The 140,742-nt window shown below is 52.0% G+C and overlaps 2 protein-coding genes across 18 annotated transcripts; one reads left to right on the top strand and one right to left on the bottom strand.

Annotated features, from left to right (window-relative positions):
* Positions 1 to 32,972: 32,972 nt before the first annotated feature.
* Positions 32,973 to 42,449, bottom strand: DLL1 (delta like canonical Notch ligand 1). Of its 2 annotated transcripts, XM_074367932.1 has the most exons (12): positions 41,928 to 42,449; positions 40,889 to 41,293; positions 40,420 to 40,716; positions 39,640 to 39,700; positions 39,174 to 39,431; positions 37,261 to 37,321; positions 36,619 to 36,749; positions 36,346 to 36,515; positions 36,014 to 36,230; positions 34,224 to 35,019; positions 33,723 to 33,840; positions 32,973 to 33,638 (listed from the first exon to the last, which is right to left on the bottom strand). In XM_074367932.1, the coding sequence occupies exons 2-12, from the start codon at positions 40,940 to 40,942 to the stop codon at positions 33,633 to 33,635; spliced, it is 2,169 nt and encodes a 722-aa protein (XP_074224033.1). In that variant the 5' UTR covers positions 40,943 to 41,293; positions 41,928 to 42,449; the 3' UTR covers positions 32,973 to 33,632. The 2 variants fall into 2 exon arrangements, with proteins under 2 accessions (XP_074224033.1, XP_074224034.1); XM_074367933.1 differs by lacking the exon at positions 41,928 to 42,449 and having other exon boundaries at positions 39,192 to 39,431; positions 40,889 to 41,857.
* Positions 42,450 to 53,583: 11,134 nt separating this feature from the next.
* On the top strand, positions 53,584 to 126,829 carry FAM120B (family with sequence similarity 120 member B). Of its 16 annotated transcripts, none has more exons than XM_074367925.1 (11): positions 53,584 to 53,705; positions 61,888 to 63,137; positions 68,441 to 68,621; positions 78,162 to 78,263; positions 86,915 to 87,087; positions 88,458 to 88,550; positions 99,062 to 99,268; positions 100,602 to 100,710; positions 103,883 to 103,975; positions 107,068 to 107,119; positions 107,859 to 108,781. In XM_074367925.1, the coding sequence occupies exons 2-10, from the start codon at positions 61,908 to 61,910 to the stop codon at positions 107,106 to 107,108; spliced, it is 2,229 nt and encodes a 742-aa protein (XP_074224026.1). In that variant the 5' UTR covers positions 53,584 to 53,705; positions 61,888 to 61,907; the 3' UTR covers positions 107,109 to 107,119; positions 107,859 to 108,781. The 16 variants fall into 16 exon arrangements, 8 of the variants coding, with proteins under 8 accessions (XP_074224026.1, XP_074224024.1, XP_074224027.1 ...); XR_012508416.1 differs by adding an exon at positions 100,317 to 100,363 and having other exon boundaries at positions 53,609 to 53,705; positions 101,067 to 103,975; positions 107,068 to 108,781; XM_074367922.1 differs by lacking the exon at positions 53,584 to 53,705 and adding an exon at positions 57,492 to 57,827.
* The last annotated feature ends 13,913 nt before the right edge of the window (positions 126,830 to 140,742 follow it).

The raw sequence follows: 140,742 nt of genomic DNA, 5'->3' as shown, positions 1-140,742 counted from the left end.
TTGTCAGCAAGGATACAGGGTGTACACATTGTCATATACAGCTGGGAAACAAGTGTTCCAATTTTTGGAGGACAATGAAGAAATGTAATCAGAACCTTGAAAAGGTTTTTTCTGTCTTAACCACTAATTTTGCTTCCTGAAATTTATCTTAAAGAAATAATTACAAGTTTACTCAACAACTTTTATACCAGCACATTAGTTATAGATTTGTTTAGTAATAATAATAATAGGCTAGACATTGATCACCAAAAACAGGGCCTTAGTTAAATAGGTTTTAGAACACCTGTATAAAAGGTGCTCTGTAGACGTTGTAAAACCCTGCTTCAGGCAGAAGTGCCCGCAGCAAGGCAACAGTCTCGCCACGTTGCAGTGTGGTGACAATATGGAACCGTAACAGGGAAATTATTGGGAGAATGGATCTTACGTTATGTGGGGTTTTTTGCCACAATCAAAAAAAAAAAACTGGTTACCAAAGTGAACAAGCTCACTTTTGATAAAAACGTACGTAACCTGCTGCTTTCCTCCTCCTTCCGTTGACAGCCACCTCCCTCTCCCCAGTTTATCCGCAGGACGTGCGCTGTCTTTAAGCACCGGAGTAGTGGGGCACTAGCTTCCCCACGTTCCTGCATCTGCTCCCACTTTCCTGCTCCTGGAAAACCAGCCTAAGGAGACAAACAGCTCTGGAAAAGCTTGTTTGCAAAACAAGTTCACACAGGCATTACCCATAAGAGTAAAGAACTTTACATTTCAAATTTTCAAATAAGTATATTTGAAAAGGAAACATTAAAAAAATCTATCATGTCAATGGAATATGACGCAGACCAGACAGTGCTGAGGGCAGAGAAGTGCTTACATCACCGCACAGAGCAGAAGAGTCCAGAGGCAGAGTCATAGCTCGTAACTCTCTGAAAGTGGTGCGTGACCCGCAAACATAAACTCACACATGGGAAAGTGGGGCGGACACAGCGAGGGTGACAGGTGGGCCTGTGGACGGCCGAGCGGCAAGCTCATCCTCCTTGTCTCTGCTTCTAAACGAGCGGCTGTTACTTCTGAATTGGAACCAACAATACATTTTATTTTTAAGTATAAAAATCATATCCAGGTTTCCTTCCTCAAGGAGAGAAACTTTATTTACGAGCAAAGACCTCAGCTCCACCACCGAGGGAGAAGGCCGGGCGCTCGTGGGACCGGAGGACGTGGCCCAGCTCGCGGACACGCAGGCCCTGGCGAGAAAGCAGTGAAACGGCCCTGTGAGGGTCCTGCCGGCCGTGGGGACGCGGGGACGCAAGGTCCCGCCAGCTATTGGGAGGGGGTTGCGAGGTCCCGAGGGCCGTGGGGACTGGGGACTTGGGCTCAGCCTCGCAGGGTCTTCCCACTCATTGCTGAGAGCTCTTCAGACCTGGGTCTTACTTCCACGAGGCGTGAACTCACGTCACTCTCAGGCTGGCGCAGGCCTCGCACACCGTCCCGGGGAAGCCGTGTGTCCCTCCAGGTGTCTGTGGTGCTCCTACCGGGCCTCCTCTTCACGTGGGGAGAGTGGCACCCATCCTCAGAGGGCTGGGAAGGGGTCCAGCTGCACAAGACTCCCCACAATGTGGCCAAGCCGGATTATAAGGGACAGGACACGTCCAAGCTCGTGATGAAAAAGGAGCGAACGTTCGTCTTACAATGGAAACAACTGACTTCACACAGTAGGATGACAGGTAATGTATCAAGCCAGACATGTGAGGCTTTTAAAATTCCACATTCGGAATCAGCTGACATCAATTATTTAAACACAAATTGAATTAAGAAAATATTTGACATATGTTCTCTTTAAAGTCTGCTACATCCGATGGGACACCTAGAGGCCGATCTAGGGGTCAGCCTGTGGAAAGAGGGGTGAGGCAGGGCGGGGGCAGTGAAATCCAGCCCAAGGTGGCTGAAGGCCGAGCCAGGCCTGAGCTTCCCACTCCCAGAGGCGCGGTGATTAGCGCCGCCCTCAAACGTGCGCCCCGAGCTGACCCTGATCTCATCAAATCCTGCCGCCACCATCTGCTGTTTTCAATTCCTCTGCAATATTTGTGTTTGCTGCCTCCCTCCGACAAAGGCGGGGGCGGGGAGGGGCCTCCCCTGCCCAGGCTGCTGTTCGCTGGCTAGCTGGCTGCGCCTGGGCAGAAGGCATCTGTTGCTTGTGGTCCTGCAGCATCTGCTCCTCTTTCTCACTCCCCCGCACGCTGTGGGGTACGGTTTCTCCCAAAGGTGGCCTTTCCACGCGCACTGTCAATCCCACCATTGTCCGCCGCCCTGTTCCCACGGTGCCCGCCTCGCTGCCGGGCTGCTGGCCTCGCCTTGCTGGCTGTCTGTAACCCAAGATAGTGTGTGACTGTGTTATGCCATTAACCCTCTTCCTATGCGTCAGGACATTCAATTAAGCCCGGCAGGAGAAGCAGATTGAGAGGGAGGGCCGTCTGGTGGGAGGGACGGCCCACTCCTAGGGAGCCAGGACGTCTGTGAGGTGACGATGACAGCGACCAGTGAGCAGTGGGAACCACGCGAGCTCCCAGAGACACAGAGGCGCTGTGAGACCGGCAGCTCGCTTCTCACTCACTGCTCCACCCGAAAACGTTACCGAGGTGCTCAGTTTCCCCAATTCCTGTCTCAGCTCTTAAGCCCTGATGTGAAATGCATGTGTGGACTCTTGTTCGTGTGTCTGGTCTGAACGCCTTCTGCTGAGTGTCCCAAGCTGTCACCTTCCATGTCTGCCTGGCAGACCCGAGCGGGTCAAGGCTTCTGTGGGGAGCTTCCCTCTAGAACGTGCTGTACATTTGCGCACACAGATCGTCCTTCTTCCCTGAAGTTACTTCTTTCTCGCTGTGATGTGGTCCTGAATCGCGCGTGGACAGCAGAGCCAGCAGAGGGAAGAAGGGGGTGGCGTCCCCACTGCCCACAGCAGCCCCTTCCCGGGACTCCACCTGCCGGCCCCCTCCACCGCTCTCCACCCGGTTCCCTCCTATGGGCTGGGCGCTCCATCCAGCAGGAGGGAGGCTGTTCCAACCCAGGAGGCCCCTCGCTCTGTCCAGGGCTTTGTTTTAGGTCAGAGCACAGCCAGATCTGGGACATAAATCCTGGGCAGGACTAGATTTCCTTGAAACTAAGCCTCCAGGCCAGGGGAAGTCATTCTGGTTGGACATTCTTACACGAGTTCATTGTCTGAGTTTCACCATTTGAAAAAAAAGAAAAAAAAATTTTAACGTTTCTAAGTCCTACTTCACTGAGCGTCAGCTTAGTAGTTCTGGATATTCTAAATCCGTAAGCAGTAGATCGTTGGTAGCAAGAGGGGACGTCTGTGGACCATTTCCTGGGTACCTGCAGCATGTGAACCAGTGGTTCCTTTCCTTCAGGTGACAGGAGCCTCAGGACCAGCAGCGCCGCAGAGGGGTCGGCAGCCTCGTCGGGCCCAGGCTTGCTCCTCCAACCTCCGTTACCACAAACGTGGATGAAAGATACATCCACGGAGTCTGGAGAGATCCTACCAGGGCAGACGACACTCAGAGTCCTCGGACAACGTGCCTTGGACAGTTCTGGAGCTTCCTGGATGTAGAACAGGCTGCAGAAGTGCCCCTCGAGGGCCGGGAACCTACAGCTCAACGAAGCAGCCCAGCCCTTCGGCCTCGGCGTGTTGCCCTGCGTGGGCCCCTTTCCCGGAGCGGCTTCTCTCCGTGGAGGCGGTGGATGTGTGCGGTGGATGTGTCCCCTCCCTAGGGGAGAGCACGGGAAACCAGCTCTACACGTGTGGTTGTTGACCTCACAAACCAGCGCATGTGACCGACCATTACGGCGTGTCCGCCCGGTTAGCACGCCACGGCCACAGGGAAGCTGAGATGAGGAACGTTTGGGTCCCTGGGAAGGAAGCCCTTGCAGCCTGTGGGTCCTCAGAACCACCCCCCTCAACCCCTTGCTTTCCATTCTCAGTGAAACCGTGTGTCTGACACAAAAGGCAGGAGAGGAACAGCCTCCCGCACTGTGGTGAGGTGGCTGTCTCCGGTTGGCAGCGGGAGCCCCTGAGTCCTTGCCCGAACCCTGGAGCACGAGACAGGGAGACTGCATCCTGCCCCCACACCCTGCCTTCCCTGGGCTGTGATCTGTGCACATCAGTGCTGTCCCCTCCACAGGCTCTCCTCACACACCAGGTACAGATGCTGCCTCCATCAGTGAGGAGGAGGTGGGGGGGACAAGAGGCTGGCTGCCGGGGGTCCCCCAGGCCCCCTGGTCCTCTGCGAGATGGGCTGCAACATTCAGCCCTTTCCAACCTGAGCTCTGGGCCGCCCGCCCAGGGCAAAAGAATGGCACGGCGGGCTGAGCCTTCAGAGACACGGACATTTCAGCCGTAGGTCCAGGAGGCACTCCCGCAGTGACCTCCCCAGCTGTCGAGACCTGGGACTTGCTCCCATGGCCCTAAACCCCGAGGGGTGGCTGCACACTGTCCCCAAGTCTGTTTCTCCTTCTGTGAGAACCGTGTGCTCTGCCGCACTCACAGGTTGCTGGGAGTGATAGCATGATGGTCCTCTTTAAACCTGAAGTCACTCTGCGGTTTTAGGCAGAGGGTAACAGTCTCAGAGGTGCAGGTTCATGACCGGGTTCCTGGAGTCTCCCCTGGGGCCTGGGAGCCTCACTACATCTACAGACAGAGTGAAAGAGTGACCAGACAGGGCCACCAGTCCACACCTGCATTTACGGCGAGAAAACCCAGAGTAGGCACGTTCAGGGACTGACACGCATCCGGCCTCTGCGTGCCTCCCTGGTGTGGCTCCTGCGTGGCCCTCCGCAGGCAGTACAGGAGTTTCGATTTGTGCAGTAATGAGGGCAGGGCTTGATCCCCACGGACAGGAACAGCCGCTGTGCGGTAGGCAGCTCTGCACAGGCAACTGGATCTCCTGTGGCCTGAGCGGGAAGCAGTGGACACCCCTGCCCTGGATGGGAGACCCTCGGGCAGAGACGTGGCTCAGACACTTCTAACAGCAGCTGGGGGAGCACGATGTGGAGGTTGCAATCAGCCCTGTCAGCAAACCCCAGCTCCCCAGGCCCACAGCAGCCCGGGCGCTGCCGGGACACAGGAGCAGGTGCGGGCCTTGTCCGGGTGGCCTTCCAGGAGGTGGTGCTGGGGCTGCCACACCCCTGAGGGACAGGATGCAGAGATGTGGCGAGCCCAGCTGCTGGCCTGTCTGTAAGGCTCCGTTACCTTAACCCAGGTTGAAGGTGGCAGGGAGTCTTGAATGCTGGCTGCGTATTGGGGCTCACAGCAGCCCCAGGGAGGAGGAAGTACAAGGTTGCACCCCAAGTCCAGTGGAGTTGAGCTCACACAGGCAGCAGCCAATATGATGAAGGGCTGAGGGGGGGAGGTCTGGCGTCCGGCCCACTCCCCACCTTTCTTCCCCTCAGGGAGCAGGCCTTACCCTACCCTGGCCCTGCCAAGGAGTCTCACCTGGAGCCAGGGGGTCTCACCTGGAGCCTGGGGGTCTCACCTGGAGCCTGTGGTCTCACCTGGAGCCTGGGATCCCACCTGGAGCCAGGGGGTCTCACCTGGAGCCTGAGGTCTCACCTGGAGCCTGGGATCCCACCTGGAGCCAGGGGGTCTCACCTGGAGCCTGAGGTCTCACCTGGAGCCTGGGATCCCACCTGGAGCCAGGGGGTCTCCCCTGGAGCCTGGGATCCCACCTGGAGCCTGAGGTCTCACCTGGAGCCAGGAGGTCTCACCTGGAGCCTGGGGGTCTCCCCTGGAGCCTGGGATCCCACCTGGACCCTGAGGTCTCACCTGGAGCCAGGGGGTCTCACCTGGAGCCTGGGATCCCACCTGGAGCCCAGGGGTTTCAGCTCTATTGGCATTCCAGGTTTCTCAGCTCCCAAGAGCCCTCCCCTCAAGACAACCCCAGAGAGACACACACTCACACAAACAGGCTCTCTCCTCTTGTGTGATTTTGGGGGTGCAGCACACCCCTCCTGACCCCTGGACTCAGGTCCTCCTATTGTGGAGCCACCGGCTCCCAGGCCTCCCCCTCCCCCTTTGTCCCTCCTTCTCACCTTTAAATTGCACAGATGTCTCCTCCCCTCTCCAGCCCACAGAGAGGAAGGGGCCGGGGATGAGGCAAAGGTGGGGAGAGGTTCTGACTCCACCACTCTGCCTGCCCTGGCCACCGGCAGTCCCCAAAGTCAGGCCAGCACACGTGACCACGGTGCAGCGAGAGGGCCAGGCGCACAGCCCCTCTGGTGCGTGCACTCCCCCAGCTGTCCACCCGAGTGAGAGGGCTCCCAGTTGCTGGGGGCTCAGGCCTGGAGGTGACATGGTGGATATAGTTCCTTGTGATGCAAATGGGAGATCAGAACGAACCCTGCGCAGGCCTGTGTCTCGGTCTCCCAACTTCCACTGTCCTTAAACACCCTCGGCGGGACCCGGTGGGAGGTCGATGGTCCCCACACCACAACACAGACACCCCTTTCTTGCTCGGGCCTGGGGAGGTACAGACCCAACCCAGACCCAGACCCACATCTGGCCTCTAGATCAAGCTTTGTTTCTCTCCTGAGAGACAGAATCCTGCATTAACACTGGGGGTGACTGAAGAGTGGGGGTCCTCGGCAGCCAGGAGGAGAGCCTGGGTCAGGGTCTCACTGTGCGGTCTCCGGAAAACATCACTGCAGGCGTCCACGCTCCCGAGGACGGCTGGACTTGGACACCTGAGGAGACACACTGTGACCCTGAGACGTCTGTCTGTGGGGGAGGGGCTCTGTTTTGGAATTGGTGTGTTTCTCTCTTTGAGAGTTGCCCACACTGGGTTTTATTAAGCAGATTCTGTTCATCTTTGCCCCCCAAGATCTGCTCTGATGGGGCTGCCACTGCCACCCAGAAGCACACGGAACCCAGAACGCATCTGCCGTGGCCCCGGAGGCAGGAGCACGCCCCTACTTTAGCAGAAATGCTGGACGCGGCCCCGTGGAGGACTCCCCAACCGAAAACCACTCATGCCAAGGCCTGGTTTGCAGCACCACGAAGCACTCCCGTTTTCCTTAAGGGCTTTTAAGATTTATCTAAAGGAAACTAATTTCTATTTATTTAAGCACACTTTACTTTTAAGGAAACAGTTCAGAGAGTCATCATTCCAAAGGCTTGGAGACCAGCCGCTGGGAACTTGGGGGCCAACAGGTGGCATGCAGAGGGCAGGATACTGCATGTCCTGAACCATAGAAGGACCCGGACACCGGGCAGGGCCGGGGTGACCTCCAGCATCAGGTGTGTAAGTCTGCGTCCTGCCCTCAGCCAGATTTACACTGGGTGTAAAAATGACAATTTTATCCCAGGATGTCCCAAGGGTGTGAAAGAAGATTATTTCATAAAACCAGTGTTGAAGTGGAGAAACTGAGGCACAGAGGGAGGAGAGGGTTCACTTCCCAAGATCAAACGGAGACACTTCACTGGGTCGGGAAGAAATCCTGTGGTTTCCTTGAGACCCTGGGGTTTTCCTTTCTGCGTAAGATATTTTTTTTAAATTAAGAGCCTCACACTTTCCCCACAACACCGCGGCCTGTGCTCTGACACTCTTTCCAAGCAGAGAGCCACGCAGACGTTTAGGTTTGGATGTCCAGGGTAAATGGGAAAGAAGGGAGACTGGGAGCTCGTGGAAGATGCCAGAGCACCACCCCCTCCAGCAGGTGCCCCCCAGGAGGCAGAACCCCGGGGGTGGGACTGACAGTCCTCAGTCCTCAATGATGGCTCTTTGTTTCCAACAGAATTAAAATGAAGCGGGAGCCGGGTACCTCGCCCTGCAGTTTGTTCTTGCTGAGGGGCCATGGGATCTGAGGTCCGGACGCTATCTTTGTGTCTCTCCCTTGGCTTCCTGCACCTGGGCTGTGGAGTTTGCTACCCTAGAGCGGACTCTGTCATCTGGAAACAGTACGCTGAAGCCTAGACAGACGAACATCTGCCTGGGGTAGAACTGGAGGAATACTGCGAGTCTGAGAGGCGACCGTCTCCAGGCCAGTGAGCAGGGCCCTCATGAGCAGGGCCAGCTTCCAGGAGAAGAAGGCGGCTTCATGACGGGTGGGGGCCGCTGCCGTCCACGCCAGCTGGGACGCGCTCCCTGCACCCAGGAGCCAGCCACGGGACACACACACCCTCCATTTTGGCCACATCCATAAGAACCCAAGAAAGCCTGTGGCCCTGGTCCCTGCAGCGAAAGGAGAGCATGGGAGGGCCAGGAAACTCCCGAGGGACCCGTGCTTCCAGAAGCCAGGAGTGGTCAGCGGGCCCAAGGAACCAGGAGACACCGGACTGCTTGCTGCTCCTCCCCAGAGAGATGCCGAGGCGTCCCTGCTGGGCTGTCTGGGAGTCACCGGGTGTCACGCACAGACTTCCATCCATCACACATGTCAGGGCCACCATACCAGGGTGCCCTCTGCAAGCACACATGGTACTTGTCACCAGGTGAGCCTTCTGGGGGCTCTGTATGGGCCCCAAGCTCAGCACCCTTGACAGGTGTCAGGGGCTCTGGGGATGAGTGAGGAGGGCCTCTTCTGAAGGAACGGCTTACACATCTCCAGGATGGAAGTCTACCTTGTGTCACCAGGAGAGGACGCTCAGGAGGCCTCGGACTGGGCGGGAGGCCAGCCCCATCACAGCCGAACTGTTCCCACTGCCTCCCACATGGGTGCCCCCGGCAGCCTGTGCACATTGGCACCCGTGTTGCACAGCCAGCGGCTTCAGATCTGACCCTGAGGCCACAGAGAGCAAGTCTTCTTGAAACTGGAATCCACTTGGGGGGCGGGTTTATTGTGGGGAGGCCAGGAGCGCCTGCGTCTCCTGTAATTCTCACACTCTGTCTGAGGAGGTATTTCCATCCCCATTTCAGACCAGGAACGTGGACACACTGGCAAGCAGAGCCACGTGGGGGTCCGCTCTGCCCAGAGCTGCAGCCCAGCCCTCCAGGAGATAAAAGCAGTTGAACAAACAATCACATTTTTAAGATGGCCTTTCTCCAGCCTTTGTCGCCATGGTGACATTGGCATCTTAATCATTAATCAGCTGCATTAATCAGTTTAGCGTGTGCATCAGAGTAACTACCAAAATTACCACTTGACCCTAAACTGACTTTCTGGATGCCTGGATCTACGGGCCCAGGTCCACCTGCTCATCCAGGAGCAAGTTCAATCTCAGCAGAAGATGTTTCAGACAAAAGGAAAGAAGTGAGGAGGGAAGGATTGTCAACAGTCAAATCAGGGAAACAGCTCCCCAGGGTCCAGAGGCCTCTCCCTTGGACCATTTTCAAAGACTGCAATCAGATTGGACAGTGAGTACCCAAGGCCAGACCAGCCTGGGGTCGGTGAGGGTGACCCCGGTCTCCCCGACCCTGTTTTCCTGTGAGTCTTTGGTTACGAGGCACATTTAACAAATCCAGATTCTCTCTGCACCGAGGTCAATTTTGAAACCCGATTACAGTTAGGAGGAAACAGCATGTCCAGCGACACCCAAATCACGACCTGAACCCTGAGCAGGTGGAGCCGGAGCCAGCCTGGGTTCAGACCCCGGATGCTGGAGCTCGGGCTCCCGTCCCCACCCCCGCCCCAGGGCTGAGTGCTGGTGCATTTCAGACCCACCCTGCACAGAGCGCCTTGGCCTGGTTCCCTGGACATCAGGTCCACGGGCCCAGATGGAGGGACAGAGACGAATCAGCCCAACCCTAGGACCCCCGGGCCGCCAGCCTCTTCTCAGCAGCCCCGCCGTCCACCGCGATGGCCTGACGCCGTCCGACCTCCTGTTCTCATGGACGGATACGAAGGCACTGCAGACGGGAGAGGTCAAAGCTACATGGCTGGCGGTCTTTGGATGCAATTAAGAACCAGGAATCCAGGTTCTCTGTGTGACCCTAAGAAATGTCACTCTGCCCAACTCGAAGATGTACATTCTTTGCCCAGTGTGCCCTTTGTAACACACTTCCAGATTCCTGGAGAACCACAGTGTAATCTCACCTATGTTTGCTACATCCAAATTATTGTGCAGAGAAACCACATAATTGTGACGGCTTCCAGCTTCCCTTCCCTGGGTCTCAGCCGTGAGTTCCGGGGGTGGGAAAGGCAGCAGCGGAATTGTGACCACTGTGGGGACGTCACAGGACAGCCATCATCTGTGGTGAGGACAGATCCCTGCCAGCCAGGTGCAGCCCAGGTCCAGCAGAGGAGCCAGGACAATGCTTCTGGGAGAGATGAGTGTGGGGAACCAGCAGGACCACCCAGCCCATGGCAAGGATGGGGCATGCCTTATAAAGAGGTGGCAAATCTTGTAAACCTGGTAGAGAAACCTGATACAGAGGCAAATTCAGTTCTTTTCATCTTCTACACTGGTTGACCACCTTCACATTCAGTCATCACCTAATGTGTTCCAGGAACGGACAAGGAATGGAGGAAAGAGATGAAAAGATATGTCAGCCCCGCCGAAGTTTGCAGACTGGGGGGAAGACAGACACACAATCAAAGTCACCTTTGGGAGTGTCAGATGCTCTGATGTCCCACAGTGGTGGCCACACTGGAGGAGGAGTGCCTTCCTAGAGGGGGCATTGTGAGCTGGGACTTGAAGGATGAATAGGAGTTTTCCATGAGGAGCACACTGTGTTCAGTGTCACTACAGGTAGAGTGAGAGGAAGGGACAGGACAGGTGAACGTGGTTTCATCCTGTAGTTGATGAAGGCACTGAAGACTCTGACTGAAGATGACCCGCCCAGCATGGTGGGTTGACTTTTACTTGGATTTTTCCATGGAAAAACAAAGCAGTTCCATGCAAATCGGCTGTGGAAGCACTGATGCCTCTAAGAAATATTCTAAATATCACCTACTGTTTCTCAAAGTACAAACCTTTGAAACCACATTAATTTTCTGAAAATTTCATACTTGGTTCTAATATACCTAAAATAGTAAACTACATTTTAAAAAAATTTACATCAACCTTTTTAGCTTTTTACTAATTTACTATAGCCTTCCTCCAACTGAACAGAAATACTGAGATTAGGCTAAACTCACTCTTTAAAGTGGACACTTTGTGCACATAAGGGCAGATGAGCCCCTCACCTAGAGGCACAGACACTGGAGGGGAAGGTGTGTAGCAGAGAAGGGAGAACCCCAGGTGCTCAGAAGAGGCTCAGAGGAGGAGGCCCACAGTCTATGCACAGCTCCGTCCGGTGCGTCCCTCGCCCACCTCCACGACCGCCAGGCATCCATCTGAGGACCTGCCTTTCCCCGGCACCACAGGCATCTTTGGGAGATGTGCCTCTTCCCACAAGGGTGAGAGCACCCTCGCGACTCCATCGGAAGAATGTCTAAGTGCACCATGACAGCAACAGGGTTCCATCATAAAACTGTGGGCACAGCCCGGCCGTGGCCACCCTACTGTGTCTTTCCCGAGGAGGAAGTCAGTCCACCAGCGTTTACTAAACACCTACCATCTGCCAGCATTGCAGGGAACACAGGAGCAAACGTAAAACATAACGTAAGTTAAAACAGGCCCGTGTCTCACAGGGGGCAGCTCCACGGCCGGGTGCGCCCCTTGCACGATGTTGGAGGGACCTGGTGGAGCTCGTGGGAGGCAGGCGGGCGTGGATGTGAGTTGCTGTGAATCAGCCCGTCACCCAGGACAGACCCACGAGGGCCCCAAGCTCCCAGTGGCTTCCTGGAAGCTGGGCCTCAAAGCCCCTCGGGGAGTGTGTTGTAAAGACAAGGCAGGGGAAGGCTGCACCCCATGGAGCCTTTGAGGCAGTGGGCCCAGAGGCTCTAGCCGAGGGCCTGGGAGGGACCCCCATCCAGGGAAGCAGCCACAGATGTGGGGGCTGCCCAGCCCTTCCCCAGGGGGCTCTTCACCTGCTTAGAGTTTGGTGGGCAGGGCTCTCCAAAAGCTGGGTTCTCACAGCTGAAGGTGGGGCTGACCCGAGGCCCAGGATATCCAAGGGGCAATGGCTGTGGGCACCCGGAGTTCTGGGCGGGGCCATGTCTCTGGTTCTTCAGTGTCTCTCTGTCTGTCTGCCTCTCTGTCTTCCTCTATTTCTCTGTCACTGTCTCTCTGTCTCTGTCCCTCTGTCTCTGTCTCTCTGTGTCTCTCTCTGTCTGTCTGTCCCTGTATCTCTGTCACCGTCTCTCTGTCTCTGTCTCTGTCCCTCTGTCTCTGTCCCTCTGTCTCTGTCCCTCTGTCTCTGTCTCTCTGTGTCTCTCTCTCTGTCTGTCTGTCCCTGTATCTCTGTCACTGTCTCTCTGTCTCTGTCTCTGTCCCTCTGTCTCTGTCTCTCTGTGTCTCTCTCTGTCTGTCTGTCCCTGTACCTCTGTCACCGTCTCTCTGTCTCTGTCTCTGTCCCTCTGTCTCTGTCCCTCTGTCTCTGTCTCTCTGTGTCTCTCTCTCTGTCTGTCCCTGTATCTCTGTCACTGTCTCTCTGTCTCTGTCTCTGTCCCTCTGTCTCTGTCTCTCTGACTTCCCTTATTTTCTGTGATGGGGTCGACATCCTGGACCCCACATGGCACAGCTGCTGCCAGGGTCCAGCCGTGTGTCCTGGGAACACTTCTTGAGCTGCGTTTGCTCACCCTTGAACTGCCGCTTTCCCCGAGAGTCTGCTGTGTGGAGGGGACACTGACGTATTTAAATGTTTCGCGCAGTGCGCGTAGCGCCGCCGGCGCTCGTCGCTGTGATCACGTCTTGCTGTCGCTACCGTTGTGTCTCCGCCGTTATTGGGCCCTCCAGGAGCCTAGAGCAGGTCTTGTGGGAGCTGCGGAGCGGGGCTGCCGACCTGGGGAGGGGCATCTAACGACCGCACTCTCAGGTGAGCGAGCCATGCTGGAGCTCAGGGCTCCCGCACAGCTGACGCCTCTCTGAGCCTTTCAGTTATCTGCCAGAAGTGAGTTCTGACCACCGCTGGCCCTCGTGGTCCGCCGAGCGCCCCGTAAAAGTAACAGACAGGCTCACGAAGCAGGGAGGTCGCTCCCTAGAAATAGACCAGCTGCTTCAGGAGAAGTAACTTCTGAGGCTCCCGTTAAGCCCTGTCCGTGGCAGACGCCGAAAATATCTCACCTTGTGTTGCTATAAATCAGCCCCTCCGCCCTGCCAAGCTGCATCCGACGCTAACGTCATCTGCCGCCCGCGTCAGCGCCAGCTCCGTCTTCTGGGCCTCCTGCTACTGAACCGGGGCTTTAGAAAGTCCTCAGGCTTGTGGTCAGGTTTCCCAAATAAAAACACAGGACTTACCATTAAATCTGAATTTAAGATAAACAATGGTTTTTTTGACCATAAGTTTGTCCTGTGCAATATTTGGGTCACACTTTATGGGTAAAAACTTAGTTAAGGTTTATCTGATATTCGAGTTTAACTGAGCACCCTGTTTTTACCTGGCAGCTCTGCCCTGTAAGGCCTTTACAGATAGATTCTGTGGGGTCTGGTGGGGCCCTGCCTACAGGTGGGGTGAGTGTAATGGTCTCACCAGGGCCCCAGTCCCCTGAGATACTGCAGTTCATTCACCTTCAGCAAACATTAAACCACACAGTTTATGGAGAATGGCGCAGCTCATGCACAAAGATGGATTGTCTAATCTGGACTGAAGACCGGGAGTGAGGGCCCCGGGGACCCAGTGAGAGTGGGGAGCCCACTGAAAGGCCCCCTTACCGCGACATCTCACTGCACTTTCCAACGAGGAGGAGTTGCTGCCGGACTTGAGGAAGCACTTCAGGAGGGGTCGGGCCAGCCCTGCTCCTCATTGTCCTGAGATCACAGGGCGCACGGGGCACACGCAACCACACGCGGGACCCAAAGGTGCACACATCAGCAGGAATGAACAGGATGCTGGGTCACGACGCGTGGGTCTGGCGAGGACGCCGGTGCCGCCCAGCGCACTCACGGGGCCTTGCTGGGCAGGGCTGGTCCTGATTTCCCTAGCAAAAAGCTCCACCAGGACCGGGGCTCCCCCGAAGCACCCAAGGACCAGAAATCGGCCAGGCCCGCCCCGGTGTCCACAGGGGTGGCTGCGGGGCGATTGCAACCTCAGGAAGTTGCTCTGAGTTACCGTCCACCCTCCACTCTCACTGTCCTATTCTGGATGCCTTCTCTGGAACGACTAGAGGAAGGGTCATGGCTTCCTGAACCTGCACCGCTGCATCGGGAGGCCCTTCCCTCCCTTGACTCCCACACGACGACTAGCCGAATCTGGCTGGATCTGGGCGGCAGCCTCTCCCGCGCTGCCTCCGGCTGAGGCTGCGACTCTGTCCCCACCTCATCTTGCTTGTCTGCTCTCAGACCCTCTCGCTGGCCGCGTGTCTGGTGCTTGTCCCTGAGCAGGTGTGGGGGGGGGGCAGGCGGCACAGGTCTGGAAGGCAACGAAGATTTGCTGCTGCCCCAGGGGCGGAGGGTTTCTCACCAGCTGAGCCACCGGTGAAGAGAGACTAACCCAGAGTAGAAGGCACGAAATCAAAGAGGGTCCCTTCTGTGGGACCGAATTTAATCAGCTGAAAGTCTGCGGCCAGACAAGCCGTTCCCAGGCTGTCAGAGGGACAGAGAGCCGCGCTTCCAGCCGGTCAAGTGGAACAGTGCCTGGGGCCGCGATAGCTGGGCCCAGGGATGGAGGGCCCTCGCCGGCGGGAGCGCGCCCGAGACTCGGGCCCACACAGGGCAGGAGGGAGCGGGCGGACATTGGGCTCCCCGCAGCACGGCCTCTGCTGGCTCACACCACTGGTCTCAAAGACCACCTGTCACCTGCCATTGTCACCCAAGTACAGTGCAGGCCAACCTGAGGTCGCCTTCTGCCTGCTTTAGACACGTTGGGAGAAAGATACAACGGAGCTACGATGGTGAAATCTGACACATTCTAGACCTGCTAGTCCCGTTCACTGAAGTCCTGGCACCCAAGGGCTTGGCCAGCCCGGGGACACTGGCTTCGGGGAAGGGAAAGACTAGATGTAGTTTAAGAGTCACGGCTCCTCCCTTCATTTCTGACCCCTGTCCTCCCATTACTTCTCTTCGTGTAAAGATGTGTGCAGGGCAGCCCCCAGCCCAGCCCCTCACTGGTGCCATAGTCTTTTCCTTAACGCCACCTCTGAAGTCCAGCCGGGCTACTGCAAACAATAGAGGACGTCAGGCTTGTCTGCGGGGCTGTCGTCCAACTGGAAATGAGGTCGGGGACCCATGCAACCAGCTGCTCCCGTCCGTCTTGGGCCCGGGGCACGGGGGGGCCTCAGTGGCCCGGCAAGCACACACCAGGGGTCTGGTTCACCACAACATGGCAAAAATAAAACCTCGTGACAATAAGTGACCAAATTAAAATAGAATTTCTTTTTTTGGTTCATTGCCGCCACACAAAGGCCTGTCTTCAGACTCAGCACACAAGTGCTCGGAACACCTGGGTCTTCCCTTCTCCAGCCCCGGGACTCTAGGTGGGGTGGGGGATGGCTCCACCTCCTCAGCACCTGGCACCAACAGGCAGCACCACCACAGCCACCACCAGGGAAGGCCGGCTCTGTGCCAAACCCCACGGAATGCTCCAGGCGGCGGGGTGCAGCTTGCTGCCCTGGAGGGGTCACCCCCATCCAGTGTGACACAGACTCACACGCAGCAGCTCGAGGTCTGGCGCAGCAGCCGCCGACTCCCAGGAAGAACCAAGCAGCCGCTGAGTTTACCGTCTGGGATTTGGTCTGAGCCTTGAGACTTGAGTAAGATTTGACACGGCAGAGAGCTCTTTGTTCTGAACGGAAGGAATGAAACTGCTGAGAATTAATACTAAGAGCGTCTACGAAGCGCACTTATGTGTGTCTGCTTCTTTTCACCTCGCAGCAGCTCCCAAGGAAGTCCTCCTCCCGGTCTTCAAGTGGAGACCTGCCATTCAGAGAGTCGAGCCATCTGAACGAGGTGGAGCCTTGCCCAGAGCAGGCGTCCTGGCTCCAGGCTCCTGCTCCGGGCAGGCCGAGGACACACGCGCAGCCTGGCCCCTCTGCTGCTTCTGTCGTTGAAAGTGTGGTTCTTCTGGGCCTGGGCCCAGGACCGAAGGGAATGAGGCACTCGCACCGCCGAGGGCCAGGTCCTGCGTGAAAATCACAAACCAGGGGCTCGGGGCTCACCTCGTGCTCCAGTGCAGAGCTGGTCATGGAGGGAAGCGATTCGTGATCCCCTCCATCTCATCAGATGGGTGTGGTCGGCCATCCAATCCTGAAAAGGCAGGAAAATCCTAGGGGAAAAGTGCCCTCTTCCATCCTGGCCCTGAAGCCATCATCACCTTCGTAAGAAAATCGCTTCCTTTGTAAACATGTTTAAAGCATTTATGGTTCTTTCTGATACACAGCTACTGTTAGAAATCTTCTAATGGCAGAAAAAGCGCCAAGAGGAAAATAAACTCTCGCAACTTGTCTGAACCTCGCAAAGCCCATGCTTGGCCGAGGGCCTAGGACCAGTTGTCACCTGTGGAGTTTCAGGTACAGGTAATGATGTCCCAGATGGTGTTGGGCGGACAGGCTCCACCCCCACTCGGAGTTCCCCAAAGCTCCAAGTCCTAACATGACTTTGTGAAAGTGCATGAACTCTGGGCGCCAGAGGCTCACCCGCCTCTTGGCTCCGAGGCCCTGGGGGGCAGGATGGAAGCTCAGACATCGCCTTCTCCCTGCCCCCACCTCAGGAACAGACACGCTGGCAGGACTTCTGCCTGTGTCCGCAGGGAACTCTGGAGAGGACGGCTCACTTCGGGCAGCCTGAGTGGACATCTAAGAGGTGGGAAGTTGTCCTGGGAACCCCAAGCTATGGCCCAACCCCCACAGATTGGAGAAACAGGGTCTCTGCTGCTGGTGAAATTATATCAAATCAGATTGCTGCTCTCTTTGGCAGTTGAACACGCCTTTGATCAACAAAGTGGTAAAACATCGAAGTAAAAATGAACACGGGCTGTACAGGGAAAGGAGTCATAGGCCTGTTGATGAGAAGGTGGAGACGGCCTCTGTCCATGATAAGTTTTGGTGACCCCGCATCCGGGGAGCCAGAGCAACACTGAAATACGGGTCTCTCCTTACACGTCAAGACCAACCAAACTGATGGGAAATCCATTAATATTCTATTCAGCAAAGGTGAAAGGAAGTTAAAATTCAATGAGCAAACAGCCCAGCTTGCCCATGATCAAACAGCATAATTAGAATAACTGCTCGCCTATTATGCTGCAGAACGTGCGCGAGGAGTTGTGGGCACGGAGATCAGTTGGTTTGGGGGAAGAGATCCCACTGATTAGTGAGGCAGCGCAGGGGGCTCTCGGCTGGTGTCCTCACAGGAGCGAAGTTTCTGATCCAAGTAAACGTTTGATGCAGCAGCCTTTAAAGTGATGATGTTAAAGACTATGCAGTAACATAGGAATTGCTTATAATGCAATGTCGATCAGAACAGCAGGCTGCAAAATTGTCGGCAGAGTGTGGTCTCAACTTCACATAAAGTGCACCAGGAAAGACAAGCAAGAAAACACAGCAAGCGGCCAGGACGAGAGCGAGAACTGAGCTTTGTTTTCCAGACTTTCTGTAATGTGCATTTATCGCTTTGCAATTTCCAACTGGAACGACTTTTCACAACCAAAGAGAGTTTGGGCTTTCTCTCTCGGCAGAGTTCAAAGATGGCTCCAAGCCAAAACCGTGCAGGCTCGCAGGGGAACCACACCAGCACCTGGTGCAAACTCCGTGATCGCCCGACGGAGTGCAACGGGCAGGCGTGCTGCGTGTGCAGCCCCCAGGTGCAGCTCCAGGGCCTCCAGGAGCTCCCTCTGTATAACGCCTAGTGAAAGCCATTATAAAATTGGTCCGTCTGACCTGTTTTAAACGTAAAGGTCTGAGTGCGAAATACCTTGTTGGAAAACTGCCCAGGTGGTCCACCAGGCTGAGTCATATTAGATGTATAATTCATAGCTGTGTTTATCTTAACCATAACCATTTTTTCAAATCTGTATCACTCTGTGAGGCAGCAGTTCTTTTCACAGTGACTGTTGCGAGCATAAAATATGCAAAAACTTCTTCTGTACCTTCGTCTGAAAATTCACTAACTCAAATGTCCTCAGAAGTGTATCTTCATGCTTACATTCCTCCACCTCCTCCACGGAGCTCTTTCTGAATTTGAAGGCCCTGGTTTTACTGAGACTAATGAGATAAAATATGCATTAGTGATTCATAAAATGTGAAGTAAGACGAAGCTGTGACTGTGGCCATCGCAACAGGCATCATCGCACAGCCGCTGGACAGTCAGGTCCCAGGGATACGACCTCCCTCAGTCCCACAGAAAGACCCCCGTGGAACCAACAGGTGGGTGCCCAGCCGGCAGCCTGTCCCGGAAGCTCTAGGGCTGCGATGAGTGAGATTCCACAAGCAGGAATAAGTCCATTGTCTCTGCTGGAGACTGGGCAGGACTAGGGAAGAGGACAGACCGCCCAGAGGGCCGTGTGAAGACAGTGCCACACGTTTCTCTCCTAAGCAAAAGATTTTGAGAACTTGCAGTCCCCTCGCTGAGATGAGAGCTGTGGCTTAGAAACTCCAGCCTGAGCAAATCTCCCCATGAACCCTACAACCACACTTGAAGAATTCAAGATGCAAGTCGTCTTCTCAAGGAAGAGGATGTGGGCAGAGTCCAGACCTGCACGTGGGAGTGCTCAAAGGACCAGGAGGTGGAGGGGTGAGAGTCTGACCCACGCATTTTCGTAAAAAGAAGAAATTCTTCAGTCTCACCACTGAGACCTGCCCCCCCACCATCTCTCAAGGGCCTTCCCGTCTGCCGCTTCAGTCCTGTCAGCAGAAAACCCCACCTTCAGAGAAGCTCCAAGCCAACAGTGCAGCATGACCCTGAAAGCTGCAGCAGCAAAGCTCCCCAGCGATCCCTGCAATGGGGGTGTCGGCCACGCCGCGGCCCCAGCACGGCTCAGTGCAGCCCCGTCAGCTCAGGTGGGCACTGGCCCACCCTCCACAGTGGGGGCTTTTACTCCAGCTTCTTATCGTCCACTGGACGCAAGGAGAGCACTTCCTGGGTGCACAGCTATGAAGCCTGGGCTGGAGCCCAGCACAGCCCTCGTCTGCCTCGCACCCTGAGGCAGTCACTGCCCACGTGGGCCCCGGGTGCGTCTGCGCTGACACCCACGGCTGTTCTCCCCTCTGCACTGAACTACGAGAGGTTGGGATTTTCCCAGGGGTCTCAGCCAAGTTGTGGAACATCCATCCTCACACACATGAAGGCCCTTCTTCACCCCGAGCTCAGTCGGGACGTTTCTGGGGGCCCAGCACTGTCAGGAGAGGAAGGGAGCCTTCATTCAGGACAAAGCTGGAGGTCGGGTGCGGAGGACGGGGAGCCCAGCCCCGGCGTGGCTTGTAGCCAGGCCCCCAACATCAGAACCAGCGAAACGACGGACTAGCTGTTTCCGTTTCCAAGCGACCTCAGGCTAGTGGCCACACTGGTGCTGGGCCATCTGAGCTCCAAGGGGCACAGTGTTGGCGTTTTGGTGACTATTCACCCCCACCCCCTGCCCTTAGAACAGGACCTTGAAACTTGCTCTGTGCAGAGATTTTGTTTCTCTGAACTCGGCTGTTGACGTAACTGCCAGCTCTCTTCCTGTCCTGTGCCGACCCCAGGAAACAATGCTTTTTCACACGTTTCCATTCCAAGGTTCACACTGTCTACCAAGATGGCTGTGTGTACGTCTGTGGGGAGACCCGCTGGGGGGAGGTGCGGGCGTCCCTGACTCTGCCAACATGGGGTTCGCCCTGTGGGGATGCTCTGGGGACCAGACGGTTAACAGAAGGAACTCAGACCGTCAGGAACAGCAGGGGTTGGCCTCAGTTTCCCCATCCGTGAAATGAGAGGTTTAGTGGGTGGTCCCCCTTCCAGGGCACCTCGTCCTTGTGTGGGGAGGCTATTCTCTGGTCACAGCTGGAGGCGGGCCGGGCCCCTGCCCAAAGCTGCCCACAACCCACGGCTGCATCCCAGGCAGTTCTGAGAGGCCCGGGCACAGTCCGTGGTGGGACTTCTTCTGGACAAAACCCACAACGAGCAGAACCCACACCGGGCCTGCGGGGGGAGAGCCCAGCGGCCCTCGGAAGGACCGCCCAGCGGCCCCAGCCTGTCAGGGAAGGGGTCTCACTAGTCTAGAATCACTACATTCTCCTAAACTTCCTTTTCACGACTGGCCCGTTTTGTTAGTTTCCTTGGGAAAATGAGGCAAAGAAGACTTGACAGTTTCAGAAGAGGAAGAAAACATTTTTAACAGTACAGCTCCTGGGCACTACTTACTTCTTAAAAAATGGAACCCTAAGTCCTTCGGCCAGTGAGTGGTTAGGAGGGAGGAGGAGGAGGGGGCGGCCTTCTGGACGGGGCTGAGGCGTGGGGGCACAGAGGGGGCCTTGCCTGCCCGCCTGCGCCCGTGGGCCCAGCAGAGCCCCGTCAAGGGCTCCGGGCAGGGCTGGGCCTGGTTCACACTGACGGGCTGCCCAGCTGCGTGCTCAGATTGCGCCCAGGGGCTTTGGTCAATATGATGACTTTCTTCTTTGTTTTTCAAAGAGGTCAAAGGTTGAGGGCTGGGGCAGAGGAGACTGGGGACTGAGACGTGGCTTCTTAGAAAACACCCCCAGGAAAACCTGCTTCTGTCACGATATCGATGCCGACCAGACGCCGCTGGCTTTTTTTGCACGTGTCCCTCAACAGCTGGCAGGAACGTCAGCTCGAGTTATTTGCCACCAGCACACTTTCTGTTTGTCTCCAGATCAAGGGATTTAAACCCTATTTGTCAGGAGGGTGGTGAAAACTGTGGAATGGACTTTCCTAGACCAGGAGAAAGGCGGTTTCTTCCCTGCCGCCTGGATGTGGCCCAAGGGGCTGGAGGCTGCCCCGGCCTCCCGCACACCCCCTGCAGGTCCCTGGGCAGACCCAGCATGAGGACCCTTGATACTGCCCGCTCAGTCTTGGTTTATTATTGGCATAATATCCACCTCCTTACAACTGGGGAGCGTCCGTCATCCCTGCAGTGTCTGTGAGCTCTTGGTGTCCAGTCTAGAACGTTCTGCCATGTGTGTGCTCACATGGACTGCCGTGGGGTGCTTTCCCGGGGTCGCGCACAGCTCTATGTCTTGTCTTTTTAGGAATGCTTTTTCCTAGGTCCTTCGTACTCCCTGTGTGCTCTGAACAAGTAGGTTGTCAGGAAATACTGACAGGGGAAAATTCGTAACAGACTTTTTAAAATCCCATTTGATTGATCGTAATGACAGAATCCATGGTAGATTGAATGGTGTCCTTCCAAACCCAGAACCTAAGAATGGGAACTTATGTGTAAATAGGCTCTTTGCAGGTAATTCAGAACTGGAGATGTGCTCACACCAGCATTGGGTTGCCCTGCATCCTTGACAAGTGTCCTTATAGTAAGAGGAGGAGACATAGGGAAGGGCTGAGAAGACAGAAGCAGAGACTGGGGTGATGCCGCCAAGCCCAGGAACATCAAGGACTGTCACCCGCACCAGAACCAGGTGGGAGGCCAGCCCGGCAGGAATCAGCCCCACCTATAGCCTCAGGACTGCGGGGAAAAAACAGCTCTGTGGTTTAAACCCACCCAGCACCCAGGAAGCATAGAAAGTTCCAATCAGCTCTAGGGAGGAGCTGCACCCAAGGTGAGAGACTGCAAAACCTCCAGTGTCCTAGGGCTGCATTCGGAGGCGGGTCACCTCTGCCCCCTCTACATGCAGACCCCCAGGACCACACACCCCTGGGGCTGCCCTGGGGGGTTGCAGGCAGCGAGCGAGGAGGCCACAGAAGAGTGACATGTCCTAGGAGCAGCCTAGGAGCTTGTGCTTGAATTAACTGCAGTCTCCCATTTCACTCTGAGTTGATTAACAGCAAAAAAGGGCAAAAGACTAGACTCCCATTCTCCCACACCAAGAACCCCAGAGGTTTTAATCCACAGGCACAGATTTGTCTGGCGGCTGTTACTCACACGTACAGAGCCCAGTTCCTGCTCTGGATGTGATGCCGGAGTCCTGGTGCTCAGAGGCTGTCAGGCTCTCGTCTCAATCATGTAACCCCCAGCACTGAACGGAGAGCTTTCTACCCCCAGGTTAGAGCACGTGGCAGATGGGCAGCCTGTTACTGTGCAGCGCTGGAGGGCAGCCCTGGAAGAGGGACACGGGGCCAGGAGGAGAGTTTACAGCCACCAAACCAAAGAAGTAGTTTCAGTGACGGAAGTCACACTTTTCAGGAGGTGCAGAAAACGTAAATGAAAATCGAGTAGAAATTCTTGATATTTGGCAACTCAGAGTCTTAGAGCGCAGAGCCTAGCCAGTGACAGAGACCCCGACTCAGCAAACACTGCGACTTGCTTCGCCTCTTGTCCAGGGAACACAGGACATCCCTCATCTGTCCTGTGACCACAAACGCTCCCCCGGGAGCACCAGGATCCTGTCTGCTCTACTCCTGAGCACAGGGCCCAGCCCGAGGTGACTCCTCCAGTGTGAGGGACAGAGCCCGCCCCGCTCCAGGACAGGCCCCACCAGAAGTGCTGGGGGTGTGGGGGCAGGCTGTCCACGAGGGCCTCTGAGTCAGGATCAGGGGAGGAGCCTCACCCACCCACGCCTGTGTGGGACCCTGCACATCTCTGCGGGTCGTTTCAGCCCAGGTTCGCAAAGGAGGCAATGATCATCTCAGGAAGGTGCCGTCTCACGGCAGCTGCAGGGGCTGCAACTCAGTTTCTCCCACTAACTTGTCAGCCCTCTGGTTCTGCTGCAGGGCTCATGATTCAGCTTATAGATGCTAGAACTGTTGCTGTAATAAGAAAAAGCAAGAAACATTCTTTGAATACTTCAGAGCAAAATGCTTGTGAAAGCCTTTGGTTCCCCCCTGAGAAATATATTTAAAGAAGAAGCGTCATGAATCAGGAGCAGCTGCTCCTGGCAACTGTTCTTCATTCCCATCCGTGAAGTTCTCGTGGCATTTGGGAAAGAACTGAGCATTTTTTCTGCAGAAATCTCTGGGTTCTGGAGCACACACTTGACAGCACCCAACTGCCACTGAGACAAAGGGCCTTCAAGCAGAGCCAGCTGCCCTCACCACCCATCCCCACCTGCTCCCAGCTTCCCAGAACACCCACTTTCGTGGGCTGTCCAGAGCAACGGTCTCCAAGGCACGGGAGACATGCTCTCAGGATCCAGCCTCGGACACTGGCTGCTGGCAAGGCCCGGAGAGGTGCAGCCCTGCCCACCCTTCTCCGTCCGTCTCCAGTTCCTCCCGAGGAGCCAGCCCCGGTGCCAGCTTCCTTTTGCTGCTGTAACAAAAGGTCACAAACCTGGTGACTCAAAACAGGACAGACTGGTCACCTTGCAGCTTTGACGGGTGGAATCTGAGACGGGTCTCCCTGGGCTCAGGCCCAGTGTCAGTGAGGCTGGTCTTCCGGGCTCCAGGATCCAGTTCCCTTCCTGCCTTTCCAGCTTCCAGAGGCCACCACATCCCTCGGCTCCTGGTCCCTCTTCCATCCGCACAGCACCTTCCCACCTCGCTCTCCCTCACCTCTGCCTCCACCCTCACCCGCTCCTCCCCCTCACCTTCTCCTCCCCCTCCCCTCCACCTCTACCTCACCTCCGTCCTCACCTTTCCTTCTTGTCTGGCTTTCCTGCCACCGTCTTCCCCTTTCCAGGACACTCTGGTTATGTTAGGCCTCCCAGGAATCCAGCATAATCTCCCATCCTAAGACCCTTGGCTTGATCACAGAGTCAGAATCCTGTGTCCACACAAAGCAGCATACTCATAGGTTTGGGGGACTGGGAGGTGGACAGCTTCGGTGCCTTCCTCTGTCAGCTGCGTCACTGATCCATGTGCTTTTAAAATTATTTCTTTGAACTGGATGAGTTTCTGTCACCCTTGCCGCCCACCCAATACCTGGACCCCGTCTCTTCAGGGCCCTGGGGCGTGGGGGGTGTCCAAGAAGGCACCTCTTTCAGCTACATCTTCCTGCCGATAATTTGGCCACGTACTGAAGACCCTGGGCCGGGTGGTAGGGACACGAGGAGCTGCAGGCCAGAGATGGGGAGGCGTGAGCACCCTGTGCACAGACATTGCAGCTGCAGGAACAGAGCTTCCTCCGAGCAAGTCCTTCCTCCAGACGCGGCCCTGCAGTGCTGAGTTCCCACAGGTGAGCTTTCTTGCCAGTGTCGTGGGAAAAAGCACAAATGACACGAACCCCGCTGATCTGATGAGGGTCACATGGCAGTCTGGAATTTTCACTTCCTCAGTAGACCAAGGCAAGAAAGTGAAAGTGTAGCGAGAGGTCAAAACCCACTTCGTCGAACTTCCCAAATTTCCAGAGGTCATTACATTTTCTGCAGAGACAGCAGGCTGTCAGCACAGAGCAGAGGAGCTGGTGGCTGGGAAGTCCTGGGATGATCACCGTGTCTCAGCGTCCACTCTGTCACCGTGGCTCTCCGTCGAGCCTGGATGGCCTGGTCTCACTGGCCATTTGACCCCTTATGCACTGTGGGCCTGGGAGGAGTGATGAATCTACCTGCCGCATCTCTCCCACCTTTGAGGTTCCTAGCCCAGGCCGGAGTGTCGGCAGCTCTGCATGAGGGCTGTTCATGTCCCAGGCAAAGTCTAAATCACTTCCAGGAGACCTAGTCCCAGGACCGAAGAGGCTTTAATACTAGAGGGAAGATCTGGCTGAGAGATTTGCCCGAAGTTGCTCGGAGCTGGCAGCGTTGGGCTCAGCACACCGAACGGATGGGTGGACAGAGGACCCCTCACTATTGACAAAGCAGCAAAAAGAGCCAGGGTCTCAGTGAGAGCAGAGGCCTCTCTCCACACATCTTGGTATTGTTTCCCAGGCTGCTCCTTCCTGTCTCCCACGACTGATGAGGCCTTTAGGTGACAGGCTCCAGATACAGAAGGAACCAGATACCTCATATCTGCAGAGAGGCCAGGCCTGGGGAGGGAATGCCAGCTTCATGACAGCTATAAAGTCATGGCCTGCTGGGGTCGTGGGAGCAGAGAACCTGCACCTGACTGGGAGGTTCTGGGAGTCTCCAGAAGGGTGGGGGTCAGTGGGTGCGTGGAAACAGGGACACCAGGGAGAGTTGTCGTGGACGGGAGACAGGCAGATCCGCTACCAGTCCCGCCCCCATGTCCCAGTTGGTAGGATGGAAATTGTGTCTCCTGCTCAGAATCCGAGGTCCCCACACGTGCAGAGACTCTGTGGAGGGGACCTGCAGCAACATGCTGCAAATCCTTTCGAAAAAATGTTTAAATGCTGTAGGGAGCCATTCAGTGGGGGAAGGTCAGAACCCTCCAGGATTCCATCTCTGCTGGTGGTGGGGCCCTGGCCTTCAGCCTCCACGTCTGAGAACCAGACGGGAGCTCCTGCAGAGCAGGGACCGCGCTTCTGGGCAGACGTTTGGAGAGCAGTTTGGTGGCTCGCACACAGGGGACAGGGAGGCCTTGGCCTCCCTGGCGTCTGGGGAGGCGGGGTCCCGGAGGCCCCATCTGCGCTCTCATCCCCAGCGGCTGGAGCGCTGGGCGAGGAAGCTGCTCCTGCAGCAGATGGCTCCTGCCTCGTGCTGATGCTGCAGCAGCTTCTGCCGTTTTCACTTCCAGTCCTCACGGACCTGACACTGACGGTCACTGCTTCCCTGAGCTCTCCAGGTGCTGACCCTCCAGCTAAGAAGAGCCGTGCTGTGTCCATGACATCAGCTGACAGAGGCACAGGCTGCTGCTTCAATGCAGCTGCGGTGCCCCACCGTTGGTCCACTGGGACTTTCCACAGCGTCAGCAAACCCAGAGCAGCCCCAGGCTTGAAGACCCACAGGGAGGGCCGAGGGTGTGGCCCCGAGCCTGTGCCTTGATCTGTGCTTCAGAACACATGGTCTGAGGCCCAGAGGCCACTGCCTGGCCGACCCGTGCTGCCCAGGACGAGGTGCCTGGGGCCCTGGGTGAGCAGGGGCAGCAGAGCATGAGTGCTCCAACTGAAATGGAATTAAGGTGAAAATGAATCAGGGAGGACTCTGTCCTTTCACCAGGTGGTCTTTCTAAACTGGAGTCTTTGTGTCTCAAAGACTTTTTAACTTACAGAGGGTGTGCAGAGCGCGGCAGGGCCAGGAGGCTGAGGCAGCGCTGAGGCGAGAAGCACGGCAGAGCCGCTGCCCAGAACCACTGCCGGCTTGTGCCCGCGGTGACAGCAACCAGGAAGGGGATGGGTGGGAGCAGGGACAGAGGAGCCCAGTCAGTCCTTTGCATTCCTACTGACTGACTTGGAGAATTTCGTTTATTTCACCCAAATGAAGCTGCCCTCCAGGCCAGCCCCGCCACAGCCCCTCAGCCGGAGCTCCTGCCTCCTCAGCCTGGCCCCAACCAGTGCCCCCAAGACCTATTCTAGGTGTCAGCTGGTGACGGTTTATCTCGACCCCTGAGGAGCAGCAAGAATGCACCCTAATCCCTCTGTGGAGCCACTCAAGAGCTCACCTCCTCTGTCACACCGTCCTGTCCTCTTAACTGCACCAGAAAGCACACACCCCACCAGAGGCCTGGTCCTCAACAGAGCGGAAGCCGCCTCCAGGAGCAGAGCAGGCCCAGAGTGCAAGGCGCTGATGCAGCCCTAGACGGGCTTCAAGAAGCAGGCAGGGATGGGAAAAGAAAAGCTAGAAAAGGCCGTCAGCTTCCGTGGTGGGGGTCAGCTTCCATGAAGAGGCAGCTTCTCTGAGTCTAGATGAATTGGCAGCAAGACTGGCAGAAAATGGAGTGTGCAGCAGCCAGTTTCCATGTGGGGAACTAAGACGGGGTCCCTTTACGTCTATCTCCCCAGTGGGCTTGCATGGAACAATTCTTACAAAATTTCCTAAGCAAAGAAAAGAAGTGTGTGATACGTGTGAACAGAAGCTAGCTCAACGGTGAGAAGGGTCCACGTGCCTGAGCTCCCAGCACCTCCATTACTGGAATCAGCTGATCCCCGGCAGGGACTGTGCAGAGGGTGCTTTTGGGACTATGGGTGCTGGGAGTCCTCTGTCCTGACTGTGGAACTGTGGAGCTGATCTCATTCTCAGCACTCATCCAAAGGTGGGTTTAACTCGTGTGCATATTGCCCCGTGTGAATTATACTGCAAATACAGTTGTTTGAAAAATTAAGACGAAAATATGCCCATCCAAGCACACGAGACACACAGTGTGCTGGCTCTGAACACAGGCAGCTGGTCTGGGGAGGGATGCTCTTCCAGGGAAGAGTGCCAACAGTCAGGGACTGGCCTGCCGGGCCCTTTGAGGAACGTGTGGCCTTTCTGTGCCTCAGGAAAGGACAGAATTATCCCCACCCAGCTGTGTTATAAACGCTGAATTTTAAAAAGTATATTAAACACCTGACACACAGTAGGTCCTCACTAAAGACAATGGGGTGCCAACTGCAGTGGAAAAAGTAGGACCTCCAAAAACAGATAAAAAAGAATGAAGCCACCATTAAACGGATAAAAATTGAACAACTTTGATCCCTATTTTCACTAATCAAACTGGCAAATGAATTTTTTATATCGTGATTCATATTGTTGGTGACAAACAACTGGGTTCTTGTAGGATTACAAGATCCTGTAAGGAAATATGACTACAAATTGGTACAAATTTTCTAGTGGGAATTTATAAATAGATAGTGTCTTTAAAGTGTTTATTTCCTTTGACTAATCCCATAGCAGAAATTTATCATAATGAAAAAATGAGACATAATCACAATGACTTATGCACAAAGATGTTCAGTGAAACATTGTTTAGACTGCCAAAATTGGGAGACTGTCCAAGTGTCTAAGAGCAGGGGCAGGTGAGGTGTATCAGGTGCAGGCGGAGAATGACCATGGCGTCCTCCTCCCACTGGGAGTTCTGCCCACTGTGTCACAGGCTCTGCCCCCAGGGCAGGCTCCCCACACTGAGGAAGGGGCTTAGGAGCCCAGGAGGCTGCAGGCCGCCTCACACCCGAGGGACACTCCTGGACTGTCAGAAGCGGCCACCCATAGATGACTCGAAATAAGCAAATAAGTAAAAATAGCGTCTTTGGCTTTGGAATGCACATGCAGCAGGAAGGGAGAAGAGGGGGCTGCAACATACCAGTCTTCCAGTTCCTGTCTGGGCCAGTTTGGTGATGCCAGTTTGTTTTCGGGGACACACAGATGCTTCTGGGGAAACACCCAGACTCAGAAGCAGCTCCCCGTGCACCATGGAGGAGTGAGTGCACTGTCCCTTGGTTACTTGGAAGAGTCCTACTTTCTGCAGGGTCCTTTTGGGAGTAGGAAGCAAGTTTACGCTGCTGGAATACGGTGGGAATCAGCAGAACCCGAAAACCAGGACCAAGGTCAGAGCCTCCTGGGAGGAGGAAGAATGGCCGAGGCGGACTGGCTCCTGCGTCAGAGCATCCACAAGCCCACCCTTCCCTTGTGCTTTGCTGGCCAGACCGCTGAACACTGTCTCTGTGTTCCTGTCTGGCCCTCGGCCCACACCACAGCCCTGCTGGGTCAGGACTGAACCAGGCCTCCCTTCCCGCCCCTTCGTCAGGGCCGTGTGGGCAGAAAGGGACCTCACCCGGCCTTGTCATCCTCACTGAAATGCCTCCTAGGTTTCGGATGTCTTCCCCTGATGAATATGCCCCTTCTAATACTGTATATAACTTGACTTTTTACTCCCAAGTTGTTTCCAGGCTTGTAAGAAAGGGCTGAAATCCTCAAAGTCCCAGGAATCCCCTCGAATTCTTGAAGGAGTTGTGCCCACAGTCCCTGCAGGTGAGGGGCAAACACAGAAAGCACTTCCTCCCCACTTGGGGGGGAGCATGGGGACACCACTGGTCCACAAAGCACATCAAGGGTCACTTCCTCGGACATGGATGTGACTCTAGACGTCTGGCCACGCTGTGCATGGCACAGGTGCCCGTAAGAGTGGCAGAAGTTCTCAGCTTTCACTTCTGTCTCCAAAGATGAGCGTTCACAAACCATGAGGCCCCTGCCAAGTTCCCAGTCCTCTTAAAGCTCAAGCTAACGTAAAGCCTTTCTAGCACGCGGCTGGTACTGATTGGACTGTGCTAGAGGTGAAAACCAGTGCACTCGTAGCACAGACGTGGCCGGCAACCTCTGCGGGAGAACCTGAGAGCTGAGCAAGCCTGAACAGTCCAAGTCCTCGCGCTCCACTCTGCAGCTGTGCATCACCACGGAATGCTCACCGTTTCCAGAAATCACAGCAAAGGGAGACTCGGTCTCCTCGACAACCCCCGACAGCCCATCCCGCCACCCGAGGCTGTGGCTGCCGCCTTCGCCCAAGGTGGGCCCCCCCCCCCACAACTTTGGACTCTTCCCTCCTCTCCAGAACCCAGCTCCCTTTCCAGGAATGCTGTCCCTCCGAAAGCTTCGGAAGAGAGTCTGTCTCCTGCCTGCAGCACATCATGCAACGCTCCTCCGCTCCTCCCGGGACACCCCCCGCGTTCTGTTAGGACCGTAATCTCCAGAATACGGGATCAGCAAACGCCAGAGTGAGGCGGCAGATTTTCCTTAAGGAACAAGCAAAGTGAGAAAGAGTGTTCTGTGTCTCAAGTCAAAGCAAGGGTGTCACCTTCCCCACCTCCCAGGGTGACATCAGTCAGATAGTTTTCTCCAAAATGGAAATATTTGTTTATTTGAGCAAATGAATGCAATTTAAGGTTCTTCTGGGGGAAATGCTGTGCAGACATGAATCGTCTTTAAGAAGACTATCTCTGAATTACCTTCCAAACAACAAATGCCTGAATTTGTCGAGTAAATTCTGGTGTCCACCCTGGTAACGTGAGGCCGCACCACCCACGTCTGAGGCCCCAGGCTTCGCGTGCTCACTCTCTCCTACCCGACTCTTCTGCAGACATCCAGCCACTCTTCAGGAACACCATTTCACGTTCGTATCGCTTTTCCGCAAAATTCATAGACTGAGAAATTACTAACCACATACAGCTTTGCTGGCTGGATACCACGCAAACACATCCTCACCGTATACTTTGTGTCTAGGTGACTGTTTATTTATCAGAATAAAAAAAAAAAACATGGTCTCCCACTCCAATATCTACGTTTGGCTTCACACTATGGTCCCCAACTACCAGTGACGACGAGAAGAACAAACTTGACCAGAAAGAAACTTCTTTCGTGGCCAACATCCTCACACACTCGCACACATTTCTCTCCAGTATGTGCAAGTGTGACTTTTAGTATCATTAACACGTCCAGTCAGTGTTTACATTTCTCTAGTGGCTCATGAGGGTTTTTTTAACTGTTTTTATCTAAGTCTTTTCCAACCCGGGTGTTCCCTCATCTCTCTTCCTCTGCCCAGACTTGGCTGAGTAGATCTTGGTGGTGTCCAGACCACGTCTTTCGGTCCTTGTGCTCCTGTAAGCTGGCAACTAGATCGAGAGGTCTGACCAGGCTCAAGTCCAGTTTTCGTGGCAGAAACACTCCCTCCACGTGCCGTTGGCCATCTAGTGAACCATGCAGAGCACGCACGAGGGTCCCCTGCTGTGCGAGCCACCCTCGCTCGCTGACCCTGCATCGGGGGCTTTAGCACAGGTCACCCTAGTCACGTCTTAGTGCTGCTGGCTGCCTCCGGGTCAGAGACACACAGAATCAGAACGTCCGTCCCACCTCCTCCACAAAGGTGCCCCTGAGGAAAGCTCTTTAGCCTAAAACGAAGTCAGCCAGAGAGCCTGGAGGGCGGGCCAAACAGCAGGCAGCGGAGATGGGGACCTCCCCACTTGGGGAGGACCATGGGCGTGAGCCGCTGAATGGAGACACTGCGGGCATCTACACCGATGTTGGGCAGCAGGGAACACGTGTCCTGACTTCAGAGAGCCCACTGGTCAACACGGAAGGGTGGATGGGACAGATGACTTGATAACGAGAACTATTTGTACTGTCCTAGCAACACTGCTGGAAGTCCAAAATTATGTCCAGAGGAAAAGTTGAAGGAAAATCCTTGTGCTTCGCCTCCTCTGCTGGTCTCACCAGAGTCTCAGGGAAGGTGGGGAGTGGAGCCTGGGGCTGAGGGGAGGAGGGCTGGGGTCTGGCCACCTTCGGGGGCTCCTGGGCCCTGGGAGCTGAGTCCAGCACCAGCTGCGCCCAAAAGGGCTCTGCCCCGACCTGGTCATATTAATCCCCACGGCTCCTTCCTGTCCTCCCTGGCAGCCTGCCTGTACAGCGCAACCCCAGGCTGGGCAGCGGGGCGTCCCTTGGCAGGGTGGACCATAGCCGGTCTGTAAACACCTGTGTCTTTACATGGACATTTCTGATCAATGTGCCTGGATTTCCTGCTGCAAACAGCGTAAGCCCTGAGCAGTGAGGGACTATCTGATTAAAATGTCAACTTAAAGCGTCAGCCTCAGAAGGGCCTCGGGGCCCTCGTGGAACAGGGGACTGAGGGTTCCAAAGCTGCACTCTTGAGCCTCCGGGGCCCTCTGCGCTCTTGGGCAGGCCGCGTGCCTGCCCAGGTGGAAGACAGCGCACTCCCTGGCTTCCAAGAGGGCTGGGGAGGGTGAAAGTGGAATCAGCTCTGGGGGCCGCGAGGCTTTTCCTTGGGAGGGGCTTCCTGAGAAACCCAGGCTGTTCTGTCTTCTTGAACGTTCATTACCCAAGTCAGCTCACTTCTGAAAGTGACGGGGAGCCTTGAATTACTCGGGGTTAAGGAGTGTAAAGCCGTGTGAGGCGGCCCCTCTTCCTCCAGGCCCGCTCCACCCTGAAGGAGCCTCGGCGACTCCCGCGGCTGTGCTCCGGTGCACCGCTGCCGCTGCTGTCGCCAATGAGCAGGGCCGGTCGAGGTCGCAGGGCTTAGGAGCCTGAGTCTCCCTCACTCACACCTGGCCCTGCCGCTGACTTCTTTCCGCGGATGACGTCACTCCGCTGGAGTCCTTGTCTGCAGCCGTTATCCCTGCCAGAGGGGTGGGAACAGTCTGGGTGCCTCAGGTGTGTCTCTCCAGCCCTGACGTGGCCCCTGCTGCACAGGCATCTCTGTCCGATGGGCATTTAATACACAGGTGCCCTTTCCTCTGCAGGGAGATTCCAGAGTCTCCAACTGCACCACAATGACCAGGAGAAGAAGCGTCTCTGGGACAAAGGCAACCTCTTCCCTCTAATGGGTTACGTCTGGGAAGCTCTGTCCCTCGCCTGCCTCCTGCCAACCCCAGAAACAGACCCCTGGATCCCAGGACAGACTTGTCCTAGGGTGCTGATGAGCGGCACGGGTCCTCTGGACCTGTGGTATTATATCCCTTTCTTGTACTCAGTGAGAAGCCGAGTTTATGAAAAATAATGACTAAACCGGGATCTGGAGTCCCGCTGCCACTTACAAGCCCTGAGCAAGCACGTTACCCACAAGCCTCAGTCTCAACCTTGAAGTGGGAGTAATGGTGCTACTCTGAGGGGGGCGCCCCACCGGGACCAACGAAGTAATTCTTGCAGAGGAGGGGCCTGGCACACGCACGAGAGGGCTCTCATCCCTACTGCCTGTCCCCTGCAGCAGTGCTTGAACGAGGAGACAACTGACTCCTTTAAATTAACCAGAAATAAGCCCACAAGTGGATGAGCAAGTAGTTTTCTAAGACAAAAACCATTTGCCATGGCAACAGTAAAGTGCCTCATGGGTATTTGACCAAAATGAGGCTTCGTCCCAGTCCTGATAAAGATCAGCCTCCAGAGGAAAGCAGCCAGCCCCGAGGTGTCTCTGCACCGACCGTGGGCAACGTGGCGTTCACAGCGACGAGGGGCTGCTCGGGGAACCAACAGCAGCACTCGGCCTGCCCTGACTGAGAGTCATCTCTGAGGGTTCTCCAGAGGGGCCGAGGGGCGAGGCAAGCTGCTTTTAATCAATCCGGTGAAACCGGGCAAAGACATCAGAAGCAGAAAAGCAGAGTCCATTCCTGTCCTCAGGGCCTCGGACCACGCGTGTGAGTGAGGGCAGGTCTGCTGTGAGGAGCACGAGGAATCACGCCTCTGGGTGTCGTTCATAACATTTATTTTGGAAAAATATTTTAAAAAGGAATTTTTTCATTAACAAAACAGTAAAAAACTCAAATAACATTTGCACAATATTCCATAAATACATTTATATACAAAAAATATAGTCACATAGACCCGAAGTGCCTTTGTACATATTTACCAAAAATTTAAATTATAAAAAATGAACATCACAAAATACTCAAGCTTTACAGATATCATGAAAAATATTTTTACAGGTCCAAAAAATAACACACATTTTTTTCCACCTAGAAAAAAAACACATTTTAGTATCAAAAAGGACGATGAAGGCAGTATTTGTGATTCTAATTCAAGAAAAGACTGGCTCATGAGAATCCAAAATATACACTTCAGGCAGTGCATGCTTCTTATGTAGTAATTAAGTCCATTCATTTAAATATATATTTTTTAAAAGCAACTGTCCATAGTGCAATGGAAACATCCTAAAAAGGCAGTGCAGCAGGCACCTGGAGCGCCCGTGGCCGCAGCCCGCCGGCCACGCCACAACGTCAGGAAGAGAGCCGGGCTTCTCAGCAGCGGTCCATGAAGCTCCTCCTCTCTCAGCAGCATTCGTCGGGGCATATATCCTTGGAATTTTACTTAGTCTAAGAGCAACGGGAATTTGCCGCGTGGCCTCCGCTTTACACCTAGAGGGGCCGCAGGACGGTGGGAAGTCAGCGCCAGCCGGTCTACGCTCCGGTCCCCACCCAGGCCGCCAGCTGCGCACTGACCTCTGTCGCGATGACACACTCATCCTTCTCCTCGGATATGACGTACACCGACTGGTACTTCGTGTCTTTTGAAGTGGAGTGCACAGAGTCCGGCCTTTTTCTTTCAGATGCTTCTCCACTAGGAGGAAAACAGAAGACAACCACAGTCAATCCGAGAAAACATTTCTGAGCAGGAAAACGACCAGAGCTTGGAGGAACACACCTAGCTGGCCCTCAGCACCCCAGTGTTGGGGCGCCCTCCCCAGCCGGCCCCCGCCCAGCCCAGCCCTCAGCACCCCAGTGTTGGGGCACCCTCCCCAGCCGGCCCCCACCCAGCCTGGCCCTCAGCACCCCAGTGTTGGGGTGCCCTCCCCAGCCGGCCCCCGCCCAGCCTGGCCCTCAGCACCCGTGTTGGGGCACCCTCCCCAGCCGTCCCCTGCCCAGCCTGGCCCTCAGCACCCATGTTGGGGTGCCCTCTGGGGCTGGTCTTCCCATGTGTCCCCTCTGGCCCATGGCACGCACCCTCTGAGTGTCGGGGTGCCCTTCTCCTCCCCCACAGAGCCCTGGGGCGGGCACTTGGCATCGCGCTTGCTGTGGGGGTCCCTCGTGGCGGTGGCACCCCTAGGGTCCTGCAGCAGGTTACAGCCCACAGCAGGGTCGAGGGCCTTGAGGCTGCTCTTCTCCACACCCGGTTCCGCGTGGAAATCCACCTTCTTATTGGTGTTCTTGATCTGCGTGGCCCCAATGACGCTGACGGAGATGTCCTTCTCCCGCTGGCAGTTGGCCAGGTTGTTCATGGTCTCTGTCTCCCCCCGGCAGGGGTCAGCAGGGGGCCGGCGCTTCTGCAGCCTCAGCCGCACGCAGACCACGGCAGCGGCACAGCCCAGCAGCAGCATGAGGACCAGCACCACGCCCGCACACACGGCCACCCAGGGGAACGGCCCGGCCTGGCCCTCCACATACTTCTCGGTCAGATCCACCACCACCGGCCCGAGGGGCGGCTCGGGGAGCAGGAACTGGCAGTTCGGGCCCCCGTAGCCCCGGGCACACTCGCACAGGTAGCGGAGGGCCCGCTCGTGGCAGGTGGCCCCGTTGTGGCAGGGCGCGTGCTCACACCTGCTGATGGGGGCACTGCAGTTCCTGCCCGTGTACCCGGGGGGGCAGGTGCAGGAGTATTCATTCACACCGTCGTGGCAGGTGCCCCCGTTGGCACACGGGGAGGAGGCACAGTCGTCCACGTTGTCATCACAGTGCCTCCCAGAGAAGCCAGCCTGGCAGCGGCAGAGGTAAGTGTCGCCGAGGTCCACACACTGTGCACCTGGAACGCGGGACACGGGCAGTGGCTTGTCACCCAGCAAATGTCCTGAAGCATTTGCTGCATCACACACCAGCCTAGACGAGGTTGTCACTTAAGAGAACACACGTCAGATATGAGCCCGTGGTGGGGAGTCTGGTCTAGCTCCATAAACACAGAACACAGGCTCCGGCCCCTACGTGTACTGGGCAAGATCTCTGCCTGCATCCCTGCCTCGTCATCAGAGCAAGCCAACAGAGGACTGGGCCACAGAAGAGGCTCAAGGCGATGGCGGGCTCACCCACAGTGACAGGCAGTGAAAGCAGGAATCGAAGACCCAAAGAGAGAAAAGAAGGAGGAAAGAAGCTAGGGAGGGGTCTTGGTCCTTCCAGAGTCAAGTCTGCTAAACCTTCCTCTCCAAAAATGAGACATCAGTGCCTCTGTTGGTTCAATGGATGGAAACAAGCAGGAAAAAAGGGCCAGAGCTCACAGGGCTGCCGCGCCTCTGCATGGCACACAGAGGGCAAAGCAAAATGACTCCTCTCCAAGCATCAGCGTGTCTAACGGAGAAGCTCCAGAAGTTTCCAGACCCGTTGGCCGGTCGGGGGCCCAGCTTCCCTCCCTGTGAGTTTGCTTAGGGCATCCCACCCCTCGTAGAGACCACAGCTCCTCGCACAGACACACCAGCTCTACGTGGTGGTGGCACGAGCTGCCCTCCGACACACAGTGGCAGAGCTGGCGCTGGGGCAGACCGCTGGTGCTCAGGATCTTGGGCGCCTGAGACACACTGCAGGCAAGTCCTTGCCTCTCCTGCCTGTGGCATTCCCTGCAGAGAATGAATATTCCTGCCTGTCTTTCTCACTCCCTGGGCATTTCCAGGCCGAGGATAAAATTTCTAAGAAGAGTTTCTCACTGTTCAGACAAAAGGGCTCCTGAAATTCGAAGTAACTTGCAAACTGATGAACTGGGCTGGAAACTAAGCGCACATGCTTCTGAGGCACTCTCCGGCGGCCCTTACCATTGGGACAGGGCGAGGAGCTGCAGGAGTCCATCTTCTTCTCACAGTTGAAGCCAGAGAAGCCCAAGGGGCAGCGGCAGGTGTACCCCCCTTCGGGGTTGTCCGAGCACCGTCCCCCATTGAAGCAGGGGCCATCGGCACAGGCCATGGCACTCAGCTCACAAATCTGGCCGTAGAAGCCAGGTGGGCAGGTGCAAGAGTAGCTGTTCTCGAGGTCCTGAGGAACGGAGAAGGTGAAGAAAGCTTTCTTACGTTGCTCCAAGGGAACCGCGCGGCCCGTATCAAACCAGGACTCCCGGCGCAGCAGGGGTGCCCACGGTGGCCAGACTCACCGTGCAGCTCCCTCCATTCCTACAGGGGCTGGTGCTGCACTCGTCCACCTCCGTCTCGCAGTTGGCCCCCGTGTACCCGGGCCGGCATGAGCAAGTGTAGCTTCCCTGGCCTGTGTTGCTGCAGGTGGCCCCATTCCTGCAGGGCCTGTGGTGTGTGCAATAGTTCAGGTCTGCGAGAAAGGAGACAGGAAGCCCAGGGTTAAATTCTTGAGACTGTACTTCCCGGGGCCCAAGACGGGGAGCCAGGCTGCCCGGAAGGAACAGGAGGCTTACCCTGGTTGCAGAAGAGGCCCCCCCAGCCTTCCTGGCAATTGCACTGCCAGGGCTGCTGGCAGGTGCCATGGAGACAGCCTGGGTACCGAATGCACTGGTCACAGTACCGGCCCTGCCAGCCCACTCTGCACCTTAGAAGAGAAGATGGAGTCAGTGGATGCTGACACTACTGGGTTCCTAGCAACACATTTTGCACACATGAAAATCTCTGCAAACAGCATCCACACCGCTGGTTCCCAAATGAGGCAGAACCCTGGAAGGCACTCAAATACAAACTGAGGCCCGGGTCCCATACAGAGGGTCTGGTTATGGGTGCCAGGGCCAACCAAGGCAGCATCGCTAAGTGATTCTAATGTGCCGCGAAGTTTGAAAACCACCTACGTGCTCTCCTTTTCTGTGCCAGTTCTTTTTAACCTCCATCTGCAAGTTCCACAACCGCCAAGGAGCTCACATGCTGACAATCCTTGACCCTCTGCACATCCATATATTTTTTAAATAGAAACACCAGAAAAAAACAGGCCCCCAACTAGCTAATCTTAACTGAGTTTCTTACAAGATCATCTAGAGTTGCCTTACAAATATATTAGGTGGAAAAGGACAACAAGAAAAAGGAAATTAAAAAAGCAATTTTTACAAACTTACTTGCATTCCCCTGGCTTGTCGCAAAACCCATGCTGCTCATCGCACCCTGGCAAGCAGATGGCTGCAAGAAGAAAAGGCACAGGGTCAGCCCACCAGAGCGCCCCCCAGCACAGCAGGCTGCAAACTGTGCCGGCTCCGCAGCAAGCCCATGAGCGAGCATATCGGAGGCCGCTGGTAACACGGACTTTACTCAGCCCAGGAGCATTCTTCTTAACACAGCGGCTCAAGGACAAAAGAGCACGGAAGCCCCCACCCCCACCGGCCCCTTTTCTTCTAAGAGAGGGTCAGAAGTCCTTCCCCCCCCTCCTCCCCCACTTCCCAATTCTATGCACAAAGCTCCACCTCTTAATACCCAGAAAGTGTGTGTTAGATAAGGGTGGACAGCTGGTATGCAGAGTACCAGGGCAAGACAGCTGCTCCATTGTCTGCTCTCTCCCAGCAGCTGCCCCAGTGCAACAATACCGGCCCCTCGCCCCATGCCCCCACCCCTCACACACACCCTTAGCATGCACACACCACACATACATACACACGCACACACGCACGCACACGCACGCGCACACGCACGCACGTGCACCCTTTCCGCCAATGGGAATGGGTGTGTGTCCCTGCTGCCTATCCCCAGAGAGATCTAATCGGTGGCACGCGCGAGCTGGGGGCGGAGAGAGAATCCAGTGTTTGAATAAGAAGAAAAAGTTTAAGTTTATGGCTACCCCACGGCGAGGAGAAGGGAGGGGAGCCAGGAGGGAGGCAGCAGAGGTTGGGGGCTGGCGGGGAGGCGAGGTTGGGGGGTGGCGGGGAGGCGAGGCTGGAGGCTGAGGCTTCGAGCTGGCTTCCTTCCCCTGGTTATGAAACTCATTAACAAGCCACTCCACAAGTTTTTAAGACAACAGAGGCAGCTCAGGCCAAGGCGGGCTCCAAGGAACTGTGGAAAGTTGAGCAACAAGGACGCTGAGCGTGAAGACCTACCCTCACCCCAGGGACAAATTAAAACTAAGAAACTACCCAGCAAGAAAAGGTTAGCTGTCTCCCGGGCAGAAGGAAAGTTCACTGGGGTTTCTGGGGAGCTCCAGGGCCCACCCCACCCAGCTATGGGGAAATCTAACACCTGGGACTGCAGGATGACAGTGAGGCTACCTGAGTTCCGCTGAACCAGGCCTAGGAGCCAGCCGGTCCTCATAACCCCCATCCCACCTTCCCTGGTTTCCTGCATCCTGGACAGCCACCCTGCCCACCTGGAGAATCCCCAGCTGTGGGCAGGCAGGGCCTAAGTCACTTTTGTAAAAGTATTTCCTCCCAGGCAAGACGCTCTGTGAACATCCCTCAAGTAGATGCATGGTGCCCAAGACGGGCAGGTGGGCCCCTCCTGGGCAGGGCTGGTAGAGCCAGGCCTCGACACACACCCACCCGTGTCCACAGACCCCCACAAGCAACAGTGTCACAAACAGTGCTCGTGCATCACATGTAATATTTGTAAACACGCCGGCTCCACAGAAGGCTGAGCTCCAGAGAGAAATAAAGCACTTTTCAACGAGACGCTGTCCCGGCAAAGAGAACTTGGTAAAAGCACACCCTGCACACAGCCTCCACTCTGTTCCTCCCTTCCTTCCTCCCTCCCTTCCCTCAGGCTTACTTCCTGACCCCTGGCCCTGTCTCCAAAATCCTTCCTGATTAAGAAAGGCAGCTTCCCATAGCGGAAGTTAAAACGTCTGAGCTGACCCCGACCGGCCACTGCCTAACTGTGAGGTCTCAGCAGTTCTCTCGGGTTCCCTGGCCTTGGTTTCCCCACCAGAACATCTTGCGAGAGCTAAAATCCCGGGATCCCCGCAGCTCAGAGAACGCTCCCCCACTGCCCCGGAGTGCAGGCCTGGAGAGGGGAGACTGAGGGGCAGCAGCCTCCCACAGGGACTCACGCTCGGTGCAGTACTGGCCTTTCCAGCCAGGGTTGCAGACTTTTTCCCCTCTCTCCCCACAGGTGAAGTGGCCGAAGGCGTCATCGCGGGGGCGGCAGAAGACGGAGCAGCCTTCCCCGTAGTAATGCTCGTCACACACGAAGCGGTAGGAGTACTTGAGGTCGGTGCGGCCGCTGCTGTGCTGGTCCTGGGACCACTCCTCGCCCACCGTCAGGTGCCGCTGCGTGGCCAGGCGGCTGATGAGTCTCTCTGGGTTCTCTGTGGGAGGAGGTGCTTGGTTGGCTCTGACTGAGAACGCAGGGGCTTGGGGAGGGAGGGAGGTGGAAAGGAAGCCAGGGAAGGAGGCCCAAGACTCATCCTGAACCTTTCCGGGGAACATGCAGAATGAAAAATGTAGACGATGCTTTCCCAGGAGATCTGAAGTCAGATGTATACTAACTGGGAAAGCAGTCTGCACAGTCTTTACCTGTTGCCAGGTCGTCGGGAGAATCCGTGTGGAGAGCTTCAATGATCAGAGAGAAGGTGCCCTGGGAGAAAGGGGGAGGAGACATAAGACAGAAATGTTAAAATAAAAAATCAAAGCTCTCGGGACAGCCAAGTAAGCGGTGGCAGCTCTGCGTGCGCCGTGTGTCCTGGGTGGGGGTGGGGCTCTGGACATCGCTTGCCTGATTTCAGTTTCCTTAAGGAAATGGAAGAGCGTTTAAAAGAATGGTTTCCTGACGTGTTTTTTCAGCCTGTTAATACAGGATATCGCGTTTAAAAATAAGAAAGAAAGAAGGAAAAAGAAAAAAGACCGCGCGGAGCAGGCGGGGCTGCAGGGAGCTGTCAGCGGCCTTCCCGGGAATGAACCCAACAGAGGGGCTGGGGGCTGTCAGGCTCCTAGGGTAACAGAACCACCAGCCGGACCAGGAGCTGGGGAACTCGAACCTTCCCACGTGAAAGGGTCTGTTCCACTTGGGGGCTCGGCATCGAGGCCGGATACGGAAATGTCCCGGGTCCTCGGCCTCTCTGCCTCATCGCGCCCCGGCTGTCACCCTTCCCCCACCCCTACCGGCCGCCAGCGGGTCACTCCGGGCGTGGAGGCAGCGCCCCAGGCCCCTGAAGACCGCGGCGCCCACCTGCCCGAGTCCACCCGAGCGCCCCTGTCGTGCGCCCCCGCCGCGCCGGGGAGCCGGGCCGGTCTGCCGCCTCCACCCCTACCTGCCGCCCGCCCCGCCCGCCCAGCGCCCGCAGGTTTGGCGCTCACCGGCCAGGTGAAGCCAAAGGGGAAGCGGATGGGGTTGCTGAAGGCGGGGTCGGCTCCCTCGCCGTCCGGGAGGCTGAAGGAGTCGATGCCCAGCACTGGCGTGACAGCGCTGCCGTAGGTGCAGGGCGGCTCGGGGGACACGCTGGCCTGATAGTGCTTCAGGCACACGCGGAAGAAGGTCCGGCAGGCGCACGGCGGGGGCCCGGCACCCCCTCGGCAGCAGTTGCGGTTCCCCAGCAGCCCCTTCTTGTTGACGAACTCCTGCAGCTTCAGCTCGAACACCCCGGAACTCCAGACCTACGGAGGAGGCTGTGGCGTGGGGCTCTGGGCGCAGGGACCCGGTCTCGCCGCGTCCTTTCCCCCGTGGGACCCGCGCCCCGGGTCCCCATCTGACCCCATAGGGCCCCGGGGCGCCCCGCTGACAGCCTACCTGACAGCGCGGCCCTGGGGACCCCACCTGGCCACTTACCTGGCACAGGAGGGCCGAGAGCACGGCGAGGGCCAGGGCGCACCGCCGGCCCATGGTGCACCGCCGGACGCGCTCGCTCTTCTGGTGTCCCCCTCCTCTTCTCAAGTCAGCAGGGAATCTCGGGGAGGAATGTGGCCCTAGGAACGTGGGCAGGAAAGGGCCGCCGCGTTGCCCCGGGCAGGGATAATCCGGACTTCTTTCCTAAAAGGTCCGTCTCCGGCTCTTTCCGAGGCCGAGGCTCCTTAGATCCGCCCCGCGGAGGCGACGGCAGCTCCGGGGATGAACGAATTTTAACAAGGCTCCCCGGAGAGATTGCTCCTGGAGCGGCAACTTTCGGTTTTCCCCTCTTTCTTTCAATCCTCCAGTAGGTAGGGGTCGTCTGCTTCCTGGTTTTGTCTCAAGCTTCTTCGTAGGAGGGGGGGAAAAAAAAAGAAAAGAAAAGAGAGAAAGAAGGAAGAAAAAAAAGAGGAGAGAGAAAGCGTCCAGAATATTCAGCCCAATTCCCAACGAGCTGAAGGGCTCCCCGCGAGTCCGATTAGCGAGCAGCGGTCTGGAAATCCCACGCGCGAGGCGGTAATCCGAGGCCGGCGGAGCGCCTGCGGGTGCGGCCCAGCCGGCTCACTCGGCGGCCGCGGTCCGGGCAGCGCCCTGGACCCGAATCTTTCCGAGGGACCCAGCCAGTGCCATCCAGGTCAACACCCGGGGTCCCGGCCCGGGTCGCGGCGGAGGCTGCGCGCCAGGCTGCGCGTCCGGTGCGGCGCCGGCCGGGGATCCACAGGCGCGCAGGGGCTCGGGCTCACCCCGCGCCGCCGCCTTATATCCCGCCGGCCGGCCGCATGGCTAATGAGATGCAAATGAGCAGCCCCCCAATCTGGCGAAAGCTGTCACAAAGGAGCCACTTTTCCAAACCCTCCTCTCAATGGATCGCCAAATGGTCAGTGAGCTGTAAAATGTGCAACCCTCCTCCCCGCCCCCACCCTCCCCGCCCCCGGCCCTCCCCTGCCCCCGCCCCCAACACCCCCCACCACACCAAACGCACTCATTTACATTCCTGCAAAATGTTCACCGCAAGAATCCCCTCTGCGCCCGAGGCCGGTGCTGCCGCCCGGGCTCCTCGGCGCTCCCTCCCGGCCACAGGCTCACAGAGGCCCCTGGACGCGCGGGGGTGGCGCTCCTCCCCTGCCCTGCGGAGAGCAACCCGGCGGGTGAGGCCGCGTCGGGCCTCGGGAACTCTCCGGCCGCCGCTGCGCCTGCCTCCGTCCCCCTCGCGGGCCGCAGCCGGGGCCTGGGGAGGGGGGCGAAGTCAGAGGCCCAGTTTCCTCTGGGCCGCCCCTTCTCCCCGGCAACCTCTTCCTAAGGAGGAGTCTCCGGGGCGGGGGACCCGGGCTCAAGAGGGAGGGGGCGGGCGCGAGCAGTGGGGAGAAGGTGGCGGGAGCGCAGCGGCAGTTTCGGGAAGTTTGGGAAGGTCTGTCACCCAGACCTCCCAGCCGAGGACAGCGACTCCGCGTCTGGAACACAGAGCCCGTACGTAGGGCGGGGCCGGGGGCAAGCGAGGCGCCCGAGAGGACCCCGTTACCTTGACACAGGGTGTCCCCGCACCAGTCCGCGGCCGCTGGGGGGCGGGGTCTGGGTAGCCGCTACCCACAAGCCGGGGGATCCTGACGCCTTGAACAACCCCTCCCCTCAGCCCCCAAAATACACACACACACACACCCTTCCCGGCGCGATTCTTGGCCACGGCCACCTTTCCTGGGTCTCCGGACCCTTTCTCCTGCGTATCCCCCCTCGGCCTCCCTCTGCTTGGTAAAAAGTGAGTTTGGTGTGTGTCGTTCGCGTGGCTGTCATTAAGGCAGTCTGTTATTGTGCGAGGCTGAATCAGTGGCTCTTTGTGCGCTCAGCTGTATGGTAATGCAGACCGCACCTGCTCCCCGCACAATGCGGAGAGAAAGAGCTCCCCTCCGCGCGCGCCGCGGCCTCTGCAACAATGTCCGGCACATGTTTTAAAGACCCTCCGGCCCGACACCCCCCCCTCAACCCACAACCTTTGAACAACCATCACCTTATTAGGTTTTTACACGTCCGTCAGACGCTAGAACTTTTGTTTTGATTTTTTTTTTTAGGGGAAATGAGTTTATTGGGAGGGCCGAGAACACACGTATCACACAATGAGCTATCTAAATTGTTCTCATGCTTGCGGGCGCGGTGCAGAATTAAGGTGGGGGCATGGACTCCTACTCTGGCATCCAGCTCTGTGCTGGGCGCGCTTTGCGGTCTCTTTCCCATCCCTATCTGCTCCTTCAACCTCCCCCTCAACACCAAAGGCAGCTTCATCCAGGATGAAAGGTGTGAGTGTTGGAGTAAATGTCACTTTGATGGGAGCACAGCCCCAGGGCGCCTGCCCACAATGGCCTCGCTGTAGGTGTGCTACCTCCGCCTTACTGGTGGGAACGCGCAATATCCTGGCAAAACGTGACTTTCTTTGCAGCAGATGTTGAGATCACAAAGTACCATATAATGCAAAGAGGAAAAATTCTCAGATACCAAGTAAAACCACCGTAGACAGCAATCTGAAAATCAGAAGTCATCCTCAGCCATCCCTCTAGCCTTTAGGTAACAGGCTCTCCAATACCTGTAAAGTTTTAGAATCCACAGATTTTAGGTTTTCCACTGATACCTCCCTAGAGAAGCAAAGAATTAATCAAAAGTAATGTGTATGTAATATTTAAGGCTGAAATGAGAAAAGTAGGCTTGGACTCCACCAGAACCCTATATGGTTTGGTTCAGAACAAATGGAGACTTCAAAACCTCCTGTGCCCCCATGACGGTGGCAGTCCCCGCATGGCCACCCTCTGGGGACTTTGCAAGGACTCGCTGCATCACCATAGGGCTGGGCCAGCGCGAATCCTAATTTAATCTTGCCACCTAGTGTCAGCATCCTTTTTTCACTACATCCATGTTTCCTCTGAAAGCTAATTTCTGAGAACTCTGCTCCCTACTGCATGGAAGCTGGTGAGAGAGAGAGTGTGTGTAAAAGAAGGGGGAGAGAGAGAGAGAGAGGAGAGATGGGTGGGGAGGAAGGTGAGAAGGTTCCAGGAACAGGGGAGGGCAAAAGAAGAAAGGAATGTGAGCTCCAAATCCTCTGTGCTTAGAGGCTGAGAGTAGATTTCAGTAAGAAATGAAATATCAGGAACCTTTTAATTAGAAAATGGAAGTGGGAAACAGGCTCATCTGAATGCCTGTTTAGAAAACTGGAAATAAAAAGTTTCACGTGCAAGAGCTTAAACCTTGGGGGGGGGAAGATTTGCCCCCAAATCTTTAACAACCACCCCCCCCCTCAGTATCAAGTATTTGTTAAATTGACATGGCACAGATTTCTCGATTACAAGGGCAAAGCGGAACTGAAAGGCATCGTAAAATCCATCAGAATCCTGCCCAAAGCGTTCATTCTTTTCCAACTTAATTTATGCCATGCAATTCTGTATTGGGGAAATCAAGCAGAAAGCCCTTTTCTTGTCCTTCCTCCTCCTGCTCTTCTTTCCTCTACTTTTTTCTTCCTCTTCTCTCTCCATCTTCTTCTCCTTCTCCCCCCCCCCCCACGTTGGTCCCTCTCCCCCTCTCCCTTTCAAAGCTGAGCTAACGGGAGACTGTTTAACTTCAGTGTTTCTATAGGAGTCTGTTGTAGTTTAACTCCTGCACACCAGTAGCTGAGATGAACAAAGGAGAGACTCGAGGTCCAACTATTCATCCTTTCTTTGCACTTTAATTTTCATTGATTGGGAAGACAAGGGGAGCCCTTAGGGATTCAGGCTGAAGGGGGATGACACGCCTTTAGACGCCATCAGCCCCCTAGCCAGCCATCTGCTCCAAACCAAATGGCGTTTTTTCACTCCCTAACTGCATGTCTGTATACTCCGCAACTAAGCGCTCTGAACCCCCTAAATGCAGGAGGGAGCTTAAGCTAGGGTGTGTTAAATAGACTTGCCTCCGTGTTGGCTGTAGCAGCCAGATTCCCTCCTCCCCACACACCATAAATCCTCACCTTGCTCATTAGGAAAAAGCAGGAAACTTTCTTTTAAATACTTTTTGATGTCTCAGCAAATATACTGTACAAAGTGAGGCTCATTAGGGCTTAGAAGGCACCCAATATATCAGATATAGGAGTGGAGAGAGGGATTTGTCGCCTGGTGTTGGTGTTTTATTTTTGCCAGGCGTGCAGAGCTCATAGCCTGAAAGACCCAGTGCCCAGAGTAGACTCAGTTGTGTAATCAGAAGCATGGCCACAACAGCTACAGCTGAGTTCTCTGTTTGCTGGAGACCCTGATTATTTTATCCACCATTTTATTAGGCCATGTAGGAATAAAAACACACAACCATCATTTTATCAAATTAAATACACCCATTCTCAGCAGTGAGTGTGACCTGCTCCTGTGGTCACCCAAGCCTGTTTCCATCCTCTTTGCCCAAAGAAAGGTTGTGTTCCTGAGGTATGTGTGTGGTTCGAGGTTGTGGCTGGGGGGAGGGGGGTCTGGGCAGATTGCAATAAACAATGGCCAGAATAGGCTCCAGACTCTAAGCCAGCCCCAGGTTCAGTTTTCTGTGTAAACAAGTCTGGAGACTTGAGTGGGGTTTGTGTTTTCTTAGACCAACTGAATACTGTATACCCAACAGAGAGGTTCTCTTATTCCTAAGAAGAATTAAGGTCCTTGTTCAGAACAAGAAAATAAAAAAACTTCCAGGCAGCAAATCTGGTGTTGATCAAACATGCCAGCTTACTTGAAAAAGAAGAAGGGACCCTAAAGCAAGTTTATTAATTGGTGTTAGTGTCACATCTCCCACCAACACATCGGTCTGCCCTTTCTCCATTGGTCACAGATTTGGAATCCTGCAGCTAGTAAAGTGGTAAGGAACTGGCCCACTTGGTGTGCATATAGGAAGCTCTTACAGATACCTGCGGATAAAACCCCACTGGTACCGGCTGGCTATTAGGGATATTTCCTTACTTCTTAAGGACTGAACCCCAGAGGAACATTTACAAGACACACTGACTCGAATGAATACACGGTGTGTCAGCACCTGATTAAGTTATGTACGGATCGCTCTATCGAAGATTCATGCTAACCCCAAGCCGTCCATTCGTCCACGGCAGGAAAGCGGGACAGATCTAACCTCTGTTCAGACACCGAGGCTTCCCTCTTGCTGCGGATAAATGCTAGGCGGCACACCCATTACGGCCCCACAGCTCAACCTCCCCTGCCCTCCCTGGGGCATTTCCCTCGGAGGAGGGCCGGCCCCCAGGCACTCAGGACCGCGACTGGTGACCGGCAGGTTCGCGTGGGGTGGAGGGTGCGGGGGACCGGAGGACTGAGCCCAGGGAAGAATTTGTGGGCCTGATGCCTCCCCTCGGGTCTCCCTTCCACCCACCGGGCACAGACACCCACGGCGAGGGGAGGAAGCATGGCCCGGCCACGTGGTCTGGAGCGGGGACCCCGCGCCCTGGGGCGCAGCGCGGGCCTGGGTTGCGGAGGCATGCGCTGGTTTGCATGAGAAAGGCGGTCGCGTGGCTCAGCTGGCGGCGCGGAGGCCGCTCCTCCGACCCCGGGATCATCTGCCCGGCGGTCCGCGCTCATCTCCATGACAAAGCGCTGTTTACCTGGCGCGGCTCCGGGCGCCTTTGTCCGGATCGGATGACCGCGCAGCTGCTCCGCGCGCCGGCCGGAGCGGCCCCCGACTGAACGCACTGGGCCTGGCGCTCTGGAGGGCTGCCTGGAGGGGGTGCGGCACGGGTGGGCGTTCTGGAGGGCTGCCTGGAGGGGGCCGCGGTGGCAGGCAGGGCACTCGCCGCAGGGGCGTGCGCGCCGGGTTGGGAGGGCAAGTCGGCGGGTGACCCGGTGCCGCCGGGAGTGAGGCGGCGGCGAGGGGGGGGGGTGTCCAGATCACCTGCACAGAGGCACGGCCGCACCTGGGAGTCTCAAGCTCGTGACCGTGTCAGACAATGAGGATGAGAAAGAAAGGGCGGCGAGGGAGACGCGGGCCCTCCCGAGGCCTCGTTCCGGGACGCGCCCCACCCGGCGGTCGCGGGCACCTGTCGCCGGTCCGGGCACCCGTCAATCAACCGGTCCGCGGGGCGGGGCGCGGGCCGGGCCGGAACCGCCTGGACGCCGCCCCGCCCCGCCCGCGTGTCCCCGCCGGACCCGAGCAGCCCTGCGCGACTGCGCCGTCCTCCCCTGCCTCCCACCTCCTTTCTGCGAGCATCTGCCCGCAGAGGAACAGATGTGGGCACCTGCGGTGACAGGCTGCATATGTTCCATCCTATTCACAGGCATTCAGACGTGGCTACAATGAGCGGCCTTTGTGCGCACAGTCACTAAATATATTAATCTGCACTCCCCAGAGCACCGGGCTGTTTAATTTTTCACTAGCAATAACATCTGATCTAATCCTTAAATCGGCTCCCAAAAGCCTGCCCTCCCGCCCTCCTTTTTCTCCCTCTTTCTCCCCACCCCCCATCCCGAAAAACGTGTGAAGCTATTCAACCTTCCACCTGTTGCCTGCTGAACTGGGCGTGGGTTCCTGCAACATCTGATGTTGGTCGGGGCAGGGGGTGGAGGTGGGGGGCGACGGCGGGAGCGACCATGCAGGGACGCTTCTGGGCCACATGGGCACCGCGAGGGCATGTGTATCAGAAGGAAAATAAACACAACGTGCGAGGGTGGCTCCCGAATGTTGTGCAAACAAAGAACGATGATTATTAAACAGCTTCCAAAGCAGCCCTGCATACCCGTCCTCTCTGTGGAAACGCCTTAAAAATGTACAAGTTCCCATTTATCTTTTTGTTTATTAAACTCTGGTGGTTATTACAGACACCGCTCAATAGGCCACACAGCCAAAAGGTAACATAAATCTCAGATGTAAGACTGAGATTTTTTTTAGCAATTTTGTTGCATGACTCTTTTATCTTAGCATCTCGTATTCTGTTTTGGTTTGTTTTCAGCCACAATGAATCCCTTAGTGCCATTGTGGGTGTCACAATGCAGACGGACATCAGGCTGTGAATGAAGACAGAGGCAGTTTAAACAAACCAAGCTCTTTCTTTCCTTCCCATCCATTGTACTATGAAAGGACCTTCTGCATTCGGCTGCTAGGAGACGGCTTTGCAAAGCCCTTCTCCAATAAATGGGCTGGAGGGAAAGGGACCCCAATAAACAGCCTAAGTATTGGAGAAAAAAGGGGGACAAATTTGGGCAAGTGGTTTTTCACCTTCACATCAACATGTTTCCTAATCTCAAAATGTAGGACATACTTTCCAGCTTTTCAAGAGTTTCCTCCCTTTTTGCCATTTGAATTCTTACTCCCTCCCCTCCACCACCTCCCAGGAAACACAGAATGGGGACAGCACTGGCTCACCATCAAAATCTGTTTTCAAAGTGGGTCTCTGTGTTAGGAAAATGGGGTAGGAGGTGCGGGGCTGTTTATCAGTCATCATCACTGATAACTAATGACTGTAAAGTGCTCTCAAAATGGATACAGGGTGGGGGGTGGAGTGTTGCTAAGGAGGTAGGGGCCTGGTTAAGAGTTTGTATACTTAAGGAACAATCATAAGCTATGATTTTTGTGGTGGTTGGAACTGTTCCTATTAACACTAGTAGGTTAACTGAAGCAATAAACACGGCTGTTTTCAGGTGAAGGGCCCAGCCTGAGGATGTTAGGAATGGTCCACAACCTGCACTTCTCAGGGGCCAGAAATGAGTGCTGGGCCACTACCCACCTGACCACACTCAAGGCAAGTAGGGAAACCACGGCTGGCTAATCTCAGTCACAGTTCACAGCTGGGGCCAGGGTCAGATCCAAAGCATGCGGCAACGAGAAGGCCAGTTCATTTACCTTTTATTCATCCATCCACCCGCTGCTCAAGGGGCTAGAGGTCCCAAGTGACATCAGACTGCTTCCTGCCACTAGGTGAGCTGTACAAGCAGAGAAGCGTTCCTTGGCCTTTTATTTTCAGAAAGAGTTTGTGTAGGACTAATACGTCTTTCTTCAGTGTTTGAACAGAATTCATCAGTGAGACCACTCGCACCTGGAGTTTTCTTTGTTGGAGGTTTTTACTTACAAATTCAACTTAACAAATACAGGGTTTAGGAAACACAGGGTTACTCAGATTTTCTGTTTCTTTGATCAGGTTTGGTAACTTGTATGGTTCAAGGAATTTCGTCTCACCTAAGGTTTTTTTTCATTTTTCAGTTTCATTAGGTAGAATTGTTACAGTTTGACTGCACATATACAATATATTGCATGAAAATGCATGTACACAATATACTGCACATATTTTTAAAATTTACATATATGCATTATTCATTGTTTCTAAGAACATTTAGAGCTTTAGCTTTTTAAACTTACATAGTTATCAAAGGAATAAAGCGAACCACAAAGTAAGAAAAATTCAAAGATACATCATCTCACCTAAAGTTGTTCACATAGCTTCCTTTTAACTCCTTCAGTGTAAGTAAAATCTGTGATACGGTCTTCCATCCTCAGCATGCATAATCTCTGTCTCCAATCTTTTTATCATGCTCAACACAGCTATAGGGTTATCAGTTTAATTGATCTTACCAAAGAATAGTCTTCTTTCAAGAATCTCCATCCCCCACTTCCTGTTGTCTAACATCAGAAAATACTAATGTCATATAATTTATCTAGTTTCTAGTGGTTTCGAATGGAATGACAAGTTCTGGAGGAATTACTCTTTCATGGGCAGAAGCTGAAACAGGATAATTTTGGCTGCACGTAATAGAAAACCCTAATTCAGTACTCTTAACTGTAAGGAAAAGACATCTTCTCAGGGAATGAGGAGACAGAGTGGTCTTACTGTTAATTTTGGCTCTACGGTTTCAAGGCACAAGGTGCCCTCCATCTTTCTGCCCCAGCATTCCTGCTTTACTGGCCTTGAACATGGGTTAGCTCTCTCTAGTGACTGCATGAAGCCTGAAGGGCCCAAGAAGTCACAGACAGAAGGACGACCAGTAGAGGAAGAGGGGCAATTTCTCTACGTGACACTCTTCAGCAATAAAACAATTCTGTAATATTTAATGTGGATTAACCATGTAGAACTTAGTATGTTTTAATGGCTGTGGGTTTTTTCCTTTCCCAATTTTTGGGAAACACTTTCATCTCCCTTAATTCCCAACTTCTCCCTACTTTCAACTTACAGGTTTTTTTCCCCTTCCTTTCTTTTCTTTCCTGGTTTGCTCTTCTATATAAATCCTTCCTCCCCTGGTTTTGGATTCTGCCCCAAACTGATGAATCTGATGTGTACAATAGGCCACAAGAAGGTCTCTCTAGGTGGTGTGCAGCAGGAGGTGGGGAAGATGTGAATGGTCACACGTAAACTTCTTCGTTCCTTTTACACTGATTTCTATGTCCAACTTTGTTTTTAGTCTCCCAGGAAAGAGACCTGGGAGTAATCTTTGGCTTTTCCTTTCCTTCACTGTCATGTACTGCAGTAGTAAAAAAAATTTTAAGGAGCCTTTAGAATTTAGACAGACTTGAGTTTGAGTAACAGTTGTGCCATTTACTAGCACTTGTACTAGTTACTTAATCATTTTAAAACTTAAAATGAAAAATTTTACTTTTATCAAAGTAATATACTTACAGATTTAAAAAGTCAAATAGTACTGCTAGATTTATTTTAAAAAATAGCAATTGCCCACACCATGCTTTCAAACTCCCAATTCCTTCCTCTGTGTTTAACTCTTAGCTACTTTCTTTGAAATTCGCTCTATTTTTTTTAAGAGTTTATAATGCTGTCTTTCTTTTCCAGTTGTGTATATTGTCTATGGCCTTCCTAACTCTAGAAGATGATATAACACTTCCACCTGATTTCCCAGACCCAGACAAGATCACCTCTCATTTTTCAAAAATAGTGATAGCATCTTTTGATTAAATTACTGTCCAGTATTTACTTTATTAAAATTATGGAGTCATTATTCACAGCTGAGGCATATGCTACAATTGTATTTTATTTTTTGTACAGTTTTGTCTTTACTAATTTATTGCTTATTTACTACATACCTATTACATACTGTCACCAAATACATTGAAGATCTCCTTTTAAAATACTCAAACACATCAGGCATTCCATGGACTCACTTTTCCCTGGAGATGCATCTCCAGAAGGCCTCCGCCCCAAGCTAGTTGGTCTCCTGCTTTCATCCTGGGACTTCTCACCTCTCTCTTCTCTTGGACTCCCTGCTGTCTGGGTCCTAAATATTCCTTTTACTTGACTTCTTAGTTTTGGAGAAGAATATCCTCCAGCAGACTTCTGAGATAAGTATTTTGTAGTTAATATTTTTCAGTTGTGTATCTGAAAAATATTTTTACTCTACCCTCACATTTAAAACTAATATTTTGATTTCATGTTAGAATTATTTTCTTCAGAATTTTGAAATTTAGTGCTCCACTGAACTCATTTTCCTGGAATTATATTGAGAATTTCTAGGCCATTCTGATTTCCAGTTCTTAAATGTGACCTTTTTCTCTATGGAAACTCTTTAAGATCCTTTCTCTATCCCTGGTATCCTGACACTTTGTGACAATGTGCCTTCATGTGGCTCTTCACAGGTTTGCTGTGCAGGGCATTTGGTGGGCCCTTTCCATGTGAGAACACATCTTTTAGATCTAGGAACTTTTCTTGAATTACTGCTTGAGTAATTTCCTCTTCATTTTCTCTGTTCTCTTCCCTGTAACTCTTATTTTTCAGATGTTCAACTTCTTAATCTTCTAATTTTCTTATGTTTCCTCTTTCTCCATTTCTTTTTCTTTTTGTTCTATTATCTGAGAGATATAATCAAATTTATCTTCTTTTATCAATTTTTAAGTTTAAGTTATTGCTTTTTCAATTTTCAAGAGCTTTATTTTCTGAATGTTCTTTTATATACCTATTTCTTCCTCTTTCACTGATATAATATGATCTTCAGAGACTGCAGATAATAAAGTTTTAATAACATTTTTTCCTCTTCTTAGTTTGTTTGTTTTATCCCTCGTCTTCCTCAAATGTCTGTTGATCCTTGGTCATCTGTGTCTATTTAGGAGGGAGCAGAAGTACTCACTGGAAGCTCTGTGGGGTGGAGCCAGGTGCCGTCCAGTGGCAGGCCAGCGGGGGCTCTGGTTGGCCTGCCCAGCTGCCTCCACAGTCTGGCGGGCAGTCTGTCACTGCTCTAAAGTCAGGTCCCTGGGTGCACCCTCACACCACCTGAATCCTGACTGTCATCTCTTTCCCAGCTTTGTTCCTTCCACCTGTTAGTCCTTCGTCTTCTAATCTTGTCTCAGATCCTACCCTCCTTCCAGGCTCAGCTCTCACATTGTCTCCTTGCTGCCTTCTTCATACACATGTTATAAACCTTACTCTCACTGGTTCTGTGATATTTAAGGCATGTTAGTCTGTCTCCCCAAACCCCACATGTGCTCAAGACTAGGGACCATTTCACATACTTGTTGGTCTTATCCTATGGCACCCAACGAGTATTAGGTACTGAGCAGTTTATTGATTTTAGAAAAAAAAATTACAGCAGGAAACGAAAGTCTTATATACAGAATGGAGCGATTCCTTCCCAAATTGTTTAATACACACAAATCGTGTCACTTCAGTTTGGCAATGCTTTTTGAGTGCTTGATCTGCAAGAGATTCTGAAGGAACAACATCTGGCCGTCTTACCTCCCTGATTAAAGCCTCTAGCTCCCTGCGGCTTCCAGCAGGCTTCCTGAGATATGTCTTGTGTAAAGGCAGGTTTTGAGACACATTTAAGCAACCCGATATTATTAATTGAAGTTTGTCAAATATTTACATTAAAAAGTAAGCTAGATTGGTCTCAGAGTTACTTTTCTGTTACCACACTTGGCTACCAAAATGTCCTCTTGGTTAGAAAAGGGTGGCTTTGTGGCTACAGGAATGGGAACCGTGCGTCACCTGAAGCCTCCCTTATCTCCCGCCCAAGGGAGCATGTCCTTAATGTGAACCTTACTGGTCTTAAAAGCAGCTGCAGAAACAAGGTCGAGACGGTGGCTTCCAGAGTCCGAACTCCTTAAGGGGAGTCGGAGACCCTGCATGATCGGGTGGCACGCGGCCTCGCTCCCTCCCCCGCCGCCGCTGCCAGTCCGCGGCTCCCACGCCGGGCTCCAGGCTGGCGGGCCCGCCCACTCACAACCGTGGGCTCCGGGCGGTCATCGCAGCCGTGCTAACGAGGCTCCTCGGTACCTCGTGCTCGCCGCTCCGCCGCGTTCTCGGCAAGCGCGGCCTGGGACGCGCCGTCGTAATTGCAACCGACAGACGACGAAGCCCCGGGTCGAGGCTGGATAACGCACCAAGGTCACTCGACTGGAAAGTGCCCCCGCTCAGCCCCCCACCGCCTGCCCTGCGGCAGGAACGCCCTTCGGGGACCGGGCTTCGGGACGAGCCCGCCGCGCCCGCTGGGCGCTCCTCGGCCGACCTCCGGGGTCAGGGTCCCTGCCCGCGCGCGCCCCGCTCACCGCCCGATCGCAGCTCCGGGCGCCTGCTGGAGCCGAGCCCCGCGCGACCCCGGCCTCAGTAGCAGCGCGCGGTTTCCCAGGCAACGGGCGCGGCACCTGAGGGAGCCGGCGCCCCCCGGCGCCTGCGCATCTCGTCCGCCGGCGCCTCCGGCCCAGGCAGCGCAGGCCCCGCCCCCAGCACGGGCCGGGCAGTCGCGCGAGCGGAAGCACCCGACCGGAAGCGGAACTGCGCGGCGTCTGCGGCGGGCTGAGGGCGGCGCGGGCGAGTCTTCGGCTGGCCGTGCTGGCGCATCTCTAGGTAGGGCCGGGCCTCCGGGGCCAGGGCGTCCGGGCCCGCTCTCGGCCGTCGCCTCGGCGCGGCTGGCTGCGCTCGTGGTGCTGCGCCGTCGCGGTCCTGGGACGCGTCTCCCTGACCGCCCGACCCCGCAGCCCTGCTCCCTGCCCGCTCCGCCTGGCCAGACCGCACCCCACCTCCCCCGGCGAGAGATGTGCAGTTCCGGGACGGCCGCGCGGCTGCTCCTCCCGTCCCCGAGGAGGTGTCCTCCAACCCCTGCGCTTGCGTCTCCGAACTTGTCTCTGGGGGTGTCCTGAGCCGGGGCCCCAGCAACCCGCAAGCACTGGGCCCTCGGGGAAGGAGAGGCCGAGGGGGGTGGTGGTGACGTGAGGCTTACAGACGGGACGGTTTGTCCAAGTCAGCCGAGGAGGGGCCAGAAGTTCCTATACAGGAGGGGTATTCAAGCTGAGTTTCGGCTAAGCGGGAGTTGGGAGGTGCTGAGGGGCAGGAGGCCGTTCATTCCTACAGAGGGAACAGAAGGTTTAAGACGTACGGGTTTGAGACAGTCTGACTTTCGGGGGAAAGTGTCGCTTAGAGATGAGGATGGCAGGAAGCTCAAGAGAACTGGGAGCGAGGATGTGATGCTCAGACGTGGATGTTAGAAGAGTCAGTCTGGCAGGTGTAGGGACGTCTTTTGGCTTGAGCATCTGAGTAGATAAGTCAGGGTGAGAAACACGGATGGGAGGCAGGTCTGCAGCATCTATTCCTCACCACTCACCTCCCACATGTGTCCTGCTACTTAGTCTACAGCTGTGTTCTGTGGTTCTTCCGTGTCCAGTGTCGTCCTTTTGTTTTGTCCTCTGTCTTTCCTGAACCGTGGCTTTCCATGTACATGTGCTCTTTGACCTGACCAGGTTTGGACCTTGCTGTTTGGAGCTCTGCACCACCACAGCCCTCACACATTCTCTCTGTGTTGATTTCCCCATCACCCCATCTCTGCCCTAAGCTCTGCCATGGTGGTTCCCCCCACGGTGCCATTCCTCCATCTGCATAACTCCAGTTGTGCACTGCTTACTGGTTGTGTTCATAGAAAACAGTGGAAACGCCTTGGCTGCATTGGGTCCCGACTGCTCATCTCCACACATACCATTTCTTGACCACTTGACCTCCCAGTTTGTGTAGTTTCTAACCACTTAACCTGCCACTTCTGGCCCACAGTTTTCTCATCTGAACTGAGAAGACTACAGTAGGTGACGTCTGAGGTCACTTATAGTTTTTACTCTCTGGGTTCTGCCCCCTCCCTGAGCCTGCATCTGGGTGTCATTTATGGGGCAGGTTTACCGTAAAGCTAGGGAAGTTCAGGCTTCAGGGTCCTCACTTCCACAGGTGCCTTCCCAGGCACTGGGAAGGACTTCAGTGCCCTTATGTTTATTATTTTGTATTTTTTTAAAAAAGGGATTTTGAATTATTTAAGTTTCAAGCCCTGTGCTACTTGGATCCTATGAAATTGGCAGTTAGTCATATCCTGCTGTCTTGGTTTCTGGGTTCTTGTCCTTCAGCCTTTCCTCTTACCCCCTCTGGCTCCTCCTCCTTGTTTGTACTTGTTATTGAGGGTTGAAGAGAAGACATGAGTGAATGGAGCTGGTCAGATTCCTGCTGTAACCTGGCTTTAGTTTTCTCTTGAGTCAGGAAGAGTCAGAGATTGGCAGCCCAGCCCAGTGGGCAGAGCCTTGCGACAGTGTGTGTTTGATTTGTTCACCACTGGGCATCTGCCTCCTTCAAGAAGAGGTGGATAGTAAGGAAAGAAGGGAAGTCCACTTAACTGAGATCATAAAAGCAAGTCTTACCTCCATGGAAACTAGGGTCGTGGAAATTCATTCAGAGGAATTAATTGCACCCTTATTAGCTTGCAAGTCAGGCATCCTTTACACTATCAGTTATTTTCTCAGAGCTTTGTAACAGGTGTAAAAAACTTTTCATTTTCATTTGCTTTTAGAAGCAAATTCCTGTTTCTTTGTATGGTGTTCTGTGGGAAGAATCTTCAAAGAGATAAAACATGTTATCTAATGTTGAAATTAATTATGTAAGTATAGTAAGATATTTCTTAAGGATTTTATAGTAGTAGTTTAGAATTCACCAAATTGACAGGGAAATCATTTTATTTTTACAAATAAGGAAATCAGTGATGTGCAAAGAGAGTAAATGGTTTGTCTTCAGACAGTAAATCAAGGTCATTGTTAGTCAAAAAACCCCAGCTCCTAAGCACCTTTTTCCTTAAAAACAAGTATGACTCAAGTAAGGAGGAATCCATTTAAGAGAACTCCTACTGTAGAACACTTACTGTAACTTGGACCAAAGCTGTCCTTCCACATACCTGTCCAGCTGCACACCTGCGTGCATGCTGGAACCTGAAAGAACACACCAGAGGTGGGTGAGGTTCCCCTCAGTACTTTAGCTAAAGAGTTAACTCAGTACAGGTTCATGTACGTTATTGTGAGTCATATAAAATGGTTGCCAACCAGGACAACAGGACAGTGACTGAACAGCAGAGTTTTGTGGATAGTTTAGTTTTGGGTTTTTGCCCATTAAGCACCAGGATCTCCCATTTAAGATAGAAATCTTTCTAAAATAGAGCATTTCCCTGCTCTCTTAATAGAATGTGCTAGATATGATACGCTTTCCCTCACTGTCTCAAGCAAACATTTTAAACGTAGTTTGTTGTGTTGAGATGCAGACAGTGTCAGGGCTCGTTGAGGCATGTACAGCTGTTTCCCCCAGTATGGCCTCAGTTCTCCTGTCCCTTTGCTTCCCCCAGTCACCTGTCTCAGGTCTCACCCCTACCCCTGTCTGTCTGCCCACGCCTGCCTCCAGTGACTTCTTACTTTTCTTTACTGTGGACTTAGGAGCTAAATGTAGAACTATGTAGAAGAAGAATTTACAGATGATAAATTAGAGCCTAAGAAGTCTCTTGTGAATAGAATTTTTCAGCTTTAACTCATGAATTTTAAAATTTATATTGGAGTTTTGTTCTGTATTCTGGATACATGAGGCACACAGTTTTATAGGTCATAGGCATTTTCTTTTTCTTTGTTCGGTGGCAGTGGTTTTCATGCTGTGCTTCACTGCCCTGGAAGGGTTTGTAGAGCTGCACTGGGGCAGGGGAAGCCCAGGGCCCAGCCTTCAGGGTTGCTCCTTCGATCTGACAATCCTGTCAGGGCCCTTGGCCCAGGAGGAGGAGCACTTGGGGCTAAGACACCGCCTACAAGCCGGTTCTGCCTCACGATTAGGCCTTCCCAGCACACGTGCCGGCAGCTACCAGGTCACTCTGAAGTGCCCAGTGTTGAGGGTGGGGTCCCCTAGTGAGGGGAACTGGCTTTGGAGGCAGGTGGATTCAAGTCCAGGTTTTGCTGTTACTGCCTGAGACTGCAGGCAGGTGACCTAGCAGCACACGTGGCCGCCCAGCAGCCGGTTCTTCCTGCCTCCTTGGCTGGCAGGAGTGCCTCCCAGTGGAGTCTGAGCGAAACTGGATGATGTGCAGGGGGATGGGAGGGGGTGTCTGCTGCGGGGCTTGCAGAGTAAACTTAGTCTCAGGGTACAGCTCGGGGCATTGCGAAATGTGTATGCACACCCCAGGTGTCCTTTCCTGAGGGACCTTGAGCCTCCACTCCCTTGTTCAAGGTACATGTCTTGGGGACTTTGTCTTGTTCGTTGATGTGTCCACAGGGCCTGGAGCGCAGCAAACACTAGACGAATGTTTCCTAAGTGATTTTGGTCTCACGCCTTTGGCATAGCTGAGGCAGGGGGTGGCGGGGCATGTGGAAGAGGGGCTCTACCCTCCTTTAAAGGTCTTTTGTGGCAGAAAACAGGGCTTTGCGCCCCTCGTCTTGGGGCTCTTCCCACCACGCACCGTACACGGTTTCTGAATCTGGGTGTCAGTGGTCACGGTCAGACTGTGTTCTGGAGGATCCTCCAGGGTGCCTTGAGTCTGAGTGTCAGGACTGTCACAGGCGTTCTGTCTCTCGTTTGACTAAACTTCTTCGAAGTGGTAGTGTTAAAGAAAAACATGACTGACAACTTGCTGAGACAGTGAGAAAGACTTCATTCAAGACTTGCATGGGGAGATTGACAGCCTCCGGTAGAGTGAAGGTCAGTGAGAGTCAGGGTTGGGTGGGGATTACTCTGATCATCAGGGCAATCAGATTTCAAGGGTGGGATTTTCTGTGAAACTGAGCAGGAATCTTGCTGAAATTGGTGGGGATGAACTTGGCATTCAAGGTGGAGGCCTGTGGGCAGGAGGGCCTAGGACCCTGACTAAAGTGTGGTCAAGGAGAGCATCTGGGTCAGTAGTCCCAGAGTCCTGTATGGAGGCCGTGTGGGGCCTGGGCACAGTCTGAGTGCGGCCACCCTTGGTTTACCGGCTCCCCTGGTTGGCTGCACATTCACGAGTTCCTGGTAGTTGTGAGCATGGCTGTGTCTGTGCACTGGCCCAGGACACGTGTTCATCTCTTGGAATTTTCAGTCCCTCTTGTCACCCTGCTGTGTTGAAAGGTCCCTGTAAGTTCCTGTTTTTAGGTGGGTTAGCAGAGAGGAGAGGAGAGGGTCCGTGCCAGCATATGTTACCCCTGAAAGAACAGTCACCGGAAACTCAGAAATGAAGCAAGGGAACAAGAGGACTGTGTGCTTGTTGCTGAATCCTGGGCCCTTGTTTAAGAGATTCACCCAGGATTATCCAGTTTTCTAACAGAGTGTACCTCCCTGTTCTACTTGCTGTTTACTCTTGATTAGAGCCCAAGCACTGTGATACATGTTAATTCGTAGACTTTGTCTTGTGGAGACGAATTATTCCTGTCTGGTAAAGTTATATCCCAAGGTTATGGTTTTATTACTCTGTAAGACATTAACACGATTTGTCTCCAGTTTACAAAAGGTCATTTTGGTCAGCCAGCTCTTCACATGCGCTCTGGACCAGCTTCCCATCTTACAGCCCCCTCATTAACTTATGCTTGCTGAACGTTCTGCTTTGACACTGGTGGGGTGCTGGGTGTGCCTGAGGTGGCCACAACTGCTGGTACTGATTGTCCTGCAAACACTGCTCCCCAGGGGAGGTGTGCCCTGGGCTGGCCCTGGTCCACTGTCCCTGTGTCCAGAGTGACTCAGCCCTTCTCTCTGGCAGGCGATGTGCATGTGTTTTTGCTGAAGCCTGCCTCTCTCCCTTTCTCCAGGGGTTTGTTGATTGAGAGATTGTGGTAAAGGACCTTCTGTCTGGGTTTCTCTTTGCCCTTCTCTCCACGTCCTCATTCCCTGGTAACTCAGTAGGCAGGGATGGGTCTGGTGTGAGGAGAGTGAGCCATTCCTGGGCGTGCGGCCACTGCCAGCGCTACAGACCCCAGCCATACTTGTGTGCCTGCGGCTGTGCCTTCATGGGCCTCCTGTGCTGATGCCGCTTCCCATGCCAGTTTGTCAGCTCCTTGAGGGTAGACGGTTCTTGGTCCTCTTTCTTTGCCCGCAGTTGATTCCCAGTTTCTCTTTATACACCTGCCCTTTGATGCCTTCATTCACTCATAAATAACTTGCTGGGCCCCTCACATGCCAGACACTGTGCTGGGTGCTAGGACGTGACAGACAGTGGTGTCACCTGCCCTGAGTCCCACATCAAAGTGGGTGGCCCCCCCCAGACTGTATTTTGGACAGTAGGGCTCCTGCCTGAAGAGACATAACTTTTGTTTTCTTTCTGAACAATTATCTAGATAAGGAAAATTTCCTGTATAACTTGCAGCTGTGATAAGTGAAATATTATATAAGTATATAATTTTATAGTGTATGTTTATGTAATATATAATATATAACATATATGTGTTTGTGATCATCTTAAAAATTACCTTTAGAGAATGTAAAGCCTCAGTGTATGCTCTTGCACTAAAAGGCTTAAAAAGCCAGAGGAAAATTTAAAAAGGTAATGCCACAGATTTGTCTTTTTAAGCGTTTTATTTCACACCACACTAACTGCGTTGATGGTGGGCTGTGTGAGTATCTGGTGCTGTGAGGAGCTGAGATACCAGAAGGCATCCTCTGTTGCCCCGAGCTCCCAAATCTGTGCCTGTCCGAATTTTTCTTTGTAGATGCCATAGAAGAGGGCATTGTGACGTAACATTCCTGAGGTAATTTGTGATTCAGGCTGTGAGGAACTGGCAGTGTGAAAGGCAGGAAAAACAGTACATGTTTTAAAAATAGTGAGCTTTTCACTACTGGGGTAAGAAAAAGGAGGAAAAACATTTGAATAAAATCAAAGCGGAGGCTGAACCCCACTTCTTGCAAAATAAAGAGGAGAGTGTTTCAAGAAACTCAGTGTTGTCACTTGCAGTTTTAGTAGAAAAACGCTTGAAACAAAAATGTCTTTTTATCGTGAGGGAAGGCAGCCAACACAACTGTGGCAGAGCCGCTAGGCAAAACGGGCCCAGGTCTGCGGGGCTGGGCGTGCAGGCCGGCTCCGTGGTGGGAGGGCCCCGTGCGGAGAGGAGCAGGGCTCCACTCAGCACGGAAACAGTCAGGCTCTACGTGGCTGAGAGGTACCTTGAGTCCACTCAGCGTCCACAAACATTGCTGCTTTTTTTTTTAATCCATTTTGGTTTTTTGTCTTTTCTGACAACCCTTTGAGTTCTGACACATATCCCCTTTCCAAACCATGCCCAGAGGGCCCAACTGGAGAACGGCCTTATGGTTGAGAAGATCATGTTATGAAGTCCACTTTCTGCTTCAGAAACATGCCTTCCTTGGTAATGTTCCCAAGATAAACCCAATACTAGTAATAGGCCTACAGTGGTTTGGGGGGTATGGATTTGTGTATTCCATTATATGTAATAATTTAATGAGCACACCTCTCTAAATTTCAACATAAATGCTCTTTATGTCCACTCAATTTTTATATTTTTTAAAAATTATTTTTGGCTGCCAAACAGATTTCAAAATCTACTATTAGGGGTCAGTGTCATTAACAGGGAGTACAGTCTTAAAAGGTAATCTGCAGGGGTGTCTTTGCTCGACCATAGTTTATTTACAATTTCTTCATTTGTGAAGTAGAGCTTATAGTTTTTTACCCACAGAGCTGTCTTAAAGATTGGAGATCGTGTGCATTGAGTGCCAGCTCTGTCTGGTAGGAAGTGGGCTCACTTGGCAGCTGGTGGCTGCCTTCAGTCTTCAGCCTGGGGAAGGCACCGTTCTTGCACTGCTGTTTGCATAATGGGGTTTTTTTGTTTTGTTGTAACAGAGGACATGAAGCCCTGATGACTCCTAAAGAAAATCAGAGTGAAAAGAATAGGCCATTAAGATAAAGGCTTCTGATCACTGATGGATGTTATTACTTGTATTATGTCTTTTATTACACATGAGGACATCTTCCTTATTGTATAAAGGACTCTGCCTAGATTTTCCCCAGATTTTGAATTGTAACTCTAAACTCTTGTTTATTTTTACATTTTAGAATGGGTGGTTTTCCATTCAAAGTCAGTGACCATCTCAAATGTTGTGGACATTTTCATGTAGTTTTCTTTTTAACACGTTTACTGAGATGTATTTGACACTCAGGAAAGAATACATATGTACAGTGAACAGTTTGAAATGTTTAGCACGTATTCACCCGTGAAACCATCCCCACGACGAAGGTAGCGAACAAGTGTACCGCCCTGTCTCCACCAATTCCCTCCCGCCCTACCCTACAGCCCTGGTCTCTGCCCTGCAGTCAGCTCAGCGCTCAGTGAGGTGCACTTTACATGAATGGACTCATACAGCATGCACTCCTTTTTCATCCGACTTCTTTCACTCAGCAAGGTTATTTTGAAAAACATCCATGTTGCATGTATCAATCTGTGTTTTAGTTTTGCTAAAATTAGCTTCAGTTTGAGCTCCTAGATGGGGAGTATTACTTCTTTGAAACTGTTAACCTGTTTTCGAATTTTGTTGAATGATAACCTCTGTGAAGCTCTTAAGAGAGTGCTGGGCCATGTTGTCCTGTGAAGTCCACTTAGTCACCTCACATGTAGGTGACGTCCCTGGTGTGTGTCCATGGAAGACTTCAGGCTCCTGGCCAGCAGCATGCGCCATGACACGCTGGAGACAGAGACTGAATGTCAAATACTGTCTGGGGTTTGCTTTGAAAGTTGCTGTAAGTGTCACGGTAACTCCATAATTACTAATTTACTTTCCTTTCCAGACCCTTCCAGGAGTTTCATTATGGGCGTGAGAGGCTTGCAGGGGTTTGTGGGAAGTAGCTGTCCACATGTCTGCACTGCGGTAAACTTCAAAGAGCTGGCGGAGCGCCACCGGAGCGAGCATCCCGGATGCACTCCCACCGTCGTGGTGGACGCCATGTGTTGCCTCAGATACTGGTACACGCCAGACTCTTGGATCTGTGGTGGCCAATGGCGAGAGTACTTTTCCTCTTTGCGAGAATTTGTGAAAACTTTTACAACTGCTGGCATCAAGTTGATATTCTTCTTTGATGGCATGGTGGAACAGAACAAGAGAGATGAGTGGGTGAAGCGAAGACTCAAGAACAACAGGGAGATAGCCAGGATTTTTCATTACGTCAAGTCCCACAAGGAGCAGCCTGGCAGGAACATGTTCTTTATCCCCTCGGGGCTGGCCATATTTACGCGGTTTGCTCTGAAGACCCTGGGTCAGGAGACTCTGTGTTCATTACAGGAGGCCGACTACGAGGTGGCTTCCTATGGCCTCCAGAACCACTGTCTCGGGATTCTTGGAGAGGACACAGACTACTTAATTTACAACACCTGTCCCTACTTCTCAATCAGCGAGCTGTGCCTGGAGAGCCTGGACACCATCATGCTGTGCCGGGAGAAGCTCTGCCAGAGCCTGGGGCTCAGCCTGTGCGACCTGCCTCTCCTGGCCTGCCTGCTGGGCAACGACATCATCCCGGAGGGCATGTTTGAAAGCTTTCGCTACAAGTGCTTGTCTTCCTACACCTCCGTCAGAGAGAACTTCGACAAAAAAGGTAACATCATCTTAGCTGTAGCAGACCACATATCTAAAGTTCTTCACTTGCATCAAGGTGAGAAAAAACTAGAAGAGATGTTACCTTTGGGACCAAATAGAGCTCTTTTCTACAAAGGAGTTGCATCGTATATTTTGCCAGGACAGAAATCTCCATGGTTTTTCCAGAAACCTAAAGGTGTAGTAACTTTGAACAAGCAGGTAGTATCCATGTGTACAGACCCTGACTCCAATCAGAAATTACTTATCGGTACAGACTCTGAATTTAACCTAGAAGCACCCATGTGTACAGACCCTGACTCCAAGCAGGAAGTTCTCATATGTACAGATCCTGAATCCACGCAAGAAGCTTCCATTTGTACACACCCTGAAATTAAACAAGACCCCATGGATACGGAGCCTGAAATCAAGCAACAAGTAACCATGGTTTCAGATCCTGAAATCTTAAAGGTATGTAGGTGTGCCCACCCAAATCTGATAGATGCCATGATTGAAGACGTATCCATTGATGGATTTGTCAGTGAATATTTATTGACGACCTGCAAGGTTGAGACACTGTGGTAGACACAGAACAGAGCCCTGGGAATCTGGCCAGGAAGTATGACTTCATACTTGTGAAAACTCACCTGGTAAACTGTTCTGCATTGTTGCTGGATTGTTAAGGGGAGAGGGCTGTTGCTGTGGAGGGTGAGGTCACCATGGGCTGGGTTACAGAGAGACATTCCCAGAAGCTGGTGAGCTGGAGCCAGACCTCATGGGGCCTGAGATTTGCTTCAGAGGGCACAGGCTCAGGGCTGTGGGAACGCTGAAAGTGTGGCGTTTGGAACCTGTGTCACTGGGGACAAGGGCCAAACAGTAGGCGGGAGCATGGAGTCTGAAGGGTCAAGTAGGGAGAAAAAAATGGAAAAGACAGACCACGGCCAGATTGTGAACACTATTAAATGCCATGCTGGGAGTTTGGATATAATCCTGAAGGGAAGGTAGAGCCTCGGGTTTTGACGGAGCCCCTGCCGAATAGCCAGCTGTTGCGTGCAGGTTCCGGCTGGGTGCACTTCGTGTGTTGTCTCCTTTAACCTGCTCGCTGTCCTTGGGTTAGAGAGAAGGTGCGTGTCCACGTGACTGTCCATCTCAGCAAGTGCGCAGCCACTCATGACTTACCCACAGACTTTCCGTTGTTCCTGGCTTTCATCTAGTTACCCAAATTACAAATCTAGGAACCATGTCTCCTGTCTTGTGGCTCTGATCTCTTCAGTGGCTCTTACACTTGTGTGGATTACTGTGGTCACCTCTGAGAGCTCTTCCTAAACAGGCTTTTGCCTTTTGCAGTCCGTCTGTCATGCTACATGCAGAATTCGAGCCCTTCATTTGCACTTCACAGCTCAGGAGGGAGTCCCCCATCGCAGCTGCCTGGCACTCCCTGCAGCCCCAGCTCTGTCTGCCCCTCACCTTGTCCAGGCCTTGCACGCACTCTCTTCCTCTCAGTGGCTTTCTGCCCCTCCTGCTGGTTAGTGCCAGCTGGCTCTTCTGTCACACACTCAGAGGAGCCCCGACTGCCCACCATGTGTGTCTGACATTTGCAGCACACCTCCCTGGAGTTTCATGTTTGATTCTTGTCTTTCCTGCTAGACTAGGGCCGCTCTGCAAGGCCGGACCTGTCTCTCCTTGTCACTGCCCAGCCCTGGTCCTGTCACACTGTCTGTCTTGTAGTGGCCGCAGGTTAGATCTCAGGGGGTGTTCCTGGCTCTGGCATCTTTAGATTCTCTTCTCAGTGACGTCCTCCCTCCCTTTGCACAGCTGCAAGTGTTCTTCTGTCTGAATTAGCCTTTCACCTCTTTCTCTGTTCCATACGTTGTAGCAGACGAGCCACTTAACTGACAGGAACTTGCAGAAGAGGTAGAATGTGACGCATGTTTTGAGAGAGTTACAGGTGAAAAAGTCTTATCAAGTGAAGAAATTATTCCACCTGGAAGCATTCTTAACTGCTTCTTAGGAGGAAAAGAGTCTGGGTGTGAAGGTGGAGGAAGGTTAGCAGTGGACCTCTGTGGGGACATCCTGACAGGTGGTAGGAAACAGCAGACAGGACAGTGGGGGAGGAGGGAGGAGGTGGGTGCCGGCAGAGACCCAGGGGTCGTCTTTGTAGGAGAGTGGAAAGGGGTGCAGAGAATGGATGGAGGAGGACCAGTCTGGACTTGGCCCACGTGTGTTCAGTGTTGCTGTGCAGGTGGGGGAGGAGCACTAGTTTAGTATTGACCGCGCAGAGACGGCTCTCCAGCAGCACAGCTTTCTGAAGAAGTTTGTAATCTTCAAAGGGCTTTCCTCACGTTGTCTCCTATAGGCATCACACAGTTCCATGCCCTTGTCTCCTCTCACATGAGGACAGAGGAGTGAAAAGATCAAGTGACATTGTCTGCAGTCCCACAACTATTACTTGGCAGACCCCGGCTTTAAACCCAAGCCTCTGATGCTTTACAAGACCACAGCCGTCTTCCCTGCTGGCCCAGAAGTTCGCTGGCACGTGGAGAGGCAGCACGCCGTGTCAGCAGTCTGGGAGCAGGAGAGTGAAGACCACCCTGCCCCCAGGACTCGCAGCCTCTGTAGCCGTCTGCTTGAAGGACAGGCCGTGGAAGGGTGCCCCAGGCAGGGGGCACTGGCAGAGTTGGGGAGGCAGGCAGGGAGGCTCTGGCAACAGGTGGGCAGGGTCTGCTCTTCAGCCAGCCCAGGACTTACTGAACTCACAAACTCATCAGTCACTTGCCACATTCATAGCACCACACAGGCCCTCTCTGCTCATTTCTGGGCACTTCCTGGCTGGGCGCTTGCTCATGACCTCTGCCTGCATTAGCCATACCCACCCGCCATCCCCACCTGGGCTGTTGTGCAGGTGGCCATCCCAGCTGTCTTGCCCAGGCTCCTGCAGGGGAAGTTCTGACAGGTTAGGTCCGACCACAGGGGTGGCACGTGTAGTTGGGAAGAGTTTAGGACTTAGTTTTCATGCTCATTAAGGAGCTATTGGCTGGCTTTAATTAAGCAGAGGTATGATGAGGTCAGGTGTTTGTATTTGAAATGTTGTGCGCACTGCAGAGAATGGGCTAATGGGGCTGTTGCAGAAACCCAGGTACAGACAGAGGAGCTGGGACCAGGAAAGTGGCGGCGGGACTAGAGCAGAAGCAGCAGACTCAAGCAGTGTTTCGGGAGTGATGCTGGTGCACAGCAAGCCTTGCTGTGGAGGTGAGCTCCCCTGTGCTTAGACCTGGGCCAGGGGGGCTGCCGTGAGCCGCACAGGAGGAGGAGGGCTTCCCAGGGACCACCTGATGGTTAGGGTTAGATGGGCCGGGTCTGCTGCTGGAGATGTGGGTGCCAAGAGGTAGAAGTCTCGGGAAGTCGTCTGCCGTCTGTGGAATGGGAGCCTCTCAAGCAGGAGAAATGATGCACTGAGGAGTGAGGGGCGGTTGGGGGGATGGGAGAACGAGGTGAGAAGCACCCCAACAAAAGCCCAAGAAGGCAGGTGCGAGACTGAAGAACCGAGCAGGGTGTCCAGTGCTGTGGAGGAACTGAGGCTGGACTGGGAGTGGGGCAGGAGGTGTGGGTGGCCTTGGAGAGCTGTTGTCGCCCAGGGGCCTGGAGGGGGTCAGGTGATAGGGGTTTCGGGAGCAGAGTCTGGGGATGAAAAGGCAGGAGCTGGGCTGGGGTTGCTCTTTCGGGGGTTTGGCAGGAAGAGGCCGGCTGGGAAGAGGCTGTCTGTGGGGAAAGGAGGGCGGGCTGTGCCGGCGGCCGTGTGCTGTCCCAGGGTCCCATTTGCTGAACTTCGTGGTATCTTTGAGAGCAACTTTGGAATTTCTTAAGTTCCCCTTAAACTTTTCCTTTTAAATTTTTCTCCTTGGAGCCTTCTGGCCCCGTTAGTAGGTCACCATAATGTATGTATTTTGACCACACATGGTCTCCTTAGAAATCCTTAGGGGCGGAGCAGCGCCCGCAGCCGTTGGTGTCTCCTCCAGAGTTACAGGCTAGGATGCGTTGAATGCTCACTTTAAAATGTTCAGATGAGGCGAATATGTTAAGATTTTTCCAAGTGTAGATTTCTGTATAATACTTGCAGTTAAGCACAGAGGTAAAATGTGCTGAGATGACGAGCTAATTAATGAATTAAAACTAATTTTGCAGGACTTTTCTGAAAACCCAGTGTACACCAAGAAAAGAATGTTACATATCAAATTCTCTACAGTTGTCAAAATTGGAGATTTCTTGGTACAATTAATATAATTTATTGTAACTTTATAGATAAATTTGTCAAAACACCAATTCTTTTGAAACAGAGAAGAATATGACATGTAAGAGGGAATAGGAAAATAAGTTAGAAGGTACTCTGCCCTGAGAGGGTCATGAAATACCTGACTGTATTGTTCCTGGCAGATTTTGCATCAAAAGGGGCATCGTGGAGAAATAGGGCACTTCTGGTGGTCTTTGCTGGGTTAGAGCTTCGAGTCAGAACTCTTAATGCTTACTGACCCCAAAGCTGCTGGTTTGTCTCTGTCCTGGTGTAAGTATTGGTGATGAGATAGACCCTCTGAGCAAACGCCTGTTGACCCTCAGTGTGCGCCAAGCCTCGTGTGTTAACTCATTCAGGCCTAGCAGTGTAGTGAGGCGGCACCTTAGGGGGAGAGAGGCGAAGGGACCAAGAACCGGGTGTGTGGTAACGAGTCGGCGTGGCTGGAGCGGCCTTGCTGTGGGGGAGTCACAGGACACTGGGGTTTTGATGCTCCAGGTTATCCTTGTAGTGCGTTTAAGTGCCTGTTGTGGTAGACTGATTTAAATTCTGAAGAGTAGTCCAGATGACTATTCCTGCAGTAGTAAGAATGTTCTTCACAGGAAAATAAAACCTGTAGCTCGGTGACTGTAGCCTTCTGATCTTAACTACTGATGGAATGAGAAGGTGGTTCAGTTTAAATCGTGCATCTGATGACCTGCTGCGTGCAGACAGGGTGCTGCATCCAGGGCAGAAAGAAATGAGTGCTCAGCGCGTGGATTTTGCTCAGTAAAAACTATTGAGGAAGTGAATGAATGTGATACAGTTTCTAATCCCAGGGGGTTTATGGTTTAATAGGAGAGGTGAGGCAGATAGCCAGTGCAAGGTATGTGTGAGTTGAGCCCCATCAACCAGGGAGGATGATAGGCTCTATGGAGAGGTTACCCTTCAGGTGAGCCCATGGGGCAGGGCTGTGAAGTGGCTGGTTGGAGAGGGATCCGTTTCCCAGAGCACAGGGAGGACTCTTGCGGACAGTGGAGGTTGGGTCCCTGAGAGTCTGTGAGGTGGAATCAGGTGGAATGATGTATGCGGGAAAGAGATGGAGGCCTTTGAGGGGGCCTTGGCTCTTAGGCTGAAGAATCTGTGGTAGCCCCTGGATGCTTTGAGGAGGGTAGTGACTGGACCTGTTTCCAGGAAGACAGGATATTGCTGGTGTGAGGTTGGGTTGGAGAGAGGAGAGGTGGGGTGAGGGCAGGGGTGCCGGGTGTGGCAGCGCTCCTGTCAGGTGGGCAGAGGACGAGGTGACAGCGGAAGTGAATATGACAGGTCTGGTGGGGGGGTGGAGATGGAGGAGGAATGAAAGGTTTTGAGCTAGCAGCCCAAGGAAAGGAAGCACACGTGTCAGCTCAACGTCACGAATTTGAGGGACAGTCACTCAGATTCTGATTTTCTCTTGAAGGTCCCTCTTTTGTTTTCAAGGAGAAACCAGTTGCGTTTAAATTTTGGGCAGGTCGCCAGAGCACATCACGTCCAGGCGGAGAGCTACCTGGTGTACAACGTCCTGAGCAGCGGGGAGGTGGAGTGCGGGAACAGCCTGGAGGACGCGCTGGACCGCACCCTGCCCGGCCAGGCCCAGGTATACCGGCCTGTGCGGCAGCGCGTCTACTCCCTCCTACTGGGGGGCAGCCAAGGTGAGTTGGTGTCTCAAAGCCGCGTCTTGGAGCTGAATTCCAAGAACCCGCTGGACACGAGTGCAGTTAAATGAGGAGTTGTTGATCAGAATTTATTAAAAGAAGAGTGCATTGTTTCTGTAAGATGTTATGTTTTTATGCCTTAAAAGGAGTTGTGCTTTTTAAAAACTTTGAAAACCCTTTCCTCCTGTAGGAGTGTAGAGTTTATTATTAGAAGACAATGGCTAGTTACTCTCAAAATGTGATTTTCATAAGATGCTTGTATAAAGTCTAGTGCATCATATTTTAAAATATAAGCAAAATTTTCCTTTGGAGCTTTTGTAATTTTTTAAGTTTATGTTTTTCATTTGTATTTCTGTTGCACAGTAGGAACATGAGTATAGGGAGAGGGCTGTCCGTGCAGACCAGTGAAATGAGAGGACCTTCAACACCAAGAATAAAATTGATCAGACCCTGTGACCCCTGTTAGGAACAGTCTGGGGAATAGGGAGTGTTGAAGAGCACTCTGTGTACAGGCTCATGATGCTTAATGCATTAGTTCCCTCTTTTGTGCGGCCTTGCTGACCTGAGACAGGCCTGCTGGAGCATCGTAGGAGTAGAGAGCACATGATAAGAAATGGGCTTAGCACGACACCACCGTCAGGACAAGGGACAGAAGCAGTGAAGTCCTGGTGAAAGGTGGTCTGTGGCCCATTTGCCTACGCTCCATTATTTCCAAGCCTACCAATATTACTATTCGTATTATTCTAGAAAGTAGACATTTCTGTAATCTGAAGGTGGTGATAGAACCATCAGATTGAAGTGTTTTGACCGTTGTTTTTCTTTGGGGCAGGGAGTGGCAGGCTCTCTGCACCCAGCTTTATTCGACACCCAGCACCCGCAGCATGTCCTGCCTCTCCCACGGGCTGTGGGCATCCAGACACGGTGTGGCCTGAGCAGGACACGAGAAAGATGTCTGCACTGATTGAGAAGCAGTCAGGAACCTGTATGATAAACTTTGAAACCAAACGGGATTGAAGTAACTTTTTCTGTTTTGTTTTCTCATGTGGCTCTCTGCCCATATTCTTTCTTGTCATGAATGATGATATAGAATAATATTGGCCTGGAGTTGTTTCTAGAGTATTTTCTTAAATGAGGTTAAAATTTATAAACTTCACTAACTTAACTTCCATACTTTGCTAATGCAGTTTATTGACAGCCATAGAGATGACTTTATTAGGTAACTGCAATAACAGGAGAATTACTCAGACTGAACTTCTCTCACAACTGATCGTCACTTTCCTTTCTTCTTAACTTTCTGGCTTTCTACGTGAAGTTTATGTTATCTGGTGTGAAAATTAAAAGCTACCGCAGGCTTACTGACGATGAGGATAATAAAGCACATTGTGTGCTTTTTGCTTAGCTTGGCCCCGTTCCACGTGCCCCTGGCAGTGAGGTGTGTGCAGTTGCTGGGCTCAGTGGTCCGTGCGCACCAGCCGTGAGTGCAGGGGGCTGCTCAGGCCTCCTGCTGACTGTCGGCCTGTTCGTGCCTCTTGAAAGGAGACTGTTGAAGTCTCTGGATGCTGTTGTGGACGTCTGTATTTATTCCTTCAGCTCTGTTAGTTTTTGCTTCAGGTATTTTTGAGGTTCTGTTGTCAGGTGCATGTACATTGAGACTTTCATGTTTCTTAATGAGTTGACTCCTTTAGCATTATGAGATTTCCTGTGTTAGAAAAATCTGGTCTTACTCCCTGTCGTTTTGTAGTTGTTTTGCCTAATACTGATAGACACACCCCAGTTTTCTGGTAATTGTGATGTGTCTTCTTTCTACCCTGTTACTTTTAAACTATTCCTTTATATTTAAAGTACACCCCTTTTAAGCAGCATAGCCAGTCTGTCAGCCTCTGTCTTTCAACTGGAGTACAAGGCCATCTATAGTTAATGTGCTTGTTGGCATGACTGGGTTAAAGTCTTCCATTTTGCTCTTTACTCTGCTCTTGCTTTTCCTTTATTTCATCCTTTTCTGACATCTTTTGGATTAATTGAGTAATTTTTAGTATTTTGTTTTTTATTGGATTATTGTTGGATGTGGATTATTAGATTTACCTGTTTCTGTTTGTTTGGCTTTTGCTTTTAGTGGTTGCTCTAGGGTTAGTAATACACATCTTTAACTTGTCACAGTTTGCTTTCAGATAGTTACGTGCACTGTGAAAGCCTTAGAACAGTGGACTTTTAGTCTCATCATTTTTGTTATTCTGTATATTTTTAAAACTTTTTATTTTGAAATAATTGTACACACACAGGAGTTGCAAAGATAGCACGTAGAGTTCCATGTACCTTTCACCCCCAAAGGTGACCTCTTACATGGTAGAGTGCAATATCAAAGCCCAGAGCTTGGCATTGGTCCAGTACTGTTAGCCAGACTACAGATACTCACTTTTCAGTGTTTCTTACACACATTCGTTTGTCTGTGTGGATAGTTCTCTGCAGTTCTGTGCCCTGTCAGGATACAGACTGGCCCCTCTCCACAGAGGAACTCCCTCAGCTGCCCCTTGGTATCCTTCCCTCTGTCCCTGTCCCCTGGTAACCACTGGTCTGTCCTCCAGCTCTACATTTTGATCATTTTGAGAATGTCACACAGATGGAAACCTAGTAGGTAACCTTTTGAGATTATGCATATGTTGAAAATCCCATAATACATGATCCTTATTTTTACTGTAAACCATGGATTGGCAGGCTTTGTGAAGGGCAGAGCTGTGAGGCCCCACCGTCTGCCCAGCCGCTGCGCTCTGCTGCCCTGGGGCCCCGCAGCCAGAGACGTCACGTCCAGAGGGGGTGACTGCGCCAGGGAAGCCTCACCTCGTTTTCCCATGTCATCAAATTCAAATTTTATGTTATCTTCCTGGGTCATAGAATATTCTTCTTTTGATAATTTTCCAATCATTTAAAATAATATGAAGAGCATTACTAGCCCTCAGATTTGGCCTGTGGGCTGTGATTTTCCAGCCCGTCCTCTGAACAGTCATTGTCTCTTGAAGGAGCCAGCGGGCAAGGAAAGGTATGCTTGTGCCCCGTCTCTGCTGCTCGTCTCGCTTTGGGCAGACCCACGTTCCCTTTAGTACCACCCTTCTTCCCATAAGGAACCTGCATTTACTTTTTTCGTGGTGCTCATTTTAATTTCCTGAGAATATCGTAATTTCAGAAGTACAATTTTGCCGGATACAGAATTTTAGATATTTTTGTTTGGCACTTTGAAGATGCACTATGTTGTCTCTGGCTTGTGTTTCTTGTGAGGTGAGGCTGTTCCTTCTGAGGGTTATTGCCTCAGGTCACGAGTGTGTGTCTCCTGCTGGCCTTGGGATTTCTTCTTAACCACTGGTTCTCAGCCACTGTCCAGGCTGAGCTCTGTGTTTATTCCACTTGCGACTCTTGAGCTCCTTGGGCCTGTGAGTGTATGTTCCCCACCGACTCTGAAGAAAGCTGAGCATCATTTCAGAAGCACTGTTTTCTGTCTCTTGCCTCCACCGTGGAGTCACACTTCACACTGTCCCTCAGGCATCAGGGCTCATTTTTAAGCCCCTTCTCTCTGGGCTTCATTCGGGCGTTCTTGTTGCTCTGTTTTCCGTTTCTGGAGCCTCCCTCTGTGGTTCTGATCTGCTACGAGCCCACCCAGTGAAACTCTCGTTCCAGATGCTGTGTTTTCAGCTTTCTTTTCCATCTTCCATGTCTTTCTTCCGTGTCTCCTCAGTGGTTGTTTGCCGGTCCTTGTCTGGTAACCCTGCACCACTGTCATTGCCGGGTCTGTGTTGGTCATTGACATTTCTCCTCATAATGGCTCCATGTGTCTCTGCTATTTTCACCCCAGTGTTTTTATTGTATTCTGGAAGATTTTGGATCTGTGAAGGGTCTTGACTTTGGTTCTTTCGGGTAGCTCATTTACCTGACCCTTCCAGGGCTCACCTGCAGCCTTGTCAGGTTGGGTCTGTGTGGACTTCCAGGAGGTGAAATGGCCCTGCTCTGAGGCTGGGCCTTTCCGGGCCATCGCCTGAGTGCAGCGTGTCATGAGGTCCTGCACACTGGCCGCTGGGGCCAAAGTTGAAGAGCCCAGTGCAGCTCCAGGCGTCGGTCCCTGGGGCTCCATAGGCCTTCCTTGCCTGACCTCACCGAGTTCTGCTGTGGACCTCAGAGGCGCCCCTGCGGATTTCTGGAGCCCTTTCTCCCCCACGCCCGCGCTCTGGTTCTGCCTGCACCCGGCTGTCACAACAGCCTGGTCCTCCCGGAGGCTGTCTCGCTCCCCAGGGCCCTCCCTCCCCTGGGCTGCCGTCCACACGGGCCTCGGGGTAATAATTGTCCACAGGAAAAGGCAGTGGCTTTCAGTCTGTCCAGATCCAGAGTGGCTAACGTGAGAGGAGCCGCCCTGTCTCGGCCTTCCCGCCCCATGTGTATTCTGGGTGCCGGCGGAGTTGAGTGCGAGTTCCATTCTTGTTCCCTTTTTGGTGGCCATTTCTCCCCCTGGGAAGTCTCATCCTTTGTGTTTATGCATTTCTCTCCCATCACGTTTCTGTTCTCCTTTCCTGGAACTGCTGCGAGATGGTGTTGGGCTCCCTGCTGATGTGCTGTTTCTTCATCTCCTTCCTGGTTTGTTTTTCCTGCATTATGGGAACATTTCACCGCTTCATCCTCAGCTCTTGTGGAGAAGTGTCCCTCCTTCCTTCCTCTCCATCGAGGGCTGGATAAGTCTACTGCCTCTCTCCTCTTCCCCTGGGAGCCCCTCCCCGACGGCTGGATTCCCGCGGGAGGCTGGGCTCTGCTGCTGAGCCCCTCCCTCCTGGCTCTTGCTGCCTCTGCAGGTAGGAGGCCCTCGAAGCTGGGTTTGCCCCTTACACCCAGGCATTCTCACTCACTTGCGTTGCTTTAGAAAGTATGTCCATGTTAAGTACAGAATTTACTTTTCTGGCTCAGGCCACTCTTCTGATCAATCCTAGTCATCCCTCATGCCCTTAAAACCAACTCCCCCAAGTTCCTGTCTTACTCCCTCGTCAGAAGTGGCTTCCTCCCTGAGGCACCGTGTGCTTTTCATTCTCAGGCCTATTGCAGTTTGTGCTTGCACCCTGTTTATGTGGGCATTGTCCGGTGCCCTCCTCCGCCGAGGCTGTAAGCTGAGCAGGAGGGACTGCCACACACAGCAGATTTCTTGGTGTGAATTAGGTGATCAATATATGTGTGTTGAGTGTGAGTTTAAAGCATTACCTTTGCAAGAGTATTTGTATTTAGCAAAGCATTCCTTAGGGAACGATTACTCTAATGGCTCAATTTCAGACATGGAGGGAGAGTGATGTCTCTCAGATCCCATTAGGTGAGCAGCTGTCTCCAAGCCCAGTCTGGCTGGCAGGTGGGAGCCCACTCGTTTGGAGTGAGATTTAGAATCAAAGGTGCCTTTTACTCTGTGGTCATGACTCTGAGCACCAGAGCTGTTTCTGTGGCACAGCTGCGGGCACTGGAGTTCTGAGCCAAAAGACACAGATTTGGGTAACTGATCTGTTGGATACTCCAGTTCATCTGAAACGCTGGGGGGTGCCTCTTGAGGGAGTGGTTGGTCAGCACCACTCCTGCGTGTATTTTGTATTGTAAATATGTGGTATTTAGATAGCTTGTCAGCATTGTGGCCAGAAGGGGAAGAAGCCCTGAAACGGCTTAGTCCTCAGCCATCCCTGGCTTCATACCCAGTTTTACCTCTGGTCTTAACTCTTGTCTCTGTGTCAGTCTCCATAAGGATAAGCTTAGCTGGAGTCACTATGAAGCCTTATACATTTCAGGAAGCAGAAGAAACTCAGAAAGATGCAAAAGGCAGACTCTTCTGTTCTCCCCCTTTTCATCTCACTAGGTAGCAGTCTTGGAGAAGAGCCCTAGGCAATGGCAGGTTTTAATACTTAGGGCTGTTTGGGCTAATTGTCCTCCTTTCCTGTCACCCCACCTCCAGTTGTCGCCCAGAGACATTCTAGGAGCCCCGTGGTTGCTGCAGGAGGCTGATGGTCTCGTGATGGGCAGTCGCCAGACTTCAGCTCATCCAAAGTCCTAGAGATTGACCTAAAAGGTGACTTTTTTTCTCAAATGTGTATACAAAAAGGAACGTTTGGGGAGTTTTTCTATTTTTTTTATGGACTAAGGTCACACATCATTATAGATTAAACCAGCAGTATGAAAAATACATTCCAGGCACATAAGGGCAAATATATATTTTTTAAAGCCTAGAGGATTGTTATCAAACTTGGAGATCCCAGTAATTGAGAGGGTAAAATCGACATTGGGCCTCCTCATTCTCTTTCCCCCTCCCATTGCTCACAGGCCCCCCAGATCATGTGAGAGGAGAGGGTACTTTTCTTTTGAGAGGTTGTGTATTGACATAATCAGTTTTTATGGGAGAGAGTTTGAAAATGTAGACAGTTCCACAGTTTTGCTTGCAGGGGAAAATGTCTTAGTTACATATAGAAGCTTTTATAATGCGGTGTAATGTGTCTGTCCTTTGGGAATAACAGAAGAATAATTTTGATTATGTTAGTTTTCTATTTTCCATATAAAATGTTATATATAGCATGAAGTAGAGAGTAAAAAAAAAAAAAAAAAACTAGTGAGGAACTTTTACTCGAGTTTTTACTTTGCTCTTTTGAACTACCAGCTCAGCAAATTGAAAATTCAGACGAGAAAATCAACCTTTTCTTTTAGGAACTTCTAAACTCAATTTCCTCTTCTCTGTTTCTTGATATGTAGGCATCTAAGACTATTTTATTATAATTTAGACAGACCAAATTATGGCAGATGTTTTCTGCTGTTGTTTCAAAGTGCATACCAGATTAAACCTCTGAGATGACGTGGCCCCCCAGAGAGTGGGCTGAATGCGCACTCACCTTTTTTCTAAGATTTCAGGCAGCACTTTGCACCTGGCTCTGGGACTTGGAGGGTGTGGGGGGGGCTCTGACTGTGTCTGTAGTAGGACAGTCGGTATTAACAGTGGAGGTGTTTCTGGCTGGATGTTTCGGTTTGGACAGGACTCACCCAGACTGCAGACTTACGCTTTGCAGTGCTGGCAGCCCTCCAGCTGCACTGCACTGCCCTGTTACCCTCTTGTGGCAGAAGAAGGAAGGGCCTGTTGAGGATCCCCATCACCTAGCAGCTCACTGGGCAAGGGCAGGATGCAGAAGAACCTGCAGACGCAGGTGCACACCCCTGGACCTGCCGTCCACCTCAGGGAAGTGTTCACTTTTGTCTTTCATTTCCTGTACCCTTCTCCACAATTCCAGATAAAAGTTTGTTTAGGGGACGAAAATTTAGATCAGTAGTTCTGATTTAACTTTTATCCTCTAGCCAGTTAATAGTATGTGAAAATTAATAGTTTCACGTTCACAGTTCCTTAAGTAAATAGCTGGAAGCACTGTGCCTTTAGCAACATAGCTCACTCTTGTTCTGAGACCTAGTGTGTGGTCAGCTAAACTAATCACACGGAAGTCAATCACTTTAAAAGCAAAAGTTTTCCTTCTTTCGTTGTTAAGAAATACTTAGTAACTGATACGCACTTACCCTCACTGGTTTACATCATGGAGCAAAGAGGGGATGGGCTGTTGGTCTGGGCTCGGCCTCTGCTGAGCCTGACGCAGAAGCAGGTCCACTGACCCTGCCAAACTGGCCTCAATGAGCAGCTCTTTCCTCCTGGGGTGTAGCTGGACTACTGATACTGCACGGCCTTTCTCCTGGAATGTTGTCCGAAAAATGACTCCTTTGGGTCCTAACAAGAAAGGACACAATCAGAGACCTGTCTGGTGCTTTTAATAAAGGATGCCAGTGCCATCACGAACCTATCTTCACTTTCTTTGTGTGTTATTTAGGGTTAAAACTCTGAGATGTCAACTTGAACCTCTGTGTTGTGAACAGTTTTAGATGAAAGATGGTCACTTCCATGCAGTACGAAATGCAGTTTTGTAAATGTTTTAGTGATTTCCCAAGGATCAGTTGGCAGACTATGTTATGACAGAGGTTGAGTGTGAGTTACTAAAACCTAGTATGGTTTGTCTCTTGGTGTGAGAGATTGCACCCCTTTCTGAAGTAGCGGTTTAGGATAGCATTTGCTCCATGGGCTATTTTTTGATGTAATGGAAACCTAGGCCAAGAGGATTGCATTAGAAAGTGGGTTGTTCTGTTTTTAAGAACTGTAAGAATTCTTCTCAGATTTTCTTTGTTTTTTTAAACTTTTTTTGGATGTGTGAAATTTAGGCTAAGTTGAATTTGCTCATTAAACTTGTGGTTAATGAGTGTTGCCCTGGGCTCTGTGTTGGGTGAGAAGAACACAATCCTTGCTGTCAGGAGGTGGCAGTGGGAGGGCTGAGGGGAGACACGGCTTTGCAGTACTCTAGCCAGAGGACTGCAGTGGGGAAGTGTAGCATGCTGGGGCACTGGGGAGAACCTGATGCCTGAGCTGGGAGTGAGGAAAGGAGGGGTTCACCAAGTGCCTGTCAAGGGAAGTGGGCCTCGGGGAGAGGGGGAATTGGTGGAGAAGGGAGTGTAGACAGCTGGACAGGGAAGAGGGATGTGAGGACCCAGAGGGGCTTCAACAGAGTGGAGCCCGGCGTGTGAACTGGAGCCCAGGAAACGGATCAGATGTGCACTCTGGAGACTCTGGGGGACTGTGCTGTGGGTCACAGTGATGATCAGTGTGGGAGACTGTGCAGTGGGTGGGAACAAAGGCAGGTGCAGGGGCAAGCAGGGGGCGCTGAGGTCCACACTTTGTTCTGGTCCCTGGGCAGTTTTGGGGAACCTTGATTAGAAAGAGCGACCTGGTCAGATTTTCATTAAAAAAATAAAACCCCCAAAGGCCTCCATTTCCATGGAGAGTGGCTTGGATGGTGTGAGACTGAAGTTGAGGAGAGGTCAGGAACCTGATCTGACCCAGGCAGTGCCGGTGCGGAGAGGGGACCAGCAGCGAAGGTAGTGAGGGCCAGGGGAAGACCGGATCTAAAGGCTGGAGGGGCCTGTGCTGGCAGCTCCATGAGGCTCAGTGAGAGCGTTGGGTGGGCGAGGCTTCCGTCACCTCTGCTTTGCTGAGTAATAATCCAGCAGCATACAGAAAAGCCTTTGTTCTAGATTATTTCCACCAGTTTTCTGAATTACCTGACATAACAGTGATCTTGGTAGTTGCATAAAGTAGTGAATTCTCCCCAGTTCTCCCTCAGTGTTTTCTGGAATAGTGTGGGATGGGAGGGGGCAAGGGGATGGCGGGACACTGCAGGAGCCATGTAGGTGGTGACCTCTCTGCTCCTGCTTGTTACTCACAGGTTACCCTGCCATTCCCCACCTGAGGTCGTTGTTTCCGTTGGGATGAATGGATGACCCTTAGATCAGAGGGTAGGGGGCCACTGCTGGATGCCCAAGGCCCCTCAGTGACCATGGGTGTGAGAACTCACTGTGCCTACCAGCATGGAGTTGGGCCTGGCTGACGTGGGCCTGTTGCATTGTTAGCCTGGTGATGAATGAATTAGTACCCATGTCACTGATGCAGCTGTCTTTACTCAGGTGATGCCAGCACCTGTCCCACTGTCAAGGAGTGGTTTGTGTACTCTGGGAACCCACTGAGGCACCCGGACCTCGTCAGACCTCTGCAGATGAACATTCCAGGTACAGACAGCTTTGATGTAAATAAATTACTAATTTGCTCACCATATGGTACAAGTCCAGTAACTGATGACGATGAGAAGCATGCTTTTCCGGAACCGACAGATACTAACTTTCATTTCAACCCTGGGCCCAAGAGCAAGGTATTTAATACTGTTCTAAAACAGTGGAGGAAAAGACATTGCACAGACGTACCCGGCCAGTCCGCTGCGCTGCCCTGGCCCACTCCCGGGCTCTGCTCGCTGCTGGAGGTCCAGGCTGGGGCCGGGAGGCGGGGGGCGTGGTCAGGCCCCAGGACCAACGCCTGGTGTCAGTCAACGCCTGTGACTTAACAGGGCTGGGGTCTAGGTACTCTGCTTGAGTCAGTTCTCATTGTCCCCACCACTGGAAGTGGGTTTTAGTGGACTGGGCAGGGGAGGTAGAGGAAGGCCATTTTAACTGAACAAATAAGCTTTTTCACAGGAGGTATCCTAAAACACAAATTGGGAAGGAAAGAAAAACAAAGTTCTCCTAAAAGCTAGCCGAAGTAAATCCTTTCCTCCCATGAGTTCCTGGTGTCTGAAAAGGGTCAGGAATATTTGACCGTGGGGGTAGCATTCTGCGTACAGACAGCTGAAGAGGAGGAGGCTGGATTAGGGTTTATTTCAGAGAACAGACACTTTTCTAAAACGTTTATGCTCTGTTTTTGTGTGCGTTAAATTCTGTCCTGTCACTGTTGTCTCCATCACTCAAGCCTGTGATTTACCAAATAAGGATTTGAGCACTGCAAACACTTTCCTTATGTAAGTGGAATTCTGTAGGGAGAAAAGCTGAGGGGATATTTCCTTATTCTTTCAGTTGGTGAGTGCTGTACTCAAACCTAAAAAAGGTGCTTTTCACAAAAACAAATTAAGATGAATTGACATTTGGCTTTATAGGGAGAAGGACTTGTAAAGGGTAGCCAAAATCACTTTCCTGAAACGTTTTGTTGTAAGTTTAATTTTCGTCTTGTAGGGTCTTGACAGAAATCACCTGGAAAAGGATTATGGTGGCTCTCTTCCTGGTTTGAATTATTGAGAATGTCTGGCTGTCCATCATCATGTTGTGAGGGAGTTTCAAGGCCCCTCTGTGATATTTCAGTAACCTCTGGAAGCTACTTTGCTGTCAGAGAGACTACTTCTGGGGCTTGCGAGCACTTTCTCTGGGGCCCTTCTGCGCTGCAGGTCTGTGCACACGGCGTGCCCGGATTGCACGTCAGGGCTCTGCTTCCAGAAGGAACTTGGGGAGCTCGACCCTCCACAGAGGGGGCACACCATCCCATCACTAGGAAACTGAGAATGTGATTTTGAACTTTTGTTGCAGATGATTCACATGAATGGCTCTGTTTATGCTTACGTTAATAATGATGCAGAATAGCGAGATCTTAGTATTTAAATGCTTTTCTGTATCCGTGGGGAAAAGTACCAAATGGTTTTTAGACTAAAATGGAAGAGGGACCATCCGAGTTCCTGTCACTGTCCCTGGCGTTGCCCTGACGAGGCAGGGTTAAAAACAGTGGGGCCCTGCTGCTGGGCCCTTGCCTTGCCCAGCGCCGGGATACCCTGAGACTCACAGGCCCCTCAGGCAGAGGTGCAGGGTGTCCCCGCTGCCGGGTGACAGCTGTCCTGTCCAAGCGAGACCAGCGGCAGTGCCGTCACTAGAGCTGAGGGTCACCCTAGGGGGCCCTGTCGGATCTTTCTTGTTCTCCTGAGGTGGTTTAATTACGCTGACCTCATGAATGTTAACGTTTTCAGGGAGTCCCAATGTAGTGGCCAGAGTGGCCTTTTCTTAAAAAAAGAAAGATTTTTCCCTCCTAACAGCACATATTATTTAATACTTGCTTTCTTAAATGGTAGGGAAAAAATCACAGATGTTATTCACCAAAGTAGAAAGGAGATAGAATGGGAGCCGAAAAATTATACAGATTACCTAAAAATCAGGAAGTGGAAAGAATTAAAATTGGCCAGCCAGGGAGCAGAAAAATAAATTTCATTACTGGAGTATTTTACTCAGGAAACTCATGTGTTCCATCTGCGTCCCCGTCTTTGTCTGTGTGTGTAGGGTGTCATACACACAGTCAGTTACACACATGCCTACGTAAGACACATTCATATCCGTACACACATTGGTGTATTATTATCAGTATTACGTTTACAATGTTATGGATGTTACATTTTGCTTACGATATATCACGACGTTCCTGGTAACACAAGAGAGTTGTGCCTTGAGATTAGGTTTCCTTTCCCCACACCTAACGCTTGAGGGATCCCTGGGTTGTCCTTGTGTGTGTCTATTCAGCCTCTGTACCTGCAGCCCAGTCTCGTTCTCCTTCCTCATGGACGTTCCGCACTTTGTGGTGTGAGTCTTGGACCATACATACAGCAGGCATGCATTTGAAGTAGCTTTTTTCTTCAGAACTGGAGATTTTTCTTTAGACAAAGTGTGGATGACTTTTTCTCTTCACAGGGCCATTTTTAGTCATTATAAGCATATCCTTATTTTGGAAACCTAGGAAAGCTAACTGCACACATCCAATTGGTAATCTGTCCATCTAGCATGATTTTTAAAGGGTTGTTGAAGAATCAGTAAGTAAACTTGGCATTTCTTGGCTGTATGAGGTTGCTTGATGTACCCGATCTTGCAGGGCCTCTTAGAAGACTGTTTCACAGAGTGAAATGAGGTGGAGAGGTGCGTTTTATGACAAGGGGGTGCTGTACTTGGCTCAGTCCATCGTCTGCTGAACAGCTGCAGGGAAGATTTCTTGTTGCAGCTCCTCTTACGTGTTCTGTTGAAGGTTTCATCTTGAAGTTTCCTTGGGTGGTAAACAGAAGCCACCAGCCGCGCTGCAGCCAAGAGAATGAGTACTTGGCAGGGAGCGCCCGCTTGATGTCGGGGATCGAGATGAATGGATTTAAAACCTCAGTTGTGTTTTTCTTTCATTTGTAAAAATAATTTGAAGCTTTATGACTGCTTTTTATAGCCAAGTTCACTGTATTTTGAATGCATTAAGTAGAAACAGTATAACATTGTCATTTTGGGAGCATGAATTAGCTCATCATGTAAGTGTAGAGTTTAATATATTGAGATGTTAATGAATTCTACTCCATTTACAGCTGAATGAATTTTTTGCTTCCTGTAAATAGGCTATTGAAGTTTATCCAACTAGAGTAAAGATTCAGTTTGCATGTGAGTAGTCAGGGTTTTTGATTTTGTTTTCTTTTTGTGAGGAATGCTCTGTAAAACAGAGAGTGCTAAGTAAATGTTCATTTAAATAGAACTTGTGAGTTAAAACCTTCACAAGTAAATTTGAGACATGATATATACAAGTTAATTTCCACAAGTGTCACTTCTCATGTCCTGAGAGTGGACACAAGCCAGATAGTATTATGGTGATTTTTTTAAATCTTTGTTTGTTTGTTTTTTGGGAGGAAATAATTGGGTTTATTTATTTAATTATTTAATTTTTTTTTAATGGAGACACCGGGGATGGAACCCAGGACTTTGTGCAGGCTAAGCACATGTTTTACCCCTCAGATTTATGGCTTTCTGACCCTAGGAATATGCAAGAAGAGTAACCCTAAGATAACTCTAAATACAGCTATTGCATGACCCATTTTCATATAAAAAGCACGTGGAAATGTTGTGGCTCAGAGTGTTGACGTGTCCTTATTCGTTGCTGTCTGTTCATAGCTGCGAACGCACACAGGGACCATCGCTTTGTTACTGACGAGATGTCCAGCAGCCTCCACCGTGGGATCGGATCCTCCCAGGCATCTCAGACAGTCTTCAGGGTTATCATTCGCAGAAAGGACCTCCTTCTCTGCCCTCTGCTCAGCCCTCCAGGAAAGCTCTGAGGCTTTCCTGTCCGTTGATACAAAAACCTTTGCCAAGTGACAGGTTTTTGAGGCTGATGTGTCTTAGATGCAGTGTAGTTTGTGACCTGAAGACCAGATCGCTGTTTTAGATCTCTGGGTGGTTCTCTGGAACATCTCAGCTGCTGTGGAGCTCTGGGTGGAGTGTAAGCAAGTGTGTGTGTGAGAGCCAGTGAGTTTGTGTGTGAGTATGAGAGTGTGTGTATGTGTGAGTGAGTGTGTGTGTGTGTGTATGTATGTGTGGCGGAGAGAGGGGAGCTCTCTTCCATACCAGGTAGTTTTAGCTGCTCTCGGCTGATCCTCCTTCCAATTCTAGTCAAAAAATGTTTCTTTTAGACTGAATTTGCTAATGATTTCCTTTGTGTTTGGTGAGCTCAGCCCTGTCAGATCACCACACCAGAGTTGAAAACTACTTTGCCTAGAGTGACTTTACCAGCAGAAGAGAACTAATCTAAATGGTCCTTCAAAGAAATTCACACCTGGGTCCCTGCTTAAAATGGTGCCTGGAGATCTTGCCACTGGGAAGTTAGTCTCTGTGTGGCCAGGAAGAGCTGATGTTTTACTGCACTTAGGAAGAGAAACAGCTGTACAGTCAAGGCCTCGACGTAGAATCATCGGGGTGGTCTCCTTGTGTCCTAGCAACCTACTGATTGTGGCATAAAATGATGATACCTTCAGAATGTGTCATCTTCTGTCAGAGACCCTCGAGTTCTGGAGAGAGCTGTGGGACTGTCCTGTCTCCTACGTTAATACACAAATGGACATTAAGTACACCTTTCTTGACTAAATAAATTGATTGAATTTAGGATTAAAAAGACATGATTGTGGTGGTTTTCTGTAATCCGTTACACAGTTAGACTTTCTCAAGAACCAGTTCCTTTTTTACTGTTGTTATTTTTTGTCAATGTAAGTGATTTCTTAAGCTGTTTTGTTGAAGACTGTTGAGTGATGTTCCAACTCTGCCTGCATTGGAGTCACCTGGAGGGAACGTAAAACACAGTTTGCTCCCCTACCCACAGTTCATGATCCAGTGGGTCTGGGGAGGGGACCCAGAACTTTCATCTCAGACAAGTTCCCAGGTAACACTAGGCTGTTGGTCTGGTAAAAGATAGAGGGGAAAGAAAACTAAAAGCTGTGAGTCCACAAGCTGTTTACCAGCCCTTTTCATGGCTTTGCCGCAGCCTTGGCCTGCCGGGGCCTGGACCCCTCCCGCCGTGTGCAGGCCCTACAGGGACCACACCTGAAAATGCAGTCCACCCTTGGACAACATGGGTTTGAAATGCTTCGGTCCACTTATACATGGATTTTTTCATTAAAATATCTTTCCTTTTTGCTAGTTGAAGTCTTTTCAGGAACCCCCCTGTAAACCGTAGCCTGGGAGACAGCCACTCAGTATCTCTGAGGAAACTGCTCCAGGGTGGGAGGAGCCAGTTTATGTATGATTGTCTCCCCAGGATTCCGTGGAGTAGAGCATACAGCCTGGTAAAGGTCACTGCCAGTCACAGAGAACAGATGTGTTGAGTTAAGGATCTGAGTGCTTTTCTTTGTGTGGAAAGATACAAGAATCTGGGTTCATTGAAATCCTTCCTGAGACAGACATCTAACCATCCCAGGGACCTGCCTGTCCAGAGTGCAGAGAGTTTCCTCCTGGGTTCATTGACTGCAGTGGCTCTCGGCTTAACCCCGGTAGTGCTGAGTGCTGAGCATAAGTGGGAGAGGGGTTAGTGCTGGGTCAGAGCCCACAGTGTGGGGTCAGAAGGACGAGGGTTTGAGTCCTGTTTTGTCCAGCTGTGCTAGCTCCCTGCCCTTGGGGGCATCACTTTTCAGTTCCTTTGGTTTTGAGGCAGAAATAGCAATGCCTGGGCTTTGAACTGCCTTGGGGGTCGGCACCCCAACCCCTGCATTGTTCAAGGGTCAGCTGTAGTATCATTCTCCGTTGTGGTAAAGAAGCCGTGCATCTGGGGTCTCCCTCCTCCTCCGCCTGTCACTCTCTGGGCCTCTCTGTCCCTATTTGTCCCCTCTTGCTCTGTGACTTCTCCTCTGTCCCATCCGATGCTCCCCCAGACTGCTCCCCACTGCAGCCTGCATCATCCTTCAGAGCACAGACTGGCCGTAGTATCTCTTGGGTCAACCACAGGTCTCTCCCCATCTCCACCAGGGTGGAGACCTTCCCCCTTCACTGAACCTAACTCCTGCTGGCTCTTCCATCTCTTCCCCTCCTCCTGGTGGTCCCTCCAGTTAGTGCCCATGTGCCCTGCCGGGTGGTGCACTCCCCAAGGCAGATGCCAAGTCCTGCTGGTGCCCACTCAGACCTTCAGCACCTGCCCTGAGGGCCAAGGTGGCGGCTCCTCCACAGTCGATGCTGCGTGCGTGTTGGACGTTTGGATGCGGGTTGGGGGAGGAAGGAGAGCGGGAGGGGTCTTACCAGGCACTCATCGATGCCCCTTTCAGCCCTAGCAGACATCCCCCTCGCTGAGCAGGGCCAGCCCAGGGGCTTCCATGGGCACCCTTGGCCCTGCCCGGCTCCACGTTACTTCTGGATCTCCGGGGCCCTCTGGCGAGACCCGCACAGCCCTATCAACGTGCGTGCAGGACCTTCACCCTCAAGCTCTTCCAGAACAGTGATGTGGCTCTTCCCATGGGGCTTCTCGGAACTCCCAGCCATCACAGCCGGTGGTGTTTTTCTTTCCTCTCTCTTTTAGTAGATGGAATCTTGGAAATAACTGACCTGGTGTTATCTGAGCCCGTTGCATCCAGTTTTGTCCCTGCTGGGAATGAAAGGCCACAGACACTGTCACTTTTTGTTCAAGAAATCGTGCACTTATCACGTCCACTATACATGGTTCTTAAGCATATTTCATGAATCTCAGGTTTTTGTATTAAACTCTTACATGTAAGCAAGCGGAACACAAGGCAGATCTTTGTGCAGGGCACTTTGAGGGGGCTTGACCCCTCTCAGCTGTGCTTGCGTTGCACGTGCTCTGAAGAAAGGCCTCGAGGCTGTGCTCTGAAGTGTGGCTTTGTCTGGGTGGTGAGCTTGTGGATTACTTACATTTTCTTCTTTATGCTATTCTATTGTTCTAAATTTTTTTACAATGCATAACTTTTATAGTCAGAAAAACTGTTTTTCAACTACTTTATTTGAAATAATTGTGACTGTGAAATGTTCATTACTTACTTCAGGTCAGGGGTTGGCAGACTCCTGCAAGGGGCAGGCAGTGTATGTTCTGGGCTTTGGGGGCAGTGTGGTCTCTACAGGCAGCTACTGAGCTCTGCACTTGGAGCCCTCAAGGGCACAGATGTGCACAGATGGACGTGGTTGACGGCGGGGATCCAGGAAGACTATTTAGGGACGTTGAAATTGGAGCTTCATACAGTTTTCTCAGATTGTGAAATACTATCTTTCTTTTGATATTTTAACCAGTTACAAATGTGAAAATCATTTAGTTTGTAGGCTGTACAAAAATAGACAGTGAACAGGACTTTGAAGTTTGCAGACCCTGCAAGGTGATTATTTTCCTGAAAAGTGTGTTTCTAAGAAGTCATAGCTGACGCTGTGATTCTCTTGGAATAATATCTCTATCTTAATAAGTAGGGCCATGATTTTTTGCTTGTTTATTTTCTTTCTTCCAAGAGAAAAAATGATTTAATAAGTAATGAAGAAGTTCTTTTGGGTGGAGGGAACATTTCAGCCATATCAGAAATGCAGGTGACTTTTGACTTTTGTTTCACTTCTGATGGTAGGAAACACACAGCTGAGAAAATTAAGTGACGTTGTGTGAAAGGTAAGAAAAAAAGGAAGAACTTATTTGCTTGAGTCACTAAATTCTGACGCCATTTGATTCGTGAGTTTTGTTTCCTGAGTAAACACAGGGGACGTTTAGACCCCACCATCCTCACACCTCACATGCGTTACAGCCGGGACCCCGTGGACAGCTGCGCTGCTGTTTGTGGTGGGACCCGGCCCCGCCTGGCAGTGGCTCCCCCTGGGCGGGAGATACAGACTCATGCTGCCGTTCGTGGTGACTTAGGTCCCTGAGCAAGGGGTTTTTCTTTCCTTTGATTTTAATAATTAAACATACATAAAATATAGAAATGAAGCACCAAACATCGTATTTTAGGAATTTCTGTTGTTGAGTAGTTCCCAGGGTATGCTTTACAAAATGTGGGGCCCATGATGCCCTGCTCACCTGAATCTCTAGGTTGCTCAGTACAGACTCCTGGGCACCTCATTTAGCAAAGCAGGATTTGTGCAGATGGAACCAAGGAGAATGTATTTTTTTCAGTCTCTGCAGCTGCTGCTTTTGCGCACTGAAGTTTGGAAACCACTAGTCTAGGGAACTAGCAGAGAGCAAGCTAGCAGGGCCCCGGTGGTGTTTCTGCCCGCGCTTGGTCAGGACTGTGTTCGTCCCACACCCTGAGTCAGCACCTTTGGAACTTACTCGGCACAGCATTCTTAACAACACAGGGTGCAGTACAGGTAGGGAAAAGCCCTAGTTTCCCCCAAAACACAGCCATTTTAAACAAGAGGAAGGTTTTCAGTGAACTACACGTGCGCTGACCTATTAGGGTTTCTGTCTATTTAAACCAGGAAGTGTTCATGTTTACTTTCCAGATAATTTAAGCTTTAAAGCCTGAGGATGTCAGGGAAGGAAGACGTTAGTGCCCAGTATTCCCTATTGTGTTTCTACAGAAGCATGTTGTAACTTGCTAGTGCAAAGAATAATGGTAAATGGACTTTTTTTTTTTTTTTTTTTTAACTAGGGGGAACGCCTAGCTTGAAACTATTGTGGCTGAGCACAGAGCCAGGAATACAAGTCCGGCGCCTGGACGCGCTCCTGGCTTGTTTCGACCTTTCGTCCTTGAAGGAAGAGCTGCAGGCGTTGGAGAGCCCCTTCCAGGCTCTGTGCTGCCTCCTGATCTACCTCTTTGTGCAGGTACCCTCAGCTCCGCTGTGGCCGCTGCGCTCCACCCTCGCTGCTGGTCGCAGCGCTCTGGGCCACAGCCTCCTCTGCCTGGTGTCTGTCTGGAGTGAGAACGGCACGCGCATGAGAAGCCCTGTCAGCTCCCAGGCTGGGCTCCACACTCAGTGTCTGGGAGGCCCAAGGAGTCGGCCGGCGCCGGGGCCTGTTGTGCAGAGCCGCACGTGTCCGCGCTTGCCGGGTCTTTTGGACTGTGGGCTGTTCTCGTGGCCCTGCGTGGGTGGCGGTCACTGCTCTGGGTCCACGGCCTGGCGATCCTGGCTGCACTTGCAGATCACAACCTTGCTTCCTGGTCACGATGCTCACATTTGTAGATTGCTTTGCTTTTCCCTGAAATAGGTATAGCTGTCACCTGTTCCTGGGCAGCAGCTACTTCAGGGTAAAAATGGGGTAGAGCAGGGACAGGCCCCCAGACAGGTTAGATCCTGGCTGCACTGTGTCCGAGGGCCAGCAGCCCAGGTTGGGGAAGCAAGGTTCCAGTGGACAAGCTTCCTGATCATGGTGCGATTGTTTTTATCGAGAATAAGCGTTTTAGCCATTTTTATCATCCAGGAAGAATCGAAATTTTTACCCATGGGTTTGTTGTTTTCCTGATGTTTTTTCCCTGAAACCTTGACTTGCCACAGAATGTGTCCCTCTATAAAAAGTTCTTGTATCCTTAAGGTGATGGTGGCAATATTTAGCAAGTGGGTACCACTTTTTCTGGCTGGCAGAATTTGGTGGCTGAGCCAGAAAGTGGTGGGAGGTGGCCTGGGCCTGGCGCTGCCTGTGCTCCCCAGCCTCCTTTCTGGTTTGTCTCTCTCTCCATGTCTCTGTCTCCTTGTTTCTCACTCACACTTTGATTCCACAGAGGGTGGGAGAGACTCGTGTTTTGGGAATCTTGGTTTCCTTCAGCTGGGGCCCGAGGATGCAGGTTCACTGCTGGGCGGCCAGGGTGGGTGTTTCCTCCAGCTCTGACCACCCAGCTCGGGCAGCTGTGGGTGCACTCCATCTGCAAAGCCCCGAGTTGTCAGCTCTGGAAATTTGTGTCAAAAAGTGATCATTGTGTTGCTCAGACTTGGCCGTAGCTCAGGATCCCTCTAGGCTCTGCCTTGCTAGTGAGTAACCAGGCTCCCCTGTCCAGCTGGGCCCAGGGCATCATGGAGACCTTCCCACTGGGGCCTGTGGACAGTGGGAGAAAAGACCCTGCTCACCTCCGCTGGCGTCTCTTCTGCTTCCCAGGGCGGTGTGTGTGTGTGTGTGTGTGTGTGTGTGTGTGTGTCCGTCCCTGTAGTCAGTTGGAGTGCGGGGCTCCCCCCTGCTGACACCGGCGCTCTCCCTTGCAGGTGGACGCGCTCTGCCTGGAGGACCTGCATGCCTTCATTGCGCAGGCCCTGTGCCTCCAAGAAAAGTCCACTGCACAGCTCATGGACTTGCAGGTACTGACCGTTGCATGTCTGTGGACAGCCGCCCGACCTGGGCAGCACTCCTGTTAGCCTTTTGTAAAATTTGGTGACAAGACCAAGCAGGTATGTTTAGCCATGACGCTGCTTGCGGTAGGGGAGCGTGAGCCAGTGCCCTGCAGGTGGGGGCAGCTGTGAGGGGCCGGTGGCGGGCCCCTCCTGGAGCAGCTGGCTCATGTGCCGGCAGGCACTGCCTTCTCCCACTTTGGGAAACTTTAGTTCCTAATACTGTCCTTGGAGTCTGGTAACTCCAAGAGGACACTTTACTTGATCCCTTAGAAGCGTTATTAACCTCGGGAGATACACGCCTTTTCCTGGTGGTGGTAATTCCGGCTCAGGCGCGTCCTGCCTGCCTGTCCTGTCCATGGGCCTCATCCCCAGGCCCCCGCGTCCTCTGCCAGCACCGGTGAGTCGGGTGTGCGGGAGGCAGTGCCCGGTCATGGAGATAGCGTACCTCACCTGCCGCCCACATCCTGTGCATTTGTTCAGATGCTGCTGTTCATGAGTATTTATTCCTTTAATTTCACAGAGTGGCCTGTTCACAGCTAAAGTCAGCAACCCTTCTCTGCATCCACGGGCTTCTAGATCCAATAGTCGTTTCCTAGTGGGAAACCCCAAGGCCAGGTCAGCTGTTGATGGAGACTTAAGATTTTTCTTTTTAAGTGTCCTGGATAATGATAGTGAATTTTATCCATAGCTTTCAGTTAATTGAAGTAGTATTTACTTGTCTTCCTAGTGAAAAAAATGAGTAAGTGTGCTGCATGACCTTGAACAAGTTCTCGGGCACACACAGCAGAACCCAACTTCTCTCTTGCGTAAAATGAAGTGGACGCCACATGGGGTTGCTGCCAGGCTGGGGTGCAGAGCCGAGGGGCGTTCTTTGTTGACACTGTGTGCATGACCCCACCCACCTGGCTGTTGGCCGAGCCCCGTGGGCTCAGGGCCCCGACACCTGCTTTGCGAGCACACCCCCGTTCCCAGGAGCAGGCCTCTGGGAAGGGCTCTGCAGAGCCCGCACTCAGGACTACAGTGCATCTGGACACGCCCGGTCCTCCCCGCCCTGGCTTTTCCAGCACAGGGCGCTGCAGCATCCCCGTCACTGGCTCCCCCGGGTGCTGACCTGGGCCTGGCTTCTGAGAAGCCCTAGTCCAGACCCTGTCCTCATCAGGAGTGAAGGGGCCACGAGGCTGCTGCTTGCTGCTGCTCACCGGACACTTCTTAAAGCCCTCTTAGCTTGTTACCCTGCGTTATTTTTCTAGTCGCAACCACTCAAATACAGCTTTAAAATGGTACTTGTTTTTACATATTTATTCAATATCCAGGTGATTAGACTCGATTTGTGAAGATTATATCACAGGTTGATATATATACACATTGATTCACAGACATAGAGTCTGCTGTGTATGCAGTTGGGGGATGCAGACAGGGACCCTTACTCAGCTATAATCATATTAAAAAAAAAAAAAAGGAAAACAGTATTACTTCTAGTGAAAAACCAAAGACAGGCTTCTTTCTCAGGCAGAGAAGACAGTGGTGCAGGTGCCGAGAGCATGGTGGGGCCAGGCCGTCAGCCTGTCAGTCACTGCCCTGCAGTGTTCACTCTGTCCCCGAATGTGGGCCATGTACTTGCTGGTTTTCCTGTCACACTGTGACTGTCCGTGTGCTCTCACCTTACATTTCTGGAGGACGTGGTCTGTTCACCTGACTAAATTGCCCCCGTGGGCACGTGAAGACACACGTGCACACACACAGGTGCAGGTGTGGGGGTGTGGTTAGGAGGGAGAGTCAGCTAAGCGACAGACTGAACTGTGTAGTGAACAAGTAACTTGAGCAGCCCCTCCAAGCAGCTTTAAGGGGGAGGGTGGCTTCTTCCGCTGTTCTGTCTGCGTGATTTAAGGCAGGGCTGCCTGGGGTGGAGGAATGACCACGTGTGATGTAGCACATGGCATGATGTGTGTGTTCTGGTGGACGCTCACCCTGACCCTTCGCTGACTCCTGCCCGTCGGAGTACGTGAGGGGGCCCCAGGCCCCCGGGAGTCCTGGTCATGACTGTCCTTCGAGTAGTAGCTCCTAACTTGGGCACACTGTGCACTGTCTGGGAATGTGAAAGGGGTGGAGACAGCTACGTTGCTTACCCCAGTGTTTTGTCAGACTTGGGCAGGTGTCCCGAGTATTTTGTGAAGTCTTGTAGACAACATAAGGTGTTGCATTGTCATGCTGTCGCTGAGCCAAGTAGGGTGGACCCAGACCTGGCGTCCATGTCCAGACTGTGTGCTCGCAGTGTCTCCCCCTCCCCAGGGTGCACAGTGGTTTACACTTGTGCCCTCTCTTCTTTTGGGAAGAGCCGAAGAACCAACTGTGGCTTTCTTTGCCCATCAGTGTATCTCTGCTGCGTCAGGTCCCTAAAACTGACAAAACCATAAACCATCATCCACCCACTGCTTGGACTCCAGCCTCCTGGATGGAGGTTCCCAACTGCTGGAACGTTCTGGACTCATCTCTTCTGCACGATGGGCTCAGGGACCCCTGTTTGAGCCACCCGAGGCTTGGCTTGCAGGAGGTGGCTGCCACTATTTCTGACACTACCGCCACTCATTGGAAAGTTCTTGGTCATTTTTGATGGGGAATTAAGAGGAGAAGGAAAGTTCTGTTCTGAAGTTCCCCCCATAGCACATTAGAAGGGGGTCTGCTGTAAGCATTCTGTTGTACGTCCTGCAGGGACTTTCCGAGGTTTGCCGGGCACGTGCCCGTTGGGGCTTGCTCATGGCTGTACACTGCCTGTCACCTGTAGGGCGCCAGGTGCTGGTTAGAGATCGAGTGCTTGGTAAGTCTCAGTATGAAGAGTTTGTCCGCTGGAGCTGAACGTCCGGAACCTCCAGGGCAGTTCAGTCAAAGCCCCTGTGTCTTGGGCTCAGACACCAGAACATCTTGGAGCCATGTTAAAAAGCCAAGGCTCTTCCTCCACTAAGGGTCCCCCAGCTTCATACTGTCCCCCCACAGCCCCGTGTCCCTGAAAGGAAGTATGGGCACTTGGGTATAAGAGCACATCGAAGGACCGCTACTGAGTGTTGCCCTGGCAGGTGAGTCCCTGCTTTCCAATCCAACACTGTTAAGTCCCATAGGGTAAATGAAATACTCTGAGGACGCATTGCAGTCAAATCCAACAGCATGTCAAAATAGAGCCGAGAATCGCAGCCACAGAAATAGGGGATTTCATAAATGTGTGCTCAAAGAGATGGTTAGAAAATTACCTCCATTATTAGGCAACTCAAAAAGTCGATGAATGAATGAATAAGAGAAATCGAGTCTGTTGAAAGCCTTAGTAGACTTTAAGTTGTTGTGTAAACATTGAAGATATGTGCTCCACAGACACATTAATTAGATAAACAAGGTGCCAGAGAAGCAGGTAAGAACCTGGTTTCCTCTTTTTCCTTATTTTTATTCTCTCTTGTGGACTTACCTTTCAGGTGCTTCTCCCAGGCAGAGTATTGTTGAGTGCCTTTGGGAAGGAAGTGGGGTTTGCGAAGGGTCCCTATTTGAGGACTCAGGGTGCCTGGAACCAAGAGCCCAGTAAACCCCCTGCCAGGATTTGGCAGCACCGCCTGGTTTCACCCACCGTCCCCCTGGTTGTAAGTGCACATGGTCTCTGTAGGTGAGCAGGAGCCTCCTCAAAGCTGGACAGTGGAGAACCTGGAGGACACGGGGAGGGCAGACCGGCGGGGGTAGACTAGACGCTGCCTCGTCGCAGGCCTCACCACGTCTGGTTTCCACGCAGGACGCGATGCTGCACAGAAATGGGAGGTTCAGAAGGTAGAGCTGGTGAAGCTGCCAGGCTGCAGAAGAGTATTGGATTTGGTTCCAGCCAGCAGTGTCTTCCAGGCCACGTGCACACCTGATGAAGACAGGGTGGGTCTGGGGGGTGTGACTCACAGAGGCAGGGCTGGGGCCAGACAGCTTTTTCAGCAAGTGGAGGTTTTCCTCTGAGAAGCACGGTGTCAGAGGAGCAGGGACCAGTGAGCCGTGCAGCGCACCATGAGACGGCTCAGAGCGCTGCAGCCAGGAGAGGCTCGGCCCCGTGGTTGCTGGTCTCTGCCCTCAGGAACCATGTCTAACAAACTCCCCAGAGGCTGTTGGACTCCTGCCCGACTCGGGAGGGCTGGGGAGCGGCTGGGTGCTGGTAAAGATTTATTTAGGATACACTTATTAATGCAGTCCGGTCGTCAAAATACCTGTCCTGTGTATCAGATCTCACAAAAGCCTAAGGAGAAGTCGGAGAGGAAGTGTGGCACGTGTCGTGTGATGAAGTTTTGACTGCCCTTTGTCCCCGCTTGCTGGTAGGAAGCCTCTAGACCCTTGGAATGCCTGGAGTCATGGGAGCCGGCACACGGTGGGCCCCTCGGATCCTCTGTCCCGGCTTGTGCAGGCCGTCTCCCTGGGCTCACCCTGCACGATGGTGCCTGCCTGCAACCGAAGTCCCTCTGGCCTTTCAGAAACTCAGGGGTTTGGCTTTGTTGACTGGTGAGCAGTGGTGCGTTCCCAGCGCTCTCCTCGCCGTGTTGGGGTTTCCACCTCGTCCCAGGGCGGCTGCCCTGGTGAGGCGGAGTCTGACACGGAGTCGTTGGCTGGAGCTTTGGCTTCCACGTGGGCGTAGCTCGTTGCGCCTTCCTCCCACGTGCGTGCCGCGCAGCTGAGCTGCTTACCGGCAAACGCTTCCTGTGAGGCTCTGCGACGCTGGAACTGCTTTTTCTAGTTTCTGTGTCCCCATCAGGTGCTCGTCACCGCTGCCTCTCCTCATCTTCTTTCCAGAACACCTTAAATCCTGTTTCCAAAGGACAGGCCACTTTTGTTCATTTCTTTTACTGGTGAGGCCATCCCTCCCAGCCGCGTGGAGTTAATCCGCGCTCAGCAGCGGTTCTGGGCCCAGAGCCAGGGTCAGCCTTCGGCCATGCTGGTTTGGGGTCCCAGGTTACCCACTAAATGCCAGTTCTTAGGGGAAGGGGAAGAGCTGCTCTGTGACTTTCTCTGTCGCTGAAAGGTAACCTTGGCCCCCAGGTCTCAGGTCTGAGCTATGCAGCCTGGGCAGGTGCCTGCCTCCTCACGGAGCCCCAGCGCTTTACTAGCAGCTTTCTCTGTTCCGTCAGGAATTTGGAGGTTGGTCTTGGTCACCAGACTTTGCACGAGCCCCCAGTTTTTCCCACTCTGTTTCAACAGTTCTCCAGCCAGTTTGGTGCAATCTTCTTCCTTAATAGACTTTTTCTAAAATGTATTATAATCAGAAAAATGAAGTCACAAGGCAAACATGGCTGAGAAATACTCTTAAACATATTCTGGGAAATAAAATGTTGCAGCCACAACACTTTTCAGATGTTACCTTCTGGCTCCCAGACCTTGGGAAGCGCAGGAGAAGGCGTGGGCGCACTGGCTCTTCCTGGATGTCAGTGTGCCATCAAGAAGGGTGTGTGCGCAGTTGCAATGCCGCTGAATGGCCAGGTGACTTGGGCTCAGCCTGGTACCAGCCGTGCCACCCACATGCCCCTTTGTCCCGCAGCTCTCCTGGGCTGTGTGCCCCCTGAGTGTGGAGCAGGGCAAAGAGCCATACGCAGGAGACAGTAATGTCTGTGTCAGTGTTCCTAAGATGGCATGACGGGGCTGCATGTCCCACCAGACGCTCGTCCCCGAGATCTGCGCCCTGCAGCCACTGCTCACCCACTTTGGGTGTGGTTACACATTTAATTCTTCGGGTGGAGCAGTGAAGAGGTAAGTTGTCTGTAAACTGAAACAGGAGCATGACAGCTTCCTGTGCCTTGTAGCTCAGGTGAGCCTGAGACGTCGGTGTGTTAGGGGAGCAGGTGGCCCCATTGGACCCCAGTTTCACCACTTACTTGCCAGGGAAGATTGCGTTTATCCCAGTCAGTACCCCCTGCTCACTGACAGTACCAGGGGTTGACAAATTCTGACGTGGAATAGGATCACTTTTTGTGATGTTTGTGGTTGAACTGTTGATGCTTTATTTTTACTAAAAAAATTACAAAGTAACTGGATTTAGCACATTCTAATCTCTGAGAATGAATACTGTCACTTGTGTTTCAAGAACCAGCTTCCCAGCTTAAATGGCAGTGACGTCCTCTCCCTGGCCCTTAGTGCCCAGGGGCACACCCGGGTGTGAAAGGGCATCTCTGGCCTGTGGACAGTATCACTTTGCCTTCCCTGAGGAACTTTATCCTGTCTTTGCCTTAGCAATAGTAACGTCCTATTTCAAGCAGTTAGAGAGCTTTGCATTTGAAAGGCTCTTGAGGATACCAGCAGATCAGGGTTGGTGTAGGCCTGTCTTTGTTTCATTATACTTTAATTCCTTGAGGGTAGGACCTACGCCTTTGCAGTGGGTGCAGAACTCGTTAGCACTGGTGGTTAAACGGAGCCAGACGAGGTAGGTAAGACCCACAGAAGCCATGTGACTTGCTCACAGCCTCTTGGCTGGATGGGGAAAGCGGTGGGACCCCTGGCCTGGGCTCCTTCTGACACTCCTGAGCTGGGGGTTCAAGTACTAATAGGAAGTCAGTGTGCTCTGTGGCTGCTGCAGTGACTGCGTTCCAGGTGGAGTTCTGCTGTTTCAGCGTCACTCCAACAAGAGCTTTTTGTGCACACGGCGTGTGGACAGCAGGGTCCCACGAAGCAGGAGCCTCGTGACTCTGTCCCTTCTGAAACGGAAGCTGGCAGAGCACAGCTCTCAGGATTGTTTGTTGTCCTTAACGACAGGCATCTTGGGCCAGCCGTATCATGGCCTGCTTCTGCTTACAGAGAGAGGTCCCGAGGTGTGTGGAGTCAGAAACCTGCCCAGAGGGACAGCAAGTGAGTGAATAATGCGGGAGGATGGTGACCATGTCCTTGTGATGAGTGCACAGTATGAGACGGAGTCAGCATGTTTTCTTACAAAGACCCTTCTGCCCGTTCACTCACTGAGCAGCAGCACCTGACAGAGGAAAATACAGTGTGTGTTGCCTTCTGATATTTAATCAGCAAACCCATTCATTCTGTAAAAGTGTGGCGTGCAGGAAGCAGGTAGGGGCACACAGGTGAGCAGAGGCCGTAAGGCCGAGAAGAGCCGCCGTGTCCCGGGAGGGTGAGTTCAGCAGGTGAGGAGGTGGGGCGGCAGCTCAGGCATCACAGGACGTGGAGGTGCACGGAGGGCACCTGTTCTGGCCCAGCAGACGTCTGCTCCTGGACTGAGCTGTCATGGCGGGTGGAATTTAATGAGTCAGAGGAAGAGTAGGGTCAGGATGGAGAGTGTTTCAAAAGAAGGAGCAAAGAAACTAGTTGGGTGACCAAAGAACTAAAAAGCTTGCCGCCAGGTTTAGAGCAGGGGTAGTTGGCTCTGGTCACAGGGGCTGCGGCGGCCACACCAGGGAGCTGGACTGTCCTGTGTGGTGGGTGCCCGGGGGCCATGTAGGACGGTGCTTGCTGGCCAGCCGTGGGGACAGGTGGTAGGTTCGAGGAGGAGCCTGTTGCAGGGACGTAGGGCTGCAGTGAACTGACATGGGGCTGTGGAACGAAGACTGAAGTAGGGAGAGGGCTGGCAGGAAAGGTTGGCTTGGGCTCGAGAGTGATTCGGAGGGAGGCAGGGACTGGGGGTGACACCTGTCTTCATGGTCTGGGCTTGGGGAGGATCGATCATGAGACCTCTGTTTTTGGACAGTTGGAATACAGTATGTGAAGTCCCGTGGTCAGCCTGAGGGTTCCTGAGGATGGCCTACTTGGGGACCAGCAGAGAGAGCTTGGGAAGAAGGTGGCAGGCAGTGGTCAGAGATCCCCGGGGGCCATTGTGGCTGCTTATGCACCCGCGCTCTTCAGGCTGCATGGGCCAGAGTGGGCCAGAACCAAGTGGTCTGGTCAGCAGGCAGTGCTGCAGCACCTGGACCACAGTGGATGAGATCGGACCCTTGACCTGAACCTCGAGCTTCATAGTCAGCTCCAGTAGAGCACCAAATTAAGTGAAAATGGGACACTGTAGAACTTTGGGGAAAAAAGACAATCTTTGGAGTCTAGGGCTAGGCAAAGAGTTCATGGATTTCACACCAAAAAGCATGATCCATAAAATAAAAAGTAAGTGCAATTTCATCAAAACTTAAAGCTTTCAGTCTGTAAAGGTGAGGAAAAGACAAACTATGGACTGGGAGAAAATATTTGCAAACACATGTCTGACAAAGTTGTTCTACCTGGAAAACATAAGGAATCTCAAAACCCACCAGTGAAAACAAGCCACGGAGAAAGTGGACAAAAGACACGTAAAGTCACTTCACTAAAGAAGACATTTGGAATACACAAGGCATGTGAAAGTTGGTGCAACACCATTAGCCGTTAGGGGACACAGATTGAAGCCAGGACGATGGGTCACTGCATTCGTGACAGGACAGCTCAAAGCCAGGACCAGAGGGATGTCCTTAATCTGATGAAGAGAGTCTGCTGCCAGTGGGAGTGTGTCAGGCACCTTCGTTCTCCGCTGCAGCAAACTGGAAGACAGGTAAACGGTCAGCACGGACAGGGGTCGTGGGCGTGTTGTGGAAAATCCAGACCCACAGGGCAGCCGCTAGAATTACTGAGCAAGTGTGACAGGTTGGACGCAGTCAGCACACTCGACCCAGGTGTGTTCTGCAAAAACAGCAGCAAAGAAAAATGGCCCCACATTTTTACACTTATACTAACATCAAAGGAAAACATGAAATACTTAGGGAAAAACAGCAGTTGGTCAGAATCTGCACATTGGCAGTGACAAAACGTTACTGAAAGAGTGAACTCCTGGGTGGGAAGACCGCTGTCTAAGGAGCCAGTTGTCCCCAGAGTGATTTATAGACTCGTCACGTCCCCAGTCAGCGAGAGGTAAGGGAGGCTCTCGACCTGGAGGAGCCCCAGCGAAGCCAGACTGCAGGGTCTGTTCTAGCCCAGAGTGTCTGGAGATTCACAAGCGAGCACGCTGTTTACAGTTGGAGGGGCTGGTTGGTGCTACCTTTTGGGGCGATGGGTGTGACAGTTTGGGCCAGAGGGACTTCTGCGATGCTGGTGACGTCTGCTTTCTGGCTCGGGTTGGTTGCTTGATCTGTGAAAATTCAGGCGGTCCACATGGGGCCTGTGCTTTTGAGGGATGGTATACTTCATTTAAAATTTACTTTAAAATAGACAGGTATAGCAGAGATGAGCAGAAATCACCTCCATTACAGGCAAATGTACTTAGAGAGTTGCACCCCGGCACTCAGGAAACGTACAGCATCTGTGCCAGTTCACCTGAGCTTGGCAGCCGTGGTGGGAGGCACTGAACCGGGGCTGCGGCGTCACCCAACTCACAGGGCTGCAGTGCTCTTGAGGCTGGGGCAGTTTGCAGAGGAGAACTGAGCTGGCGGAAGTAGGGCATTTCAGGCTACAGCCATCCAGTGCTGGACAGGGGATCTGTGCTGACCAGCACGTGGCCACTCGTGGCCCCTGACCCTTGAAGTGAGGCTGATGCATCTGAGAAGCAGAGTGTTTCGTTTTACTTCACTGAGATTCAAACATCACACGGGGCCCCTGGCTGCTGGCGTGGACTGTGCAGTTCTGGATGGACAGAACCACAGTGCCTGGGTGCAGTGGGCAGGGGCTTGGCCCCCAGGACATGGGGAGAGGAGAGAAGGTGCTGCAGATGGGGTCGAGGGCGTTAGCTCTGGGGGATCCCAGTTCATGATCAGTTCCTTAAAATGATGATCCCATTTCTTTTCTTTAAATAAGTGTGGCAAAACCTGACTTAAAAAGGGATAAAACATCAGCCCCTTTTTCTGATTTATTTCAACTTGATAAACGATTGGACATAATGACGTTTGAAATTGCTGCTGTTTACTCTGAGCAGCACAGACACGTCCGACACTGACAAGAGTGAGCTGAGCTTACCTTGTTAGCGCCACGTGGACACCCGTGGTGCCAGCTCTCTTGTGTGGTCAGCACAGGCCTGGAATTCCAGAAACACAGGTGGCAGAGGGCGACGGTGCCTGCACCTTCCCTCCCGACCAGGAGCCCCTCTGCGTCCAAGGCCAGGAGGGATGTTAGACAGCAAAAACAACGGTTTTGTGTGGGAGTGACCTTCGTAACTTGTGAGAAGTATCAGCCCATCAACCCTATGAGATAATAAGCCATTTTATTTTTGAACTATAGACATGCAGGTAAAATGATATTTCTAATAATTAATGCTCACAATTAGAACTGAGTGTGATTTTAAAACATACAGTGACTCGGTCGTATCTAAAATGGCCCTGTCTTTGCTGTTAAAAGAAGTTTCTCAGAGGACGGCTGGCCCAAGGCTGCAGCCCCGTCACCTTCCTGGTGGGTCAGGTCAGGTCGTTGGCCTTTGCAGCTCTGAGGGCGTCTGTACAGAGCAGGCCCCACCTCGAGGGCAGTTGTGCCCCGTGTCCATCCGGCGCCCCATGCGCACAACACCGCCTCACACCTTCTGTGTCTGATCTCCACAGCTGGACCACGTTGACCCCAGGGCTGTGCAGCTGGGCTCCCTGCTGGTCCGCGGCCTCACCACCCTGGTGCTGGTCAACAGCGCCTGCGGCTTCCCCTGGACAGCAGCCGACTTCATGCCCTGGAACCTGTTTGATGGGAAGCTTTTTCATCAGAAGTACCTCCAGTCTGAGAAAGGGCATGCTGTGGCGGTTCTCGTAGAACAAAACGTGAGTTCACGGCTTTCTCCCATTGAGAAGTAACTGGTAGGTTTGAAGTCAATTGCTCAGATGCGTCATGAAATCTCAAGAGTCCCTGGCGGGAGGTCAGTAGGGCCCGCAGTGCTGTCTGTCCCCCCGGTGACTTTCCTTCAGGAACAAACAGCAGAATCCCCTCTGAGGGGCCGCACATCCCAGGCTCTGAGGTTGACACAGAAAACAGTCAGACTCCGGCAGCCTTCCCAGTTGAGGGGTGTGCTCTCCTGGGAAGCCAGAAACATGCCACCGTTGCCTTGGGCCTCAGGGTCCACGTGGCCGAAGCTTCTGCTGAAACTTGTGCTGAGGGGTGAAGGCATCCCACCCCTTCTAACACGTTTTTAGTTTTCAAGTGCTTTTGCTGCTTTTACCCTTTTTGAATTAAGAGTGAACACTACCTGCAGAGGTGCCTCTGCAGACGTCAGACTAATCCGATAGAGGTGGTGGTGATTTATTATGTGAAAATACTCCCTGAAGGCTTACACTTTAGTTAGGGTCATTGGCTGCTGCTCTGGCGTTGTAAGTACAGTTGCTACATGACTCCTGGAAGATTTCCAAGTCAAGCTACGGCCAAGCTCATTTGGAATGTGTGTTAATACCCACAGGACCCTGTGTCAGTGAGGGTGCAGCATCCATGCCGTCACGTCAGATAGAACACATCTGCCGTGTGTTGCTGGTGCTGCACACACACGCACACACGCACACACACACACACAGTCCCAGGTGCCACAGGAATCTGAGTATTCAGAATTTAGCAGCAGCCACAGTCATAGTGAGGAAACGGTCCTGCAGGTGTGGCTTGTTACCGTAGAACTGAGGAAGGTCACGGCAGGCCACAGCCTGTCCATAACCAGTCACGACCACCCACCGTGTCTTGACCAAGTACAGGTGATCGCAGGGTCACACTTACTGGTTAGGACAAGGTGGGGCGACAGGGTGGAGTTTTCAGTGGTAAAAACGGAGCTGAGAGGGAGGGTGGGTCTCGTTGTCTGTGACACTGCTGTTTCCGCGTCACGTCTCACAGCTGAGAAGAGCCGAAGTGGTCACGCATCACAGGCAGAGAAGCTTCAGGTAAGGCCATGCGGTGGGGGCGTGGATGTCATGACAGAGCCCAAAGGCCCCTTTGGAAGTGGCTGTCTCACCTGCAGAGGACAGAGAGGGTGTCAGTGCTCCTGGCCCTTACCCGGGCATGCAGAAGAGCAACGGTCCTCGAGGACCTCGAGTTAGGCTGGGCCGTGATCACGTGTGTGGCTGCATCTCCCAACTGCCAGCGTGTCTGACACCCTCTGGCCATCTGGTCTGTTCGCAGAGGTCCCGGCTCACCACGTTCCACACCCTGAAGTCGATCGTGTGCAAGGCCTGCGTGAAGGAGAACAGACCGGTCGTCAGCAGGCGGCACTGGCGTGCACACCACTCAGGTGGGCGCCCCCCCATCCCGGCCCCATGCAGCTTCTCGGCAAAGAACGCCAAGAAGAGGCTGAATTGGGAAGAAGAAACAAAATTACGATTTTAGCCTGCTACCCAGCAGTTTAAATTCTGGTCCTGTTAGGAGACAGTTTTCAGAGGGCTCATCTGTTAAGAGTTAAGAACTCTACTCTGGGGGCGTGACCTCTCCAGGAGTCCCGGAGGTGCACACGCCCCTCGTGATGGCCCTTTACTTGACAAAGTTTTGGGTTTATTTGTTCTTACAATAAAAGTGTACGAGAGAAACTTGGAATATAAAGGAAATAATTAGAAAGGAAACATAAATAACCGTTAATTCTGTGCCCTGCAGGTAGCAGTGACAGATAACACGTTTTGCGTGGACGTCTGTGCGCTTGTCCCGTTGTGATCACGCCCTGCGCCGTGTCTGCGTTCTCCTCGGCTGAGGCCGCGGACCCAGCATAACTGGCCACACGCGGAGCCCCCGGCTCTGCCGCTCTGCCGCTCTGCGCTTGCCTCGTGGCCCGGCCTCAGGCTCCGGCTCTCCTCTTCACACGTGATGCGTCTCTGTGCGTTGTTTCCTTAGAATTGAGCCTCCTCATTTACAGAATTGCGGATCGAAACCTAATTGGATTTTAGATAAATGTTGCAACTTGTTTTCTAAGAACAGGTGGTCACTTCATACCTTCACCAGCAGGATTTAGTTTCTGTGTCATGCCATCCTTGACAGTGTTTAAGTTTGTTTTTAAACTGCTTTGATGGATGAAACAGCATTTGGGTGCTCTTTGGTTTTCAGTTGGACATCTTGTTGAACAGCTTATTTTGTTAATAAGTTCATTTTGATTGTTTTTTCGTGTCCTCATTCTTTAGGGTCTATACCTGCAGCTGTAGCAGCCCCACTTTTTAGTTGATAGGATGAGAGAATCACCCCAAGTCCGCACCCCAGGAGCTCTGCTGGGCACCAGCCCCGCGTGGTTCATTCCGAGGAGCTTTATGTCATGAGGTCTGTCAGGCACTGGGGTCATGTGCAGCCCCTGCCAGTCAGTGCCGTGTGTGGGTCTGAGTAGAGAGAGTTCGGCCTCCTCCCTGCTCCTCAGAGCGACAGGCTCCTTCCTGGACCTGGCCCTTTCTCCATCCTCTGCTTCCTTCCACCACCTGGAAACGACAGCATTTGAGACCCCAGAGCAAAAGTCTGTTCCTTACAGGTGAAATGGGTGGTTCCGGAATCTGTTGGTGGCTCGTCAGGCAGGCCATTTGCCCTGTGAGCGCCATGCCCCAGGGTCCCTGTCACTAACGAGGCTGCCAGCAGAGCAGTGGCCAGCCGGCCGGCTGGAAGCAGGCAGACGGCAGCGTGCAGGCTATTTTAAGCTGCAGTGGTGGCTGGGATTTGAATGCCTGAGCCTCTTTCTGCATTTCTCAGCAGGCACTTGGGCTTAAGAGGACTGTGTGTGTGAGTTTTGTGGAAAGCCCTAAGGAGAGCCTGCGGTTCCCAGCTGCCGCGCGGCAGTGCGGCACCGCCGTCCTGCTGCTCCCAGTGGCGACGGGAAGCCGTGTGGCCCTTTCTGATGAAGGGTGCGTGCAGTTGTGTGCAGGCATGTGCAGGCCGGGTTACGGGAAGCTGCTTCAGCAGATGTGACGAGTCAGTGTGCTTGATCTGGGGACTGCCCTTATTTTGTCCTCAGAGCCCCCATTTCCTTGGCAGATACAGCTTGAGGGTCCGTGGTCCCCTCCCCTGGGCCCCACCCCCAGCAGGTTCTCGGTGGCAGTCCTCAGCCTCGAACCCCAGCCCCGTGTCCTGTGGCTACACCTTCCCCACATCTCTGAGCTGGGCAGGGCTGTGGGGTGTGGCTGGGGTCCATACCTGGCCTCTCCTGTCCACGTGGGTGTGTCCCCAGCACCGAGCCGACCGCCGTGAACTGCAGCAGCTCAGAACAGCTGAGGTCTGAGCCGGTGGGGTGCTGCGCACAGGTGCTGGGGGCACCTCCGAGACTTGGCCACCCGCCCCGGGTCTGAGTTCCCTGCGCCTGTGTGGACTCGGAGTCCTGGGGGTGACCAGGCGGCCCTGCGAGCCGGCGCTGAGGGGCAGAGATGTGGGCGCTGTCCTGGCAGGCAGATCGTGGAAGTTTGGTTCTCCTGAGGCTTTGAGCACTTGGAGAATTTGGGTTTACAGTGGTGAGGAAGGAAAGGGCTGAAGCTGCAGCAGGGAAGTGGTGTTTCTGGAAGACAGCTGGTGGTTGGATACAGGGGGTCTGGAGGGAGCAGGAGAAGAGGCTGGGAGGCAGGTAGGGGTGAGACGGTGGAGGCTTGTGAGTCTTCACTTTTTTAGCCGCAGCAGATTGGGGAGCTTTTGCAGATGTCTGAAGTGACATGACCCAAAACATGCTTTTAGGGAAGCGTCTGCAGACAGTACGGGGAGGCCTGGAGCCCCAGCGGCAGCTTGCAGGCCTCGCAGCCCAGGTGACGGTGAGGGAGCCACTGGGGGTCCCAGCCGCGCTGCCCCCGCTCCCGGAACTCGTCCCAGGCACGTTAAGCAGCCCCCCTCCCACAGCCAGCAGAGTGTGCGCTGAGGGCAGGGGCCATGGGGCCGGATCGCGGGTAGCTGCTTCCCGTGGCTGCAGAGCGCTGGTTCCCCCCTGCGGCCTGGTGGCCTTGGCTGTCATTCTTTATGGAGCAGCATGAAATACCAGGATGTTTTTTAAAATCACATTTAGATACGTACGTAGACTTGCTTGTGCTGAACTTTAATAGAGACAAACAGAAGATATCAGGGTTTAGGAGTTTCGGAGAGGAGATTTAGGTTGAGACAGTTCTGTGTTCAGTTCAAGGACAGCGTGGCCAGGCTGGCCAGGTCCCAGAGCCCCGGATGCTGGTGTCCTGACCTCCAGCTGTGTGTGCCCCACACCCAGGCAGCCGTTCGCCTGGGAGGCAGAGACAGCTGCTTGTCCCACTGCGGGGGATGTGACAGAGTGCCTGCCCATCACCAGCACCCTCTCCTGACCCAACCTGGCCCTGGCGTGGTGACCCAGGAATCTGCATTTTTCACGGGCTTTTCTTGTGATTTTTAAGGACACCAGAAGTTTGATAGCTGCCGGGCCAGGACCGCATTGCTCCACTCTCAGACATAACGCGGGGTTAGGCATCTAATGTGCACATCACATGTCCCCACAGGGCGGTGGGGACGGCAGGGCTCCAGCTCCCACAGGACGAGCTCCGGGCACAGCCAGTCTGGCCAAGGACAGCACTGGAGAGACCAGGGGCCAGGTAAGAGGTCAGCAGGGTGGCACCGCCCACGGTGGGGGGTGGGGGTGGGAGGGTGGTTGAGTGCTACACTTTGCTGGAGACTGACTGCTCTGTGTCTGTTTTGGAAATAGGTTGTGTGTTTACATGTAAACGAACAGATAAATGCACTGGTACAGGTCACTGCTCTGCCTGCCTCTGCTCCTTGCGCTCGGTTCGTTCCTCTCAGTCTGTTCATCTATCCAAGACCCAGTTTCTTACAATTTTCTCAAGGGAATACTTGTAGAGGCTGCCTGCACATGCGTCGTCCCAGTAAAGTGGTGTCCCACCAGCGGGAGCATTGTCGTAGTTTCTGTGACTTGGCTCACATACCTAAGAGCCTTGCAGTGTGATCTGGGAAATCAGATGAATCCTTTACTTCTTACATGTGTAATGCAGATACCTGGTTTTAACACACAAAGCTGAATTTTGTGTGTAGTGATTTACATTTTAAATACACAGGAAAAGTCACATTGGTATTTAAGTTCAAATTTCTCACAGTTCTGAGAGCCAGACTGTATAAGCTTTTATTTTTTTTATTATTTATTTTTTAATTATATTGCTTTTTTTTTCCTTTTTTTTTTTAAGGGGGAGGTAATTAAGTTTATTTATTTTTTTAAGGGAGGTAACTGGGGATTGAACCCAGGACCTCGTGCATGCTAAGCATGTGCTCTATCACTGAGCTCTACCCTCCCCTCAGACTGTATAAGCTTTTAAATTACCTAAGATTTATGATTTTATCCTTCCAAAAGCAAACATGCCTTTAATTTAGTTTTTCTTCTACTTTGGCAACCTCTGGAACGCACAGAGGTCTCACAGATTGCCCTACGCAGACGCTTTGCTTTAATCGGATGGTGTTTCTGTGAGTGGCACTGCGGCTGCCCTGCGTCAGGTTGCTGCGTGGTGCTCGAGTCGGGCTGTGTGGGGACTGCTCGCCTGGTGGGGGTCTGAGTATTTCCTCTTGTTCTTGGTGGGATCTGCACACGTAGCAGATGTCGGGAGGGCGCCGTACGGTTCTGTGAGGCCAAAGTTTATGATGACTGTTCTTGAAATGCTCGTCCCCAGGGCGGGTGGGGGGGAGCTGCCACACTTAGTTCACAGTTGCTTCCAGTGTTCTTTTGAAGCAGCTCTACTCTGCGGGTACCTCCCCTCCCAGATCACACTGTATCTGAAGCTTCCAGATAAAACTGTAACATTCTGCTCTCTGACTCTCTGGTCCAGAGCATGCCCAGGGCTACTCCCACTCCACTGCCAGCAAAGTCATCTGAGTAGTTACATGTGCAGCGTAGCCCAGAGCAGGAAAAGTGCCTCTTTTCCATTGTTTCAAGTGTATTTGAGATAAATTTAAGTTTAGAAACGACTGCAGCTTATAGGACTAAACCACAGACAGGGCACCCAGAAAATGATAGACTGATGTGGATTCGCTGCGCGTCAGAGGTGCCCAGCGATGTGTGGTCTCTGCGCGGCCAAGAGTGTGCAGTCTGGGCAGGGGCAGGTGAGGGGTACTGCTGTGCTGGACACTGAGCAACCAGGCTGCGCTGCGCACTGCCCACATCGGGGAGGAGGGCTGCTGCAGCGCCCACCTGTGTAGTTGCAGGTGTTCCCATGAGAAGTGTGTGTTTCCTACACGCATATGCACGTAAAATGTGTTGTTGGGTCGGGACATACGTTTTCAGGTCAGGAAATCCACTTTCTGTTTCCTGCTGTGAATTATGTCATCTTTAGTTGGCCAGAACATTTTTTTGCTGGGTTTTGTCTACTTCTGAACTCGTTTTAGTATTTTTTGGAGATATTGAAGGAGTCCAAGTAGCAAGTTGTCACTATTTCCAGGACAGAGTTAATAGGCAGAATTCTTCGTGTTAGTGAAAAACTAAAAATGCCTCAGAATGAGAGTTGCTGCCAAAACATTGGGAGGATTCCCAGGGCCACCCTGGCCTGGTGAGAGGCGGTGGGGGGAGCCTGCTCCACCTGGGTAGGGGGAACTGGGGTGGAGCCCCTGACCAGCAGGGTGTGAACCTCCACTCGCCGGGGGCAGGGGGTGAGGAGGAAGACTTCAAGGCTTCCGGAGCTTTTAAAATGCTGGCCAGCAGCTAAAGTGAGGACACTGAACCTCTCCCTGCAGTTGGTGAGAAATGACGTGTGACATTCCACAGTCAGTAGCTACAAATTTGCCTGTGATTTCTTCAGGTTTCACTTCTCTGGTAATTCTGTCGGAGGCCTGGGCTGTTGTAAAGCTACCTCTGATCATCTGTGATAACAAGGCAGGGCCACCGCTGTGACCTGCCTGTCATCCCCCCCCCCCATCCCAGGGGTGTGAGGGCAGGCCGCATCACCCCTTTGTAGGAGGTGTTGGACCTTCAACGTGAAAAGCCATCACCACCTGTGTTACTTGTGGGACGGCTCTCTCCTGACTCTCTGCCTGTCACTCCCGCCCAGCGGGAGGCAGAAAGTGGGCGGCTGCCCTCGGGCTCAGTTCTGGAGAGAGCCACACGCCGTGTTTTCCATCCTTGGCAGAATGTCCCTGGTGGGCCATGTGCACCTGAGGGCCCACTTCCAGACGCCAGTGGCGGAGCTGACCGTTGATATTCAGTGCTGGTGGTCGGGGCTGGAGTCCGAGGAGCGGCTTTGACAGCCCCTTGCACTGGTAGTGCTGCCTGTCTGCTCAGTGAGCGCATCGTACTCTGAGGGAAGTCATGAGATAGCCCTGTAATGCCAGGTGGCCACAACCGAAAAGAGGAAGAGTTCTGGCCCCACATACAGCTCGGATGTTGTTCTTTTTTGTTTTTTTTTTAATGCTTTTCAGAATTTGTTTTTATTACTTTTAATAATTTAATACAGCTGCATTATTACTTATCTACCACCCTCGTAATACTATGTTCTGTTATCTTTTTCTAATTGAATTCAGTTACAGTGTGTCGGTTTCTGGTGTACAGCACAGCGTTCCAGTCACGCATATACACACATGCATTTGTTTTCTTGTTCGGATGTTGTTCTTGCGCACGTGTAGAAGTGTGCCGTTTCCTTCTGTTTGAACTTTAGAGAGACTTAGTTTCTGTTTTCATGTCTGTCTGGTACAGGAAGTAGACAGCATGAGCCTGACCAGTGGAGAAGATACTAGTCATCTTCTGGGTGAGTTCACCACTTACATCTTCAGATTGGTTTTATTAAAGATGGTGGTAAAATGTCTGCATTCATATCAAGTGCCAAGCACTAAAAGAATTCAAACGTGAAATGTTCCCAACATTGAGTAAGTTAACAGTTTTCATGAGCTTGCTTCCTCCAGAAAAGGTGCAGAGTCCAGCTTTCACGCCCAGCACCTCCTTCAGGGGGAGTACTCAGAACCTGCCTGTCTTCTCTGAGATTCCAGACCCAGCATCACATGAAAAGGAAAACGCCCTTTTCAGTCGCTTCCCTCGTCACATAAAAAAGCTTTTGTTAGCTTATTTTCAGCAGTTGTGCCTGATTCCATGGCTCCAGACAGTCATTATGAACACCCTCATACCTGTCTCTTCACCTGTGGACACAGGCATGGTTGGTTTTTGTTAATGAGTTGGAATCTTACTGTACCCTGTTTTTTTAACTTTAACGCTATATTGTGAGGATGTTTCCCAGATCATCTAGTCTTTCAAGACATGGTATCTAATGGCTACATCATGTTCCTAAGATTGTTTTCTAATATCAGATCTAACCAAAAGCAAAGTTGCCAACAGTGTGTCTTCCTGGTCCTCAGAAGTCTATGTGTCGAGAAAGAGATGACGACTTTCTCCTCACCTTCCTGCTGGGAGAGGTAGCTCAGCATGGGACCATGGCAGTGTGCGGCTCACGGTTCTGTTTCTGCTGTGTCGTCCTTTTCATCCTGTGTTTGCAGGCTCAGCTTAGAATTGGTCACAGCAGTGCGTGCGAAGACCCCAGGCACCTGACAGGACACCCACAGGACGTGTGGAGAGATGGCAGTGGCTGAGTCGGGACGCCCCACGTACTGTGCCACTGACGGATGGGCACTCGCTGCTCTTTGTGTGTGAGCATGGAGGGGCTCTTGCTGTTGAAAAATACTTTAAGTGAATCCAAGTTCAGAGCAACCCCTTTCATAGAAGAATTTGCAGATAACCCAAGAATTGAGTTTTAAGCCCCAAATTGCTCTGAGCTCAACCTCCAGGGTGTTGGTAGTGGAAGAAAATCTAGGTTAAGTTTGGAAGACTGGCCCTCCATTCCTAGCTGCCTCCTTCAGGCCTGGAGAGCTGGTGTGACTAGCAGGTCCCCTGCGGGGCCACACTCCATGACTCAGGATAGCCCAGCACTCAGAAATGCTCACTGGTGTTCACAGGACGAGTCCTTCCAGTTCATGTCCTTAAAAACAGGGTAAGCCCTGAGCGTATGCAGCCCAGTTTGTCTCTCCACATAGTGCGGTACCCTGACTGACAGCTGGTGGCTCCTGGCTTTGTCATGTTTTAAAACCCCATCTAGTATTTACCAAAACAGGGATACAGTCTCCTGATACTTTAATAAACTTGTGGCTCTTACATTTGAAGTATCCTCGCTACTCTCTGCAGCTCCTCCTGAAGGACACTATGTATCTAGTTACTTTCCATGCAGCCTGTAGGACCTACACCCTTGTTTCCCAGCTTTGGAAATAGATTTTTTTCATTCCACTTATATGAGTGTTTCCTATCTAAATTTTAACATTCTATTCCTGTCATTTTTGCCAGCTTGAGACTACTACTGCTTCTTGAAGTTTCATTTCTTTGCTGTTTATTTGTATAACTTTGAAATAAATTTCTCATGCCTTAAAGACTGAAAGAGTAGACGTCAATGAATATTGTTTTCCCTCTTCATAATATGTAAATTCTAACTTGTCAGTAAAATATTTGTCACCAGTTAGCAAACTTAAGTAAGCCATCGAGTGGTATAATCTGTATTATATGTGAAAAACCAATGCAGTGATTTTTTTGTAATTCTGATGTTCTGTAAATTACCTTTGCAGCCAAGTCTTCTGATGAAATTTCCACATATTAGTTTAGAAATGAAAATAAACGGTATGTTTATTACTCATAACTAAATATAATTTCACATTTCTTTCATTGTTTGGAAGACATTTCATCATCCAACATATTGGGATCTTTCTGAAGAAAAAGAATGTTGAATTTTGTCTGATGATTTTTCTGCATCTATTGAGATGACCGTACGATTTTTATTCTTTATTTTGTTAACGTGCTGCATCACACTGACTGATTTCAGGACGTTGAACTGTCCTTGCATCCCTGGAGTAAATCCCAACTGATCATGGTGTGTGATTTTTTTAATGTATTGTTGAATTTGGCTTGCTCATATTTTGTTCAGGATTTTTGCATCTATGTTCGTTAAGGATATTGGCCTGTAATTTTCTTTTTCTTGTGATGTCCTTGTCTGGTTTTGGGACCAGGGTAATGCTGGCCTTGTAAGTGCATTTGGAAGTGTTCCTTTTCCTTCCATGTTTTGGAAGAGTTTGAGAAAGATTGGCACTAATTCTTCTCTAAACGTTTAGTAGAATTCACCCGTGCAAGAGCTTTTGTTGGGAGGTTTTTGATTACTGACTCAATCTCCTTTCTCATTGATTGGTTTGTTCAGATTTTCTGTTTCATCATGATTTAGCCTTGGTAAATTTTAAGTTCCCAGGAATATACCCATTTTACCTGGGTTATCTAATTGTATAATTATTCACTGTAGTCACTTACAACCCCTTTTATTTCTGTAGTATCAGTTATATCTCATTCTTCTTTGTAATTTTTTCTGAGCCATTTCTCTTTTGGTTGGTCTACCTAAAGGGTTGTCAGTTTTGTTTATCTTTTTAAAAAAAAAGTTTCATTGCTCTTTTTTAAATTGAATTTCTCGTCTCTAGTTCATTTATTTCTGCTCTAATCTTTTATTACTTCCTTCTGCTATCTTTAGGCTTAGTATATTCTTTTCCTAGTTCCTTGAAATGTAAAGTTAGGTGGTTTATTTGAGATCTTTCTATTTTTCTATAAACTTTTCTCTTAGAACGGCTTTTGTTGCATCCCATACCATACGTTTTTGTATGTTGTAAATTGCCATTTCCATTTTTGTTTGCCTGAAGATGCTTTTTGATTTTCTTTTTGGTTTCTTCCTTGACGCATTGGTTGTTAAAAAGTGTGTTAATTTCCACAGATTTGTGACTTTTCCAAGTTTCCTTCTCTTACTGATTTCTAGTTTCATACCACTGTGATCAGAAAATACTCTTGATGCAACTTTAGTTGTCTTAAGTTTTTAACACTTCTTTTGTCGCCTAACATGTGCTCCATCCTGGAGAGTATTCTGTGTATTGTGCTCTTGTCGGATGGAATGCGCTGCGGGTCCACCTGGTGTAAAGTGTAGTTCGAGTTCGGTGTTTCTTTGCTGACGCCCCCCCTTCTACTTTCCTGTTGCTGTCTCTTTCTCCCTTTATTTCTATTAGTGTTTTCTTTATACATTTACATTTACACATTTGTGTTTATATCTACTTATATATGTATCTTTTAATATCCTTTCATGATAAAAACTTTCAAAAAATTAAACGTAGGAGGAACATACCTCAACATAATGAAGGCCACATATGGCAGGCCCGCAGCTAATATCATACATAACAATGAAATGTTGAAAGCTTTCCCTCTAAGGCCAGGAACAAGATGAGGGTGCCCACTCTCACTACTTCTTTGCAGCATAGCACTGGAAATTCTAGCCAGAGCAGTTAGGCAAGAATAAGAGGCATCCACATTGGAAAAGAAAAGGTAATACCCGTTTGCAGGTGACCTGATCTCATGTATAGAAAATCCTAAAGACTCCACCAAGAAACTAATAAATGTTAGAACTAATAAATGAATTTAGTAAAGCTGTAGGATACAAAATTAAAACAAAAATCAGTTGCGTTTCTAAACACTTATAAGAGTATCCAAAAAAGAAATCAAGAAAACAATCCTATTTATAATATCACCAAAAAGAATAAAATACTTAGAAATAAAGTTAATCAAAGAAGTGGGACATCTGTATACCAAAAACTTATAAAACACTGATAGGTGAAATTGAAGAAGACACAAATAAATGGAAAGGTATCATGTGTTCATGGGTTGAAAGAAGAATATTGTTAAAATGTCCATTCTACCCAAAGTGATTTACAGATTTAATACAATCCCTGTCAGAATTCCAATGGCATTTTTATAGACATAAACAATCTTAAAATTTGTGGAACCTCAAAATACCTCAGATAGTCAAAACAATCTTGAGAAAGAAGAATAAAGCTTGGAGGATCACATCTCCTGGTTTCAAACTACCTTACAAAGCTAAAGTAACCAAAACAATACAGTGTTGGCATAAAAGCAGACACATAGATCAGTAGAACAGAATAGAGAGCCCAGAAATAAACCGTCATGTATATGTGGGCTGCTGATCTTCAGCAAGGGCTCTGGGGATACACAGAGGGGAAGGATGGTCTTTTCAATAAATGATTTTGGGAAGACTAGATATCCACATACAAAGTAATGAAATTGGACCTTTATACCACAGACAAAAATCAACCCCAAATGGGTTAAAGATGTAAATATAAGACATAAAATTGAAAAACTCCTTGAAGAAAATATAGAGAATAACCTCCCTGACATTCATCTTGGCAGTGATTTTTGTTTGGATATGATGCCAAAGCATGGGAAGCTGAAGTAAAAATAAGTGGCAATACATTAAACTAAAAACCTTCCTCACAGCAGAGGAAATAATGGGGGGACAAAGGTAACCTACAGAATGGGAGAAAATATATGCAAACCGTATACGATAAGGGGTTAACATCTAAAATATATCAGGAGCTCTTAAAACTAAGTAGCGAAAAAGCAAATAACCCCAGTGAAAAATGGACAAAGGAACTGAATAGACATTCTCCAAAGAAGATGAATGGCCAGTAGACACATGAAAAGATGCTCAGCGGTGAAAAACTCAAAAGCTTCCCACTAAAATCTGGGACAAGACAAGGATGCCCACTATCACCACTCCTATTCAACATAGTCCTGGAAGCCCTAGCCACAGCAGTCAGGCAAGAGAAAGAAATAAAAGGGATCCAAATTGGAAAAGAAGAGGTAAAAGTGTCATTATATGCTGATGACATGTTACTATATATAGAAAACCCTAAAAGGTCCACACAAGAGCTACTAGAGCTGATTGAAGAATTCAGCAAGGTAGCAGGTTACAAAATTAACGTTCAAAAATCAGTTGCATTTCTTTACACTAACGATAAATCAACAGAAAAAGAAAGTAAAGAAACAATCCCCTTTAAAATAGCACCCAAAGTAATAAAATATCTGGGAATAAATCTAACCAAGGAGGTGAAAGAATTATACACAGAAAACTATAAACTATTGATGAAGGAAATTAAAGAAGACTTTAAAAAATGGAAAGATATTCCATGCTCTTGGATTGGAAGAATCAATATTGTTAAAATGGCCACACTGCCCAAGGCAATCTACAGATTTAATGCAATCCCTATCCAATTACCCAGGACATATTTCACAGAACTAGAACACATCGTAATAAAATTCATATGGAACCATCAAAGACCTAGAATTGCCAAAGCATTACTGAAGAGAAGGAAAGAGGCTGGAGGAATAACTCTCCCAGACTTCAGACAATACTATAGAGCTACAGTCATCAAGACAGCATGGTATTGGTACCAAAACAGACATATAGACCAATGGAACAGAATAGAGAGCCCAGAAATGAACCCACAAACTTTTGGTCAACTCATCTTTGACAAAGGAGGCAAGAATATACATTGGAATAAAGACAGTCTCTTCAGCAAATGGTGTTGGGAATACTGGACAGCAGCATGTAAAACAATGAAGCTAGAACACTCCCTTACACCACATACAAAAATCAACTCAAAATGGATCAAAGACTTAAACATAAGACAAGATACAATAAACCTCCTAGAGGAAAACATAGGCAAAACATTATCTGACATACATTTCAAAAATTTTCTCCTAGAAGAAATAAAAGCAAGAATAAACAAATGGGACCTAATGAAACTTACAAGCTTCTGCACAGCAAAGGAAACCAGAAGTAAAACAAGAAGAAAACCTACAGAATGGGAGAAAATTTTTGCAAGTGAAACCGACAAAGGCTTGATCTCCAGAATATATAAGCAGCTCATACGACTCAATAAGAAAAAAATAAACAACCCAATCCAAAAATGGGCAGAAGACCTAAACAAGCAATTCTCCAAGGAAGACATACAAATGATCGATAGGCACATGAAAAAATGCTCAATATCACTAATTATCAGAGAAATGCAAATCAAAACTACAATGAGGTATCACCTCACACCAGTCAGAATGGCCGTCATTCAAAAATCCACAAATGACAAATTCTGGAGAGGCTGTGGAGAAAGGGGAACCCTCCTACACTGCTGGTGGGAATGCAGTTTGGTGCAGCCACTGTGGAAAACATTGTGGAGGTTCCTCAAAAGACTAGGAACAGATTTACCATATGACCCAGGAATCCCGCTCCTGGGCTGTATCCAGAAGGAACCCTACTTCAGGATGACACCTGCACCCCAATGTTCATAGCAGCACTATTTACAGTAGCCAAAACATGGAAACAGCCTAAATGTCCATCAACAGGTGACTGGATAAAGAAGATGTGGTGTATTTATACAATGGAATACTACTCAGCCATAAAAACCGACAACATAATGCCATTTGCAGCAACATGGATGCTCCTGGAGAATGTCATTCTAAGTGAAGTAAGCTAGAAAGAGAAAGAAAAATACCATATGAGATCGCACATATGTGGAATCAAAAAAACAAAAACAAAAACAAACAAACAAAAACAAAGCGTAAGTACAAGACAGAAATAGACTCACAGACAGAGAATACAGACTTGTGGTTACCGGGGGGTGGAGGGTGGGAAGGGATAGACTGGGATTTCAAAATTGTAGAATAGATAAACAAGGTTACACTGTATAGCACAGGGAAATATACACAAAATGTTATGATAACTCACAGAGAAAAAAATGTGACAGTGTGTATATGTCCATGAATGACTGAAAAATTGTGCTGAACACTGGAATTTGACACAACATTGTAAAATGATTATAAATCAATAAAAAATGTTTAAAAAAAAAAAAAGAAAAAGAAAAGATGCTCAGCATCACTAATCATCAAGAAAACGCAAACCAAAACCACAGTAAGATGTCACCTCACACCTGTCAGGATGGCTGTCATCAAAAAGACAAGAGATAATAGGTGTTGCTGAGGATGTGGAGAAAAGGGAACCCTCGTGCACTGCTGGTGGAAATGTAAATTGGTGCAGCCCTGTGGAAAACAGTATGGAGGATCCTCAAAAAATTAAAACTACCATATGATCCAGCAGTCTCAATTCTAGGTTTATATATATTCAAAGGAAATGAAATCAGTATCTCAAAGAGATATCTGCACCCCAGTGTTCATAGCACTATTTACAAGAGCCAAGACATGGAAATAACCTAAATGTCCATCGACAGATGAGTAAGTAAAGAAGTTGTAGTGTATATATGCCAAAGGAGTATTACCCAGCCAGAAAAAAGGACATAATGTCATTTGTGGCAATGTGGATGAACTTGTAGGACATTATTCTAAGTGAGACAAGCCAGACACAAAAAGACAAATATTGCATGATATCAGATATATGTGGAATCTAAATGTTGGACTTTGAGAGTAGTATGGTGGTTGCCAGGGGCTGGAGGGTTGGGTAAATAGGGAATGTAGGTCAAAATATATATACTTCCAGTTATAAGATGACTAAGTTCCAGAGATAAAATGTACAGCATGGTGACCATATTGATAATAATGTACACTTGAAATTTGCTAAGAGAATAATAGGTCTTAAGTGTTCTCACCACACACACAGGGTTTTACATGCTACTGAAGTTATATTGGTATAAGTTCTATTTAGAATATTCTAACCTTAGGATGTAACCCCTGTGGTAACCACAAAGGTAGTATTGATAGACGATATACACAAGGAAATGAGAATCAAAACGTCACTGCGAAAAATCAGCTAAACACAAAAGAAGGCAGTAATGAAGGAAGTGAAGGGCCAAAAGCTATACAGCATATGGAAAACAAAGAGCAAAACATTACAAGTCCCTCCTATCAGTAATTAAATATAAATGGATTAAGCTCTCCAATTAAAAGATAGAGATTGGCAGAACAGATTTAAAAAACAATGTATGCTCTCTTTGAGAAATTCACTTTAAATCCAAAGACACAAACTGTTGAAAGGGAAAAGATGGGGAAAGATACTCCGTTCATATAGTAACAAAGGAGAGCTGAGATGGCTTTTTGAATATCAGACAAAATAAACTATGTCAATATGGTTTACAAGAGACAAAGAAGACATTCTGTATTAATAAAAGTCTCCATGCAGCAAGAAGATGTATATGACAAACACTTGCTCACCAAGCAGCAGACCCTTGAAATACATGAGACAAAAACTGACAGAACTGAAGGGAGAAATAGTTCAAAAGGAACGGCTGTGGACTTCAGTGCCCCACTCTGAATAATGAACAGAACGGCCAAATGGAGGTGAGAAGGGAGGGGCAGGACAGGGCTGCACGAGAAGCCAGCTGGGGGGAACAGGCGTGTACAGAGCGTCCACCCGACAGCACTCATGTTCTCAAACACACACGGGTGTCATAGGTTAGGCCACAAAACAAGTCTCAACAGGTTTTTAAAATATATAAAGTGTCTTATCTGATCATAGTGGGATGAAGTTAGAAATCAAAAACAGCAGAAAAACTGGAAAATTCACAAATACGTGGAAATTAAACAACATACTACTAATGAACCAGTAGGTCATAGTAGAAATTACAAGGAAAATTAGAAAATGCTTAGAGGCAAATAAAATGGAAACACAAAATACCAAAACCTAAGGGGTGCAGTGATGGCAGTGCTCTGCAGGAAGCGTATAGCTAAAGATGCCCAGATGTAAAAGAAGACACATCGAAAGAAAAAGGAGCACATTAACTCAAGTTTGAAAACAGTAAAGATGAGAGTGGAGATACACAGAAGAGAATAGAAAAATAATAGATAAAATCAGTGGAACCTAAAACTGGTTCTTTGAAAAGACAGAAAAATTGAGACACCTTTAGCTAGACAAAAAAAAAAAGAGAGAGAGAGAGAAGATACAAACAAAATCTGAAATGAAATGAGGACACTGCAACTGACTATACAGAGATGAAAAGGATTATAAGAACATACTATGAAAAATTATATGCCCAGAAGTGGGCAAATTCCTTGAAACACATAAATTACCTAAACTGATTCAAGATGAAATAGAAAATCTCAAGAGATCTTTAAGTAAGTAGAGACTGAGTCATAGTCAGAAACATCCCACAGAGGAGAAAAGTTCCGGACTGGATGGTTTCACTGCTTAATTCTACAAACGTTGGGAGAATTGATACCAGTCCCTCTCAAACTCAAAAACAGTGAAGAGAGCACTTCCTAGTTCATTCAGTGAGGCTAGAGTTTACCTGATGCTAAAGCATCACAGGAAAGGAAAATTAAAAACCAATATCCCTTATGAATATAGATGTGAAAGTCCTCAACAAAATATTAGCAAATTAAATCCAAAAGCATATTAAAAAAGATTTTCACGATGACCAAGTGGAATCTATTCCAGGAATGAGAGGATGGTTCAACATGAGAAAACCAATTAATGTCATGTATCACATTAATAGAATGAAAAGGAAAAAGCACTTGATCATCTCAACTGATGTGGTAAAGACACTGGACATAACCCAGGATTCTTTCATGATAAAAACTCTCCAAAACCGGTAACAGAAGTAAAATTCCTAAACGCAGTGGAGACTATTCGTGAAAACTCCACTAACATCATACTCAGCGGTGCAAATTGAAAGCCCTCCCGTAATCCGGAGCCAGACAAGGATGCCACTCTCACCACCCCTGTCCTGCACTGTGCTGGAGGCTCCAGCCAGCGCAGTTACGTGAGAAAAAGACATAAAGGGGTCCAAATTAGAAAGGAAGACTTAAAACCGTCTCTAGCAACAGATGCCGTGGTCCTGTATATAGAAAACCCCAAAGCTCCTAGAACTAATAAACTCAACAGAGTTGTAGGATGTAAGACTAACAGACAAAAATCTGTTGTGTTTCTATCCACCAACAATGCACAGTCTGAGAAGGAAATCAAGAAAGCAATTCCATTCACAGAAGCATCTTATTTAAATGTATTCCTAAGTCAGTAATGCTGTGGGGAAACTGGATACCCCATGCAGAAGAATGAAGCTGAACCCACACCTCACACCATATAAAAAAGTTAATTCAAAATGGATCAAAGACATAGACTCATGAGCTCTTTAAAGAAAACATGGGGGGAATCTTCATGGTGTTGGGTTTGGGAGTGACCTCCTAGATACAACACTAAAAGCACAGCCCACAAAAGCAAAGACAAACAGAAGAATTAGACGTCGTCAAAATTAAGTTTGGCCACACCTGCTTCAAATCAATTTGAATTGAGCAGTACCAAACCTGAATCTGGTCGGAGGCTTCACGGGAGGAGCCGAGGGAAGGCCTGTCCAGAGAGGAGGAGACTGAGTGGACTGTTGTGGTGGGTCGTCTGTATGCTTTGATTTCTTAATTCCGAGGCATGTCAGGGTCATAGTTTTGGTTTGCTTACTTAGGCTGCTAAGGCATTAGACTCAGTCTAAAGGCCTCCTTGTTTAGTTAGTTTAACAACCTCTCCAGGCTGAGTCTCTGGCCTGTGGTGAGGGAAGTGGGTCCTCCACTCTGAGGAGGTCAGCGAGGGTGAGCTTCTAAGGAAAGGCCTTGGGTGTGGCTGTCCCACTGGGCCCCTGCTCGGCGCTCCCCTGACCACCTGTAAGGGCTTCTGAGGGCACCCTCTGCTCAGAGAGGGTGGGGGGCCAGCCCATCCCAACGCGCCCCACCTGCTATGTGCACAGCAGCACAAGGCTAGTTCACATCTTTCAGATCCAGGACACTTTTCTCAAATGATCCCTTTCATGGTCCTCTTCCTGCCATTTGTGCGTCTCAGAGCTTAGACACAGCGGTCTGGTCCTATGGTTGTCTTATATTTTCTCTCCTATATCTTTTATCTTTTTACTCTTCTTTGTGGGAAATTTCCTCAACTCCGTCTTCCATCCTTTCTATTAATTCTTTAATTTTGCAGATTTAAATTCCGAGAGCTCAACTGTCTTTCTGTGCCGTGATTGCACATTTCCTCTCCCATCTGAGGAGATTGGTTATACCTGTAGTTTTATTTTTCCTTCTTCCTTCATAGACTGCTCTCCCAAGTTTCTGTTTCTGTGTGCTTGTTTGTTTGTTTCAGATTTTTTCCCTCAAATACCAGGCAATTGTTGAGTGCCCGCTCTTGTTTAAGAGTCAGGCATTAAAAAGGTGACTGCAAGTCTATGCCTGGCAGGGCTCTCCCCACTGTCCCCTCAGTCACTGATACTGGAATCCTTTGCGCATTCACTGGTCAGTCAGTTTCCTAAGACAAGCGGACCTCTGGTTTCTCCTGGAGGCACTGAAGGGATGATGCAGTTGAGAAAATCTGAACCTCTGAGTGACCGTTGGAACCTGGTGAGGGAGGCAGTGGAGAAGTGCCCTGGGATCACCCCAGGTTCCTGACATGTTTGAAGGTTTCTGTACATTAAGCTGGAAACTCAGGAGAACAGCCTGGGGGGCACGGCAGGAGCAGGTCTGTGGGACGGAGGCGCTGATGCCCACATGGGATTAGAGCCGGAAGGACAACCTTGCTCAGCTTCTGCTCTGCCACCTGCTTCGTTGGGGGGGGGGGGGTGCTCACCAGATTGCTCCACCTTGACTTCCTCCGTGGGGGTCTCGTCACCTCCTCTCCCCGAGATGACATAAGAGGGCGTGTATATGTGTGCATGTGCACACATGGAGAACACACACATGCACACATGGTGAGCACACACATGGTGAGTACATGCACACATGCACGGTGAGCACACAGCATGCACACATGCACATATACATGGTGAGCACACGGTGGGCATGTGCACACATGGTGAGCACAAGTACACATGGTATGCACACGCAATGAGCACAGAGAGCACATGCACCTGTACACAGCACACACACGGTGAGCACACACACACAGCACATGCACGCACATGTACACTGAGCACACGCACACAAAGCACGCACGTGTATACACACACAGTGAGCACTCACATGCACACACACACGGTGAGCACATGCTCCCATGCACACACACACGGTGAGCACATGCTCCCATGCATCCACAACGCAGGAGCCGGGAACAGAAGCTGGAGAGTCACAGCAGTGACCCGGTGCAGCAAGTTGTAGAGAACTAGCAGTAACACCTGGGGCACCCGCGCCTACTGCTCTGTGGGAAGGATGAGGCCGATGGAGAGCCACCCGAGGAGGGGCGAGGCAGTGACAGCCCTGGGTTGTGAGCAAGAGCATTTTGGAAGAAGGGTCAGCACCTTCAATGTCACCAAGGCAAGAATGCCCCACAAGACAAGGGTGGTGGTGAGCACCGAGGGCCACCTGGAGTCACATGTGACAAGCATGTGGTCAGTGGTGTCAGGCCAGGTAGACCCAGCTTGGCTTTAGCTCATCCTGGATTCCTCCCCATCCACAGTCAGCTGCTGCACACGCATGCAGACACACATGGCAGGGAGGGAGGTGCACCCAACAGGCCCTCCACACGCCCAGGCCCTCAGTTTAAGAACCTGTCCTCAGTAGGAAGAGCAGGCGGGCTCAGAAGACGCGCTTGGCACCTCGCGGTCCAGCTGACGCCTGCCGTTTGTTGGGGTGGGGGCGCTGGTGGGGAAAGAGCTGAACGCGGTGCTTCAGCCTGGGCTCGCACGCCGCCGTGCTCGACCTGGCGGTGCTGAAGGACTTGCTGTGTGTTCTAAACTCTGTTGCACTGTGCTGCACAGGCAGCAGCGAGAGAGGGGCCGGGAAGACAGGGCAGAACCGAGGGCACCACGGAAGCCGCCTGCCGTCACGGAAGCATCACCACAGCTCCCCCCCCAGAAACGGGGGCACCCTTCACAGGAAGCTGTAGGCCTCCAGATGCTTGTGGAAGAGGAGACAGGAGCCTGGGCACTGGGCACCACAGCTGTGACGTCTGTCCAGAGGGTGTGGTTTCAGCTCCTGCTGCTGCGTCTCTGCGGACACCCTCAGGCAGCCGCCCAGCCACATGCGTCCTCAAGTTACCGACAGGCTTCACAGGAGGTTACTTTCTCCCAGTGGTGGAGCAGGGGCCCTTGTAAGATGCATTGTATGTCCGTGTGGCAGCTTTTCAGTCTTGATTCTTTGTTTAGATTGGTCAGAAGTGCCATTTGGTCATGAGTTAGCACTTCCACTGGTGAGTGGAGATGCCTGGTTTGTGTCACCGTTTGCTTCTGGGAGTTTAGCCAGGTGCCATCACTGAATGAGTCCCGTGGGAGAAGTAGGAACAGCGCCTGCAGGCATGCGGCTGTGAGGCTGCCCTGCCCTGGGGCCCTGTGGCCGAGCCGACAACCGGGTGGGCGGCCAGCTCTCCTTTTACGTGTGACAGCCCATGCTACACGTTTGCGGTTTATGCCAAACATAAACGCTTGGTCTGTCACTAACGAGAAAACACAACCTGCCTCTTTGCTTCTGTTTTTCATCTGGACCCATCAGTAAAGTTCTAGAGTTGAAAGGTCGGGGCTCTAGCCCAGGCCTCCCAGAGAGCAGCCGACGTCCGGAGAGACTCCCCTGGGCTCCCAGCAGCTCTGCCCAGTCAGTCACCTCCTTCGTGGCCCTGGTGTCGTCATCTTCAAATGTTAGTCCCGTGTCCTCCCTCAAAAGGAAAGAAGGGATTCCTGTGCCAACCTGTTGTTGTTCTAAAGTTACTTAAATACATACAAACATGCACTCGAGTCCTCATGCTTTTAGCTCTTTCTTAATAACAGATTTCAGTCCAGGACGTTGTGTAAACGAAAGGAAACTGAATTCTAAAACAGTCACGGTCCCAGCCCCCAGCAGCTCTCCGTGGGCTGCCATGGCCTGTGCCCGGAGGAGGGCTTTGTGTGCAGCAGAGGGCCGGGCAGCCTCTTGTGGGGAGCGAGGCCTGTGGTGGTGCCCGGACAAGGCTGGGGAGGGCCCTCCCTGAGGCTGTGGTGCGACGGGTCCTTCCTGCCCCTCGCGCCCCTTGGTCCCTGGGCTGGGGCCCCGCCTGCCCGTGGGGCATCTCCTGAAGGGCCCGGATTTCCGTGCATGTGAGTTTCTGCAGCAGGTACCAGGGACGCAGTGACAGTGTCACGTCTCAGCTCAGGAGTGTGTTTTTAAAGTACTAATTACCCGGATTTAATAAATCCAGTTTTCTTTTTCAGGTTTCAGTGCCCAAGGGATTGGTTATGTTCGTTTTTTCCACCCTTTGTTAAAACTTCAAGCTCTTTCTGGCACCAGTATCTCCTGACTACCACCAACAAAAGAAAAACATTTCCAAAGGAAGAGAGCACGTGTTGTGCGTGGCATGTGCCTGGAGGTTGGGGGCAGGGGGCGTTGAGAACAGAGCCTGAGACCTGACCTTAGAGCCTCAACGCTGTGAGACCGGGGCCTCCGGACATCCAGAGGTGTTAGAAATGACGGCGGCATGGAGGGGCCCCGGAAGAGGTGGAGCAGTTAGACACGGACGCGTTACTTGCTCACTCGGGAGCTGGGATGGCGGGTGCCGGCGGGTGCTGGCCTGGGGCCCTGCGCTCCCTCCGCACACTGCCACGCACCAAAGTCCTGTGATGTATTAGAGATTTAGCAGAACTGGTGGTAATTTTGGTGCTAGACACCTGTGCCACGTGAGGGCCCTTCCGTGGCCCATGGTCGGAGGGCCCACGTGGCTTCTGTGGGGATGAAAAGTGTCAACTAAGGGTAGGGGAGTGGGCAGGCAGCAGCAGAGGAAGAGACAAGCGGAGTCCGGAAGAGAAGGTAGACCTCTCGCCCAGGGGGTCAGGGAAGCACTAGTGAGATGAGCTTCGATTTGCAGCCATCCCGGGGTGACTTCTGCTCATCCTGTTTCTCTGCCTCACTTGGGACAAACAGCAGCTCACACCCAGGGCCTTTGACAGACTTTTAAAGGGTCAGATTAACCCCTAACATACGACAGGTTCAGAGGCAGCTGCTTCAGAGCCACCTCCAACTTCAAAAGATGATGTGGGTAAATTCATTGCTAAAAAGTGGGTCTGCCCCTTAAATCCAGCTGTGTCTGCTGTCCGCCCGTTGGTGCTCGTCACAGCCCCGGCTTCTCCCAGGCAGAGCTGCTCAGAGGCCTGGCGTCTGTGCGGAGATAGGCTTCCTGTTGTGGGAGGGCGCTGTGGGCAGCGGGAATCTGCCACTGCAGGCCAGGCTGCATCCTCTGCGTTTACAGCAGCCATGCGGCCCTCGCGGCTGGTCAGCAGCGAGGCTCTGATCGTAGAGATGGGCCAAGGAGGACGGACCACCCAGTGGAGGACGTGGGAGGGGGGTGCCAGCTTCCAGATCTTCCGCGGGACCTGGGATGCAGTTACCTCCCACTACCCAGTAAGTTGAGCCCGCACGCTTGTCCCCACATCCACCAAGTTTGCATCATTTTGTTTAAATTATTTTTCCTAGGTAATATTGGCAAACTGACTTTTTTCTTATTTTGGGGCCAACTCTAGTAACCATTTGAATCAAACCGATAAGAAAGGCCAGGACGTGTTTTTAAAATCAAGCTTTACTAAGTGTGACGCAGCTGAGTGAGCTTTTTTGACACTGCGGGGTGTTACATGGGCCTCCCGGGCTCCCAGCCCTGCTCCCCACCCACCCCTGTTTGCTGGGGGCACTCAGGCCCTCTGATGGCTCCCTCCCTCTCTTGTCCCTGCCCCAAGCAGGGGTCCAAACCCCCGGGGGGTTCGCAGGTGCCCAGAGGGGCCAGGACGCAGGCCAGGGGGGAGGCGCACCCAGGGTCACTGCTGCCGTCCGTCCACTTTCCTGAAGTCACCGAACATCTCCTGTGCTGCGGTCGTTTCCATTTCGGTGTCCTTAGCCTTTACTAACACAAGGATCACCTGGAGCTCAGCCCTGGCAACAAAGCGTTCCCAGCGGCCAGTGTCACATCCTTTCTGGGACCCTGGCGGCCGCCCCACCCATCCACTCCACGCGGTCACTGAGCAGCTGCTGTGTGCCCGGTGCCGGGGCCCCAGGAACTGGCCCGGGGACGAGGGTGAGCGTGTGCCTGCTGCCCCGCCGTACGCATCGGCCCAAGGAGGAATGGGCTGGGTCTGCCTCTGCCCGGTGGCTGTCAGGCCCACATGGGGCCCTGGCCAGTTGGTGGTAATGCCTGCCTCAGGGGCCAGAGGCACCTCCAGGATCTGGGATGCAGCCCGTCCTCCAGGAAAGGCAGTTGCTGTAACACTTTCCCCTGAGCTCGGGTCTTCTCCCCTTGGCCGGGTGGAGGCTGATACGTAAACGTCACATCAAGGGATCAAGTCAAATGCAGAGAATTGCAGGGTCATGCGCTGACTGGTGGCTTCCCTACCTTGAGTCTAAAAAGCCATTTCCTGTGCTTGGCCTTGTTTCTGCCCCTCCCCCACCTCTGGACTTGCTTAAGGAGGCAGTTAGCGTTCCCACCCAGAAGGGAAGTGTGTTGCGCCTGCAAAATCTACAGGAACCAGCCCAAAAGGTGCAGGGCTGTCAGCTAGGCTCGGGCCCTGTCCGATGCCGTCTGGTGCTGTCCAGTGTCCTGCTCGGCTGATGAGAGCCCTGACTGCACACGAGTGTCAGGACGGGCGCTAATCTCCGTGTCGCAGTGCCAAGGGGAGGGCAGAGAAGGAGACGTCAGGTCCTAGAGTGAGCGCCCTGCCCAGCCTCCATCTGTGCCTGGGATGGGCTCACAGGAGCACATGCTGCCTGTTGCTCACTGACCATCTGCTCAGAGCTGATGGAGTGTCCCCGTTACCGTGGCGACAGAGTCTTTGATTGGCGGTGGCACCACAAACACTCCCGGCTCAGGTTTCCCTTTTATCTGTGCTCTGGAATGGGTTGGGGGGGGGGCCTTGGAGAGGGGTAGGGGAGGGTTGGGCGGGCTGGGAATGGGGAGGGGTGGCAGGGAGAGGCAGGGCTGTCTTGGGGGTCAGAGTCCCTCCACATCCTCCTCCCCCAGTGCTCCCCAGTTTCTGTCTTGACCCCTCTCCCTGAGTTTGGAGCAGGTACAGTGGGAGTTGAGCTGAGAAATCTGAGAGCTGGGTAGGGGCTTATTTCTGTCTGCCTGGCTCCTGGCGCGTGACGCCAGGATGGAACCTTTTCCAGATTTCGGGCTGGTGTCGGGGCTGAATGTCCGCCCACACGTGCAGGGGAGCTTCAGCTGGCCGGGACGCCCCCCCGCCCCGGGCCATGGGACGCCTGCCTGTCCACCCGTGCAGTCTTGGGAGCTGGTCAGACCGGGACTGCTAGGCAGGCTGTCATTCACTGTCAGCAGGGCTGTCTCGTGGGCCTTGCCGTCTGATCTGCGTCCCCCCTTGGGCCCCCCGGAGGCTCCCTGGGGCTGCAGCTGTGGGGTCCCTCCAAGAGGTCCCGAGTTCTCTGCGGGGGCTGACAGAGCTGCTGAGGGAGGTGTGCAGCTCCTCCCCTGAGGGGTCAGGCAGGAGCTGCTGGGGCTGGAGCCCCCGTGGAACCTGCATGGGAAGGACAGTCTGGGCCAAAATGAAACCTTTGTGATTTTCTTTTTTGAGCCCTGAGAATGTGAGACACAAGTCTGGGTTCGATTTCCCCGGTGGTTCTCCACACGTTACCCAGTGTTGCGGGCAGAGCCGTCCCCCGGGGCTGCTGCTCCTCAGTCAGGGCTGGCCTGTGTCTGCAGTGCCCGGGCTGACCACCCGGGCTTTTGCAGAAGGACACAGCATGTCAGTCCCTCCCAGAAAGAAGGGCGCTGGGCTGCCTCCGTGTGTCGTCTGAGCTGCTGGAACCCCCGAGGCGTCCTGCAGAGTGGGGCCAGGCCAGAGGGCTGCACGGGGCATGCTCTGGGGCTTCTGGGGCCTCCTCGGCACTTCAGACCCCGGGCGTGGGCAGAGTGCAGCGGCCACTCCTGGACAACTAGTGTGTCTCCAGAGAGTCACCGGGAAGCCAGGGTCCCTGAGGGATTCCAGTGGGGACAAGGAGAAGCTGCCTTTGGAAGCAAGTTGGCCCATAGGTCAGGCCAAATGCACCCACCCAAGCCTTCCCCAAAACGCCCCCCAGCATAGAGGCCCCCGGCTGCCATGGCGTCCTCTGACAGTGGGGGGCTCCAGCCCCTAGAATTTCACAAAAACTGCTGGGAAGGGTCATCTGTGGCTCCAGAAAGTGACCTCCCCTCAGTCCCAGGGGCTGGCTGTCGCTGCTGGAGTCTGGGTCCCCGCAAGGTCATTCTACCGGTGCAGCTTCTCCCAGCTCAGCCGTGGCCCTCACCCCTCCCCAGCCACCCTGCCCACCAGGGTCTACTGTCCTCGCCCAACTGAGCCGCCAGCTGCTCCCTCCCACCACCCCTCAAAGCTCCCCAAAGCCTGCAGTGTAGTGCCACCCGGTGCTCGTCCAGCAGGCAAGTCCTCCTGGAAGCAGGACAGCAGGTGTTTGCTGCTTATTAAATTACATGTTCCTGTGCCATTCATCGCTGCAGCTTGTGAGCGTAAAACAGTGTTACTTAAATAAGATTAAAATCTGGCCTTCAGCTTCCAAATTAACCAACAAACATTGCTAGGCACCAAAGGAATGTCAGAGCAAGTCAGACTTGGAATTTTACCAAAAGCAGAACTCCCATTAGACTTTATTATCCCACTGATTTTTAAAATATGAATTTCTTCATACTGTCATTTACTTTCTAATTTCCAGCAGATGCACATGGAAGAGCCACCTCCAGGCCCCTGAAGTAAAGGGTGGAAAATGCTGGTTCCCCATCTGCGCCAGCAGGATCTAAGCCAACCCACACATAGAAGGGCAGCTCCCAATTTTCTTTATGAAGCACACATAACATTGACACCGAAGAGCTCAGCAAAAAGAAAACTATCAACTAACCTAATGTATAAGGAACAGTGTGAGAACCCTAAACAAGTCATCAGCGAACGGAGTCCAGCAGTGCGGCAGAAGGCCTGACACTGTGGCTAAGTTCTTTCCTTCCAGTGAAGCAGGGATGGTCGACACAAACCACCACGAGCAGAGAGAAAGGCAAAATGGCATCGCTATGGATGCTGACAAACCCTGGATGACGCTCGACATCCACGCTCTGCTTTTAAAGTGCTCCTAATAGAAATGGATGAGTTCTTCAGCAGAGTTATAGATGCTCCCAGCCTCAGCCTGAAAGCCAACATCACGGGCCCCGCGGGAAACACTCCCGACCAAGCTGAGCACAAGACAGACCCAGGGCCCCACACCCGTTTTCACGATGTCTCAGCGGCTCTGGACCATGCAGCTTAGTCAAGAGAAAGAAATGGAGCACAAACACGGGAAAGGATAACACAAAGTGATGATGACTCACAGGTTACTTCATTGTTTATCTGGAAAACCCAAGAGAAGCAGCTGACAAAAATGTACAAATAAAAAAGAGAATTTGGGAAGGTACTCAATCAGTAGCCTTCCTACCTGGGAGCAAAAACCACTAGGAAATATGATGGAAGAAAAGACTGCACTTACTACAGCATCGAAGGTAGATAAAATGTGGTTAGGAAGAAATACGAAAGCTGCACATCACCTCTGAGGGACACACACGCCGGGACGAAGCGACTGTCAGGAAGATGCCAGCCTCTGCACAGTTAATCTGTACGTGTAGTACACTTCCAATTAAAACAATGACTTTTCAACTGAACAGGCTAAATCTAAATTTGTATGAAAAAATAGACAAAAGTAGGTAGGACAAACCTAAAAGAAAAAACAAATGGTGGAGGAATTAGTCCTATCAGATATTAAAACACATTATGAGGTTATATTTTAAACTGTCTGTTCCTGGCAGATGAATAATTAGAAAGTCCAGAAATAGACCCCAAATACATGTAATTATGATAGAAGTGTTTAAAAGCGTTGGGGGAACACGGTTTTTCTGTAATGATGTTGAAATGGGTAGGTAGGCATCCAGGAAATCTGAGAGCTAGTTCTGTATTTCGTCCGAGTCAGTTCAGACGGATCAATGATCTAAACACAAAAGAAGAGGAGAACCGAGTGCACCAAGAGGAACCACGGGGGAGTTTTTTTATACTGAGGTATAGGAGGCCTCACTGCAGAGGCCAGTCGGAGCTCTACTCGCTCTGGGGACACGTCCTCCTTGCCTGTGGTCACCGCCCCCCACCAGACAGCAGCCCCAAGTGAAAGCAGGACCGTACGTCCATGGTCACAGGAGCACTTACTAATGGACTCAACTGCCATTAGCTTTTCCTTTTGGGTTTCATGCACAGTTTTGGCCAAACCACTAGCCAGCTGCCCCCGGAGCAGAGGGATGTGTAATTGGTGGAGATGAGGGTTCAGAGGGCCCAGCTGCTGCTTGGAGGTGTGTTCAGGTCTCTGAGCCAGTGTTTGAGCCTTTTCTCCCTGTGGGGCAGCCCTGACTGCACTTCCTAGTAACTTAGTCAAAGACACACAGCTTGTCTGAGCAGGACCTGCACTCCCAGTGGTTGGCGGGGCCTGAGTGCAGGACGGCGTGTGCACAGGTGGGAGATGTGGGTGTGGGGCTGAGGGACTTTGACCCCATGTGGAGCCTGAGCTCCGCCTTTCGGCCCTGAGGACGAACCCTTCCTCCCACACAACCCACGTCATGTGAGAGAAGCAGTGGTTGTGGGGCATAAATTCACTGGGAAAAGACGTGGGAGTTGGACATACATTGTGGAATGAACCCAAGCTGAACAGAGTTGAAGAACCTGGAACCAGGGACACAGGTTTGAGGTGGGGTCTCCAACTGAGAACCGGCCTCTCCCAGGAACCTGAGGCACATCTGACTCAGGCTGGCACCAGCTTGGCTCTGCTCGTGAGCAGCTGAACATCTCAGGGGCCACCTCCCTTCCCGGTGTTGGGGACCAGGCCCAACATCCACGGCTGCTCTGTGTTCCCCATGCCCCCTCTTGACCCTTGGGAGCTTGTTCCCGGCTCTTAGGAGGGAGCCTGTTCCCGGCTCTTAGGAGGGAGTCAGGATTCCTGCCTTCAAGGCAGCCTCTGGCTGAGACAGCAAGCTGTTTAGGGTCTCTGTGCTCACTGCTCTGACCTGCTGACAAGGAGGGCCAGTGGCTCCACCTCGAACACAGTCGTGAGGTCGCTCCCGCCTCACCCACCCTGGGCACCAGGACCCAGCCCGGGGGGGGCCTCACACTCATCCTTCGGGACGGGGGCTGTGGACAAAAGGGAGTTCCTTCCACTCCCCCCACCAGGGACAGGTCGTCTCCAGTGCCCACTCTGCCCAGACGTCCCCCCGGCCCCACAGGCAAATGTGACCTGATAAAAACAGTGAGCCCACCCACTGGCTCTTCTTTGGGGAACACCTGACGGGCAAACTTCCCCTGACAGCGGGCCACGCACACACCAGGCCCTGCCTTCCGGTGGGCAGCGTCCCTCCTGCCACACACCACGGTCACAAGTCACAGTTCCGAGTTTAGGCCCTCTGCCCGATGGGGCCCCCAGTGAGTCGAGTCCACACCTCAGCCAGACATCTTAGGAGCAGGGGGTAGGGGAGCGGCCTGGGCCTCATCTGAATCAAGCGACTGGAAGTCGGGCCTGCAACAGCCCCGCCCTTGGGTCCCAGCAGCGGAAGAATGTGTGTCTGGATCACTTCACACTTGGACTTCACACCTGTGAGAGCCGAGAGGAGAGGGGTGGGTGCGGGGGAAACACTGCCCTCCCCTGGGCTTTGAAGTGGCCACGCCTGCATCTCCCTCCCTCAGCAGGACTTCGGTCAGAGGGTGGGAGCTGGGTGGGGATCACACCTTTGGTGACTGTTCCTGGGTTGTGTGGGGCCTCCTAAAAGGGAACCACAGGTCTGCACAAACCCAGAAAGGGGGTGGCGTGGCAGCCCAGGGCAGCTGCTGTCCAGGGCCCTGCCAGCCCTAGGTGGCCGAGAAAGGTCAGCTGTGGTCCGCAGACCTACCTCAGTATGGGCTTGGGTTCCAGGCGCCACTGGGGCCGGTTTGGGCTGTTCCCTGTGGGAATCTCTGCTAAGCCACTTCCACTGGTGGGAAGTTAGTGGGGAGCAAGTTCCAGGCCTCCATCCCCCACAGAGGGGCCTGTACCCGCAAAGCCAGGATGCGTTGGCCTTTGCCCTTGGTTCACAAGCCAGACCTGCAGAACTGTCTGCTCAGAATGCGGGCTTTCTAAGCAGATTAAGGCACCCAAGCCACAAGCGTGGCCCCACAAGAACTCAATGGCTATGAGACTAAGGCTGGTGGGGCGCCCTGAACCTGCTGGGAGGGGAAGCTGGCCGTCCCCCCAGCCTTCCTGCTCCCCATCGTAGGGGAGCTCCCCAACCGCGACCTGGGCCCTGGAAGCCTTCGGCGGGGCTGGGCCTCAGGATGAGGCCGGAGTGTGGAATGTAAGTCACTTTGGGAAGCTTTCAGTGCAAGCCTGCCTTGCCCCAAGGTGGTCAGAAGGCGGCCTTTGGAAGGCTCTGAGGCCCTGGAGCCACAGCCCGGAGGGCCAGGGTGGGTGGTGGGGGCCGCGACCCTGGCTGGGATCCATGTGCCTTTACCCACCTTTGCAGATCAGGAAATTGAGGCTCTGGGAGGCAAGCCATTGCCCAAGGTCACAGAGACTGGTTCTGCTGGTTTCCAGTGGGGTCTCAGCCCTTTCCTCCTGTCCCACGTGCCACAGGCCTCACCTGTAAGAGGCCACTGGGGCCACGTCCCAGGAGAGTGCTGGGCCAGCATCAGGCCACAGGCCCCAGGGGGTCAGACTCCTTGGAAAACAGGAGGGGCTGCTGGCCCTGGGTGTCTGCACACCCACCACAGATTGAGAACAGCAGGTGTGGGCGTGGAAGGAAGCGAAAGTGAGGATGCTCAGGGGTCCCGTGGGGCCAAAAGCAGGCGCCACTGCAGAGGGGGGTCTGGGAGGACCCAGGCCCACTCAGGCCTGGGCAAGGATTTCCCAGACTTCTGGGAAACGACTCTTGTCAGTCAGGGTGGCAGGCCTTGTCTCAGCGAGGGTGGGGACAGCCGGTGGACACGCTGTGGAGCAGACACGGGACAAACCCTGGGACAAGCGGTGGTGGGAGGAGGCAGGGGCTTCGGCTGGACCCACCTGGACAGAGGCGGGGCCGCGTGTCTGTGGCTCCACTGCGTCCAGGGTGCGACGTCTCTGAGTGCGTAGGGGTCACAGGTGCTGCTTCCTGCCCTAAGCAACATGCGCAGTGAACACCCGCCCCACCTCCCTCGGGACTAAGGACCACAGATCCGTATTTGAGTGGCTTTTCTGCCCCGCGGGGGGCTCACACCACACTCATGGGCCCAGCTGGGGCTGGGCAGGGGTCAGACCAGTGGTCCCCTTGGTGCCTCCTGAGCCCTCCTGTGGGGTTGCCGCAGACTCAGCAGGAATGTGGGCTCAGCAGGGGCGGAGAGAACAGCACCCACAGTTGCCATGCCAGGCTCGGGTCGGCGCTGCGGCCGCACCTTCCCAGGGAGCAGGTCTGAGCCCAGAGCCCTGAGAGCAGGGGGGGGGGGCTCCGGCCCCCCGGTGGAGACAAGGCACGGGGACCAGCCCTGGGGGGCAGCCCAGGCCAGGCAACCCCACCCAAAGGGCTCACTGAGGAGCCCCATGTCGGCCTGGGCTGAGCCCCGGACATGCTGCTGGCACCTCTGAGGGGCGGTCCACACTGCCCAGCCCCGGCCGTGCAGCCTCACATCCACACCAGCTGCCCTGACCCTGCCACAGTGCCGCTGGTCCTGCCAAGGGCTGAGCGTGTTCTGGAAAAGCCTGTGTTGTCAGGGCAGGTGCGTCCAGCAGTAGCTCATCCAGCAGTCCATCCCACATCCATCCAGCTCCGGGTGCTCATTCACCAGAGGTCGTTCAAAGACACAGGAGTTGGGTAGCGTGGGTGTGAGCCCATGCGTGGGTGTGCGAGTGTGACGAACGGGGTGTGAGTCTTGCTGCCGTAACCCCAGGCTCAAAAGGCTCTGGAGAAAAGTCACCTTGTCCGCTCTGGGTGGAGGCGGCCCTGTCCCTTCCAGGGCCCTCCAGGAGAAAGCTGGACTTGCCTCGAAGGAGGGAAAGAAGCCCCCAGCGGGAGGGCAGAGGGCTCCTTGCAGTCCTCTCTTGAGAACGACTCCTCTGTACCCCACAAAGCATGGAAATGGCACCAGATATTTGATCGGGTTCCAGGCCACACAGCAAAGGCCCAGCACAGGGAGACGGGCTGCTCTCACTCACGGCTGTGGGGCTGCTCCTGGAGCCTCGGTGATGGGCCTCGCCCCCTGCGAGGTGAACAGCGGATGGGCCAGAGTGTCCAGCCTGCCCAGCCCCGTGGACCGGCCGTTTTCCCAGGCCCCTCACTTTCCCCCAAGATAGGAGTCAACCAGGCACACCAAGTACCTGGGACTTGGGACGTGGCCTGCAGCAGCTCCACTTGGAGACCAGGGCGCGCGGGGGGCTCTGTGCTTCTGTATCCTTGGTGTCCTGACCCAGGGAAAGCCAGCTGATCAGTCTGAAGTGTCTGAAGGGCCGGGTACACAGCAGACATGCGGTGTCTGTCCTGTGTTCTCTCCAGCTGCCTCCGTCCTTCCAACCGGAGAGGTCCTGGCGGGTCCACACTTTCGGAGATGCTCAGACAGCCTTGGGCAGGTCTCCACCTGAGCTCTGGTCTGTGGGGTGGTGATTCCCTAGCAGGTTGCCCCCACCCCCGTGCTCACCCTGCAGACAGGGCCAGGCCCACTGCAGTTCCAAGTGCTGGGAGTGGGTGGGGTGGGGCAGCGTGGGGTCAGGGCAGAGAGGCCGCCCTGAGGTGCCCCTGCCTCCTTGGCCGCGGATCCGTCCTGAGCCTCCCAACTTGGGCTCTGCTTCACACAGGGTGTCAGGACCCATCTGGACACACTCCAGCCACGGGCACTTGGTTATATTTTGAGTAGAGTTTCCCATCGCTCTCTTCTTCTGTTGCTTGTGGAACAGGAGGAATGTGGAGGGGGTGCAGAATGAGGTCACTCTAGGGCTGCTACAGGAGCTCAGGAACTCGGGGGGCTGGCTGGTGGTCTGACCAGGGCCCCCTCTGCGGCCATGGTTGTAGCACTTCAAAATTCTCCCTTGCTGTGCTCAGAGCCTGGAGGAGGGCATGAGAGGTGAGCAACTGAGGAGCTGGCGGGAATCAGGACCCACCCAGCATCCACAGGAGGGTCTCTGGGCCCCCAGCCCCCAGGAGCCACTTCTGTGCCCATGGAGGACCCCACCTAAGGTTGACAGAGACATGGAAACAAAAACCAAGAAACAACAATAAAACCTAAACAGACACCAGTAGTTAAAACTCTAATTTCAAATAAACAAAATATAAATTCTCAGTGTAAGTATTTCTCTGCAATATTTGGGACATAATTGTCCTAAAAAGTATTTGCTATTTATGTGAAAGTCACACTTAACTGAATACCCTGCGTTTCAGGCCACCCTACCCCTGCCCAGGGCTCCCGAGAATGAGCCCCTGGAAACAGGCACCTGCCCGCTGCCTGTGTTCTTGTCCAGACCCCCTCCACTCGCAGCTCTGGGTGTGTAGGGGGAGGGGCACTCCCTGCAGAGTCCCCGTGAATCAGGGGCTCACCACAGCCTGGCCCTCCATCCCCCACCCCCATGCTCCGTGAGGGGCCAAGCCCCTGAGAGCCCACCACAGGTCTGTCTGGACGGGCCTTCCAGGGCTGGGTTTGTCCTCTGGGATGACCTCTGTCGATGGGCTGTGGCTGCGTGTTGGACGCACACCTCCCCGAGACCCACACAGTCCTCGCTCGTCCTCCCTGCCTGGTCTCTGCCCCGTGCAGCTGGACCTCCCTACCTGTCAAGTGTGCCCTGTGGCCCCGGACACCCAGCTCAGAGATCTGCTCACACTCTCATCTGTAAGGAACTTAAAAAACAACAAATTCAGAATGAAGACAGCTTCTCTGAGCTGTGTCCCAGCCTGAGAAGATGTCTTCAAGCCTCTATCCTCCCCTTCATGTCCACGCACGGGACCTCCACACAAGTCCCTGTGCAAACAACCCCCGAAGGCCAGAGTCCCACGGGCCTCTCCAAAAAGGGACCTGCCACTGCCGGGCTGTGACCCTCTGCCTGGCCTCCTGGACCTGCTGAGCTGGGTCTCCAACTCCCGACTCCCCAGCAGCCGTGTACGGGCTCCACCCAGACTCAGGGGCAGGGACAGCACAGTGAGCCGGGAAGGGTTTGTTGGGGGTGCCCTGTACCTGGTCTGTGAAGCCATTTGAATGTGGAGTGGGGACCGGGATCCCCTGATGAAATTGCTGGGGTGGGGAGCTGGGGGCCATCGCTTGCGGGTGTGACTTAGGTGCGGGCAGGATGTCACCAGACAGTGGGAACGGGGCACCCGGGGCTCTGGGAGAGGCTGAGCTGCAGGAGTCGGGTAAGGGCAGTCCTGCCTGTCCACTGAGTAAAGTAGGCGCTGAGTGCCTGCTGTTTGCTGGACACCGGAAGGGGCCCTCCAGGAGCTGGGGTTTGTGGGAGGCAAACACACCCACAGACTCACGTCAGACTGAAGAGCAGGGCGAAAGGCCTGGGCCCGCAGGTCTGCGAGTGGACGTCCGGGCAGCGGGAGAGTCCCGGGCACACTTGGACAGTGAGAGCTGCCCTAAATCAGGGGTCTCGGACACTGTCTGAGTGCCCAAGGCGGGCGAGGCTCTGGGAAGGGGACTGGAGATCTGGTGTCTGCTCAGACCGGGTCCAGCCTCTGGAAGATGGGACACTAGAGAGGGTTAGGGCGGCCGGAGAGGGTGCTGGAAGGACCCTGTGAGAACCCTGCCTGCTCCGCTGAGGACTCTAGACTTGGGGGAAACCACAGGGCTACAGAAAGTGCTGGTGTGTGAAGGACAGTGTTAGACCTCCCTATAGGGTGGTCTTTCCGGCAGCGGTCTGGTAGAGTGAACGCTAAAGCTGATGAAGACCCCGTGGAGAAGAACAAAAGAAGGAAGATGCCCAGAGAAACCTTGTAATTAAGCTTGTAACAGGAGCTGCCAGAGGTGTTGGCCCAGGTCCCTCAGCAGGAAACCAGAGGCTCCGGGCTGCTGTGTATGACCCTGTGACTCAAGGCCGGGGGCCCAGAGCTCTGCAAGGTTCCAAAAATTGCACGAGACCCAGAGAGAAAGTTTATTTGCTCCAATCTGTGAAGCTACCAAATCAAATTGATACTTAAATAACTGAGTAAAACACTACACCCAGGGGCTCAGATCAGCTCAGTTCTAACATTCCTCACATTCAGTATATTTAATTCGGGCTATTGGTGCAGTTCAACACATCTTGTGTTGGTAGCTTGTGAGCCAGAGCTGCGAGGTCTAGGAGGCGGTCCTGCCACCGCGGCTGGTCCCGCGGGGCTCAGATGGGCGACGACACCCAGGTTCCGGCAAGAGCAGCAGGCAGGGTGGATGCACACTCTGTCCCTTGGTCTGCGGCACAGCGGGTCTGACCCCAGCCTCCATCATCACAGATGATGACTATATTTGTGCGGGCTATTCCGTCAATAATTAAACGATTGTCTGCCTCTTTGGCAGCCCCTCCTCTCTGCTGGCTGACTGGCGAGGACTGGGCGCTCCCAGGACCCGGGAAATTCATGCCTCAGTGTCCCCACTGCATGTGGGTTTCAGGGCCCAGAGAACCGCTCGCTCTGCCTGATCCAAACTGGCAGCAGTGTCCTGCTTCCGTTTTTCCTGCTTTTGCAAAAATGAACGAGTTTAGCATAGACCCACTGAGCTCCTCACTCAGGCTCCCGACCCCTCCCCACAGGGACCCAGAGGCCCAAGGAGGACTGTGGTGCGGGTGGAGCCTAGAGTTGCAGATCCAGGGGAAGGGACCACAGGGCCTAGGCTGCTGCAGGGGTACCGTGTTAAGCTTCTTAGACAAATAGCTATCCAATATATAAAGCTGTTAAATACACAAATTCGTCCTTCCAAATGACAATGAGGAGAAGCGGGGGGTGTTGCTGCACAGTTTAATCTGTGAAATCTGTGTGACTCCATCAGACAGAGGGGCCGGCGCCCACCTGCTTTAACCACCGAATGGGAGGGGCCGGGACGTGAGGGTCCCTGGGGTCTGCCTGGGAGTTCAGGAACAGCCATGTCCAGGGGTGGCCTAAGAAATGCTGAATTATTCTCTAAGGAAAACAGTGCATGATACAACATGCATAATGCCGCACAGCAGGTGCCCAACAAGTGCTTGTTGAATGGTTTGATGAGTTACAGAACATTTTGGTGTAATTTCTATTGTTGGCATCATCAAAACAGCCCAAAACTCACAGTGATGCAGCCAAGCTACATAGCCCTGCCCCCTCCCCGTGTCCAGCAGGAGCATCCCATCTGTCCTGTACCTGCTCCCTCCTCCTTCCCAGCGTGACGGGTGTCGCCAGCCCTGAGACACAGAGCGTGCACCCTCAGCAGCCCAGAAGGCTTGCTACACTTTTTAGTGAAAGAGAGAGACAGACAAACATAAACAAACAAAGAACCCACCTCCCCAGAACGAGGCATTGCAAATGACTGTGTGCCTGTGTCTGTCTCTTTTTTGACTAGTTGTTTTTCAGACTCCACATATAAGTGATGTCATACAGTATTTATCTTTCTCTGTCCGACTTATTTCACAAAGCATAATGCCCTGCAAGTCCATCCATGTTGCTGCAAATGGCAAATTCCATCCTTTTTCACAGATGAGTAATATTCCACTGTGTGTATACATCACATCTTCTTTATCTAGTCATCTGTTGATGGACACTTGGGTTGCACAACTGTAAATAATGCTGCTGTGAACATTGGTGTGTATGTCTCTCTTCAAATCAGTGCTGAGCACCTATCAAGTGTCTAGCTCTGATGCTGTGTAGAGGCCAGGACAGTGTGAGGAGAGCAGGCTGAGAGACAGGTGTCCTAAGGGGCAGCACAGGGCCCACACTACCACTCACAGGCAGGGCCAAGCTTGAGCACCGCAGCCAGTCACGGACTCACCTCTCTGTCAAGAGCTAGACTGAGTCCCCGTGTGGAAAACAGCCCCCTTGCAGCTTGGAACTGGTGGCAGTGTTGGGGTCAGGCATGTGGGGGCCTGGAGAGACAAGAGGAGTGTCTGGCCCACAGAGAGGGGGCCCCAAGAGTGTTGGCCAGTGCATCTTAAGAGGAGGGCTGAAAAGGAATAGGAGGAAGAGACTAGCTCTGCAAAGTGTTACTTAGGATCATAGGCGTGGCCTCCCCTGGTCGTGATGGGGCCGAAAGGTGTGCATCAGCTCATCCCTCCTGCATATGGGTCCTCCCTGGTTGAAGGAGAAGCTCAGCTCCCAGTGACAAACAGCCTTGTCAGACTGGACCAGCATGGCCTGGTGGGGAACGGACATTGGCATCCTCCTCTCCTGCGCCCTGCCCCACCCCCGGCCGAGCTGGGAGAAGGGCTCAGACTTGCTTCCAGGCAAGAGGGGGCTGGAACAGGTGCCAATCAAACTAACTTCCCCTGTACCCTAGATTTTTATAGAAGTGGAATCAAGTTAAGAATCAACCTGGAAGCTGCCATCAAAAGGACAAGAAATAACAAATGCTGATGAGGATGTGGAGAAAAGGGAGCCCTCCTACACTGTTGGTGAGCATGTAAATTGGTGTAGCCACTGTGGAAAACAGTATGGGAGTTCCTCAGAAAACTAAGAATAGAGCTCCCAAACAATCTCACAATTCTGGTCCTGGGTATTTAGCTGAAGAAAACAAAGACACTAATTCAAGAAGTTAAATGTATCCCTGTGTTCATGGCAGCATTATTTACAATAGCCAAGATACGGAAGCAACCTGAGTGTCACCAACATACGAACGAATGAAGGAGATGTGGTGTGTATACATACGCGATGGAATATTATTCAGCCGTAAAAAGAATGGAACCCTGCCATTTGGGACAACATGGATAGACTTTGAAGGTATTATACTAAGTGAAATAAGTCAGACTGAAAGAGAGAAGCTGTGTGATTTTACTCACATGTGGAATCTAGAAAAGAAAACAAGCCAAATCAACAAGCTCACAGATACTCCTCTGTGTGGTGTTGGCTGGAAGCTGCACTTGTGGTGGTGATCACACTGCAGAGTGCAGATGCCAAGTCGTTGCTGCACACCTGAAACTCATACATTCCAGAAAAGAACCAGCCAGGAGGCTGCCTCTGCAGGAAGCATGGCCCCAGAAGGCGGAGCGAGGGCAGGGAGGGGCCTCAGCGAGGCCTCTGAGGACAGGTTCAGGGCAGGAGGAGAAGGGGTGCTTTTTCAATGTGCAGACCATCTCTAATCATTTTGTTTACAGCCCTCAAGTTTTTGTTGCTGGGCCCCAGCTAGCCTGCCCCCCAGGCGTGTTTGTCAGCAGCACAGGTCTGCACAGACCCCTGCATACCAGCTGCACATAGTGGGGCCAGTCCCACCCAGCACACCCTCTCCTATGGGGGTCAGAATTCAGCCAAGCATGCTGGCACCTGACGATCCTGCCCCCTCCAGTTGCGGGGTGGGGGCAGCTGTCAGCCGCCCCAGATACTTCTTGGCGTGGTCCTACCGGAGGCAGAGGTTCCTTCCCTCACAAGTCCCTAAAGTCTATCACTACAGCCCATGAAATGTTAAAAGCATAAAACAGTTTTGAATATGAAAGTATCAAATGGGAGCTTTGGCCTTCACCCACTCCCACTGTAAGAGCTAACACCGCGGGAACTGCAGGCTGCTCTCTGCTTCCAGGGATAGGCCCTGCTTGCACCTCTGGAAACTAAGCCGTCAACACTTGGCTGAGAAATGGGCCCTGCAACAGTGGTCTCTTCCTCAGCTCACAAATGACCCTGAAGGGTATCTGAGATCCAAGGAGCCAGGCCCCCTCTCCTGTTCTGTCCCACAACCATGCCCAGACAGGAATTCACAGCTGCTCGGGGCTGGCCCCAAGGCATCACCTGCAAAGGTGGGTGAGTTTGAACTTTCAAAAGTGGTCTCTGGCAGCCACCTCCACCATTTCCAGGAACAACAGGATGAAAGGGCGACCTTCTTACACTACTGATGTTGGAGTTCGGAGGGCTGACCTGCATGATTTTGCCAAACAAAGCGAGGGGAGGACACATTGGGAGGGACAACGTTGGACACTTCAGCCCCGTGGACTCACAAAAGCTGAATCCAGCAGCTGGAGCGGACATACCTGGACTTCCTTAGATGACTGTTTCCTGAAGTTCTCCCATCTGTTGGCTTTATTTTAACTGGAGCAACTCGACTGGCCCAGAGAGCTCTGGTCTAGGTGATGTCTCTAAATGCTGCCCAGAGGATGGGGGGTACCTGGCCCTGGGGGGATCTGTTCTTCACACACGGTGCTCAGTGAATGTTGGCTGAATAGGTGATTTGGTGCTTGGTCTAACATTCCTGCAGTTTAGACTGTGGCAGAACAATGATTTACCAGAACTTCTTCAAATGAAATACTGTCCGCTGTTTCTGTTGGTTTCAGGTGCCATTTGCAGTGATGTGCAAGTGGCTGGCCCTTTGCCCCCGCAGCTCAGCCACATATGGAAACATCCACTGTTTTGAGCAGTTCTCTCAGAACAAGCAAACTGCAGGCAGCTGTAGTTAACTGGAGTCCTGTGGCCCAAATCCTATGAAAACACCGTTTCAGGAACAACGTAATTTCTGTCTACAAGAAGTGTCCTGATGGGATTTCTGGTCAAGATGAAGGGGTGGTAGGACCACGAGCTCGCCTCTCCTCACAACTACAATGAAACCACAGCTGACAGCTAAACAACCATCGAAAAAAGACTGGAACCTAGCAAAAAAGATCTTCTGCACCTGGAAACACAAAGAGGAAACCACAGCAGGACGGCAGGAGGGGCGTGCTCGTGATATAATTGGGCCCCATACCCCCCGGATGGGCGACCCAAGAGCTGAAGTCACAGGGGCCCTCCCACAGGAGTGAGAGCTCTAAGCCCCAAGTCAGGCTCCCCGGCTCGGGTTCTGGCATTGGGAAGAGAAGGAGACCCCAGGACACCTGGTTTTGAAGGCCAGTGGGGTTCGGCTCCAGGAGCCCCTCAGGACTGGGGGAAATGGAGACTCCATTTGCTTGGGAAGTGTGTACAGAATCTTATGTGTGCCAGGTCCAAGGGCAGAGGCAGTGATTTCACAGCAACCTGGGCCAGGCCTGCCTGCTGGATTTGGAGGGTCTCCTGGGAACGTGGCGGACAGCTGTGGCTCACTCAGGGGACACAAAAGCTGGTGGTGGACATTCCGGGAGTGTTCATCTACATGAGCTTTCCTGGAGGCTGACATATTGATTGGATCATTATCACCAAGACCTAACCCCACCCAACAGCCTGCAGGGAAGCCTCAGGCCAAACAACCTACAGGGTGGGAACATGGCCCCACCCATCAGCAGACTTCCTGAGCCACAAAGGCCTCTAGACACAGCCCTGCCCACCAGAGGTCCAGGACCAAGCTTCCCCCAGCAGTGGGCAGGCACCTGCTCCTGCCAGGAAACCTGCATAAGCCTCTAGTCCAGCCTCATCCACCAAGGGCAGATGCCAGAAATAAGAAAACAACAACCCCTAAGCCTGTGGAAGGAATCCACACACACATAGAAAGATAGACAATATGAGGCGGCAAAGGATATCCCCCAGGCCAAGGCACAAGATAAAAATCCCAGAAGAAGAAATAAGTGATGAGGAGATAAGCAATTTATCTGAGAAAGAGTTTAAAGTAACAATGGCGAAGACGTTCAGAGAGCTCAAGAGGAGGGTAGATGCACAGAGCGAAGTTTTTAGCAAAGAGTTGGAAAATTTAAAGAACACCCAAACAGCTGAAGAATAAAATCACTGAAATGAACAATACACTAGAAGGAACCAAGAATAGACTAAATGAGGCAGAAGAAGAGATCAGTGAGCTAGAAGACAGATTAGTGGAAATCACTATTTCAGAACAGAAAAAGAAAAAAGAATGAAAAGAAACAGGATAGTTTAAAGGAACTCTGGGACAATATGAAGGGCTCTAATATTCACATTATAGGGGTCCCAGAAAGAGAAGAGAGAGAGAAAGAATCTGAGAAAATTTTTGGAAAGATAATCACTGAAAACTTCCCGAACTTGGGAAAGGAAACAGTCACCCAAGTCCAGGAAGCACAGAGAGTTCCACACAGGACCAACCCAAAGAGGAACACACCAAGGCACATAGTCATCAAACTGACAACATTTAAGGATAAGGAGAAAATATTAAAATTAACACGAGAAAAGCAACGAATAACACACAAGGGAACTCCGATAAGGTTATCAGCTGATTTTTCAGCAGAAACTCTGCAGGCCGGAAGGGAGTGGCACGATATGTTTAAAGTGATGCGAGGGGGGAACTTACAATCAAGAACTCTGTCCAGCAAGGCTCTCCTTCAGACTCGACGGAGAAATCAAAAGCTTCACAGATAAACAAAAGCTACAAGATTTCAGCACCGCAAAGCCAGCTTTACAACAAATGTTAAAGGACCTTCTCTAGTCATCAAACCATAAGAAAAGAGAACAAAAAGAAGAAAGAGAAAAAAAAAAAGAGAGAGAGAGACAGACCTACAAAAGACTGTTTTGGCTATTCGGGGTCTTTTGTGGTTCCTTATAAATTTTGG

Source organism: Camelus bactrianus, chromosome 8, assembly GCF_048773025.1.
Source record: "Camelus bactrianus isolate YW-2024 breed Bactrian camel chromosome 8, ASM4877302v1, whole genome shotgun sequence".
Classification (NCBI taxonomy): Eukaryota; Metazoa; Chordata; class Mammalia; order Artiodactyla; family Camelidae; genus Camelus; species Camelus bactrianus.
This window is presented reverse-complemented; position numbering and strand designations above follow the sequence as displayed.

What these genes read in the sequence shown, in the direction of transcription:
- FAM120B (XM_074367923.1), top strand. Translation starts at nt 61,908, where the DNA reads ATGGGCGTGAGAGGCTTGCAGGGGTTTGTGGGAAGTAGCTGTCCACAT. An exon ending in CCTACTGGGGGGCAGCCAAG is followed by an intron (nt 68,622 to 78,161) that starts GTGAGTTGGTGT and finishes GTCTTTACTCAG; the next exon opens with GTGATGCCAGCACCTGTCCC. An exon ending in CTGGCGTGCACACCACTCAG is followed by an intron (nt 100,711 to 103,882) that starts GTGGGCGCCCCC and finishes ATGTCCCCACAG; the next exon opens with GGCGGTGGGGACGGCAGGGC.
- DLL1 (XM_074367932.1), bottom strand. Translation starts at nt 40,942, where the DNA reads ATGGGCCGGCGGTGCGCCCTGGCCCTCGCCGTGCTCTCGGCCCTCCTG. An exon ending in TCTCGGCCCTCCTGTGCCAG is followed by an intron (nt 40,717 to 40,888) that starts GTAAGTGGCCAG and finishes CCTCCTCCGTAG; the next exon opens with GTCTGGAGTTCCGGGGTGTT. An exon ending in GGGCCTCTTCTGCAACCAGG is followed by an intron (nt 36,516 to 36,618) that starts GTAAGCCTCCTG and finishes CCTTTCTCGCAG; the next exon opens with ACCTGAACTATTGCACACAC.